Here is a 124,444-nt window from a genome sequence, read left to right on the forward strand (position 1 = left end):
TAAAAGTCTTATCGCCTTACAGGGCATTTTAATATGGTATACATATCAAGAGAAGCTGAGATATCTTTCATTAATCTATAAACACAAGCGATAACCGTTTTGCACTTTTAGACCCCTTTCACACTGGAGGTGTTTTTCAGGTGCTTTAGCGCCAAAAATTGCGCCTGAAAAATGCCTCATCTGCAATCCCAGTGTGAAAGCCCAAGTGCTTTCACACTGGGGCGCTGCGCTGTCAGGATGTAAAAAAAAAAGTCCTGCAAGCAGCTTCTTTGAGGCGCTTTAGGAGCGGTGTATACACCCCCCTGCCCTTTGAAATCAATAGGCAGCAGCGCTTCGGCAGTGGTGCTTTGTGGGCGCTTTTAACCCTTTATTCAGCCACTAGCGGGGGGTAAAAAGCGCCTTGCTAGCGGCCGAAAAGTGCCTCTAAAACTACGGAAAAGCACAGCTAAAAGTAGAAGCGCTTTACCGCCGACGCCCCCACGCTGTCAGTGTGAAAGGGCTCTTAAGGCTGCATTCACATCTGAGGGTTTCAAAGTCTCTCGTTTTTACCGCAATTTTGTACAGGTCAAAGACAGAAACACGCCTGTAATCTGCCCCAAAGAAGCTCATGTTCTTTTTTGAGTTTAAGGCGTTTTTCAGGCATTTTGCTTCAGGTTGACAGAACACTCAGATATGAACAGGTGCCCTTGAAATGAATGGAATTTTGCTTGTTAGGCATTTTTCAGGCATTTTTTCTGGCATTTTACAAGCATTTTATGAGGTGAAAACGCTCAGGTGTGAATGCAGCCTAGGTCCTTACAATATATCCCATCTTAGCTGATATATAGAATACAGTGCACCCCATGCAGTTTATACATATATTAAAAGTTGAAAAGATAAAGGAATTTGTACATTTATGCAGGTCACAGACATATACTGCTTTCTTAAATCCTGGCTGGCTGCTTTTTGACTAGTCGGGAGCTGAGAATGCAATATAATAAAAACTGTCAGCATTTACACGGTAGGATGAGAACACTTCTGTTAGAATGGCACCTTTTTAGCACTTCAAACTCCTTGTTATAACAGATGCTGCTATCGCAAGGAAAGCTGTGCAGTCTATGTACATACAAATCACTCTGACCTGTCGCATAACCCGGGTAAACCGCTGCAAAGATGCACTGTGAAAGGGTCAAGTAAGATGCTTGCTAAAGCGTCCAACCAATCCCACCCTGACAACACGCAATATCTAAGCTTTTGTTTTTCGAGGAAATACTGTTGTGTATTCCCTTAACGCCTGTCAAGGCCATTATGAGGACTTTTTGCTTTGTTCGAATTTACTTTATGGAGGAACCAGCAGAGGGAAGACCCCCTGAATGGCTTTATAATGACTGTGATGGTTTGAAATCTGCCAAAACTAAAATATGTTTTGTGAAGTCTGAACCCAAGTATGGTGCACACGTGTTCTGTTTCTAGAGTATCGGATGTTCACCAAATGAAATGAAAAATATCAACAGTGTATTACAAATTTCTCTTCCTGGTTTTATTATAAAAATGTAGATACAATGTATAATTTAGGTCTTAAATTTCATGAACTTGTTTTTTTGATTTTTTTGTTGTTGTTTAAAGTGGAGCTATATGAAAAATGTTACCTTTAAAGCGAGTGTAAACCCATACTATCAAAATTCATTATCATGTAGAATAGGCATTTCCCATGGCTGCGTTAAAAAAAAAAAAAAAAAAAAACCTTGGTTGTTTTCATGGTCATGTGACCACTTTCTTAGCTGCTTTGTGCATGCCGTGTGGAGCAGAGGAAAGAAGTGAACTTGCTTGTTCCTAGTGTAACTCCCACCTCCTCCTATTACTTGAATAGGCATCCAGGCACATCATGCATGGCAGCCTGAAGCCATACAGTGGGAGTGCACAAAGCAAGGTGACAACACCACCTCTGCATTGTACCACAGTGGGTGGGTGTTGTCATCCTTGAAAAGGAAGTGCCAGAAATCAATAGCTTAAAAAAAAAAAATCACACAGCAATAAAGCTTAAGTGCTTATGCAGCACTATACTAAGTTAGTTTTTGGCTTTACATACACTTTAAAGCTATGTTAACTGTCTTCCTTGAGATGGATAAAAATTATACAAAAGGCAAAAATACTTCAAGAAAATTGAGCTCTTGGTTCTGTTTACATGGACAAATTCTTAAAGGGACACTGTCACCAGCTGGAAAAAGGGTATCAAGTCCTTAAAAATAGAGGAATACTTACTTTTCTGTCAGACTGCAAGGAAAATCTTAACGTCAGTAACAAGCTACCAGGGCCACTGTTACCCAACACTTGGCATGTATCTGATAGCATGTCCCCTGCAGTGCGCTGTGGTTCCTCCCGCCGACTCCAACATCATTATTGTGTCCAGTAGTGACACAGGGGTTGACAGGAGGAACCACTTGTCTCTAATTCAAATGCCTGGGTCATGTGACAAGAGGGAGACTTTTTACATTGCTTTAAGTTACCATTTGAGTATATGTCCACTTTCAGACAGACTCTGTATCCAATTGTATTTATTTATTGTTTTTCTCTTACTATTTTTAGGGTACCTTTTAACCCCTTTTCCACAAACAGAGTCAGCAGCAATTGAAAATATGCTGTTCAGTCATCCAGCAATGGAAACATTTTAATGCACTTTGTGTTTTATTTTTTTTATATACTTTTTTATTATTTAAAGTAAAAAAAAAAAGTAGTTGGCAAACTGTGATAGATTAGTGTTTTTGTACTAGCTGCTTTATTGTATTGATTTTGTTCTTTTGCTCATTAGCTGTCTTGTGGCAAATGTAAACTTGTAATGCATCTCCTTGCTCACAAACAATGCTTTGGAAGCCTTGTGGTGCATTATAAGTGGAGAAAGTAAAGCGGTGGAAATCCCACTATCGACCATATTTATATTATATAATAAAAGTGTCCAATGTGTCTTCTCTTAATCCCAGAATAAGATTTCTTTGGAGTTTGTAAACAATTGTTTACATTCAGGCACTTGGAAGAAACCGTGCCATCAATTCAGGTACATGCTTTGTTTTTCAGAACATGTAAAGATGAAATAAAAAACAAAACAAAAAAATATATAAATGGTGTTCGTGTATATGTGTGAATTCATGGAAATCTTGCTTGAAAGCCTGGCCTTTTACAATATTTGCATTCTGCTTCAGCCTCTTCAACTAAATGAAGTGTTTCAGTATATATCCTCTTATGATCTGGAATCAAGAGACCTCCCCACTGCATGCTGGTAAATACAGGTGGGCTTTCATTTACACCTCACTTCATAAACCACTTCAGCTTCATGACCTGGCCATTTTTTCCTATGCGGCACTGCGTTACTTTAACTGATACTTACAAGAGCATGCAATGCTGTACCCAAACAAAATTTATATAATTTTTTTTCACACGAATAGAGCTTTCTTTTTGTGGTACTTGATCACCTCTGGGTTTTTTTATTTTTATCATATAAACGAAAAAACTAACCATTTTGAAAATAGTCAAAAAGAAAAAAAAACCCAGAGGGGATATATATATATATATATATATATATATATATGTGTGTGTGTGTGTGTGTGTGTGTGTGTGTGTGTGTGTGTGTGTGTATATATATATATATATATATATATATATATGTATATGTATATATATATGTGTGTGGATATGATACCTTGGTTCACAAATGTAATATTCCCATAGGGTTCAATGTATCCGGTTAATCCGTTTTGAACTTTTTTGTTTATATATACAATTATGAAATATATTTACAGTACAAAAAAAGATTTTAAACATACAGTATATTACATACGGTCTTTTACATTAAACAGTGACCTCTTTTCATGTGAAACAATCCCAAACCCCAATTTAAATGACTAATCTAGGGGCCAGAAAACAGCACTGTGCATCAAGGAAAAGATCATCTGAGGGCATGATAAAGTTGTAGAATTCATATGAACTGTTTTTTCCATGATTCCCAATCAAGTGAGCCCACCTTCATGGTAGTCAGGGGGCAGAAACCCCTATCTGAGTTGACTGGTTCTCCTAAGACTCATCATGCACTGCTCTTCCCAAAATGAATGTGTGAGAGTAGGCAAGACGGCCGCAGCGCGTGTTCGTGAACCGAAGCAGAGTTTGCGTACTGAAGCAAATTTTTGTGAACTCTTCTGTTCGCGAACCGAGTTGTTAGTGAAATGAAGCATTTGTGAACCGAGGTATCACTGTATATATGCGTGTGTGTGTATATGTGTGTGTATATATATATATTTATATTTGTTTTTACTTTCTGCTATAAAACATAAAAAAAAGTCTCAATAAATTTTGGCCAAAATGTATTCTGGAGTAAAAAACAAAAAAACACCAATAAGTGTATATTGATTGGTTTGCGCGACAGTTATAGCACCTACAATCTATGGGATATATACTAGAGTTTTTATTCTTTTTTTTTTTTTTTTTTTATACTAGTGATCAGTGACTTATAGCAGGACGGCGGGCAATCTGACACAAATTTTGTTGGAACTAACTGCCACTGACATCACCAGTGACATTATTACAGTGATCACTGCTAATGTGCACTGACACTGTACTAATGACACTGGGCAGGAATGGGTTAACATCCAAGTCGATCAAGTGGTTAAATATGTGCCTAGCAAGTGTAATGTGTGCTGCTGGGTACTGTTCTTCCTGGTGTGATGTCACTTCCACTCCTACAGGCTCCGCCCTATGCTTCGCGTCACGATTGTAGCAGTACTCCTTTCATAGATGTAAATTGGAGTACTAATGAAATTGCATAATCTCATAACATCTATATTTGTAAAGCAAAGGGGAGGAAGTGCACTTTACTCACAAAATTTAAGATGTATTAAAGTGGATGTAAACCCTCACATAATACCCAGTGAAGTGAACAGCCACAGATGATACACAGGGATGAAACAAACCCTCCTACATAAGTTATACATGTATATCTGCTGTCTTCAGCATTATATACTGTTTAGAAATTTCAGATTGTGTTAGATTTTCTCTTCCCGGATAGCACTGCAGCGAAGCCTGCGCATACAGCCAAGACAGCTGATTGGAGGAAAGGCACACACCCCCTCTCCTCATAGGTAGAGACTTTCAGCTCTGTTCGTTGAATAGTTCAGGGCTCTGCTAATCTATTTATAGCATCCTCCCCAACACAAAACTCTGGCTGCTTTTATCATATGTGACGGAGAACGCAGCAGGAGACCGCTACAGGACATAATGCTCATAGTGCTTTGAATAGAGATAACAAAACACTGCAGATATATGTGCCCAGCTCAAATTTCATGAATCAGGTTTTCATCCACTTTAACAACTTGCCAACCAGCTGCCATCATTATACTGCGGCAGGTTGGCACGATCCCGCGAACCATCGTAACTATACGTTGGTCACTTTAAGCGGGATAGCAGGCGCGGGGGTGCCCATGCTCATGACCGGCGGTCGCAATGATCGTGGGCACGAGAGGCAGAACAGGGACGTACATGTGTGTAAACGCACATATCCCAGTTCTGAGAGGAGAGAGAGATTGTGAGTTCCTACAAGCTGGGAACCATGATCTCTCATCTCCTATAGTCAGTCCCATCAGTTAGAACACACACATAGGGAACACAGTTAACCCCCCTGATCGCCCCCCTAGTGTTAACCCCTTCCCTGCCAGTGACATTTATACAGTAATCATTGCATTTTTATAGCACTGATCGCTGTATAATTGCCAATTGACCCAAAAATGTGTCCGCCTTAATGTCGCAGTCTCGATAAAAATCGCAGATCGTCACTATTACTAGTAAAAAATAATTAAAACAATAAAAATGCCATAAATCTAGCCCCTATTTTGAAGACGCAATAACTTTTGCTATAACTTTTGCGCAAACCAATCAACATAAGCTTTTTGCGATTTTATTTTTTATTTTATTTTTTATTTTTTTTATTACCAAAAATATGTAGAAGAATACATATCGGCCTAAACTGAGGAAAAAAATTAGCTTTAAAAAAAAAAAAATTGGGGCTATTTATTACAGGAAAAAGTACAAAATATTGTGTTGTTTTAAAAATGTTGCTCTTTTTTTGTTTATAGTGCAAAAAATAAAAACTGCAGAGATGATCAAATGCCACCAAAAGAAAGCTCTATTTGTGGGAAAAAAGGACGTCAATTTTGTTTGGGCGCAACGTCGCAATTGTCAGTTAAAGGGACGCAGTGCCGTTTTGCAAAAAATGGCCTGGTCATTGAGCAGCCAATTCTTCTGGGGCTGAAGTGGTTAAACCCAAAACCAAACATTTATTATATCGCAGTTTACCAATTCTTAGATGTGGTGGCTGAATTGGTTTTCTTTTTAGGCTTTCCATCTCCTATTTGCACCTGGTGATCTGACCAATAAGTCTGTTTTTTCAAAAGAACACACTGTCCTGAAGATGTAGCAGTAAAGGGGTTGAGACAAACCATTTACCACTGACAGAGGGTGCTTACAATGATCAGCTTTTTTTTATTTATGTAAACCATTTATCCTAAAAGCTGTGCTAGATGCAAATAAATCAATCCTATCTACTGCTTCAAATAATATGCTCTATATCCATACACCTATTATACAGTATATCATCAATTGCAATAGCACATAACATGTACCGCATGAATAAAATAAAACAACTTGTGTAACATTAATATGAAAATCAGAACACAATAACAAAACTCCAAACGTGAACACAGAAAACGAACAACTTGAAGGCAATGCAGTGCAAACAATTTATAGTGTCCATAAATTATATCTAACATCTTTGCTCAATGTGTGAAATCCTAAATATACAGTGCATCTGGAAAATACATTGCTTCACTTTTTCCATATTTTGTTATGTTACAGGCTTATCCCAAAATGGATTAAATTAATTATTTTCCTCAAAATTTTCCAAACAATACCCCATAATGACAACGTGATAGAAGTTTGTGTGAAATATTTGCAAATTTATTAAAAATAAAAAACAAAAAAAACCCCATGTACATTAGTATTCACAGCCTTTGCCATGACACTCAAAATTGAGCTCAGGTGCATCCTGTTTCCACTCTACAACTTGATTGGATATGACTTGGAAAGGCACACACCTGTCTATATAAGGCCCCGCAGTTAACAGTACATGTCAGAGCACAAACCAAGCAATGAAGTCCAAGGAATTGTCTGTAAACCTCAGAGACGGGATTGTATCGAGGCACAGATCTGGGGACGGGAACAGAAAAATGTCTGCAGCATTGAAGGTCCCTATGAGCACAGTGGCCTCTATCATCTGTAAATGGAAGAAGTTTGAAACCACCAGGATTCTTCCTAGAGCGGGCTGCCCAGCCAAACTGCGCGATCGGGGAGAAGGGTCTTAGTCAGGGAGGTGACCAAGAACCTGATGGTCACTCTGACAGAGCTCCAACATTTCACTGTGGAGAGAGGAGAACCTTCCAAAAGAACATTAATCTCCGCAGCACTCTATCAGGCCTGTATGGTAGAGTGGGCAGACAGAAAGACACATGACAGCCCACCCGGAGTTTGCCAAAAGGCACCTGAAGGACTCTCAGATCATGAGAAACAAAATTCTCTGGTCTGATGAAACAATGATTGAACTCTTGCCTGAATGGCAAGCATGAAACCAGGCACCACTCATCACCTGGCCAATACCATCCCTACAATGAAGCATGGTGGTAGCAGCATCATGCTGTGGGGAGGTTTTTCAGCGGCAGGAACTGGAGACTAGTCAGGGTCGAGGGAAAGGTGAATATAGCAAGGTACAGAGACATCCTTGATGAAACCCTGCTCCAGAGTGCTCTGGACCTCAGACATTGGCAAAGGTTTATCTTCCAACAGGACAACGACCCTAAGCACACAGCCAAGATAACAAAGGAGTGGTTATGGGACAACTCTGTGAATGTCCTTGAGTGGCCCAGCCAGAGCCCAGACTTGAACACGATTAAACAACTCTGGAGAGGTCTAAAAATGGCTGTGCACTGACGCTCCCCATCCAACCTGATGGAGCTTGAGAGGTCCTGAAAAGAAGAATGGGAGAAACTGCCCAAAAATAGGTGTCAAGCTTGTAGCATTATACTCAAAAAGACTTGAGGCTGTAATTGGTGCCAAAGGTGCTTCAGCAAAGTATTGAGCAAAGGCTGTGAATACTTATGTGCATATGATTTTTTATTTATTTTAGTTTTTTTTATTTTTTATAAATTTGCAAAGATTTCAAACAAACTTCTTTCACGTTGTCATTATGGGGTATTGTTTGTAGAATTTTTAGGAAAGTAATGAATTTAATCCATTTTGGAATAAGGCTGTAACATAACAAAATGTGGAAAAAGTGAAGCACTGTGAATACTTTCCAGATGCACTGTAGACCTGTTCCAAAATGATTGAAACCTCCACCTTGCATCCATAAATTACATCTTATAATATCCTTGTCCAATACGTGAAGTCATCAATATACAGTGGTGCCAAATTAATTGTGATCTCCACCTTCCCCAGTGGCCACACGCTCACCTTCTTACAATAAGTATAGAAAAGAATCACCTCCTGAGCCTGAAATGAAGAAAGACACAGTTTTTGTTTTATCCAGTTGTATTTACTAGTGCAACTTATAACATCCAAGTGAAAGATATAACTAAGATGTCAGAAAAAATTCAAAAACAGAATCACTGCGTTGGAAAAATGATCACCTCCTTGTGTCAGTATTTTTTTGAACCACATTTTGCTTTAGTCCAGAAATTAAACGAGATGATGTGGGATCCTCCGCTCAAAGAGGGGCTTAAACCAGAGTGCTTGTGTCTCATTACCTCCAGTAAGAGAAGAGCCCCAGGTTGGCTCTTAGGCTCGATTCACATCTATGCATGTTGCTTTTGAGCGTTTTTGCAGTTTTTTTTGTGATGCCACGTTTTTGAGCAGTGTTTTTGCCACGTTTTGCATTTTTTTTTTTAGACTGTGTACAGTCTAAAAAAAAAAACGCATCAAAAACGCTGTAAAAACGCTGCAAAAACGGTGCACTTGCGTTTTTGATGCTGGTCCATTGAATTCTATTACATGCAAAACGCTGCATTTTGCATGAAAAAAAGTCCCTGACCCTTTCCAAAAATGCAGAGGTACAAAAAGGCATTGATGTGAACATGTTCCATAGGAACCCATGTTAAAAAATTCCCATGCATTTCTGCAAAATGCATCAAAAAAACGCGCTAGTGTGAATGGAGCCTTAGAGCTGGCTAAATGCTGATGCAAGTAGAAGAGAACAAGAAGACCTGGACAGCCGCACACCGGAATGGATAAATCTGTCTTTTTATTCAAAATACAAGATCATGGGGTACACAAAACACGACTGTGGGGTGGTACAAGAATAGCTGACGCGTTTCACACTTACACCAAGTGCTTACTCCTAGCTAGCTAAAATGGGAATGAAAAGCCATATATATACTAAAAATATTAGAACATGTGACCATGCAATGGTGAGAAAATACAGAACAGCTGAGAAGCAGCCGTATGAGATCTCCGCACCTGCTGCTGGTTAGTAAATCTAAAATGGAAATCCCCATAGCAAGTAGGCAAAGAAACAACAATTTGGAGATGTAATAAAGTGAAAAAGTGAGATAAAAATAAGTGTTAAAAATAATGTGATATCCATAACTGTATGAAATACACATATAATGAATGAGCACATGTGAAAAAATGTGTGTAGTGATATGTGTTTTTTTAAGCACCTGATTAGAGCCATAGGCTCTAATAGGCTTAAAAAAAGGTGGACTTGGAGCGCAGAGCATTGCGCTCGGAGTCCACCCAGACGTGTTAGAAAAGGGGGGTGGGTGGTTGCTTGCCCCCTCCAAACAAAAAAACACCAGCTGCCACTGTCTGCTGGTGTTGGTCCATTGTGCTTTATCAAGTCCAAAGTCAGCGCAGCCCTCTACCAGGAAATTTTAGAGCACTTCATCCTTCCCTCTGCTGACCAGCTTTATGGAGATGCTGATTTTATTTTCCAACAGGACTTGACATCTGCCCACACTGCCAAAAGTACCAATACCTGGTTTATTGATCATGGTATCACTGTGCTTGATTGGCCAGGAAACTTGCCTGACCTTAACCCTATAGAGAGTCTGTGGGGTATTGTCAAGAGGAAGATTAGACACCAGACCCAACAATGCAGACGAGCTGAAGGCCGCTATCAAAGCAACCTGGGCTTCTGTAACACCTCAGCAATGCCACAGGCTGGTCGCCTTCATGCCACGTCGTATTGATGCAGTAATTCATGCAAAAGGAGCCCCAACCAAGTATTGAGTGCATACTATACTGTACATGGACATACTTTTCAGTAAACCAACATTTCTGTATTAAAAATCCTTTTTTATTGGTCTTATGTAATGTTCTAATTTTCTGAGATAATAAATTTTGGGTGTTCACTAGCTGTCAGCCAAAATCATCAAAATTAAAAGAAAGAAATGCTTGAAATATATCACTCTGAGTGTAACGCATCTATATAAAATATGAGTTTCACTTTTTGAATTGAATTACTGAAATAAATTAACTTTTTGATGATATTTTAATTTTATCTATAGCCAGCCTTATGCCCCGTACACCCGATCGGACATTGATCGGACATTCTGACAACAAAATCCATGGATTTTTTCCGACGGATTTTGGCTCAAACTTGTCTTGCATACACACGGTCACACAAAGTTGTCGGAAAGTCCGATCGTTCTGAACGCGGTGACGTAAAACACGTACGTCGGGACTATAAACGGGGCAGTAGCTAATAGCTTTCGTCTCTTAATTTATTCTGAGCATGCGTGGCACTTTGTGCGTCGGATTTGTGTACACACGATCGGAATTTAAACGTTCGGATTTTGTTGTCGGAATATTTTATAGCCTGCTCTCAAACTTTGTGTGTTGGAAATTCCGACGGAAAAAGTCCGATGGATCCCACACACAATCGGAATTTCCGACAACACAATCCGATCGCACTTTTTCCATCGGAAAATCCGACCGTGTGTACAGGGCATTACAGTTGTAGTAAACAGCCAAAACAAAACAAAACAATGGGCTCCTGCATGTTTATTACATAATGGGCCCTGTAGAGCAGAGTTATGTTTGTGAAAAATACAGGGAGCTTTGCTCTTGTCCCCATCCGGTCCATAATTTTCAATGGACGAGAACAAAACAAGCTCCTGTGTCGATCCAGCCGCTGTCATTGTGCTGCTGCTCCCCGCTCCCCCCTCCTCTCTCCAGGCTGCTTGGTTCGTTCCACATCTTGGCTCGGGTGGGGGGGGCGAGACGGTCCACTGACAGCGCGGGTGGGGCGGTCCACTGAAGGGCTTGGCTCGGGGGGAGTAGGGACCCTAAGATAAGGGGAACACTGATATAAAAGTTCCCCCTTATATCAGTGCTCTCACTCCCCTCTTACATCAGTATCCCCCCCTTGCCATAGTGTATGCTGATGTAAGGAGGGGGGGGCTCTGGTGACCAGAGACCCCCCCTACATCAGAGACTCCCTTTACACCACAGTCCACAGAGTTCCCCTTTGAATTAAAGTCTGCAGAGTTCCCCCTTGCCCTGCCCTTACACTGTGAGCTCTGTTGCTGCAGAATGTGATGTAAAGGGGGACTCTGCAGACTGCGATGTAAAGGGGAACTCTGCAGAATGCAATGTAAAGGGGAACTCTGCAGAATGCAATGTAAAGGGGAACTCTGCAGACTGCAATGTAAAGGGGGACTCTGCAGACTGCGATGTAAAGGGGAACTCTGCAGACTGCGATGTAAAGGGGAACTCTGCAGACTGCGATGTAAAGGGGGACTCTGCAGACTGCCATGTAAAGGGGGACTCTGCAGACTGCGATGTAAAGGGGGACTCTGCAGACTGCAATGTAAAGGGGGACTCTGCAGACTGCGATGCAAAGGGGGACTCTGCAGACTGTGATGTAAAGGGGGACTCTGCAGACTGTGATGGAAGGAGGTAATCAGAGACTACCTTACATCAGAATTCCCCTTTACACCAACCTGTCTATATACTACCCTAGCCTGTCCATAACCTGCAGACCATGGCTGGCACGCAGTCACTATTTTTCTTCAGGCCGGGTCCAGACACAGGTGTGGGCCTGCCGACCACGGCTGAAGAAATAGGTGGAGAGGCGCCGTAAAAATCACCCCACCGTATACATGGGTGGGGCAAAGGGGGGTAGCAAAATGAGGTGTTGCTAAGGGTATCAAAAACCTTTACAACGGCCCAGGATGGGGTCGTGATGGTGTCAATCCCATGTACATTCACACCGGAGCCCTGGCTGGGGCGTTCTGCATTCCACTGTATACTGTATGTGCCAAATACAGAGTGTCACTGCGCATGCGCAGATTATGTCATCGGCTATTGGCATACTTGCCAGCTGTCATGAATTTCCCGGGACATTCCCGGGATTTAGACCCTTTTCCCGGATTTAGCCATTCCCGGGAAATGTCCTGGGAAATTTTTATTTTACCGATTTTTTTTTTTCCCCGCTGCCGCCGCTAGAGTTCCGTGGACGACGGAGACAATGTCTCCACTGGCTGCCATTTTCCCGACGACCAAAACAAACTTTTTCTGGTTAGTAATGGCCGGGTGGCTGCCAATAGAATTTGAGCTGTGGCACCGCCCACCTCCCGCCCAGCTGCCATCTGTCTGTGACCTGATTTGGGAAGGGGCAGAGGTGGGCGGCGCCGCAGCTCAATTGCAATTGGCAGCCACCCGGCTATTTTGTCCCATTCTATTTAGTAATGGCGGCGGAGAGAGTCTCCACTGGTGGGAATGCCTGATGTAAGGAAAGGGGGGGCTCCATTGGGGGATGCCTGGTGTAAGGACAGGACTCCGTTGGAAATGTCTGATGTAAGGGGGGATTCCGCTGACAATGCCTGATGTAAGGGGGGACTCCGCTGGCAATGCCTGATGTAAGGGGGACTCCGCTGGCAATGTCTGATGTAAGGGGGACTCCGCTGGCAATGTCTGTCAGAGGGGACTCCGCTGGCAATGTCTGATGTAAGGGGGGACTCTGCTGGCAATGCCTGATGTAAGGGGGACTCCGCTGGCAATGCCTGATGTAAGGGGGACTCCGCTGGCAATGCCTGATGTAAGGGGGGACTCCGCTGGCAATGCCTGATGTAAGGGGAACTCCACTGGCAATGCCTGATGTAAGGGGGACTCCGCTGGCAATGTCAGATGTAAGGGGGGACTCCGCTGGCAATGCTTGATGTAAGGGGGACTCCGCTGGCAATGTCAGATGTAAGGGGGGACTCCGCAGGCAATGCCTGATGTAAGGGGGACTCCGCTGGCAATGCCTGATGTAAGGGGGATTCTGCTGGCAATGCCTGATGTAAGGGGGACTCCGCTGGCAATGCCTGATGTAAGGGGGACTCCGCTGGCAATGCCTGATGTAAGGGGGACTCAGCTGGCAATGTCTGATGTAAGGGGGACTCCGCTGGCAATGCCTGATGTAAGGGGGACTCAGCTGGCAATGTCTGATGTAAGGGGGGACTCTGCTGGCAATGTCTGATGTAAGGGGGACTCCGCTGGCAATGTCTGATGTAAGGGGGGACTCTGCTGGCAATGTCTGATGTAAGGGGGGACTCTGCTGGCAATGTAGAGCAGCTGGTCATATATGGGAGAGATCAGAATTAGAAACATTTGTATTCCAGTCATGTGATCATTATCTGTAGATGCCTCTAATCATGTCCTCCCTATGTGTGTACAATCACACCTCCCCCCCGATGGCGGATCACCGTGTATGTGTATCTCATCTAATAGTTTAGTACAGCCGCAGCCCCCGGGTGTTCTGTATGGCCCGGGGGCCGTTCACCTATACTCCCGCCTCACACAGCGACACCAATATGCAGGACCAACTAGCGAACGCCCCCAAGTCCTAGGCCACGCCCATTCTCACAGAATGGCACTACGGAAACCGCGCCCACTATCTTTCCTCGCCGTGTAACCCCGCCTCTTCTCGTCGCTGTACCGCCCCGTTGGTGACGTCGGGGGTCCCCCGCGGTTGGCGCGCAGGTCACAGCATGGCGGCGGTGTTGGAGTTGTTACTGCAAGAGAGGGTGACGGTGGACGCGGCGCTGCGCTGGCTGACCAGCACTAAGCAGGTACAGCGCCCAAAGCAGGCCGAACCCCGCCAGCTCTGTGCTAGAGAAGAGCGGCGTCATGCTTTGTAGTGTCATGAGGCCGTGCATGCCGACTGACTGTACACCCACCGACTGACCACACTGTACATCGACTGTGTGTATACAGAGCTGTGAGGGGCATACCACTCCGCATACCAACAGCGGGAGCAGGCCGCCTCTGATTGGTGGAGGGGGACGTGTGATACATAGTACCCCCCTACTGTATCCTGACCAGAGACACCCCCCTACTGTATCCTGACCAGAGACTCCCCTCTACTGTATCCTGACCAGAGACTCCCCCTACTGTATCCTGACCAGAGACTCCCCCTACTGTATCCTGATCTGTCCACAGAATCCCCCCTACTGTATCCTATCCAGAGACTCCCCTCTACTGTATCCTGACCTGTCTCGAGACCCTCCCGTATCCTGACCTTTTCTGAGACATCCCCCTACTGTATCCTGACCTGTCCAGAGACTCCCCCCCCCCTTATGGTATCCTGTCCAGAGACTCCCCCCCCCCCCCCCTACGGTATCCTGTCCAGAGACACACCCCCCCTACGGTATCCTGTCCAGAGACACACCCCCCCCCCCCCTACGGTATCCTGTCCAGAGACTCCCCCCCCCCCCCCCTACGGTATCCTGTCCAGAGACTCCCCCCCCCTACGGTATCCTGTCCAGAGACTCCCCCCCCCCTATGGTATCCTGTCCAGAGACCCCCCCCTACGGTATCCTGTCCAGAGACTCCCTCCCCCCCCTACGGTATCCTGTCCAGAGACCCCCCCCCTACGGCATCCTGTCCAGAGACTCCCCCCCCCCCCACTGCCCAGAGACTCCCCCCCCTTACGGTATCCTGTCCAGAGACTCCCCCCCTTACGATATCCTGTCCAGAGACACCCCCCCCCCACTGTATCCTCACCTGTCCAGAGATCCCCCCCCGCTGTATCCTGACCTGTCCAGAGACTCCACCCCCCCCACTGTATCCTGACCTGTCCCGAGACTCCACCCCCTACTGTATCCTGACCTGTCCCGAGACACCCCCTCCCTGCTGTATCCTGACCTGTCCCGAGACACCCCCTCCCTGCTGTATCCTGACCTGTCCCGAGACACCCCCTCCCTGCTGTATCCTGACCTGTCCCGAGACACCCCCTCCCTGCTGTATCCTGACCTGTCCCGAGACACCCCCTCCCTGCTGTATCCTGACCTGTCCCGAGACACCCCCTCCCTGCTGTATCCTGACCTGTCCCGAGACACCCCCTCCCTGCTGTATCCTGACCTGTCCCGAGACACCCCCTCCCTGCTGTATCCTGACCTGTCCCGAGACACCCCCTCCCTGCTGTATCCTGACCTGTCCCGAGACACCCCCTCCCTGCTGTATCCTGACCTGTCCCGAGACACCCCCTCCCTGCTGTATCCTGACCTGTCCCGAGACACCCCCTCCCTGCTGTATCCTGACCTGTCCCGAGACACCCCCTCCCTGCTGTATCCTGACCTGTCCCGAGACACCCCCTCCCTGCTGTATCCTGACCTGCCCCGAGACACCCCCTCCCTGCTGTATCCTGACCTGTCCCGAGACACCCCCTCCCTGCTGTATCCTGACCTGTCCCGAGACACCCCCTCCCTGCTGTATCCTGACCTGTCCCGAGACACCCCCTCCCTGCTGTATCCTGACCTGTCCCGAGACACCCCCTCCCTGCTGTATCCTGACCTGTCCCGAGACACCCCCTCCCTGCTGTATCCTGACCTGTCCCGAGACACCCCCTCCCTGCTGTATCCTGACCTGTCCCGAGACACCCCCTCCCTGCTGTATCCTGACCTGTCCCGAGACACTCCCTCCCTGCTGTATCATGACCTGTCCAGAGACACCCCCTTTGTACTGTATCCTGACCTTTCCAGAGACACCCCCTCTACTGTATCCTGACCTGTCTATGGGAGAATGACAGCAAGGTTGGCCTCTTATTGATCCTGGTGGTTGTCATATGACGTCCTCCCGGGTCGCACCTCCCACGAGGGCAGCACAGTGGCGCGATCTGTCACCAGCTGTGTCCACCGAACACAGCCAATGACTAATCACTGGACCACTCCGCTGCCGGTACCATATGACTACTACTCATTGCTATATGCAAACATAATGTGTAAAAAAAAAAAAATACTGATCACTTCCCCAGAGTAATACAATGCTACTATGGTAACATTATATTGCTCTGGTCAAAGTGAGTTAAAAATATATATATATATATCAGAAAATTGATAAAAAAAAAAAAAAAAATTTGTGTACGTACCCTTGATTACTGCCACACCAGTTATATGATGATGCTGTACTGCACTGGTGAGCACTATGTAAAAAAGAAAAATTCACCATACCGCTTGGACTGTCCGCGTTTCAAAATGGGTCATTTGGGGGATATTTGTACTGTCCTGACATTTTAGGGGCCTCAAGAAATGAGATAGGCCATCAGGACTGATCAATTTTTAGATACAGTTAGGTTCGTATTAGAGCTGCATGATTCTGGCTAAAATGAGAAACACAATTTTTTTTGCTTAGAATAAAGATCACGATTCTCGTGGCGTAACGTTATCTTCCACATTATACAAAAAAATTGGGTTAACTTTAATATTGCAATAAACACCATTTTATTCTCCAGGGTCTCTGCTAAAAAAAATATACACAAAGTTTGGGGGTTCTAAGTAATTTTCTAGCAAAAAATACAGATTTTAACTTGTAAGCAACAAGTGTTAGAAAAGGGTTTAGTCTAGTCCTTAAGTGGGTAAACTGCCCTCATCTACAGACAGAAGTCCATTCCTTTCATCTAAAAATAACGCAAAATGTTACAATGTTTCTATTTATCTCCACCTAAGCATGTTATGATAAACTTGGCAGGCTGCCTGTTTGTTTTTTTGACAGCTGTCCGTTTGAGCAGAGAACTCTCTGCAGTGAATCAAGAAAATGCTGTATTAAGATTGCGAGGGGGTAGAATCGCGATCTCGATTCTTTAACGATTAATTGTGCAGCTCAGGTCCATATATATTTGGGCACAGGCACGATTTTCATACTTTTGGCTCTGTATGCCACCAGAATAAAATGAAAACGAAACAATTCAAATGAATTTGAAGTGCAGACTTTCAGTTTTAATTCACAGGGTTAAACATAAATATCAAGTTCAAATTTTAGGAACTACAACCATTTTTATACACAGTCCCCCCATTTTCAGGGGCTCAAATGTAATTGGACAAATGAATATAATCACAAATAAAACTTTCATTTTTAATATTTTGAGAATCCTTTACTGGCAATGACTGCCTGAAGTCTGGAACCCATGGACATTACCAAAGACTGGGTTTCCTCCTTTCTGTTGCTTTGTCAGGCTCTAACTGCTGCTGTCTTAAGTTGTTCTTTCTTTGTGGATCTTTCGGTCTTTTAGTTTTGTCTTCAGCAAGTGAAATGCATGTCCAATTGGGATAAGATCAGGTGATTGACTCGGCCATTGCAGAATATTCATCTTCTTTACCTTCAAAAGCTCCTGGGTTGCTTTTGCAGTGTGTTTTGGATCATTGTCCATCTGTACTGTGAAGCGCTGTCCAATCAACTTTGCTGAATCTGGGCTGACAGTATATCTCTAAACACTGCAGAATTTATCCGGGTGCTTCTGTCACGTGATCAATGAACACCAATGGCCCAGTGCCACTGGAGCCATGCATGCCCATGCAATCATACTGCCTCCACCATGTTTTACAGCTGACATTGTGTGCTTTGGATTATGAGCTGTTCCAAGCCTTCTCCACACTATTTTCTTCCCATCATTCTGGTACAGATTAATCTTAGTTTCATCTGTCCAAAGAATGATTTTCCAGAATTGGTCTGAGTTTTTTAAATGTTTTTTGGCAAAGTCTAATCTGGCTTTTCTATTCTTCAGGCTTATGAATGGTTTGCACCTTGTGGTTAACCCTCTGTATTTGCTCTCGTGAAGTCTTCTCTTGATTGTAGACTTTGATAATGATACATCCACCTTCTGGAGAGTGTCCTTCACTTGACTGGGTGTTGTGAATGGGTTTTTCTTTAACATAGAGAGGATCCTACGATCATCAACCACTGTTGTCTTCCGTGGACGTCCAGGCCTTTTATGTTGCTGAGCTCACCATTGCATTCTTCTTTCCTCAGAATATACCAAACTGTTGATTTGGCCACTCCTAATGTTGCTGCTATCCCTCTGATGGATTTGTTTTTGAAGCCTTACATTGGCCTGTTTCACTTGCATGGACAGCTCCTTTGAACACATGATGTAGGTTGACAGCAATAGATTCCAAATGCAAATACCACACTTAGTATCCGGCCTGAAGACAGCTGAAATTCAGTATTTACAGCTCCCGTTTTTAAATACAACTTACACAGTGTGCTATGCCAGCCTCTAATAGAGGGGCTGGCATAGACTTATTTTATTGCCTTAACAAACACTTTTTAATGATGAAATAACGGAGTAGCCCACACCTGGCAATGAAATGGCTTTTGCTTCATTTGTCCATTTACTTTTAGTCTCTTGAAAAATGGCTATTCTTGAGGTGTAATTCCTAAACTCTTCCTCTGATTTGGATGTGTATACCCTCAAATTAAACCTGAACGTGCACTTTCAGCCCATATCCATTATATAACTATAGCTTGAATATGCTTTGGTAAATACCTGAAAACAATTGTGCCTGTGTCCAAATATATATGGACCTAACTGTATATACCATAGTCTGCGGACTCTATAACTTTCCTACAGACTAAATAATATACACTGATTTGGATTATTTTCACCAAAGAAATGTAGCAGAATACATTTTGGCCTAAATTTATGAAAGATTATTTATTTGCAAAATGTTAAAACAGAAACAAAGAAAACTTGTTTTGTTTTATTTTTTTTTTGCAACATGATTTGGTCTTTTTTTGTTTAGCAAAAAAAAAACCAAAACGCTGTAGTGATTAAATACTAGCAAAAAGAAAGTTCTATTTGTGTGAAAAAAATGATAAAAATTTAGTTTGAGTACAGTGTTGCATGACCGCACAGTACAGCGCTGAAAGCTGAAAATTGGCCTCAGCAGGAAGGGGGTAACATTGCTCTGTATTAAAGTGGTTAAATTATAGAATTTTTTTACACCTGCCTAAGACTTTGGCACAGTACTGTATATCCTGCCCTCTCCCTGGTCAGCAGAGTCCTCATTATATCCTGTCTTGTCATTGGTCAGAGTCCCCTCGCTATATATCCTGTCCAGTACATAGTCAAGAGTCCCCTCACTGTATCCCGTCCCAGGTCAGCAGAGTCCCCTCATTGCAACCTGTTCTATAAACATGCAACCAGTGGATAACATCCTCTCACTATTCGTGTGGTGTTATCAATGTTTTTATTTTGGTTTGAGAGAAACTACAAATGTCACATTTGTGGTAAGGCGAGACCATTCCTCTTGAAACAAAGCAATTGTAACACCTTCAAACTCCATTGCAGAATGTTAGGATTAGGGCTCCTAAAGAGCAACCATGATGGTATATGCGTAGGTGTGCCCAAGGGCTCTGCCCAGCCTTTGGATTCTGTTAGAACCCTTCAGCACATTTGTGCACATGGAGATTTCTCGCACATCCGCAGATGTTTGGAGAAGCATGCACAGATTGTGCTGCAGGGCTCACTCCAGACCCGGATGCCCTGAGGCACAGCTACACGTACATCTAGCAGGGAACAGAAATATCATCCTTACCTAGAGGTACCATGGAGAAAAATATGTAATTTGGTGAAAGGGGGTAAGTCTAGGTAGAAATGAGTGGGAGGGAGTCCACTGTAATGGCCAGTGTGCGCAGACACTTGTCCGTGCACCTTTCACATGTTAGCAATTTATGGATGCTTGATGCTGGTAGGTCATAGCTAGCTGGGCCTTAGTAGGGTTAATTCAGCACCTGGAGATGCATTGCTGTTGATTCCTAATGCCCTGTACACACGATCGCACATTCCAACAACAAAATCCATCAGATTTTTTCCGACGGGTGTTGGCTCAAACTTGTCTTGCATACACACGGTCACTCAAAGTTGGTTGGAAATTCCGAACGTCAAGAACGCGGTGACATACAACATATACGACGAGCCGAGAAAAATGAAGTTCTATAGCCAGTGTGGCTCTTCTGCTTGATTCTGAGCATGCATGGCACTTTGTGCGTCGGAATTGTCTACAAACAATCGGAATTTTATTGTCGGAAAATTTTAGATCCAGCTCTCAAACTTTGTGTGTCGGAAATTCCGATGGAGCCTACACACGGTCTGAATTTCCGACAACAAGCTCCGATCGCACATTTTCCGTCGGAAAGTCCGATCGTGTGTACAGGGCATAAGTGTAATTCAGTGGCAATGCTGTCTCATCCACTTGCTTTTCCCTGTATAGCAGCCATATTTATAGGGGGCATACTCCAGTAGAATTAATTTAATTCTGCTAAGCACCTCCAACTAGGTTTGTTTTGTCTAGGTCTAACAAGTCCATTTATGGGGTCATATGATATGTACAGTAAGAAAAAGTATGTAAATTAACTAGTTTTCTGCAGTAATTTTCCATAAAATGTGATCTGATCCTCACAACAATAGACACACAATGTGCTTAAGCTGAAAGCATGCCAACAATTCTAATTTCTTTATTTAACATACCCACTAAACATTCACAGTGCTAGAGTTTAAAGTAAGCAAACCCATAGACTTACTACTTTAATGAAAGCTAATTGGAGCCAGTAGTTTGCACACCTGGAGTCCAATTAATTAAATTATTTTTTTTTGGGGGGGGGGGTTAGAGCTAGTTTGATAAGACATTTTAAGATTGCTGTTCAGAGTAGTTGATCTGCATACGGCTGGAAAGGGATCCAGAGCATTTTCAAAGTGTTTAGGCATTCATCAGTCGACAAACGGTACATCAGTAGGGACAGATGTACTGTGGCTACTCTTCCTAGAAGTGGGAATCCAACCAAGATGACTCTCAAGACACAACGCAGATTCCTCATTGAGGTAAAGAAGAGCCCACGAGTAACTGCTAAAGACTTAGACATCACTGGAACTGGGAAACAAACATCCCTGTTTATGAGTCTACCATACATAAGTCTTTGAAAAGGCAAGGTGTCCTTGGCAGAACACCACAGAGGAAGCCTCTGCTCTCCAAAAAAAAAAAAAAAAAAAATGCTACGCCAGTACGCTTGAAGTTTGACAAAAAGCACCTTGACAAACTGCAGCTCTATTGGGAAAATGTTTTGTGGATTGATCAAACAAAAGTTGAATTGTTTAGGAAGAATACTCAGCACTATGTATGGTGCAAAAAAAAACACTGCTTACCAACATCATCCCAGCGTTGAAGCATGTTAGAGGGAACATCATGATTTGGGCTTGCTTTGCTGCCTCAGGGCCTGGACCACTTCACTGCTGCAACAGCAGGTTCAGTCACCTTTTAGCACCTAGGGTTTGCTTGCTTTTTCCTCCAACACTGTGAACACGTGGGTGTGTTCAATATAGACACGAGAAATTGGAATTGTTTGTGTGTTGACCGATTTAAAGCCCAACTCTGGCCAAAAGAAAGTTTTCCCATATAGTTTGGCTGTGCCTGCAATGCACAGGTCAACTGCTCATTTTGCCTAGGGGTGAAGAGAGAGCTTATACTCACCTGATCCTTCGTTCCACCAGAAAATGGCATTCCCCCATGACCCAGCAGTGGACAGTTTCTAGTGATTGGAGCCTACTCTGGGCTTGAGACAACAGGAACAGTCCACAGCGCAAGATCGCTGGGGTGATGGGCCGGTCTTGTGCTGGGAGGATCAGATTATTTAAGTAAATCTGCTTTCTTCTCTCCCATAGACAAAAACAAGTAGTTAATCTGTGCAGTGTGGGCACAGCCACACTGCATGGGAAAACTTATTTTTTTTTTGCATCTAGAGATGGGCTTTAAGGCCGCTTTCAGATAGGGTAGACTTGGTTAAGCGAATGAGCCTGCTCACCGGGGGATCTCTCCGCTGATCCCCACTGAGCTGGTGGACGAAAGGTCTGTGTCAGCTCCGCCATGCCGAGCAGACATGGACACAACCTGTTGTTTTCTATGGGGAGGACGGATGGAAACGGATCCCCATCCATCTATTTTTAGCAGATTGGGTGTCAGCGGACAACAGAGAGCAATGGATGACAGGCAGACTTTATCAGTCTGTCAGTCTGAAAGGAGCCTTAAGCACATTGGGGTTTATTTACTAAAGGCAAATCCACTTTGCACTACAAGTGCACTTGGAAGTGCAGTCGCTGTAGATCTGAGGGGGACATGCAAGAAAAATAAAAAACAGCATTCTTACTTGCACATGATTGGATGATAAAATCAGCAGCGCTTCCCTCATTTTAGATCTTTCTCTCAGATCTACAATGACTGCACTTCCAAGTAAATCAATCCCATTGTGTCTGTTGTGACTTAGATGAGGATAAGATCACATTTTATGGCAAGTATACTGCAGACAACTAGGTAATTCCAAGGGGTTCACATACTTTTTTGCCACTATATAGCCTTCCCAAAATAAATGCAAAGATTTTCAGTATTTTTTTTCCCCCTTAAATTTAGGTGCAGGTCGCCAAAACTTTAAGGCTCCACACACACTAGCTTAAAAAAAAAACTCTCCTAGCAGCAGCTTTTGAGCATTTTTTTTTTCTGCTTCTAGAAGCAAATAGTGTTATCCTATGTATCCATGCACACAATTTTATTGGGAGCGATTGCCAGCAGAAAAAAATGCTGACAGCTCCTAAATCCTGCTAAGCACCGGTTTCCATGTTTTTTTTCCCTTTGCGGATGGCCTGTCGGTGTCCTTAACAGCCAGTGTATATCGGGTTTCCCCGCTGACAGCTGAATGTAAACAAAACAATTGCCGGTAATAAAAATTGAGAGAAAAAAAAAGGGGTGGGGATCTTGGAGCTAAAGGCCTGGCGTCAAAGTGATTATAAGGAAAAAAAAAACCCTAAAAGTTGAATGTTTCTTTTTTTTTTTTTTTTTTTTTTTTTTTTGATTGTTAATGTTTGTTTGCTAGGAGAGTCCTGTTGATTTCAAACTTGCTCCACTTCACTTCTTGCGGAAAGACTTTGTTCCTTATCTGCTCAATTTTCTTCGAGAACAGACCAGCGAGGTTTTAAGTAATGGACCATCAACTCCAGCAAAAACCCCAAATTCTAAGACTGTCCCCAAACCAGTTAGCTCCAGTAGCCAAAGGACTATCCTAGAGAAGAGATCAAGCCAGCTTTCAGGTCATCGAGGGAGTAGAGTCCAGCTGTTTGCACAAACTCCCAATAGCTCCAGTGCTTCAGAATATTGTTTCGCTTCTCCAAATTCAACCAACAGTGACTCCTCTTTTATGAACAGATCCAACCTAACAAACTCTTCAAGTAGGGCTTTTAATCAAACTAGTCCAAATTCAAGCTGCAGTCCTGTTGCTCCTCACAATGAAAAACGTTCAGCGCAGAAACCGGTTCTTGGTAATTTCTTGGTTTTGACACCAGAAGGACAGACTGCTCGCCGTGGTCGGAAAAAGAACAATTCATCTGGCCGCCATGTGCCTAAAGACCAAAGTAGAAGATCGATTGAAAATGAATTACAGGGAGAAAAAAATACATGGAGTGCAAACAGAAAGCAAGTGTGTATAAATACTAGTAGTCCTCCAGCATCTCATCTAAATATAAACAACTTGGAAGAGTTTCCACCTATGGGTGCATCTTGTGAATCTGCGAGGTAAATTGTTTTCCCATCTTAATTTTAACTGCAGATTTAGTAGAGAGAGAAAGATATTGTGCTCCCATGTCTTTTCTTCCACAGCCAATAGAAAAAAAGTTATTTCACCATTGACAAACAGGTCATACATGTAGGGTTTTGAATTAGCCCTATTAAACTTTGTTTAAATTAGTAATAGTACAAGTTTTTGTGTTCTTAGTTTTTACTCACCCAATACCTAGCTGCCAGCACATGAATTCAAGTATAGAGCCTTATGAAAATATTCACCCCCTTGGTGTTTTTACTGTTTTGTTGCATTAACAACTTTGAATTAAAATGGATTTTTGGGACTTTGTAACAGTCGAATTACACAATATGCCTAGTTATAGTGCGTTTTTTATTGTTACACAAAGAAAGCTTAAATCTTGTTTGCATAAGTAATCATTCCCCTTAGCTATAAACCCCCTAGATAAGATGTGGTCAAACCAGTTTGGTTCTGAAAGGGGTTTTATGGGTTCGTTTTTTTTTTTTTTTAAATAACAAACATGTTATACTTACCTCCACTGTGCAGTTCATTTTGCACAGAGTGGCCCCTGATCCTCCTGTTCTGGGGTCCTCCCCGCAATAGCTAACCCCCCTCTGGGAAGCTCTATCCCGTGGGGGTGAGCTTGCGGGCACCTCCCTGTCCTACACGCTGCGTCCATAGACTTAGAGCAAATGACTCGGTCCCGCCACGTCATTGGATGTGATTGACAGCAGCGCGAGCCAATGGCTGCGCTGCTATCAATCTATCCTATCTATCCAATCAAAGGCCAGACTCCGTGGAGAAGAGGACGTGCACAGCAGGTGCACGGGCTCAGGTAAGTAAACCGTTTTTTTTTTCACCTTAATGCATAGGATGCATTAGGGTTAAAAAACACGAAACCTTTACAACCCCTTGAAGTCCTATGAGGGGTGTTCAAGTGAAACCGGGACTAATTTTAACAGGTATAAAAAGGGATGCTAGTAGTAAGTACTACACGCAGTAGTAAGTGGCAAGTGTGTCCTATTACTGATAGGTGGCTCACACATCGCGGGCCAGTCCAGAGACTATTAATCAAGATGGCAGACAACAGTGTTAGTGCATGCATGGAAAAGTGGGTGGTGATGAAGTGTCTTGTGAGTGAAGGCGCAAAACCCACGGATATCTATGGAAGACTTCAAGCCCATTACGGTGATGAGATGGTCAGCCACAGTAAGACATTTGCATGGTGTAAACGTTTCAGAGTTGTCTGTACATCCTTTCTGTGGGAACAGTGAACACAATCATCCTAGGCTGTCCTAGGTTGGTTCCAGGCGTACTGACTAATCTTTCTATGCCAAAGCTTTTTAGGCATTAGTTAAATGCTGGGATCAGTGTATAAATGTAGCAGGGGAGTATGTTGAATAATAAATGCAGTTTCCACTCCTTGAAATGTGTTCTTTTATTATTTAAACTCCAAAGTCCTGGTTTGACTTGAAAGCCCCTCATATGATTAGATGATTACATAAGTTCCACCTGTGTGCAAACAGTTTCACATGTCATCATTATGAATACAATACACCTGTTCTGATAGGCCCCCAAGTCTGCAACACCATTAGCCAAGGTGCTCCCTAAACAGGTCAGACACAAAGTTGTAAAGATGTATAGATCAGGGTTGAAGAAAAAAAAAAACACAAGCTTTGTGCTCCATCAAATCCACGATGCCAAAATGAAAATATGGTCCTACTGCAGACCTGGAAAAAAAAGGCCCCCCACCAAACCTTAAAGCAGTTGTATTGCCCGCTTGGTGATTTTTACCTACAGGTAAGCCTATAATAAGGCTTACTTGTAGGTAAAATTAATATATCCTAAACCTGTACGGTTTAGGAGATATTTACCCTGCATGCAGCTGCTGACGTCAGCTGCGCATGCGCTCTGGAGGTCCGGCGTAGAGATCCTTGTTGTAATGGAGTGCTTCCGCGCACATGCGCGGTAATGACGTCATCGCGACTTACAGCTCCGGAGCACGCGAACAGGAAAGAAACACAGAGGGAACATGTCGGCTCCCTCAGCGGTGACCGGGCGCCGCTGCAGGGGCTTTGTTCTGAGGTAAGTATTTTATAATGTGTTATTGTATTGCAGGTTTTTTTTTTTTTTTAATCAGCAGCTTACTACCGCCTGGTACACATGGGTCGAATATCAGGCCGGATCAACTGGAACTGGCCGACATTTGGCCCTTGTGTACGTAAGCCTGTCTGACAGAAGCCACGCGAATGTCCGGTCTTTGTCGAACGGGCATGCTGGAAAACAAGCATCTTATCAGCATCCGATCAGTGCTGGCAGCCATGTGTTCTGGCAGCTGTGAGTGCTGACCTGTGTGTTCTGGCAGGGGTGGTGGTAACATTTTTTTTAAAAACTGTCTATTGCTGCACTTCTTAGATGGCGCTTCCCTGTCTTTCTATACTGGGATATTACGGGAGCAATGGTGAATGGAATGGAAAGCAATGGAAATTGCTCTGCATTCCTGTTAAAACTGCATGCTATTCTTTGCAGTGTGATTTGAGCCCATTCATTTTATATGGGCTCAAATTGCACCACAGAGATATCGGTTTCGGGTATTGGGAGCATTTGCACAAATTCAAGTACTTGGTATCGGCACCAATATCCATATCGTTACAACAGTAATTTTAGCCTAAATTTATGAAGCGCGTCAATTTTTAATTTTTTTTTTCTTTTGGATATTTTTTATAACAAATTAGAAAATATTGTGTTTTTCCCCCAAAATGTGATTTTTTAAAATTTTATATAATATAATAAAAATTATGAAATACCACCAAAAAGAAAGCTTTATTTGTGGAAAGAAAAAAAAAAAGATTTTTTTTATTTGGGTACAGTGTTACATGACCGAGCAATTGCCAGTTAAAGTAGCATAGTGCTGAACAGCAAAAGAATGCCCTGGTCATCAAGGGGGTTGAACCTTCTGGAGGTCAAGTGGTTAAATGGTTTCTACTACAGTCACTTGGCTTTTGTATCTTGCAACAGCCAAAAGGAATAAACCCACCTGCATGCTACGCACATAAACCTGTGAATGAATAATATGCACTCATTGAAGTACATTCTAAAAAGGACATTTAATACCAGACATAACAATGTAGTATGAGTCAATATACAGTGCATCTGGAAAGTATTCACAGCGCTTCACTTTTTCCACATTTTGTTATGTTACAGCCTTATTCCAAAATTGATTAAATTCATTATTTTTCTCGAAGTTCTACAAACAATACCCCATAATGACAATGTGAAAGAAGTTTGTTTGTTTGAAATATTTGCAAAGTTATTAAAAAATGAAAAAAAAATCACATGTACATAAGTATTCACAGCCTTTGCCATGACACATAAAATTGAGCTCAGGCGCATCCTGTTTCCAGTCATCATTTATGAGATGTTTCTTCAACTTGATTGGAGTCCACCTGTGGTAAATTCATTTGACTGGACATGATTTGGCAAGGCATACACCTGTTTATATAAGGTCCCATAGTTAACAGTGCATGTCAGAGCACAAACCAAACCATGAAGTCCAAGGATTTGTCTGTAGACCTTCGAGACACACATCTGGGGAAGGGTACAGAATAATGTCTGCAGCATTGAAGGTCCCAATGAGCACAGTGGCCTCTATAATCTGTTAATGGAAGAAGTTTGGAACCACCAGGAGTCCTAGAGCATGCTGCCCTGCTAAACTGAGTGATTGGGGGAGCAGGGCCTTAGTCAGGGAGGTGACCGAGAACCCGATGGTCACTCTGAGAGAGCTCCAGCGTTTCCCTGTGGAGAGAAAAGAACCTTCCAGAAAAACAACCATCTCTACAGCACTCCACCAATCAGGACTGTTTAGTAGAGTGGGTAGACGGGAGCCACTTCTCAGTAAAAGGCATATGACAGCCCACCTGGAGTTTGCCTGAAGGTCTCTCAGACCATGAGAAACAAAATTCTCTGATCTGACGAAACAAAGCTTGAACTCTTTGCCCTGAATGGCAAGTGTCGTGTCTGGAGGAAACCAGGCACCGCTCATCACCTGGCCGATACCATCCACAGTGAAGCATGGTGGCAGCATCATGCTGTGGGGTTGTTTTTCAGCGGCAGGAACTGGGAGACTACTCGGGGATCGGGGGAAAGATGAATGCTGCAATGTACAGAGACTTTCTTGATGAAAATCTGCTCCAGAGCGCTCTGGACTGGGACAAAGATTCATCAGGAAAAAAAAACACACAGGAAAACTACCCTAAGCACACAGCCAAGATAACAAAGGCATGGCTACGAGACAACTCTGTGTCTTTGAGTAGCCCAGCCAGAGCCCAGACTTGAACTCGATTGAACATCTCTGGAGAGATCTGAAAATAGCTGTGCACCGACGTTTCCCATCCAACCTGATAGAGCTTGAGAGGTCCTTTAAAGAAGAATGGGAGAAACTGCCCATATATAGGTAGGCCAAGCTTGTAGCATCATACACAAAAAGACTTGAGGCTGTAATTGGTGCCAAAAACTGCTTCAACAAAGTATTGAGCAAAGGCTGTGAATAGTTTATGTACAAGATTTCAAACAAACTTCTTTCACTTTGTCATTATGGGGTATTGTTTGTAGAATTTTGAGGACATTGATGAATTTAATTCATTTTGGAATAAGGCTGTAACATAACAAAATGTGGAAAAGTGAAGTGCTGTGAATACTTTCCTGATGCACTGTATGTTCATATGGCCTAGTCAAAGCACAAATCTAAATTCAACTGAGAAACTGTGGCATGACTTGACGATTGCTGTCCACCAAAGCAACCCGTATAATTTGAAGGAGCTTGAGCAGTTTTACCTTGAGGAATGGACTTAAATCCCAGTGGCTAGATGTGCTAAACCAATAGAGATGTACCCTAAGAGACTCGTAGCTGTAGTAATTGCACCAATTGATAGCTCTACAAAATATTGAATTTGGAGAGAAGAGAGGTGAATAGGAATGCAAACTCAAGATTCACGCTTTTCTTTTCTTTGTGCCACAATAAAAAAGTATTTTGCACCTTCAACGTTGTAGGCATGATGTGTGCATAAAATGATTAAAAAAAAAAAAACCCTTGAAAAAATGTTAAATTACGGTTGTAATGCAAGAAAACAAAAATCACCAAGGCAGTGGATATTTTTGCAAGGCTCGGTAATCTCTTTGATCTTCATATGAATAAAACAGGGTAAATACAAAGTATTACTGTTACTTTGTATTTTATTCTGAATTGTAGGTGAGCAGTATTTCCTATTTACAAATCCTGCTCAAATGATTCCTGTTTGATGTTTGACAGGAGCTGCTCCTGCTATCTACAAATCCCAGCTATCTTTTGCTATGATGTCAATAATGTTAGGTAGCCATTAGGTACCTCTCTAGGCGGCTCATCGCTTGCTGAAGCGATGGTTGCATGATAGCTAATGAAGTGGCTGCTGCCTGTAACGCTGGGAACTAGTGCAGACAACCATTACATCCATATAGCTGGGTACAGGAGCAGTCGTATTTTACAGATTTTGTAGATGTGATTATCTGCTGGTTAACTGCCAATCGCATCCATGCTTATTAGAGCAAAGTGTCAGGCACTGCTTTGGTATATGTTCGTGGAAGTTCAAGCGACAGTAAAGAAGAACTTGAGCGAAAACATTGTTTTTCTCCCATGCAGTGGGTCTGTGCCTGCACTGCATGGGTTAAAGTGGTTATAAACCCTTACAGACCACTTTAACCTACAGGTAAGCCTAGATTAAGGCTTACCTGTAGGTGCAAGAAATATCTCCTACGCAGTTAAGGAGATATTTTCCTGAAAACAGGCACCATAGACAACGGCGCAGGCACACTGAGCGTGCCGTTAGTGAAGGCGATCATGCCGTCACTGACTGCTTCCGCACGCATGCGCTGGAGTGACGTCATCGCTGCTCCGGCCAGTCACAGCGCCGGAGCAGCGATACCCGGAAGGAAGATGGACGCTTCGTGGAAGAGGGGACATCAGTGACATTGCAGGTTCCTGTGTCAGGTATGTGACACACAATGGGCTACTATGCGATGCATAGTAGCCCATTATGCTTTACCTTTGCAGGGAAACAAAGAGGAAGTAAACCCATCAGGGTTTACTTCCTCTTTAACTGCTCTGGAAAACTGCCCTCCCCCCCCCCACACACACACACATCCAGCAGTGGATTGTTCCTGCCATTTTCAGGTCCAGAGCTTGTCTATGGGCATGATGACGTCAGGAACAGTCCATGCACAAGATCATCGGGTGGATGAACGGTAGGGACTGAAAGATCAGTGGATTAGGTAAGTATATCTCTGCTTTCTTCGTGCCTAGGCAAAATCAAGCAGTTTACCCATACAGCGTGGGCACAGCCCCACTGAAAGGGAATTTAAGCTTACAGCCCTAGAAAATGCAGTGGACATAAGGGTTACTGAGCCAGCCTGTTGTAAGCAGTTCTATTCTATCATAACCCTTATGTCTGTTACAGTAAATAGTTAAACTGAAAGTTTACTTGGGTTTTAAATTAGTATTTCTGAATCCTTTTTAACTTTTGTTTCCCTCAGCAAATCAAAACCATCGCGAAGGATCAATCCGACTCCTCTTAATGATAATTCCAAATCTAGGATATGTTTTACCTCCACTCCAGTTAGCACTTCTAACATAGACCGCAGCCACCCAAGTATGGAGGTGTTTACCAGTGTTCAGGAAGGAGTATGCACTCCTGATGCCAGCAGTTTACGGGAAGAGAGGGAGATACTGCGCAAAGAAAGGTAAAATTAATGTTTTACATTTTCTGGTTCAAGTATGTTTGTTGGTCATTTTGCTTTGCTGTTGTGAAGTGAGAATGTCAGTTTGAGAAATATTTTGGTTTGGAAGGTGCTTTTTTTTCTGTGTCCTTAAAGCGGAGTTTCGCAAAAAATTTTTTTTTAGATGTCGTCAGCTGCAAATACTGCAGCTGCTGACTTTTAAAATAAGGACACTCACCTGTCCCAGGGTCCAGCGATGTCGGCACCGAGACCGAACCGTCCCTCGATCCTCGGGTGCTGCCGCCGCCATTCTCACTGAGGGAATCAGGAAGTGAAGCGTTGCGGCTTCACTGCCCGGTTCCCTACTGCGCATTCGCGAGTCACGTTTCGCGTCTACCCTGGTCCCCGTTGTGTTGTGGGAACTGTATATTTCCCACAACACAACGGGGGTGGGCGGGGGTTTTGCGGCTAGCTATTCCCGGAAGTGGGTGCAGATACCTGTATTATACAGATATCTGCAACCCCCTCCCCCCTGAAAGGTGCCAATTGTGACACCGGAGGGGGGGAGGAATCCGATGAGCGGACGTTCCACTTTAGGGTGGAACTCCGCTTTAATCACTTTTCTTACACTTGTAATACCTCCTGTAGATCAGAGCAATTTTAAAATTTTTGCTATGGGCTTGTTTATTTGGCAATTATGTTGATATTAGGGCAAAACTCCAGGAATCGCTGCACTTTTAAAGTGGTTGTAAAGTCTTCCCGACAGCTTTGTCCCATGTAAATCAGCATAAAAACCCTAATGAACACTGCTTGTAGATATCTCCTTACTTGCTTAGTATTGTTATCCTTTTTGTTCTTTAGAATGACTTCACTGAGCATGCCCAGATCTCCCCTGATTTACGGCACACTCTGTGTACTTGTCTGTCTATTATCAGATCTTCCTATGGCACAACACTGAAATCCCACGAGACTGCATAATCACTCAGAGCTTCCTACTACACCCCATGTGACATCACATGTAGTGTAAACTTGGGCATCGGACCGCATTACTGCAGCCTTATCAGCTGAAGCTGATAAGGCTGACACAGTCAAACATTAGATAATCGGCACACGTAAATACTATGAAATAAAACAATCAGCTATGAGCAGTGAAGCCGGGTTGCCATAGAAACGTTGGATTGAGAAGGAGGCTTGGTTAGCAGTACAGGAAGTGCTCAATGGTGCTGCCTTACCCCTGGAAACAAGGTTTTTAAAGTTTCTTTAAACAGTAAGTAATATGCGATTTGGGCTGGATTACAGTGGCTATAGTTTGATAATTACTTATTATAATGGACTAAATGAAAAGCAGCATCAGAGTGGGAGAGTTTACTTCCTCTTTAAAAATCTGCTGGTTTATGAGGGGTTAAATCTAACAAGGTGTATGTTGGAGCTGCACAATTCTGGCTAAAATTCCACTTTTTGGTGGAGCTCCGCTTTAAGTGGTTAAACTGACCTCATTTACAAACTGAAGTTCATCACTTTGATCTAAAAGAACTAAATGTTACAATGTTTCTCTTTATCAACGCCCAAGCAATACAATATTATGTACAATAAACAATACATATATTGTTTTCCAGGCAAACAAGTTTATTTTCGGGAAATTGTCTTGCAAAAATGTGTTTTTTTTTTTTTTTGTTTTTTTTTTTTTGTTAATGCAAAATTTAAAAAATGAAGTGAAAAAAGTGTGGCGCTAAGAAGTAATTATGATTAGGTCAATAACCGTGATATCTAAAAAGTGTAGATGCAGGACCCTGAGGTATGTACCACATAGGACTAGTGATAATTAAAGTGTGTGGAGAGATTGTGACAACTCTTCAACTAACACCATAAAGCAAAAATTAATAAAGTTAAAATTAAACGTAGGTGGACAAATGTGTAAACACATACAAACTATATAGGGCGTGTCTGTGTCCGATGGGTCAATTTTGGGTGGAGTAACGCAACCTAAAAATTGATTCAAAGATCTATCACAATAAATAAATAAATAATAAACATGCATAATAACATAAAGTAAATTACAACAATATGTTGTGCATTAACCCACAAATGGCCTGCTCCTCAAGGCAAAACCTGAGTATAAAAACAAGGGTCCATTGGAGTAGTGTGTATGTGTGAATATTTAAAGTCCATCACTATGCAATAGGGTGATCTCAGATAGCTCCCCGACAACTTGGATGTAAGCAGTCCTCATGTAAAGTAATTGGGAACTGATGAAAATAACTTTGCATACGGATGGATTCTTGTCTTGATATAGAGATTATCACTCAAAAAATAGACGTAAATTGCCCTTACCAGACAAGATGGACTCACAGGCCCTTGGCGGTGAGTCAAACGAGCTTTTACCGTCAAGCGGTGTAGTACAGCGAACTGTATGTTGATCCTGGACAAGGTCTCATCAAATGTCGCCAGATGGTGTGCCCCTGGAACGGCTGGACAGGAATCAGATGTGTTCAAACCTCCGCCTCGGTCATCAGTTGAAAAGATAATTTCCTCAGTGACCATCCATATGTATTGGCAAAGTAAAAAAGGAAAAACTTCCACATAGTGTAAATCCTTATTAAAATGTTATAACGTTTATTGAAATCAGATGAGATAGTAACCAAAAAGATGTACAAATATGGGCAGTAAAAACTTGGCTCACAAAAGTACAAAAATATAAAAAGCATAGGTCAGAGCCCTAGACCCCCCACAACTGGTCTTATGGGCCAGGTACATCGACGACATCCTCCTCCTATGGAGAGGTACCATGGAATTGTTAAACAGTTTCATGTTGTGCCTCAATGAGAATGAGGTTGGCATCCACTTATCGTATGAAGCTAGTACCTCTATGATACATTTCCTGGATCTAGAGATTACAGCTGTCAATGGCCAATTGGAAACAAAAACCTTTTTAAAGTCACCGACAATAACGGATACATTCCGATTGACAGCTGCCACCATGCAGCATGGCTAAAATCAGTCCCCCGGAGCCAGCTGATGAGAATTAGATGCAACTGTTCTCTTCTGTCGGACTATTACGTGCAAGCTGAGACGATTAAATCAAGGTTCCAAGAAAAGGGATATGATGGAGGACTAATTGATCAGGAAATTCAAAAAGTGGCCCTTATTGATCGACCATCACTGTTGGATGAACATCCTAGGAGACTTTCAGATAACAGACACAAATGGGCTTTCCTTACCAACTATTCCATTCAACATAAACAGATAAAGGACATCATCGCTAGACACTGGAAAGCACTAAAAAACGACCGTATTTTGAGTCCACTACTTCCTTAACAAGCTAGGGTGATCTACAAAGGTGCACCAGCAATAGGAGGACAAATTGCACCAGGCGTAATAGACCCTCCGAAAATTCCATCTTTTTTCCATGATCTGAAGGGCTTCTATCCCTGCCGAAAGTGCACAGTATGTAGACTCAATATATGCAAAGCACGGAAAATTGAAACTTTCTTGTCATCCACAACTGGGAAGGAATATAGGATGAAACATTTTGCTACATGCACTACGAAGTTCATCGTATATCTTATCACCTGCCCTTGTGGAAAACAATATATAGGACACACAAAACGCAATTTTGCTATAAGGGTGAACGAACATATTACAGCTATAAAAAAAGCACGCACAAATCATAGTGTACCTAAACACTATTTACATCACCACAACCAAAATCCATCAGGTACAAAGTTTCAAATTATAGATAAATTTGTACCACATTGGAGGGGGGAACCGAATGTGAGAGGTGTATCGAAGTTAGAGACTTTTTGGATACACCTCATCAAGTGCTATGCACCATATGGACTCAACATTTATTGGAACATCAATGCCTTTATCAATCAATCATAGACGTTGGTGCCCCTCTCGGTGCTGGCCCTAAACTTTGATCACATTAAGGCCCCTTTTATTTTGAACTACATAGATCCATAATTCTTTTGTCCTTACCTACAGTGCTGCGATTTTTTTCTCACTTTGGTGCCCTTGTGGGACATTGAGATGTGCCTTTGGTGAGGTCAGATTGGTATTTCAGACAAACTATAGGGGAATCATATACTCCCCCTTTTTTGAAACGACATATATTTTTTATGTCCACACTTTTATGTTTTCAGATATTCTTATAGATATTAGTCACTATAACCACCATATATTGCCCACCGCTATCTCTGTGGTTATTTTCTGTTCTATTCTGGATTTCTCAATTCTTCCTTTTCCTTCACTACCATTATTTTTAGCTATTTTTTGTTTTTTACTTTAATATTAATATTATTTTAATGTTGCATGAGTGGTCGACTCTAGCTGAGATACAGACATACACATATCTCTAACTTCCCTCTTTTTTCATTTTTTCATTTTTTATTTTTTTCATTTTTTGGGTTAGATTCAATATCATCCATGTATGAATCCCTTTTGTTCAGTTTTCATCCCATATATGTTCACTGAACACTACTTAGGTTGTCAATCATGATTTGGTGCACAAACCTGCCGTTTTTTCATTATTTTTTATGCCCAGTATTTTTTATGTTCAGTATTTTTAATTTTTTCATAGGTTTCCCACTATCTCTATGGTGTTATGTATGAGGGTTATATGTTAAATCTATGTATATACACTGTTTATGTGGGTACCCTAATTGTGAACAGTCTATTCCATATGCCTGTTTATATTTGGGTGTTACTATTTGGCGATTTGACTTCTCTTATCTGGACCGGGCTACACAGATTCTGATCTGAAATTTAGACTCCTCCTTCCCCGACCGCCGCAATGTTTTGCGTTTTCAGGTCTCGGACTGGCAGGCCACCACTTCCTCCCTCCTGTGATACGCAAGCCTCGAGCGGCTTTGCGTCATTCCGCATGGAACAAATCACGTGACCGCTACGTGACCATTGCGCGACCAGGAATGACACTCTTTCTGTTGATTGTAGTTGATTGGAGGACAGAAGTGAGTCTTGGCTCTGACCAGCCATGAGGGGACAGGATTGGCCTTAGAAAAACCACATGACCACCACATGATTGCTGGTCAGCTGTGACGCCGTCAGACCCGGAAGTCGCGCCAAACATTACAGCCAATTAGCCATTTTTTGATTGCAGTTTGTAATATATAAAGCACAGTGGCTTGGGGGCAGATTTCTTACCCCAGCAGAAGTCTTTGAGGACGAAAGGCATCGGGTAACTGTGTTTTTACCCTTACCAGCACCTACTGCGCCAATTTTTATGCTTTTTATATTTTTGTACTTTTGTGAGCCAAGTTTTTACTGCCCATATTTGTACATCTTTTTGGTTACTATCTCCTCTGATTTCAATAAACGTTATAACGTTTTAATAAGGATTTACACTATGTGGAAGTTTTTCCTTTTTTACTTTGCCAATACATATGGATGGTCGCTGAGGAAATTATCTTTTCAACTGATGACCGAGGCGGAGGTTTGAAGACATCTGATTCCTGTCCAGCCGTTCCAGGGGCACGCCATCTGGCGACATTTGATGAGACCTTGTGCAGGATCAACATACAGTTCGCTGTACTACACCGCTTGACGGTAAAAGCTCGTTTGACTCACCGCCAAGGGCCTGTGAGTCCATCTTGTCTGGTAAGGGCAATTTACGTCTATTTTTTGAGTGATAATCTCTATATCAATATATATATATATATATATATATATATATATATATATATATGTTTGTATGTGATCCTGCGCTTCCACCTGGGGCACGCAGCTTCTAATGTGATTATTCACAACAGAACCCTATCTGTGGGTGCTGGGCACTGGATATCTGCCGGCACCCATTAGTAAAAGCAGCACATACAGAACACACAAACACTGTCTAGGCACACAGTTAACCATTTGATTGCCCTAGATGTTAAACCCCTTCCCAACCAGTGTCATTAGTGCAGTGCATATTTTTAGCACTGATCACTGTATTAGTGTCACTGGTTCCTGCAAAGTGTCAGGTGTCTGTCCGCCGAAATAGCGCAGTCCCGCTATAGGTCGCTGATCGCCACTATTACTAGTATTAAAAAAAGTTTGTAGACGCTATAATGTTTGCATAAACCAATCAATATACATTTATTGGGATTTTTTTTTTTTTTTAAACCAAAAAAACACTGCAGAATACATATTGGCCTAATATGGCACAATAAGCAGTTACAGTAAACTTTTTTTTTTTTTTTGCCTTTTTATGATAAAGGTTTTACATAAATTAAAAGCTGCCCATTTTAAGCACCCCTACCAGTGGTAAATGGTTTGTCTCATCCCTGTTATTGATGCATTCTGCTGGAGAGCTTGTTCTTTTGAAAAACAGACTTACTGGCCACATCACCAGGTGAAAAAAGAAACCTATAGTAAGTGAAAAATTGTTATTGCGCAGGTGAAAAAAAAAATATAAATGACCAAAACGCTGCTGGCAATAACACAACACAACAGAACAAATTGTGTGAAAACATTAAATTGCCACGCTAAGTGAATATTCATGTGGTACAAACACATTCAATAACAAACATCAGTCCAAAATATGTTTTCAAATATGGGTAAGTGGTAAATCCAAAAGATAATAAACGACCAATCACCTGAGTGCACCTTCACCGTAATTGAAGTAAGATGTACGCTTACCAGATCCCTAGACTCCTTCATTATATGAGTCTAAATAAGCATGGAATTACAAATCATGAGAAATACATCCATTTGAAAGAGGTGAGAATAGGGTCATGACAGACCGTGTTGGTTCCTAATCACTCTCATGGATGTCCCATAAAGTAAAGAAGAGTATCCACAGTGTAAAACCGTATAATGGTTTATTAGAAATAAGCGTTGCTAAAAACTTACACAGATTCAGCATATAGATAAAAAGATTCCCAGGCTGGGATCCGCTAGTCGAGCAGATCCAAAAATGTGCCATACTGAATCTCATGTGCTGCAGCACCGTGCTGTTTGGCGCGTGCAAAAAAGCATGTGCTTAACAATTATTTGCACTACTGTGCATCTGCTAAAGAGCCCTTTCACAGTGGAGGCGTTTTTCAGGTGCTACAGCACTAAAAATAGCGCCTGAAAAAAGCCTCAGCTGCAAAGACAGTGTGAAAGCTCGAGTGCTTTCACACTGGGGCGCTGCGCTGGCAGGGTGTCACAAAAAGTCCTGCCAGCAGCTTCTTTGCAGCGGTGTATGAGCAGTGAATACGACGCTCCTCCACCGCTCCTGCCCATTGAAAACAATGGGGCAGCGCTGGCAAAGCGCTGCTGCAGTGGCGTTTTGCGGGCGGATTTAACCCCTTTTTGGCCGAATAGTGCCGCTAAAACAACGGTAAAGCGCCGCTAAAAATAGTGGCGCTTTACCGCTGACGCCCGGGGCGTCCTAAATCTATCCCATAAATCTATCCCCTATTTTGTAGACGCTATCATTTTTTTCAATATACGCTTATTGCGATTTTTATTACCAAAAATACGTAGAAGAATACATATCTGCCTAAACTGAGGAAAAAAATAGCTTTTTTTAAAAAAAAATCCGGGGATATTTATTGTAGCAAAAAGTACAAAATATTGTGTTTTTCAAAATTGTCGCTCTTTTTTTTTTTGTCTATAGCGCAAAAAATAACTGCAGAGATGATCAAATACCACAAAAAGAAATCTCTATTTGTGGGGAAAAAAAGGACGTAAATTTTGTTTGAGTACAGCATTGCACAACCGCGCAATTGTCAGTTAAAGTGACGCAGTGCCGTATCGCAAAAAATGCTCTGGTCATTGAGAAGCCAGATCTTCCGGGTCTGAAGTGGATAGGGATTGAACATTTGCAAATGGCTTAATAAATTCCCTATACCCCTCCATTACATTTATTAGAGGGAAAAAAAAAACATTTTTGAGAAGTAGTTAGTAGTGTGCTTGGCATGCTCCCAGCACTGAGACTGGGATATCTGTGACAGTCCCCTGATGTCTATAGCCCTGGCCAACAGTTTTGAGAACACAAATATTAATTTTCACAAAGTCTGCCACCTCCATTTTTATGATGGCAATTTGCATATACTCCAGAGTGTTATGAAGAGTGATCAGATGAATTGTTATTAATTGCAAAGTCCCTCTTTGCCATAAAAATTAACTTAATCCCCCCAAAAAACAAACAAAAACATTTCCACTGCATTTCAGCCCTTCCACAAAAAGACCAGCTGACATGTCAATGATTCTCTTATGGTAACACATGTGTCAGTGTTGCAAGGACAAGGCTGGAAATCACTCCGTAATGCTGATTGAGTTATAAAAACAGATTGGAAGCTTTAAAAGGAAGGTGGTGCTTGAAATCATTGTTCTTCCCCTGTTAACCATGGTTACCTGCAAGGAAACACGCAGTCATCATTGGTTTGCACAAAAAGGGATTCACAGACAAGGATATTGCTGCTACTAAGATTGCACCTAATTCAACCATTTATCGGATCACCAAGAACTTCAAGGACAGAGGTTCAGTTGTTTCTAAAGAAGGCTTCAAGGTGCCCAGGAAAGTCCAGCAAGTGCCAGGACTGTCTCCTAAAGTTGATTCAGCCGTGGGATCGGGGCAACACTAGTGCAAAGCTTGCTCAGGAATGACAGCAGGCAGATGTGAGTGCATCTGCACGCACAGTGAGGTGAAGACCTTTGGAGGATGGCTTGGTGTCAAGAAGGGCAGCAAAGAAGCCACTTCTCTCCTGGAAAATCCGGTGGGAGACCCAAGAAAGACCTGAAAAAACAAAGCTTTACAATCACTTTAATAGCTGGTCAGCAATAACTTCAAGCAAGCGCTTTCAGTAGCTCTGGATCAGACTGCACAGCGTTCACAAGAAAATTGTTGACCATTCCTTGCTATGAAGGCACTCGTGAGTGTTCGTTGCAGAGCCAGCCCCATCCCCCGCTCCCTCGTCATTGGCTTTGATTGACAGCAGCAGCCAATGAGGAGGGAGAGAGCCTCGACTCTTGTGCATATTACTGGATTAAGATCAGGCTTAGATCTGCATTTAGGGGGAGCTGCACACAGAAGGATTTTTAAAACCTTCTGCCTTTACAACCATTTTAATGTCAGGGGTTCACTTACTTTTCCTCCAGCACTGTGAATGTTTAATGAGTAAAGACACGAGAAAGTAGAATTGTTTGTTTTATGGCAAATTACTTCACAAAAAGTTAATTCCACAGGTGTTCACATATTTTTTCTTGCTGCTGTATATAAAATCCCTGGGATGAGAATCCTTGTGCAATCATAATTCAGAGTCTGATTTTCTTTGTAGGTCCAAATTACTGCAGCAGACTTCATCTCCAGTGGCATTAGACCCCATCACTCCCACCAAACAGAGCTACAACCGAAACTCCAGTGTTTCATCGGATCTGCTGATGTACGCTGACCCTGGCAAGGTGTCTTGTCAGAAACGGCTAGAAATTCTTGCTAAACTGTATTCATCTTGTATTACAGGTAGTTATTTTCTTGCATGTTAATTCTGTCTGTTATGATTTAAAGCTGTTGTGGAGCCACCCCAATAGTTATATTTTTTTTATGGTGGTTAATGTTGTAAAATGTTATTACATAGGAATTCCAAGGATTTGGATTTAACCACTTGCTGACTGCTCCATAGCAGATTTACTGCTACAGGGCGGCCACGCTGTGCAGAATTGCATGTTTATATACGTGAATCTGCACTTCTGGGTTTTGGACGCAAGTGCGCGCTGCCGTTGGCTCGCTCACGCTGTGATTGCAAACAGCGGGTCCAGTGGACCTGTTGTCCGCCGGCATCCACTGATCGTTCGGTACACTGACTGAATGCTAGTCTGCCTATGTAAACAAGGCAGATTGTCATTCTTTTAGTACAGAAGACATGCAGAAACACCGGTCCATGTCTTTCACTAGTAAAAGCACCTCCCCCACTACACTGAAACATTAGCTAGGCACACAGTTAACCCTTTGATCACCTCTGATGTTAACCCCTTCCCTGCTAGTGTCATTACTACAGTGACAGTGCATGTTTTTAGCACTAATCACTGTAATAATGTCACTTATCCCCCAAAAAAGTCAGGTGTTCACCTTAATATCGCAGTTCCGCTATAAGTCACTGATCGCCACCATTACTAGTTAAAAAAATAAACAAAAATATCCTGTTTATTGAAGATTAATATAAGCAAATACAAACTCTGCAGCATGTTGTTCACATAGTAATCCACAGGGAGGACATGAGTATAGACCATCATAGACCTGTAGAAACAAAGGACAACACACGAAAGGACTCAAAAAGTGTTCTAAGCATAAGGATAGCCTAATAAAATCCTATTGATTTACTCCTGATTAACAAATGTGTAGAAGATTTGACCTGCAGAAAAGACTATAAGCTAGCATTCACCAAACTGCGGAGGGTTGGAAAGGTAAGGGTGGGGGGGTGGAAAAGGTTGGTAAAGGTGGACCAGATTTTATCAAGATTTTTGGGACAATTTTTTCCCGCGTAGGTCCACTTGTACATCTGTAGAGCGTTATCAATAGCAGCGCACCATGAAGACAGAGTGGGAGGGTGAGCTGACTTCCACTTTAGGAGAATTTCTCTGCAGGCCTAAAATGCAGCAAAGAGGATAAACAACTTAACATAAACTAATTCAACCCCACCTTAGGGTCCAAACTGATTGTTGAGTCACACAGCTCAGGTTTTACTACCACTGCCATACAGGAGGGTTGAATGGAGGGGCATGTCCACACCATGTGTAGAAAGGAGTCTATGGAAGAATGACAAAGTGTACAGAAAGTGTCATTCGAATGGGAAATAGCTATTTTGGAGTAAAATAGGTTTCTGCAATTACACTTCTTCCATAGAGATCTCTAGTGGAGACCATATATGACATAACGGCTTGTACAGGTCCCCCATTCTTCCCCATCCAAATCCAACAAGTCAGCACTGATAGGTGCGATTCGAATTAGTAATGCAAGCGAAAGAGAGTCTAAGGTATAAAGAGGATAACTGTTTCCCCAACACACTCAAGGTAAGCAATTTCTCAATAGGATCAGATACTAGAGTGACAGGAGCAGCGAATTGAGCCTGGTCCACATGTCTTGGCTGTAAAACATACTATTAGGAAGGTTATGTTTAGCCTTGAGGTGAGAGAACTTCCATCTGACAGAATATGCTTCAGGTCTACCACTCCATGAGCTGCTCATAGCTGAGGATCTGGGGTATTTCTTTCTCGAACATCACGGGACACAGAGCCACAGTAATTACTGATGGGTTATATAGGTATCACTGGTGATTGGACACTGGCACACCCTATCAGGAAGTTCAACCCCCTATATAATCCCTCCCCCTTGCAGGGATACCTCAGTTTTTACGCCAGTGTCTTAGGTGATGGACGTGTAAAGATGTCCTGTGCTGAGCTCCAAAGGGAATATCCTAAGATCCTATACTGGGGCAAGCCAGGCGAACCGGATCCATTCAAAGTGTCTTTTCCTGGCCGAATTGAATGGTACCCGGGCCTCGTGTCCGAAGAAACGAGGTTTTACCCGTAATGCTTCTCTTTTTAGAGAGCTGGACCCCGCAGATCAGAAAATGGCTTTAAACTTCCTAATTTCTGGCGAGGTGCTTTACGGTCCCAGAACTGTTGGATCCCCCTACTGATGGGGGCCCCAGTCTCTGACGGTTTTTTCAAACGGAGCCCACCGTGAGAGGTGAAGATTGGGTCTGTGTAAACAGCACCCTGCGGCTGGATAAGGTAAGAGGAGATTCCACAGAATTTTTGAGTTCCAGTGGCTTTTCTCCTTTAAGGTAAATGCATGCTATGCCTATTGTGACCACTGGGGGCTGCCAAGAGCACAAACCTGCACATGCTGACTCTGTCTCCGGTGTTGTAATCGCTGATTATGTCCCAGCGTCTCAAGCAGGCTGCAAACAGGTAAGGTGGAAGGGGGGATTTCTCATGTTTGAATGTTCCCCCCCAGGCTAGAGAGGGGCCACAGGGGTCTAGAAAGTGGTTATACCACCCGGGCTCTGCGGCCTAATGGCCACCATCTCTGAAGATAGCCATTCAGGCAGATCTTGTTACCAGCCTCCCTCCTTCCCCCCCCATCCCCAGCCTTTCTCCAGAAGCATGACAGGAGAGTCGCCAGTGCGGGAAGCGCTCGTTTTTTTCAAAACTCGAGGGAGGGGGGGGCGGTAGAGGAGGGGGCGGGACGTCAGCACATAGTGCTTAGACTCCCACTCAGGCCAGCTGCAGGCTATTAAAGGCACTCTGTACAGGTGCACTCAGCCTTCTGAGAGACACAGAGCTGACGGTCGCATGTAAGGTGGGACACAGGCATTCTCCTAGGCAGCATTTACTGAAGTAACACCAGACTGAGCATTGGGTAGCAGGGCTTTTAGCCAGACTACATCGCTCAGCGGGCAGTGTTCATTTGTATACCTCACACCTTGTTGCTTTGCACTATGGGTAGAAGAGGTTCAAGCACCCCAGGAACCAGAGACACTAGGGGATCTCGTTCAGGTTCTGAGGGCCCCCTGTCGGCAGCATCCTCCCCCCCTAAAGATGGGCCAGGGACGGCTAGCCGGGGAGAGCCATCGGGGTCAGGGGCTACACCTGCCTCTGGCACTTCAGCCCCTGTATATATTACACAAGAGGTTTTTTCCTCAACCATTAATGGTCTAGAGGAAAGATTAATGGCCGTGATTACGTCTTCACTCAGTGGAAGAAAACGCACTAGGCTTTCCTCTGTTCCCCAAGACCCTCAGACAGAGGAGCTCTGGGATAAAGGAGATGAATCCCTTTCAGAGGATCAGGATGGGACGGATGATTCCTCTTCGGAGGAATCAGGTGGAGAGGGACCCTCTGCGACTTCCCAAGAGGAGAAAGTCTTAGTGCAGATCCTCACTGGATTGGTCCGCTCCACATTTAAGTTGCCCATACCTGAAACTGCTAAGGAATCCTCTTCTGCTTTGGGGTCACTGAAACCTTTCCAAGCAGCACATGCTTTTCCTGTTCATACTTTACTTGAAAAGCTCATTTATTCTGAGTGGGATCACCCAGACAAACGTTTTTTTCCGCCGAGAAAGTTTTCAACACTTTATCCGATGGAAGAAAAGTTTATTAAAATGTGGGGAATACCGGCTATTGATGCCGCCATTTCCTCCGTAAATAATAGCCTGACTTGTCCTGTAGACAATGCTCAGATGCTCAGGGATCCTGTAAATAAAAGGATGGAATCCCTATTGAAGGATGTTTTCTCCTTAGCAGGATCAGTGGCCCAACCTGCAGTAGCAGCGATTGGAGTCTGTCAATACTTAAGAGACCATGTTAAGCAGGTCATCAAAGTATTACCTGAACAGCAGGCCCAGGGGTTTGCTAACCTTCCAGTGGCCTTATGCTTTGTGGTTGACGCCATTAGAGATTCTATCGTGCAAACCTCCCGTCTTTCACTGGGGTTGGTGCATATACGTAGAATCCTATGGTTGAAAAATTGGTCAGCCGAAGCACCATGTAAGAAGCTACTGGCTGGGTTTCCATTTCGTGGTGCAAGGTTGTTTTGAGAGGACTTGGATAACTATATCAAGAGAATCTCTTGTGGGAAAAGCACTCTCTTACCTGTCAAGAAGAAGAGTAAGCGTCCCTCTTTCAAACGGACTCTTTCCCCAGCGCCGGGGGCTTCAGCCTCCAGGCAGTCTCGACGGCCGCCTCCATCGGGGTCCAGAGACAAGAGTCAATCCCAGGGACAAAAGAAGTCCTGGGGAAAGAAGCCTACTAGGCAAAACACTAAGACCTCTGCATGAGGGGGCGCCCCCGCTCACTCGAGTGGGGGGAAGACTGCGACAGTTCTCAGAGCTCTGGCACGAGGACTTCCAGGACAGATGGGTAGTCTCCACGGCAACCTTAGGGTACAAGCTGGAGTTTCAGGAATTCCCTTCTCCTCGGTTCCTCAGATCAAATGTTCCCGGAGACCCAGAGAAGAAGCAGTCGCTCCTTCTAGCGTTAGAGCGACTTTTGTCGCAGGAGGTCATTATGATAGTTCCCGCAAAGGACCAGGGATTGGGCTTCTATTCCAACCTTTTTACGGTCCAAAAGTCAAATGGGGATGTCAGGCCCATTTTGGACTTAAGGGATCTGAACCGATTCCTAAGGATTCAATCCTTCCGCATGGAATCAATTCGAACAGTAGTTCCCACCCTGCAGGGAGGAGAATTTCTGGCATCAATAGACATCTGAGATGCATATCTGCATGTGCCCATTTTTCCTGCTCATCAGAAGTTTCTGCGCTTCGAGGTAGGAGGGCGCCATTTCCAGTTTGTGGCTCTGCCTTTCGGGATAGCCACTGCACCTCGAGTGTTCACAAAGATCTTGGCTCCTCCTCTGGTCAGATTAAGGGCTCAGGGTATAGCTGTCATAGCATACCTAGACGACCTGCTCTTGATAGACCGGTCGGTAGCCTCTTTGAATGGAAACTTGAGGACCACGGTCAGGTATCTAGAACACCTGGGTTGGATCCTCAACTTAGAAAAGTCTTTCCTAAAACCAGTAAGAAGACTGGAGTATTTAGGTATGATTATAGATACAAGCCAGGAGAAAATATTTCTACCCCAGGCAAAGATCACTGCTTTGAGAGAGCTGATTCTGACAGTAAGGACCAAGAAGGGTCCCTCAGTCCGCCTTTGTATGAGGCTACTAGGGAAGATGGTGTCTTCATTCGAAGCAGTTCCCTATGCTCAGTTTCACTCAAGAATGCTACAACACAGTATTCTGTCAACCTGGAACAAGAAGGTTCAGGCATTAGACTTTCCGATGCACCTGTCGCATGCGGTGCGTCAGAGCCTCAATTGGTGGCTCATACCCGAAAACCTGCAGAAGGGGAAATCCTTTCTACCGGTTACCTGGACGGTGGTAACAACAGATGCCAGTCTGTCAGGTTGGGGAGCAGTTCTGGAACAGGCTGCGGTCCAAGGGGTATGGTCCAAGACAGAGAGGACCTTACCCATCAACATTCTGGAGATCCGGGCGATACATCTAGCTCTAAAGGCCTGGACTATCAGGCTACAGGGTTGTCCGGTCAGGATCCAGTCCGACAATGCCACAGCAGTGGCTTATGTCAATCATCAGGGAGGCACCTGGAGCCGAGCTGCTCAAAAAGAGGTGAACCAGATCTTAGTCTGGGCAGAGATGCATGTGCCATGCATATCGGCAGTTTTCATCCCGGGAATAGAGAATTGGCAGGCGGACTATCTAAGTCGCCAGCAGTTACTTCCAGGGGAATGGTCTCTGCATCCCGACGTCTTTTGGGCCATATGCCAAAGATGGAGGGTTCCAGATGTAGATCTCTTTGCATCCCGATTCAACAAAAAGATAGACAGATTTGTGGCAAGGACAAAAGATCCTCTTGCATGCGGGACGGATGCGTTGGTGATTCCGTGGCATCGGTTCTCACTGATTTACGCATTCCCGCCTATTCTGCTACTACCACGACTCCTTCGCAGGATCAGGCAGGAAAGGAAGTCGGTACTTCTGGTGGCCCCCGCTTGGCCCAGAAGGACTTGGTATGCAGAAATAGTAAGGATGACGGTAGGTTCCCCGTGGACACTACTGGAACGCCCAGACCTGTTATCTCAAGGTCCAGTGTTCCATCCTGCCTTACAAACGCTAAATTTGACGGTTTGGCTATTGAGACCCACGTTCTGAAGAGTCGTGGGCTCTCAGGTCCTGTCATATCTACCTTGATTAATGCAAGGAAGCCAGCTTCCAGGATGATTTATCATAGAGTCTGGAAGGCTTATATAACCTGGTGTGAATCCAGAGGTTGGCATCCCAGGAAATATGTCATAGGTAGAATCCTTGATTTTCTACAGATGGGATTAGAGATGAAGCTGGCCTTGAGTACCATCAAGGGCCAGGTCTCTGCTTTATCAGTATTATTTCAGCGGCCACTTGCTTCGCATTCTTTGGTCCGAAACTTTTAGGAGGGGGTGATGCGTCTTAATCCTCCGGTTAAAGCGCCCCTAAACCCCTGGGACTTGAATTTGGTCCTGGCTGTGTTACAGAAACGGCCTTTTGAACCAATAAGTCAGATTCCTTTGGTCTTGTTGACAAGGAAATTAATTTTTCTGGTGGCCATCTCTTCTGCTAGAAGAGTATCAGAATTAGCAGCTCTTTCCTGTAAGGAGCCTTATTTGATTATACACAAGGATAGAGTGGTACTACGCCCTCATCCTAGTTTTTTACCGAAGGTGGTTTCTGATTTTCATTTAAACCAAGACATTGTTCTACCTTCCTTTTTTCCAGATCCCTGTTCTCCGGAAGAGAGATCTCTACATTCGTTGGATGTAGTAAGAGCAGTTAAGGCCTATCTAGGGGCAACTACTCAGATCCGCAAGACGGATGTTTTGTTTGTGCTGCCAGAGGATCCCAAAAGAGGACAGGCAGCGTCAAAAGCTACCATTTCTAAATGGATTCGACAGTTGATCATTCAAGCTTACGGTTTGAAACAGATGATTCCTCCGTTTCAGATCAGGGCACATTCCACAAGGGCTATTGGTGCTTCTTGGGCAGTGCATCACCGGGCCTCTATGGCTCAAATCTGCAAGGCCGCAACCTGGTCTTCAGTTCATACATTCACCAGATTCTATCAGGTGGATGTGAGAAGGCATGAGGATATCGCCTTTGGGCGTAGTGTGCTGCAGGCAGCGGTACAGGGTCCTCAGGTCTGATTGCACCCTACTTGGTCGTGGTTCCCCCCCCCTCAGGTAGCATTGCTCTGGGACATCCCATCAGTAATTACTGTGGCTCTGTGTCCCGTGATGTTCGAGAAAGAAAATAGGATTTTTTAAAACAGCTTACCTGTAAAATCCTTTTCTTTCGAAGGACATCACGGGACACAGAGGTCCCGCCCCTCTTCTAATACACTATATTGCTTGGCTACAAAACTGAGGTATCCCTGCAAGGGGGAGGGATTATATAGGGGGTTGAACTTCCTGATAGGGTGTGCCAGTGTCCAATCACCAGTGATACCTATATAACCCATCAGTAATTACTGTGGCTCTGTGTCCCGTGATGTCCTTCGAAAGAAAAGGATTTTACAGGTAAGCTGTTTTAAAAAATCCTATTTTTGCAAATGGGGAAAGTTAGGGTTACCCCACAAGTGTGTATGCAGAGAGTAGGTCAGGGAAGAGAGATATCTTGCTCTGGTGTTATGCCATACTAATGTTTTCATTGAACTGGTGACAGCTGGATTGGATCTGGAGTCCCTGAAAACGAAGTTGCTTAAGGAGGCATATGAGCCTAATAGAGCTGCCTCCAAGGTAACTGCAGGATTGTTTTTAGGTTGCAAAAACCACCAGCGGACCGTTACAAGTACTGCTGCTCAATAATACAATTGAAAATTTGGTAGGGAAAGGTCGCCCTCTGACAATGGGAGCTGTAGTGTTGACTTTGCAAGACTAGGAACTTTCCCAACCTATATAAAGGAAAGGGCCACACTGTCTAACTTATTGAAGAATGTTTTCGGTACGGAAACTGGTATGTTCCTAAAATAAAGAAATTTCAGTAAATACCGTATTTATCGGTGTATAACACGCACTTTTTTCCTCTTAAAATCAGGGGGAAATCGTGGGTGCGTGTTATACGCCGAACCGCTGCCTCGGAGGGTAAGGAGGGAACGAGTGCTGCCGAAATAAACAGAGCCGAGTGTACTGCGTACTCGGCTAGGCTCGGCTCCGTTTGCAGTCACGCCCAGTCCCGCCTCCTAGCCTTTATGTCCCGCCATTGGACCGGTGTTGTGTCCATCATAGGAGCCGGGCCAAGGGGCGTGACTGCGAGAGGAGCCGAATACACAAGACATCCAGCTCTATCTCGGCAGCGCAATAATTTAAAAGATCATGCTGCAATTTTGGGCAAGGCTGCAGATGGACACTTGGGCAAAGCTGCAGATTGACACTGATAAGGCTGCATTGATGGGCATTTAAAATGTAAGTTTTTTTCTTTAAACTTCCCTCCTAAACTTGGGGTGCGCGTTATACGCCTATAAATACGGTAAACCATTTTACTAAGGTTAACTGCCTACTGGAGTAAGTGAAGTGGGAGTGATTTTCAAGATGCACATCTTTGGGAGAAGACTCTGATAGAGAATATGTTAAGATCCATGAAAGCGCGAGGTGGTTCCCTGGGTGGGCCCTTGGCCATAGGAATACGATGGGCATGTTCCATGGTGAAGAATGGCATTTGGCATTTTGGGGAATTTGTGTCAACAGGCGCTCAGTAAAGGTAGTGGAATCCAAACCCTCTGCGCCCTTCGGGAGGCCCAGTATACGCAAATTGTTTCCGTGGTTACAGTTCTCTGCATCTTTGGCTCATGACTCCAAATTGGGGACTTTAGTTTTAAGGGCATGTAAATCAAAAGTATTGGCCTCTGCATATCTTCTACAGAAGAGACATGCCGTTCGATCTCATTAATGGGTTCATGAAAAGAATCCAAGTCCCTTCTAATTAAACCTATGTCCGGCTGAAGATGATCTATTTTTTATTGGTCAGAGCCGTTTGGCACGTGGGTGTAGCAGCCATAATTGCTATAAAATTAGCAGAATCCACCAGCTGCTAACTTGGTGTGTCCGTGTAACCATGTGTGCATGAGTGGAGGCTTAAGTCCCCCACTGAATATGATGTCACACTAGTTACTCCTGTGCAGTGGGTAGGTGGCACACTCTTCCCTCTGGGCATAGCCCCATGGGGGAAAAGGGGAGAAAGCAGGCTGCAGCTCAAATGTTCTACCAAAGTAGCTGGAATGGGTGGTCCAGCAAGCAGTTCCGGGTAGGTCCCTGGGCTTAATGGCAGTGGTGTCCCTTCCCTCCTGGTTTAGAGACTCGTGAGTGCAATAGTGAGGAGAATTTATTAGAACTTGGTGAAGCTTACCTTTCTTCATGGGAGAGAGAGAGTAATAGGAGCTGGTGCACAGACTTACCAATGTGTCTCACTGGGTCTTCAGGAAAAAGAGTGGCTCCTGCTCTGGAAAGCTGCTGCGGTCCTCATCCTTCCCAGTTGAGCTCTCGGTTTAGGGCAAGTGTACAGGCGGAAGCAGGTTGTGGGAGAGTTTTCTTAAACGGAAATTGAAGCTAGTAAGAATTAATGTGGAAGTAACATTTTAAGAAGGAAAAAAAAAAAAACACCCAGGAGGGACAGATACAGCATCTGGCCCTGGTGCAGGCAGCCTGTCAAACTCTATGGCAGGCTGTGGCTTGATGGGGCCCTGTTCGTTCAGGGCAAAGGTCCAGAATGCAGGTCCTTTGTGTTCCTGACCTTCATCCCTCAATGCACAGGGCTCCAAACACTGGTACCACTCGGACAGCCTTCAGCCCCGTCTAGCCGCAGCCTGCCATATACTTTGAAAGACTGGTTGCAGTGGGGTTGGATGCACCTTTCCCTCCTGAGAATACTAAAATGTCAGGATGCTAGGATAATGCCAAAAATGTATTGATAAAATTTTGACAAGTTCCATTTTATTTACAGAAAACCTTGTGCCAAATATATTTCTGGAGTTCTTTTTTGTCCTTCAACTGCTAATCTCCCGGGGACCAGTCATCGCTGAGGATAGGAACTCTGATCTTGAGATTACCAGAGGATTTAAAGGTGACTGGAAACTATATTTCAGTAATGCATGCAGAACTTAAAGTATAACTGAAGACAAAACTTTTTTGGTGTTAGAAACGTGGAGAGGGATTAAAACACCCATTGGGTTTTTATTGCGATGTACCTGTTGGGGAAATTTAGCCTCTTTCTGTCCCGGTGATCAAAATAAAATCCCCAAACTTTGGATGGTCATCTGAACAGGAATAGAGCGGAAATCTTCCAAAGGGGACACTACTTCTGATGACCCTAGGGTCCTGGTTTGGCTATGGGACAGAAAATGAGGGGATATCTCCCCAGTACGTTTCCAAAAGTAGTGCGTGCATGTGCTACTTTTAGTGCAATGTGATTTCAGAATGAATGGGCTAAAATCACATTGCACAGAACTGCATGTGAATCACACAGGGCATGCAGCACCATCCTGTGCGATTTCCCATACAGTTCCTAGTGTGACTGGGCCCTTACTCTATACAGAGGGGGAAAAAACTTTTGCTTTCAGTTCTACTTTAAAGTCATGTAGCATCTTCTTTACGATATTATTGCAGTGGTTTATGAAACACAACATTGCATTAAAGTTAATTTTGGCGCACACAAATACATCATCCAATTTTTGCTAAATTATACAAGATAAGGTTGTGTGGAATAAATAGATAACTTTCGTTTCTGGGTTTAAAATTGCTTGTGCTGGTGAAACAGTGACAAACTTTTGATACCCTATATTTTCCATAGGTGATGCTTTAACCACTTGCCAGCCGCGCTATAGCTGAATGACGGCTACAATGCAGCTGGCCAATTCTGGGAGGGCGTCCATGAAGTCCTGTGATTGTGCCCGCTGCGGCGCGCAGGTGGTGCGCTATGTGATTGCAGTGTCCTCCTGACACTGCTGATCACGGATTGAGGTAAAGAGCCAATCAGTGGTCTTTCCCACATGATCTGCTGTGTCCAATCACAGCTGATCATGATGTAAACAGAAGCTGGTTATCGGCATTCCTTTCCTCATGCTGATTCTGTGAGGAGAAGAGAGCCAATAACCGGCTTGCGTAAAAGGGACATTTACACTGATAAACAGGGCACTGATTATCAGTGCAATCCCAACAGTGCCTACCAGTACTGCCAATCTGTGCCACCTCATCAGTGCCAGCTACCAGAGCCCATTAGTGCTGCCACACCAGCGAAAAAGAAAAATTGCACCATGTGTGGAAGGAAAGAAAATCGCTTGAATTACTCCCGCAGCACTATTGTATTCTGCCAGTGGGGAGCCTTCCCTGCCTGCAGAACACAGTGATTAGTGTTGCCGCTATAGCTGGTGGCACTAATCATTTGGGAAAAACTTGACAGACTGGTTGTACACAAGTCGATCAATTGACTTGTGTACAACCAGGGTGCCCATATGTGGATCGAAATGTCTCCGGTGTTTGCTGAACCAACTGAATTTCAATCCATTTATGGCCGGCTTTACTTTGTTTACTTACGTCAAACCCTTTGATTATCAAGTTTTTTTTTTTTTTTTTTTTTTTTTTTTTTTATATAAGCCATCATCTTCTTATGTTCGTTTTCTCAACTTTTTTTTTTTTTTTTTGTAGAAGATATATTTCAGAGATTTTCTTGCAAGCACGAAATGTTTGAGGCTTTCAACAGTATTCAATTGTACATGCTTGAAGGGCCATCCCAAAACCTCAAAGTAGAACGCAATACATCTGAATACATAGTTTATGTATTTCGTTATTACTACCACTTATTGGATCACTTTATTGCTGATTGTACAGAAGTGATGATGCTGAGCCATTGCCCAGTGAGAAGTCTGGAGTTAGATGTGTGACATAGGAATTTGCATCGCTGAACCAAAAATTAAAGCATAACTTAGGGCAAAACTTTATTGTTTTAAGTTTTGGATAGAGTGGATGGGGATTAGAACACCTGTCATGTTATGCAGCACAGTACATTATTTCACTACCACTCCTGTGACATCTAAACCTTTCCACAGATCATCTGCAGCAATAAAGGGGCTTCTCACTGCTGTCTGCAAGCAACATTAACTTGCAGAGCTTAGATTAATTTCTCTGTAAAATTTATAAAACTCTCAAGTGACACAGGTTTTCAATTTTTTGCTTTTGACTATTAGATTATTTTTGTGGTTATTGTAGATGTTCCCATTCTGTAGCACAGAGTTGGTCTTTTAGCTGAATTGTTTTAACAATGCAATTACATGTACAGTGGCTATAAAAAGTCTACACACCCCTGGTAAAATGTCAGGTTTCTGTGATGTAAAAAAGGAGACAAAGATAAATCATTTCAGAACTTTTTCCACCTTTAATGTGACCTATAAGCTGTACAACTCAATTGAACAACAAATTTAAATCTTTAAAGGTGGAATGAAGTAAAAATAAAAAACTAAAATAATACGGTTGCATAAGTGTGTACACCCTTAACCACTTGCCGATCAGCCATTGCAGTTATACTGCAGCAAGGTGGCTCAGCTGCACGAATCGCTGTAGCGGTACGGCGGTTCGTGCACCGGCTTCTGTGGGTGTGCACCGATTGGCCAGCGGACTCTCTGTCCGCCGGTCGCCTGCGATCATTCCACGCAGAGACAGAGGGGATCTGCCGAAGTAAACAAGGCAAATCTCCGTTCTGACGGGATTACACTGAGATCTTATCTTTCTGGTGTGCAGGAAGACTGATCTCTGTGTTATGCCAGTAAGCCCATCCCCCATACAGTTAGTAAACACACCCAGGGAACACAGTTTAACACCTTGATCGCCCCTGATGTTAACCACTTCCCTGCCAGTGTCATTGGTACAATGTTAGTGGATGTTTTTAGCACTGATCACTGTAATGTCACTGGTTCCCAAAAAAGTGTCAAATGTCAGTTAGGTGTCCCATCTGTCCGCCGCAATGTCACAGTCCCGCTAAAAATCACTAATCGCCGCCATTACTAGTAAAAAAATAATAATGATGCTGTAGGCCTCTTGGCAGCTTCCTTGACCAGTTTTCTTCTCGTCTTTTCATCAATTTTGGGGGGGCGTTCAGTTCTTGGTAATGTCACTGTTGTGCCATATTTTCTCCACTTGATGACGACTGTCTTCACTGTGTTCCATGGTATATCTAATGCCTTGGAAATTCTTTTGTACCCTTCTCCCGACTGATACCTTTTAACAATGAGATCCCTCAGGCTCTGATGCTTTGGAAGCTCTCTGCAGACCATGGCTTTTGCTGTAGGATGCGACTAAGAAAATGTCAGGAAAGACATACTAGAACAGCTGAACTTTATTTGGGGTTAATCAGAGGCACTTTAAATGATGGCAGGTGTGTACTGACTATTTAACATGAGTTTGAATGTAATTGTTTAATTCTGAACACAACCCCAGTTATGAGAGGGTGTGCACACTTATGCAACCACATTATTTTATTTTTTTATTTTTACTTCCCTCCACCTAAAAGATTTCAGTTTCTTTTTCAATTGAAAAATAGGGGGGAAATACAGCGCTGTGTAAAATAAAACCGTATATAGCAGCTGACACAGCTTTGGACTAAAAGTAATACGTATGGGTGTGAAAAAGTGTAGCGCTAATATACCAAAACAAATATAACAAAATAGAAGAATACCCTCCTATGTAAAAAGGGGGGGTATGCATAAAGGAATACCTTAGTTAGAATTAGTGACTTATACCAAAATAAACCATGCTACGTGAACAACATGATAAGTTAAAAAATAAAAAGTAGAAAAACTAATGGGATCAGTGAATATTAACCAGGTGCACGAATATACTCATACCACAGCAAATGTTACATATAAAGACCAAAGTTGGTACATATATTAAATAAAAAAGTCCAAAAGTGCTAAGCATGTGTTCACCGTGTAGATATTCCAAAGGACTGTAATCTCAAATGAACCACCACCAGTAAACAAGAGGAGGCTTACCAGATGTCGATGACCTGGAGAGGCTTCCCCCCCCCCCCCCAGGTCATATAGTCTTGTAAGTCAAATGATCAAAACGCCGACTTAACACAGACATAAGGGGTCATCAGATTTGAGGATAACATTCCAGTAAGGTAAAGGCTCAGTGTTCAAAGGCCATGCAGGGATAAATGAAAAATTCCCATAGCGTGATACCGTTTGGGTAAGTTTTATTTAAAAGAAAGGTAATAAACTCACATGTTAAAGGATCATCAATTAGACTTGATAAATACAGGAACAAAAAGCGGTATATGTAGGTGGGTCACACCCATTGTTTTTGAATTGAGTTCAGTTTTTAGTGATCTATAAGTTACAGTTTATAGGTCACATTAAAGGTGGAAAAAAATGTGAAATGATTTATCTTTGTCATTATTTATTTTTTTTTTTTTTACATCACAGAAACCTGACATTTGAACAGGGGTGTGTAGACTTTTTATATCCACTGTAAATGTAGGGGGCTGCTGAAAAATGACCCACATCTGTTTGGTTAAGCCAGGTACAATACAGATATTGAGCTAAATTTAATTTAAATGTTTACTTTTTCTGCCTATCACAAAAGAAAAAAAGCAGAGGGACATTTTTAACCTTATTGCAGGAAGGCATTAGGGTAAAAAATGTTTGACTTTATAAAGTTTTCAAACATGTATTTAGTGTTCATTTAAATACATTTGTCAGTATTCACTGAAATAAAGTGATGTGTGGTGCCTTCTCCTAATAAATATGCTTTACTTTTCAGATGCCGTGGAGTCCCAGCACTTTCAGAGTGTACACAATTGTGTGTTTTTTGCTGTTTTGGTCCTTGATTTTCAGTATACGTGAGTTAATCATTTATAGTTATATATTTATAATAGGCCATGTTAATGCTTGCCATGGACATTATTACTTCAGCACGTTCAGGGTATGGGGGAGCATGTGACCTGCTCCTCCGTGACAGTGTCCATGCATGAGCACTGTCGCATGACCGGAGTGGAGGTGGGGGGGGGGGGGGGGGGGAGACGTCTGTGGTCCCATGGGTCACCCAGTGCCGGCTCAGAAAGAGGAAAGCTATGAGGGAGTGGCTGTCTCTTCAAATTTGAATTTACATAAAACAAATAACTGAACCCATAACCTCCTGTATTAAAAGTAGAATGGGTTACTGTTTTAGAGGGGCTTTGACAGCAGACAGAGCTGAGTAAGGACAGTAAAGTCTGGGGGAAAGCTAAAGAATAATGGAGCATGAGAGAGCTGCTTGGTTTTCAGTATGCCCTCCACCTTTCCATACCACTAGTACAGCTTCTATTAATAATAGTAGGAGTGTTGCATTTTTAAAAAAAATTTTTTTTATATGTAATCTTTATTCTGTTTTCAAGCCTAGGCATAACAGACATAAACATATTTGGAGTGATCAGTGTTGTCCATTACTCAGAACATTCCAAATATAAAGAATATGTCACCTATTACTCGTATATGTAATCAACAAAAAAAAGAAAATATAACGCCAAGTAAACAAAGAGTAAGGGAAAATGCAGATTCCAAAATGTTGTGTAGACTAGGCTAGGATGTAGACCCGGAATCAGTGACATTGTAAACGCCAATGTTGGTCATAGGCCAACCCTACAGGTAAGGGAGGCCATATTAAACAGGAAGATAAACGGTGGGCCGCAAGAGGGGAGCACCACTTGGGGCATTTGCCCTGGTGTCCAGGATGTGGCCATCTTGTGCTAGGGGAATGCTACAGTAATCACCGTGAAATACCTACTGAATAATTATTGTTCCCCCCGCATCAAACATCTCACACGTGCAGTATAAGAAAAAAAAAAACAATACTAATAATAAGAAAGGGGTGGGGGGGAGAGATGGAGAGGGGGCGTTCCAAATTTGGGGTTGGCCAAATTCAAGAGGAAAACATCTAGGCTGGCTGGAACATAGTCTGAAGTTTGAGCTGCACGATTAATCATTAAGAATCAAGATCGCGACCCCCCCCCCCATCTTAACAAAGCATTCTCCTATGCAGAGAGTTCTCTGCTCAAGCCGACAGCTGTCAAAAAAAAATAAAAAATGGGCAGTCTGCCAAGTTTCACAACATTCCTTAGCTGCTGAGCGAACTATAAACATTGTAATGTTTTGTTCTTTGGATCAAATGGATGAACTTCGGTCTGTAAATGAGGGCAGTTTAACTACCTAAAGACTAAACCCTTTTCTGACACTTGTTGTTTTCAAATTAAAATTGTTATTTTTTGCTAAAAAAAATTACTTATAACCACCCAAACATTATGTATATTTTTTTTAGCAGAGACTCTAGAGAAGGTGTAGCCAACCCCCGGCACTGGTGCCGCAAGTGATGCACAAAGCCTCTTTTTCCGACACTCGACTCCCTCCCCATCGGCAGAGCAGCGCATGGAAGTGTCAGTGGGACACTAATGCATTCCAATTTCAGATCTCCCCACACTGTACCTGCACTGAGGGGGAGGCACTGTGCCCCCACACATTGTGAAAGATGGGAAACATTGTTTGGTTCTTTAACTTTGCTGTAGCTGCGATTGTCAGCTTTTGTGATGAGGAAGAGATTGGGTGCAGTTCTGCTAGGAGGGGGCGGTCCCTGTTTCCAGGAGGATGAGGAATGTTTTGGCTACTGCTAAAGCCAGTCTCAGTCCTGCTAGCCTTGCCCACCATCTGGAGGAAGATGACTCTCTTGGTTGCCACTACCTCCAAAAGAAGGGATTGAGAGAACCACAATCGGGTGACAGTTTGTGGAATTACTGTTGAGCTTCTGGGGACTTTGTTGAAGTTATTCCTGAACCTTTGCGTCACTCACTACTGAACCCCTGCACTCTGTGTCCCTTTAAGCCACAGCCAGTATTCAGCGCAATGAAAATCACACCCAACCACTTTTTCTCAGTCGGGGGCCCAACTTATGATCCTGCACACAGACCCACTGCTTTCAGAAAATGTCCCTGACCCGCGCTCATCATTGCGCATCCATTCCATATGCTTGTATGTGACATCACATACATCATATACAAGCACATGGGCTGGATGCGAGAGGTGGATCAGCAGGATAAGTGTGCCAGGACAGGTAGATGTGTCTCGTCTCTGCTTCTTTTCACCTCTCTGCATATCCTAGATGAGAAGAGGTTACATCGGTGGAGAAAATGAGCAGGAGGGGTTCAGAGGTGGAACCGAAGAGCAGGAGGGTACAGCGGTGGGGAAGATGTGCAGGGAGGTACAGTGGTGGAAGAGAGGAGTGGGGGGGTTAGTGTTGGGCCAGATGAGCAGGGGGTTCAGTGTTGGGGCAGATGAGCAGGGGGGAACAGAGTTGGGACTGGAGAGCAGGGGGGTACAGAGGTGAGACAGATGTGCAGGCGGTACATTGGTGGGGCAGATGAGAAAGCTGGTTACAGTGGTGCGGCAGATGAGGAGATGGGTTCAGTGTTGGGACAGATGAGAAGGTGAGACAGAAGAGCATGGGGATACGGCAGTGGAGCAGATGTGCAGGGAGGTACAGTGGTGGGGCAAAAGGGTACATTAATAAGGCAGATGAGCAGGGGGATTACAGTGGTGGGACAAAAGAGCAAGGGGGTGCAGTGGTGGGGAAGATGTGCAGGAGGTACAGTGGTGGGAGGGACGAGAAGGGGGTTCAGCGGTGGGACAGAAAAGCAGGGGGTTAAAATGGTGGAACACATGAGCAGGGGGTTACAGTGGTGGGGCAGAAGAGCAGATAAGTTCAGTGTTAGGACAGATGAGAAGATGGTTCAGTGGTGGAGCAGATGTTCATGGAAGTACAGTGGTGGGGCAGATGAGAAAGGGGGAACGTTGGTGGAGCAGATGAGCAGGGGTGGTGCAGGGGTGGGGCAGATGAGCAGGGGGGGTACAGAGGTGGAGCAGATGAGCAGGGGGGGTACAAAGGTGGAGCAGATGAGCAGGGGGGTACAGATGAGCAGGGGGGGTACAGCGGTGGGGTGCCCCTGCAGGTTGCCACCCATTCCTCCGCATCTATGATCTCGGTCACCTTCCTAAACCAATCCTTGCAGCTAGGAACCCATGCCTGTTTCCAATATATTGCTATGACACGTTTGGCAGCATTCAGCAAATGTGGCAAGGCGCTTTGTTTGTATTGACTAAGCTGTATCGATGGCACATGAAGGAGGAAGTATCCAGAATTTTCTCTGAGTCTTGACGTCCATCCAAAAAACCTTGGATCACAGGACACTCCCTCCATATGTGCAAAAGCGTACTGTGTTGAACACAGCCCCGCCAGCGGAGATCAGGGACTGAAGAGTAAATTCGAGCTAATGTAGCTGGAACACTGTACCACAGAGTCAAAATCTTATAATTATTTTCTTGGGTTTTAGAGTCTATGGAGCTAGAGTGGGTCAACTGATACAGGTGAGCCAATTGGCTCTCAGAACATTCACAACCTAAATCACATTTCCATTCTTGGTCTTTGCCCAAGAAAATGAAAACGCCTTTTGTAAGTTAGTTGCTAAGTTAGAGGGTAGGGTAATAGGCAACACCTCAGACAATTAATCTTAACATTTTAAACCAGGCCAAAAAGCTGAAGTTCCTTCATCAGATTAATTCAGCGAGATTAGAGGGTCTATAAGGTGGAAGAGGATGTCATCCGCATAGGCAGAAAGTTTGTGCTCCTTGGAACCTACTGTCGCTCCTCTAACGTTCGGGTTCGCTAGGACGGTCCTAAGAAATGGTTCCAGGGCCAGAGCGAAGAACAAGGGTGAGAGCGGACAACCCTATTTCTTGCCATTTCCAATAGGGAACCTCTGGGAGAGCTTACCTTTAATCTTGACCTGAGCACTCGGAGAGGTGTAGAAAACCGCAATCCAGTTCAACATATGCAGGCCTAGGCCTAAGGTCTCCAAGACAGCAGTGAGGTATGACCAGTCAACCCGGTCAAACGCCTTTTTGGCATCAGTAGATTAAATTAAGTAAGGCAAAGGTGGCTGACAGACACAAGCCCAATGGATTAACTGAATAGCTCAAAGGGAATTGTCCCAAGCGTCCAGATCCGTGATAAAGCCTGTCTGATCCGGATGTATCACCGATGGTAAAAGATACTTCAAGCGATTCGCCAGAATTTTTGCAAAGATTTTGACATCTGCATTCAGCAGAGATATAGGACGGTAATTCTGGGGTAAAGTATGATCCTTACCCTCTTTCAGGAGGACCATAATATGAGCCAGTAGGGCTGTGGGTGGAATCGGGCTACCCTTTGCAATCGCATTAAAGTATCTGCACATCGGTGACAACAATAGTGGGAGAAATTTTGTATAGTGGGCCTGCGTGTAGCCATCTGGCTCAGGACTCTTACCATTGGGTTGAAATTGTATGGTGGCTTCTACCTCAGTAGGTGCAATCGGGGGACTTGAGGCTTGCCTGATGTTCCGTCATCAGGGAAGGCAACCCTACTGAACGCCAGGTAGTCACGGATTTGTGTCAATTTGGATGCTTTTGCCTCGGGAGAAAAGGGAGGCGTCGAAATTGTACAATTTGGGCGTAATAGTCACGGAACAGTGAGGCAATCCTAGAGGAGTGTACGGCAGCCTCCCTAGCGGGTTTCTGTGGCTTATGTACATATGTCAGCGCCCGTCACTTCCTAAGGGCCTTAGCTAACAGCCGGCCACATTTGTTGCCACGTTCATGATATTTATGGGATAAGTAACGCAATTGTTTGCAAATGTTTCTGTCTAGGAGACGAGAAAAAAGCTAAGGTCGGTAAGTGTTCGAAGAGCCTCAGGGTCCCCGTGTCGTTTGTGCCTAAGTTCAGCCTGTTGGAGTGCAGTCAGTACCCTGTGAAAGTCTGCCTGTTGGTCCTTTTTTAGTTTGGAGCCCATTGAAATGAGCTCATCCCGTACCACTGCCTTATGGCCCTCCCATATAATTCCTTTGTCAAGGTCATCATGGGCATTTCCTGAAAATAATGGGTGATTGTGTCAGTGACCTTAGCTGCTACAGTAATATCATTCAGGAGGTTTTCATTCAATCTCCAGGACCATTCACTCGAAACCACCTGGGGCAGTGATGGAGTAGCTGGTACTGGAGCTTGGTCAGAAATGGTAATTTGCTCAATCGTGGAGTCTATCAATAGCTCCAAAGCTTGATCCACGTATACAAGGTCGATATATACATCATGGATCTTTGAGTAGTAGCTAAAGTCCTTGTCATTAGCTTGTTGCGCCCTCCAGCTGTCGACTAATAGATGGGTCTGCAGAGCTTTTTGAAAAGGTTTCAAGAAGGCATAAGAATGCGTGGGCCTGTTTTGAGACTTGTCAAGAAGAGGATCTGGGCTAACATTGAAATTGCCTCCTAATATCAGAATGCCTTCCCGAAACATTGTCAGGCGGTCGAGCACTGAGTCTGTATTGCATGTTTTAAAATTGAACTATGTTTATCTAATTGTTATAAATTACGTTTTGTGTTTTTTTTTTTTTTTTTTACTTCATATTTAAAGAATTGACAAAATGCAGTATTTTTCCTCCTATCTTGCAGTGTAATTTCTCTGTTGGAAAAGAATACATTAAAGCTTCTAGCAGAGAATGAGCGTATTGGGACATTCTCTCCCCCCTTACAGGAACGTCTCTTAGAAGCATACAGAAGCAGTACAGGAAAGGTATGCTGTTTAATTCCCTTAGTATTTGAATGCTTATTACATCTGACACATTTTAACTTCTTAACATCTATCGAATGACTGATTATATATTATAATAGATGCATATCTGAGTATTTCTTTGGACCTCTGCTTATAATAATTCCTCCCTTGTTAATTCAGGGACACAGCTTGGTAATGAGAAATTTAGGGTTAATTTCTTTTTTTTGTCAATAAAATTTTTATTGTAGGATCAAAAATGTAAGAATTGTACAGTCATCACAATCTTTGTATATATAGATTAAAAACAGTACATTCAACAATGGGTAAACATGTTACGCCGTTAGAGCTCAAGTGATGGTAATCATACAAATCAGGGTTATACGCTAGTCTTTACAAAACTTAGTGTGAAAACCATATGTAATGTTCATATTGATTAACAAGTTGATATGGTATGGTCAGCCGACCATATGGCATTGTCAGAAGCTGAATTGTGCTCTAAATACGTGTAGAGTGCATATAAATCATAATAGGAAGAAGAAAGGCAAAAGACCCTAAGAAGGTAATATTGGGAGGAAAAAGACGCGGTGAAGGAGGGGGAGGTGATAGGAAAGATCCATAGTATGCCAGAGTCCCGGGAGATTACCAGGATTTCTATCTCCGTCAGGGAATCGTATGTTTTAGAGTACTTAAAAATGATCCAGGGTTGCCACGTCTTGTTAAAGTTTTCAGTCGTCTCGTGTGCTATCGCCCTTATCTCTTCCATTTTATAGAGGAGGTGAACCTCTTCTAGCCATTCTTTGGTCGTGGGCGTTGTGATATTTCTCCAGTGTCTGGGTATCACTGCCTTTGCAGCTGTGAGTAGGAATCTGGTAAGTGATCGTTTATATTTTCTCAGTGAACAAGTGGTTATGTGTAACAGGCAACATGCTATGTTTAACAGGATCTTTGTTTCTGTTATGAGTTTTATTATATCGCATACCTGTTTCCAAAATGGCTGTATCTGAGTGCATTCCCACCATATATGTTGTAAGGTGCCTTTCTCCTGTTTGCAGCGCCAACAGAGGTCAGGGACACTAGGGAACCATTTATGAATTTTGATTGGTGTATTGTACCAGTTCGTTAGGAGTTTAAAGTTTCCTGTAGTCGTGTGCTAATAGAATTTTTTTGAGCAAACACACATGTCTGTAGCCATTGATCTTTAGTGAAGGTCATTTTTAAGGCTGTTTCCCAAAACTTTGTTTATTGGGTTCCTGAAGGGGTAGAGGCTTGCAACCAGGTGTAAACTAAGGAGATGTTTTTCTCGGATGTGTGAGCCATGAAGCAGATACTTTCTAATGGCGTTGGGTCTTGTGAAGTGTTGGTATCTCTGAGGGCCCATGACATAGCTATGAATCTGACGATAATAACAATGACTTAAGGCTGACTAACCTTCCTCTATCTGCATTTCTGACAGTGATTTGAATTTGCTACCGTTGAAACAGTGTGCAGCTAGGAGTGGTATGTGTCTGTTGGTACACAGTTGGGTCAGTTTGTTCGATCCCGGTGTGTAGTCCGGGTTAGCTAGCAGCGGTGTTAGTGGGCTCGGGGATGTGGTTAGGGCAGATAGTTGAGTCACTTTTTGCATGTTTTTAAGCGTAGCCCCTATCAGAGGAGGGTGTTTTAATTGTTTGGGGCATGCATCCCATGGTATCCAAGGTGAGTGCTTCACATGTATTGGGCCTACGAGTAGGGCATATAGTGATCGGAAAAACTTGTCTGTTAGAAGTATGGGAATGGTCTGGAAGAAATCTAGAATTTTGGGCAGGATTGACATTTTGATAATGGCTGCTCTGCCGAACCATGAAAAGCGTTTCAGTGTCCATCTCTCTAGATCTCTGTTTATGCTTTGTAAGAGGGGTTGAAAGTTTCTTGTGTATAGCGAGTCTGTGTCAACCATATCCTCAAATATTTTAGGTCTGTGTTTTCCCATTTGAAGTTGCAATTGGTCTGTGTGGTCTTTTTTGTGTGTTCTTGTAGTGTCAAATTTAGAGCCTCAGATTTTTTGTAATTGATTTTGAAATTCGAAATATAGCTATAATGAGTAAATGTATTGCACAGGTTGGACATAGTGATGTGTGGTTAGGTTATGAAGAATAGGAGGTCATCGGCGTATGCCGCGCACTTGTAATCTCTTTCTCCTATGTAGAAACCGTGTATGGATGAAGAAGCATTTACCGCGTGGATTAAGGGCTCCAGAGTGAGGTTGAACAGCAGGGATGAAAGAGGAAACCTCTGCCGCATTCCGTTTTGTATTGTAACTGTGTCAGATAGTGTCCTGTTGATTTTGGTTTGTGCTGTTGGGTTGTGGTAAAGGGTCTTGATTCATGTCAGCATGTGTGGTTTCAGACCAATTGGTGCAAGTGGCAAAGAGAAAGTCCCACGATACGAGGTCGAAGGCTTTCACTGCGTCTGTGGAGCATAGCATACCTTCAAAGTCTTCTGTTTGTGATCTGTGGATAAGGTTTAAGGCTTTTATCACATTGTCTTTTGCTTTGCTCCCTGCTCTGGGCCTATCAAATGGTGCAGTAATGGTTGTCTGTTCGCCAGGATTTTTGCATACAGCGTTCAAATACACATTAAGTAGGGATATCGGTCTGTAGCTGGCGCAGTCCAGAGGTTCCTTGCCGGGTTTAGCTAACACTGTAATGTGGGCTCTCAGAAAATCTGCTGGGATCTCTTTTAAGTAATTAAAGGTCTTCAACATGTGTGGTATAAGAGCCGTAGAGAAGGCTTTGTAATAGTGTGCTGTAAGGCCGTCTGGGCCTGGGCTCTTCCCTGTTTTGAGGGCTGTAATGGCCGTCATGAGTTCCAATTCCGTAATAGGGTCTTCCAGAGATTGGGAGTCCGTGTCATCTAGTGTGGGGAGGCCACTGTCTGTGAGAAATTTTGTGGATTATATCCGTCTGAGACCCGAAAAGGTCTTTAGGTTTGTGTGTGTTCGGTAGGTTGTATAACTCAGTGTAGTAGTCGTGGAATCTTTGTACGATCATTTTGGTGTCTTGTACCATTTGGTTAGTTTTGTTCTTAATGGCAGCTATGTGTGTTGATAGCAATGATTCTTAAGTGCTCTCATGAGGAATTTCCCGGTTTTGTCCCCATGTTCATAGAAGAACCCCTTTTTCGCAGAGGATCTTCTGTGCCTTGAGATTCAAGATGGATTGCAAGTTTTTTCAAAGCTCGAGTAGAGCTGCAGCCTTTTCCGTTGCTAAAGATTGTTTGTGTTTCGCCTCCATGTTGCCTGTGGCCCGTGTTAAATCGATAATTTATTTTTCTGCCTCTCTCTTTCTCTCCGCCCCCATACTTATGAATTCCCCCGTATCACACATTTGTGTGCTGCCCATATAGTTAATGGAGACAGTTCATCTGAGTCATTTTCTGATATTTTGCCTACATCTGATGCGTTTGTGAGTAGGGAGATATTCAATCTTCAATTGAGAGTTCCCGTTCGTTTGTTAGGCTTCCGTAATGACGGTGAGACGGGGGCATGATCAGAAAAGGTTTTAATGCCTATTTTGGCGGCTTGCAAGAGAGGCAGATCTCTTTGAGAAAGAAACATATAGTCGATGCGCGTAAACTTGTTGTATAAGGGCGAGAAATAGGTAAAGTCTCTGAGGGGTTGGTCAGTCGCCATGTATCCACTAATGTGAGTGAGGTCAGTAGTGTTTCACTTTTGCGTAATTTGTTGTATGGTAAGCTGGATTTGCCATCTGATGTATCTTGTAAAAGGTTCAGGGCTATATTGAAGTCTCTCCCCCCAATATAATGCAGCCTGAAGCAAAACTCTTCAGCTCATCTATTATCTGTTGACAAAAGGTGACTTTTGCAGAGTTGGGGAAATATACGTTCGCCAATGTGATGGGGGTCCCCGCCCAATGCCCCTTTAGAAATAGATATCTGCCTGTTGTTGAGATATGGTGAAATCTACGTTTTTATGGAGTAGGATAGAGACTCCTTTTGACTTGGACATTGGGTTTGTGGGCCTACAGAAGAAATCGACACTTGGCACTTAAACTGCAAGCTCTTGAGGCTATAGCCCCTCCCATCTCACTCCTGCCCATTTTCGCCTGGTGCCATTAGGAGAATGGATGTTCTTTCCCTTCTGCTGTATTTTTTATTGAGTTGGAAGATTTTTTTTCTTTACAGTCAGAAGCTGCTGGGTTATGAAAATCCTGGAAGTTTCTCCAGTTAGCCTAGGAGTGCAGGTTTTACCAGTTAAGAATGTGTTTTCTCTACAACATTCCTGCAGTTGACAGTGACAACTCACCTGTGTTCCAGTTACCAGAGGACTCTTGTTGCTCCTTCTGTTTGCAAGGGCTTAAAAATCCCACCACCACCACCTTCCCCAATGGAATCTGACAGAAGTGACTAATATTTCTGTTGTTTCTGTTATGGATGCTCAAGTGGAACAAGTAAAAGGATTAAGCCTGCAACTCTTTGGTCCATATAGCCATTTTTATGGTTGGTTACAAAAAGAGGATGCTACGACTAAGGCTGTTGCCTGAAACGCGTCAGCTGTTTTGCTGGTCACTTTTTGTAACCAACCATTAAAATTACTATATGGACTACAGAGTTGCCGGCTCAATGCTTTACTTGTTTCTGCTGTAGTGTGTAAGAACACACTGAGCCTGGGCACCTGAAAGAGGATCTTGCAAATTGGACTGGGAGTTCCCCGCTGTGTGCGCTGTCTCTCTTCAAACTTACGTGATGGATCCTCAAAAAGACTCATTGTCAGACTGAGTCTTTCCCTTCCTGGGAGGAGGAGAACCCCACAAGGTGAATTTCAGTCCTAAGTTGTTTTACCAAAACCGAAGGAGACTGTTTGTTTCTTTTCTAATAGAGAAGTAGTTGGAAATTGAAGTGCCACATATTAAAGTAGAAGGCCAGTCTAGAATTGAAGTGGTTAAGGTCTAAAAAAACATTTACTTCAATGATAAAATGTTTCCAAAGCCAACGTGTCTCTGGGGCTGTACCCCACCATTTTCATCACGACTTAAAACCGTATATGTGGACTTAAAAATCAGTTTGATATTGTTGATATGAGGTTGCACAGCAGTCCTTCAGCAGTTGGTTTGGGCAGCAAGGTTGCTACTTGAGGCCGGGTTCACACTGGTACAACAAACGCTCCGACATAGGGAGCTCATGTCGCATGACGTGTGAAAATCAATGTTTCCCTAGGGGAGCCGTCTTAACTGGTCCGACACAAGTCAGTCCGACTTTGAAAATGCTCCCTGCACTACTTTGGTCCGACTTTGATCCTACTTCAGCCCATTGAATATCACTGAAGTGGGATCAAAGTTGGATCGCCGTCTTAACTGATCTGACTTTGGCACACGATTTGTGCTCTGATCTTAAAGGGGAACGCCACGCCAAATCTAAAAAGGACTTTGGTTCCTCCTCCAAGACCATACCAGGCCCTTCAGTCTAGTATGGATTTTAAGGGGAACCCCCCCACGCCGAAAAAAACGGCATGGGAGTCCCTCCCAAAATCCATACCAGACCCTTATCCGATCACACAGCCCGGCAGGTCAGGAAAGGGGGTGGGGACGAGCGTGCGCCTCCCCTCCTGAACCATACCAGGCCGCATGTCCTCAACATGGGGGTTGGGTGCTTTGGGGCAGGGGGGCTACCCCAAAGTACCTTGTCACCATGTTGATGAGGACAAGGGCCCCTTCCCTACAACCCTGGGCGTTGGTTGTCGGGGTCTGCAGGCAGGGGAGCTTATCGGAATCTGGAAACCCCCTTTAACAAGGGGGCCCCCAGATCCCGTCCCCCCCACCCTATGTGAATGAGTATGAGGTACATTGTACCCCTACCCATTCACCTGAAAAAAAGTGTCAAAAACAAAACACAGCACACAGGGTGTTAAAGTAATTTATTAAGGCAGCTCTGGCGTCTCTTCCGACTTCTTCTCCCCTCTCCGGGTCTTCTCTGCTGATGTCTTCTAGCCCGCTCCAGTTCTTCTTCCCTCTCCGGCTCTTCTCCCTCTGTCCACTGTCTTCTGCCTCTGCTGGGTCTTCGCTATTTTCTCGCTCTTTTGCTGGGTCTTCTTCGCTTTCTTCTCCCTCTGTTCTTCCGATGTTGACTCGACACTCTCTCCCGCTCTAATGTCGGGTTTGCGGTGTGTCACTACTTAGATTTACATGGGGAGGGGTCACCGCAGACCCGCCCCTTATGATGTCACCACCCATCATGCCTCGGGCGGTGTTGTCATAAGGGGGGGGCCTCCAGATGACGTCACACTGTGACCCTGTTCCATGCCAATATAAGTAGTGGCACACTGCGCACCCGGCATTAGAGCGGGAGAGAGCTTTGAGTCAGCATCGCCCCAAAGCACCCACCCCCCATGTTGAGGGCATGCGGTCTGGTACGTTTCAGGAGGGGGGGGGCGCTCGCTCGTCCCCACTCCCTTTCCTTACCTGCCGGGCTGTGTGCTCGGATAAGGGTCTGGTATGGATTTTGGGGGGGGACTCCCACGCAGTTTTTTTGGGCGTGGGGCTTCCCCTTAAATTCCATACCGGACCGAAGGGCCTGGAATGTTCTTGGAGGGGGAACCCATGCCGGTATTCTTTTTTATTTGGCGTGGAGTTAACTCTAAAGAGTCATACCAGACAGTGCCTGGTATTGTCAGGGTCAAAGTCGGATCCCTGTTCATTAAAGTCAGACGCATGTCAGACTTCAAGTCGCAGGGCAGAGTCGGATCCAAAGTGGTATGACTGTCGCGTCGTACCAGTGTGAACCCAGCCTAAACCAGGTGCTGTTAGATTGCTGTGCAACCTCATATCAACAATATCAAACTGATTATTAACCACTTGCCCATTGGGCACTTAAACCCCCTTCCTAACCGGACCAATTTTCAGCTTTCAGTGCTCTCACAGTTTGAATGACAATTACTTATGCAACACTGTACCCATATGAAATTTTTGTCCTTTTTTTTCACACAAATAATTTTCTTTTGGTGGTATTTAATCACCGCTGGGTTTTTTACTTTTTGTGCTGTAAATAAATAAAAAAGTAATTTTTCTTCATATATTTTAGCCAAAATTTATACTGCTACATATCTTTGGTAAAAATAAGTGCATATTATTTGGTCTTTGTAAAAGTTATAGAGTAAAGCTATGGTGCCAATCATTGACAATTGATCACACCTGATGTACTGACAGCCTCATCTCATTTCTTGAGACCCTAACAAGCCAGGAAAGTACAAATACATCCCACATTACACCTTTTTAGAAAGTAGACAGTCCAATGTATTTAGTAAGAGGCATGATAAGTTTTTTGAAGTTGTAATTTTTTCCCACAATTCTTTAAAAATGAAGATATTTTTTTTTCTACAAAATTGTCATAATAACAAGTTATCTCACACACAGCATATGTGTACCACAATTTACACCCTAAAATACATTTTACTACACCTCCTGAGTATGTGGATACCACATGTGTTAGACTTGGAGCACCATCAGGCATTCTAGGAGCATAAATTACACTTATCATTTTTAGACTACATCTTACACTTTTGAAGACCCTGGAGCACCAGGACAATGATAATGCCCAAAAAATGACCCCATTTTGCAAAGTAAATGCCCCAAGGTTGGCTTTCTGCTGGCTTCCGTAGTGCAGTGATTTGATGTTATCCTGCTGACAAGATGCCTGGAAGCACTCCAAGACTTGTGATAGGATGTTGCCACAGCAAAGTTTGGGCTACTTTACATTTCCAGAAGGGTGATGTTGCCCCTGCCCTAGGTGACACGGGTAAAGGTCAGGGACGTATATTATTTTTATTTTACAGGTGATTTATTACATTTTACCCCATGTTATGCAGGGGGGGAGTAGGGAATTTGTTTAAAAAGCAGACTTTATGGACATTTTAAATGCAAAAAATAATAACCCATCATGGCAAGGTTAGTTCTTGAACCAGTCACTGCTGTTTTTGCTGAATATTTTTTTCTGCTTGTATATACAGTAGATGTTGAGAAACCTATAAATAAGGGTATATGATAGTTTTATCCTTGTAAAGCACTTTATGGAAATTGCTTTAGTCATCAGTGTGGTGAACAGTAGAGATATTGAAATGGTTAGCATTGGGGGGCTTACCTAATCAGAATAGTGATGTGTTATGAAAGTTTCTCCATAGTCTGGTTACCTTTTGAAGCTGGCTTCTCCAGAAGTCTTGCAATTTTTCCACTTGTACATATCAGAAGTATGTCTGTTTAAATTTGAACCTGTTTTTTTCTTTTTCAAAGGTTTCTCTTTTGCTTCCAGCAACCCTACATTCTGTGTCCTTTCAGCCAGAAACCGATAATCGTTCTAACTTTCCTAGTGATCGATCTTTCCACATTTTTAAAAAGCAAAGGTGTGTTATATTTATTTGCGTGATATTAAAAGGATTGTTGTAGGTGATGAAGTGTTTGAGTTAATGTTGGGACTATTTGTTTCTGTGCTATCGTACACATTTCAGAGTGAAAGATTACATCACATTACATTCTTGACAACCAGCGATGTACTCATACATCGCAGGACTTCAAGTGGTTATACCGGAATGATATACATAAAACCAAATACCAGGGAGCGACTCCAATATATGCTGTAAGCTGACTAACCCAAATAAACTGGGAGGTGTCTCCAAAATATAACCTTATGTCAACTAAAAAAGAAAGCAAATATGACACCTACTTATGGCTAATACAAAACTGTTTATTGATTAATATAATTATAAAACATATCCAGTGTCAAAGACCTGGGTTTATGTGTCCCCCCCCCCCCCCCTCTCTTTCCTCTATAGCTTCCACCCTCTCACACAATGGTGCGCTGTGTACCTGTTCCCTCCCTTCCTACCCACCGTCAAACCCTCTAAACGACCCGTTCCCTCTCAATACCCCCCAACCCTATAGATGGAATGCTGGACCAGAATACCCACTAGTGTTCACTCTAGTGTGCAAGGCTGAGTTCTGGGTCTGCTGGAAGATGTATGCCCCTACGTCTACATGTTTCGTCCCGCCTCCTGACCAAGACTTCCCCAGGGAGTGCTAGGGGATTGGCTGTTGCCCCAGTCTATTTGAATCCTTGGGCTCACACACCCCAGAAGACACCTTTACAAGCAGCCGGAGGTAATGTCCCCCCACTGCTTTCCACAGCTCTCTTGGGCTCTCCCTTCCTACCGGAAGACCCAAGAGACCAGTTTCTACCGGTTGACCATAGAGGTAATCGGAGACTGGAACGGCTGTGATCATCTCTATGGTATAGGAAACCGGAAGCAAAGACCATCCATCCTTTCCAGTTTTTCCGTAACTAAACAGCACCATTTTTAAATAGAGAAAGCATCTGATCACACCAATCTTGGTGTAAACAAATGCTTTTTAGGGCAGAGGAGCCCCCAGATCTCTTTATAAAGAGTACCTGTCACTGACTCTTGCTATCACAGGGGATATTTATATTCCCTGTGATGAAAATGAAAGTGATAAAAAGGGGGCGTGGTCTGGACATGGCCGTGTAAAGACGTGTTGCTGAGGAGCTCCCAGGTCGTCCTGGCCTATCCTGCCCTTATACCAGTACATTCACCAGTGAATAGCGGCATGTACTCTGCTGGGAGACGCAGAGGGAAAAGCGGCACAAGAAATCATCTCCCAAATCACAACAGAATGGAGCAATCTACCAGTACTTCCCTGGTTCTCAGGACTCATCCCCCGCTCCTAAGATGGCGGACACCGCGAGGCCCGGCGGACAAGTGAGTACAGCACAGTGCTGCTCTCCGACACCATCCATGGCCCCCTGCACTCTGGATAGGGACATCGCTACTCCTGCGGTGTTCCGCTGCGACTCACAAGATATACATGACTTACACACTACACCCCTTACCCTGCACGCGGTTTCAGAGCTGAGCACTGCTGCAGGCCCTGCCGACCAGAGCTGACTTTGAATCACTGGCCAGCAGACTGGAAGCCTCTCACCGCAGGGACATAGCAGCGGTGCGTACAGATATTACTGCCCTGACTGAGCGCATGGAAACAGGGGAAGCAACTGTGACTGATCTAGCGAAGCGCTTAAAACGAGTAGAGGACACTCAGGCTGTGTCAGTATTAGCCCAGCAACTGCATCTGGAGGAGATTGAGGACCGCAGCAGGAGGAACAACCTGTGAATCAGGGGCCTACCTGAAGCCACTGGCACAGAGGACCTAGCAGCTACTGCTATAGCCATATTCAGGGATATAGCGAAAAACTGACTTCTCAGCCACTATGTCGTTCGATTGGATCCACAGGGCCCTGGGACCGCGATCGACTGATCCGAATTGCCCGAGAGATGTGATTTGCAGGATTCACCAGTATGTGCACAAAGAAGTCATTTTGCGGAAAGCTTGGGAGGTGAGAGAGGTGGAATTTGACGGAGCTACTATCCAGATTATGCCGGATCTTTCAAGAGCCACCTTACAGCGCAGAGCAATGCTGAAACCAGTGTTTGACCTTGTTCAACATGATGGCATCACTTATCGTTGGGGTTTCCCTATAGCGGTAACTTTCAAGAAGCAATCACAATTTTTCACCCTGTGATCACCTGCGGAGCTCCCTGCACTGTTTGATTTCCTGGAAGCAGACCCAGTAGATGTTCCAGATTGGCTCCAATTGATTCCAAGATTTGGCCATCGTTTAGGTGGGACAAATCAACGGAGACCACGCTTGCCGAGTCCACAAAGAAGCCGACGCAGATCCCTCATCACCTCGCCAGAAGAAGCCAGGGAAACCTTGTGGTGGCTGTCATGGTGGTGAGATTTTCTACACTAACTCACATGTTTTGATACCTGTTGGGCCCTCCTGGCACCCTGTTATGGGTAATAGCCACCACCCCCCCTCCTGTGAACCACAAGAGACAATGACCCACCTTCCTCATTGCTCCTTTAGGTTTAGCTACAGTTGTAATATGGGCTGGGGTATGGACGATGAGAGGGATCCAGCTGTTGGATCTCCGACATGCAGAGATCAGGGGCACCCACTTAAGTGCATATACCCACGATGTCTCTCTACCTAGTGTAATGGACATCTGACGTAGGCCCCTGCTATGGTCCTATGTGGAAGCCCACCCCTATGTACTTATACACCATCCCTCCCTACGGCAGAGGCAAATTTCAGGGGATCCCTCTACAAGCCATCTGTATTTGTGACAGGACAGACAGGATCCAAGAATACCGCTTACCCTGGAGTTCTAGATCTACTGGTCAGCAATAATAAAGAGAACACCTGCCTGATCAGATGGAGACATTTGGGCCATTAGGTCCTGTGAGTGTATAGGCATATATGAAAATGTCACTCAGGCATAATATCCTTTTTTGTCATGCCAAGGTTGGACTATCTGTTGAACTGCGGTATTTGGGGGAAGAGATTAGGCCGCTGTTGGGGGTTGGGACCTCAGGATATATCAGTCCATCATAGCCAGAGTCTTTGAACCCTATTTGCCCTCTCTATGGAACAGATATCCCCCTATCTATCTGACAACGGAACGGGAGAAACAACTATTGTTGCTCTTACAGAAAACTCATGACTTGGAAAAAAGCACATAAGAGAAACCTGACATCAACACTAGAAACAGAACTTCTAACTTTACGTAGGCAGACAGTTGATCTGTTACAATATCAGGCAAAAGCAGCACTACAATCATGTAGGAAACTTACATATGAGTCGGGGAATAAATGTGGGAAACTTCTTGCTAGAGCAGTTAGACAACAAAGACTTTGTGCATATATCCCCCAAATCATCTCCTCATCAGGACAGAGGAAGGTCTTACCCACTCAAATTGCCAATGAATTCAGAACTTTCTACCCCTCCTTATACAACCTCCCGAAACCACATACCAATGACACCGCAGTAGAGGACTCTTTCTCAATCTAATCTTCCCAAACTTTCAGAGGAAAATGCAGCTACCCTAGAAGAACCCATCACATTGACAGAACTGCAATGCGCTATTAAAAGTATGAAACCGGGTAAAGCGCCTAGGCCAGATGGACTTACCCTCCAATACTATTAGACACTCCTTCCGGTCTTAGGCCCATACATGTTAAAACTTTTTAACAACCTCACAGAAGGGTGTTATTTACAGAGGGACACCTTAAGTGCTCACATTTCCCTCATACCCAAGGAGGGAAAGGATCTGTCTGCCTGTGGTAGCTACAGGCCTATATCTCTTTTAAATATCGATCTTAAACTCCTCACTAAAATATTAGCCAACAGATTATCCAACCACATGACGGACTTGATACACTTTGACCAGGTGGGTTTTGTCCCCACACGCGAGGCTAGGGACAACGCCACCAAAGTATTCAACCTGATACATAGAGCCACTGTGACTAAGACACCATGCATTTTTCTCAGCACGGACGCTGAGAAAGCCTTTTGACCGGGTGAGTTGGGAATTTATGACCTCAGTTCTTAAACACATCGGACTAGGCAGACACATGCTGCACTGGATCCCGAATATTTATTCCATACTGACAGCCCGGGTCAAAGCTAATGGAGTCTTGTCTGACCATTTCACCATCTCTAATGGTACCAGACAGGGATGCCCATTGTCACCCCTTCTCTTTGCCCTGGTACTTGAACCCTTCCTAAATACAATACGCCGAAATCCGGATATTTCGGGAATTATAAGATTTCTGCATATGCAGATGATCTCTTGTTTTCTCTGACCAACCCGACCATATCCCTTCCAAACTTAATTAAAGAATTCCAGAGATATGGGAACATATCTAATCTAAAAATTAACTTTGACAAGTCTACAGCGATGGGCATTAACATGACGACAGAAAAATTGTCCCCCCTGAAAACTAAATTCAACTTTAAATGGTCCGACAGTCACTTTACCTACTTAGGAACCAATATACCTAGAGATCTGAAACGCACATTTGAACTGAATTTCCCACCAATGCTATCCAAAGCAAAAGAGCTGCTCGAAGAGTGGGGCAAGGGTCTCCACTCTTGGTTCGGGAGATGCAATCTCATCAAAATGTGCATTCTCCCGAAATTTTTATATTTGTTCCAAGCTCTGCCAATCAGGATTCCCTCCATGTATTTCAGACAAATACATTCACTATATAAAATTTGTATGATCACATTCGAAACCTAAACTACGAAGACGTTACCTGACTACTGAAACATTATGGCGGTCTTGTTCTCCCTGACGCAAACCACTATTATCAAGCAGTACACTTAGGGAGGATAATTGACTGGAACAGACATGAATGAACCAAATTATGGGTTCAGGTGGAATTCACCCAGGGAAGTGTCCCGCTAAAAGGGGCAGTCTGGTGTTATGATCAGCTTCCCCGGGACATAACCTCCCACCCGATTATAGGTGCCACGTTGTCGGTAGGCTCAATAATACTAAAGACCACTTCCCAGACAAGGCAATCTCCTCTGTTTCCTATTCTGGGCAATCCGGCGTTCAAACCAGGACTGGACCGCTCAGAATATGAAATGCTATGGACGGCGGGTAAAGATTGCGCATTACACTATGTAGATGAAGATCACTGGACCTCAATTCAATCACTGACGAACGATAGTGGAGGTTTTCAGTTACCATTCTGGAAAGCAATCCGTTTGCATCATTTTATTCACTCACTACCAGACCCTACACACTTTAAACGGTACCTGACGACCCTAGAAGAATATTGTAGGACTGAAGGTACATTATCTCAGATACTTTCCAAAACATATTCTCTGCTCAACACACCTACAACAACCGGATCTGCTGTTTCTGCAGAAATGGGAAAATGACCTACAGCGTAACTTTACAGCTACACAAAAACAAAACATACTTCAATTCTCCCTGAAGTCGTCCATCTGCACAAAAACCCAGGAGACAAATTATAAAATTCTGACTAGGTGTTATTATACACCTCAGTTGCTACATAAATTCTCCCCTAACACATCTGATAGGTGCTGGAGGTGTCATGCAGACAAAGGGACACTTCTGCATATTTTTTGGACCTGCCCACTATTACAAAATTTTTGGACAACAATTGAGAAAATTATTAAGAAATTCACGAACCACATATCTCAGAGAGATCCTGCGAGCTTTCTGCTGCACGCCACCTCAATCCCGGCTCGGTCGTACAAGAAATCAGTGGTTAGACATTTGCTCAATGCGGCAAAGTCTTGTATTCCAGCCTTGTGGAAACAAAATGTACCCCCCTCTGTGGGAATGTGGCTACGCAGAGTTGAGGACATTAAAAAACTGGAAGATTTAGTATTTACTGCCCAACACAAACAAGACAAACACTCCAAAATCTGGTTATCCTGGAATATATTCATTTTGTCCGATGAGGGACAAACCTTACTAAATTCTTAAGAGTCACATTAATGCAGATTTACTGCGGGACAGAATCCCTGCACAGTCCATCACGCTTGTGTTGAATATATACCCCCCCTATTCTTTCTATACTTTCTATCCGTTTCACGTACCCATTTCTTCAATTAGTGGTCTAGTAGTCAGTCAATAGATGGCCGTCCATCCCCACCAGATATGTTGGGGTTATGAAGTAGCGGACAGCCTGTTGGAGTACACCAATCAAAAAGTATAACAATGCTACATAGATCTATATAAGTGGCCAGGACTGGCCTGCTGGCCAAATGGTATAATTTTATGTGGTATGTTATCTTCTCTGAAAACAGAATGAGAGCCTTTTATTGAAAACACATACATCTGTTATATTTGTTAGAATGTTGAATATTATACCCTCACGGTATTCCTTTCTCTTAAAAATCTTCAATAAAAATGTATATTTGAAAGTGATAAAAATTTTTTTTTTTTTAAATAAAAATAAAAAAAAGACAGCCCCCCCCCCTTATGCTAGCACGCAAAGACGATGGCATACGTCGGTCCGGCATGTGCGGAAATAGCAGTTGTGCCACCCATGTGAGGTATCATCGCAAATGTCATATCAAGTCCAGTAATTCTAGCCTCCTGTGTTTAAAGCGTCGCCTATAGATAACAAAATATATGTTTGTCTCCGTTGCACGGGCTTGCGCAGTTTTAAAGCATGACATGTTTGGTAGCTGTTTACTCCGTGTAACATCCTCCTCCCCCTTTTTTTTTTTTTTTTACCAAAAAATATTGTATTATGTTTTTGTGCAATCCAATTAAAAATTGTGCATTTTGTCCCCAAAAAATGTGTGTTTGAAAAACCACAGCGCACATACCGTGTGACATAAAAATTTTTGACAACCAACATTTTATTTTCTAGGGCCCCTGCTTTAAAAAATAATATATAATGTTTTGGGGTTCTAAGTAATTTTCTAGCAAAAGATACTGATTTTTACATGTTAACAACAAGTATCAGAAAAGGCCTGGTCTTAAAGTGGTTAATGTCTTTTTTTTGCAATTTTTTGATCAATGTAACCCAAACTATGTGACTGCCTTCTACATAGTCTGATATGCTTTCTAGAGATGTATTTTATGAGCTGCTACGTGAGTGGGAAGATTGCCATGAAAAGACTGACTGGGATTTTGAGCGTTTCCTGGGCAATAAGATCAGGTAAAAACATTTTTGTATATTTAGTCTTCTCAGATATTTTTTTTAAATGTCTATTACCATAATAGCGCAGCTAAATTATCCTCAGCAGATTTTTATAACATAATGTTATGGGCATTTAACTAAATTTCATACAGTGGTGTTGGGTAAGGAAGATGAAGAAAGACTTCTTACTCCCCCTAGTCCACTAGGCATTTCTAGGAACAGTCCTGATCCCACTATTGTTTAGGAGTCAAAACTTTCCAGTGATCTTTTTTGGATTCAGTAGATAAATGAATTGATAACTAAACTCCTTTTGAAGCTTTACTCTTGTGTGTATGGCCAAATCTGGATGCTTCCAGAGTTCTGTGACACTAAATGAGATGTGCAGGAAACAAAAAAAATGCTCAGGTAGCTAGCCATTGTGAACAAGAAAGTAATGATTTGACAGGAATGTCTGGTGTTTTCTATAAACTTTCTAAGTTCAGGTCTTTTTTTCGAAATTGCTGGAATTTAAATTGTATATTTTAATGGGCACCTTAATAAATTGGCTTCTTGCACTTTGAATTTGTGAACCTCTGCTGTAGGGTTTTCCAGATTTCAAATGACACGCTAGTTTTGCTTTTTTAATTATCCTAATAGCTATAATATATTGCTAGATGTTATGTTGCTCAAGTAACACTGATCTTCTCTTTTCTCTTAGGGCTATGATGTTAAACTTGTCTCTAGCTTCTAATCATAGTCATTTTGCAAGACTATTTCAGAAGCAACTTGTGCAGGTGAAATATAATTTTTGTTTTTTGTTTTTCTTCTCCATACTCCAGTCAACTGTGATATTTGTTTGAAATGAGCATTTGCATTTTTTGGTAATTATTAGGTAGTGCTCAACATTTATCAACAAATGTAATGGTTCTGCTGAGTTCAATGTCAGACACTTAGACTTTTCTGTAGAGTGATCATGTGTGATCATAAAGGTAATTATATCGCAGCCATGTAATAGGCACCACAAGATGGCAGATCGTACCTGTGGCTTTACAAAAAATCTCTTCAAAAAGTCTTTGGACAAAATTCTATGCATGTGTATACCATACATAGGCTGTGGAGCCCAGGACAATACAAAGATGTAATACATCAAATTCTGAAGAATTTTCTTTGGTTACCGACTGATGTATGTTTTATCTAAGGCTACTTTCACACTGAGGCACTTTTAAAGCTCTCCTGTCACTCTCCTGTCTCCTGTCACTCCAGTGTGAAAGCCCGAAGGCTTTCTAAGTTCAGGTCTTTTTTTCCAAATTGCTGGAATTTAAATTGTATATTTTAATGGGCACCTTAAAATAATTGGAAAGCCCGAGGGCTTTTACACTGGAGCGGTGTGCTGGCAGGACGCTAAACAAAGTCCTGCAAGCAGCATCTTTAAGGCGCTTTAGGAGCGGTGTATACACCACTCCTAAAGTGCCCTGCCCATTGAAATGGCCCAATATTAATGGGCAGTGCTGGCAAAGCGCGGCTGCAGGGCGCATTTAACCTTTTTTCGGCTGCTAGTTGGGGTTAAAAACATGCCGCTAAAACGACGGTAAATCGCCTCAGTGTAAAAGTGTCCTTAAAGATTAGAGATGGTATTGAGGCTGTGTTGTGCAGGCTTTGGATCTTTATTGCATCCTTGTTGACTAATCCCAAAGCTTTTTTATTTTATCTGTTCTGTTCTTTTTTTTTTTGCTACTGCTTATGCCACATAGAATGTCCTGTAATTGATTTGGAAATAATTCATTCATTGTTTTGGTGGGCACTAGGTTGGCTTTTAGTCGAGATTTAAGTCAGATCTACCCCATGTTGGACTTAACAGCTTCCTTGGCTGTAAAGGATAGGAGGGTTTAATTCCACTTTAGGGCTGGCAGCAGATTGGCCTCTTCAAACTCAGCAGTGCCTACAAATGGAGAGCAACTGAGCATGTGCAGAGCAGGGTGAGACTGTGTGGTCCTGGGTTTTAAACAGTACAGGCACTTTACATTTTTTAATGTTTTGGCAGAATTTAGAACCTATGGCGAACTTTCCAACTTCCCGTTTAATCTGCAACAATCTGAGGCATTGAATGTAAATATCCTCCAAGCCTGACTACAGGCCATCACAGTTAACTTTCCATTAAGGTGGGCCCAACACAGTGTTAAATACCTGGGTATCTTTCTTACCCCCTTTTGTGGCTAACTTTCTGCCACTCTTAGTTAAAATTAAAGTACACCATTCAGACTCCACACTTTTTTTTTTTTTTCCTATGGTTTGAACAGAAAAGCAACCTAGAAATTAAAGTTATTCCTAGGTTGCTCTACTTGTTCCAAACCTTGCCTATTGCACTACCATCATCATTCCTCTGGTCAGTCTGAGCCTAGTTTACAAATATTCTGTGTGCCAATTAATCCCATAGATGGCACCATACTTTGCTTTTGAAACCTAAAGTGTCAGGAGGCATAGAGTTTCCAGACCCTATCTTATATCACAAGGCCATTTATATGTCTAGACTATAAAACCAGATGATGGATTCACTTAGAACAGAACTTAAACTACAGTACCTCTTTGTAGCATCCCCTGGATGGCAGATGAGATCCTGAGTAAACTTTAATCGCACCTGCTATAGGTACAACCCTTAACTCTCCCGAAGCTGGAACAGCCCCAGTTGATCACCCCAGACCCATCTGCCTTATCTCCAGTCATGGACACCCTGGATTTGTACTGGGAATATCAAATAGAACATTCCACCCACTCATACTGACCAACCAAACTCTCCTTTTGAAATTTCATAGACTGTACAGGGTGGAAATCCATTTGAGATTCTCAATAAGTAATAACATATCTCTTAACCCTATGGAGCTCCCTTTTAAATTCTAAATTAACTATTCATTTTAAGTGGCCATCATAAAATGAAAGGTGCAACTCCTCATGCAAACATTTATATACAAACAAAATATAATAAAGTTAGATACATTTTATAAACAGTGATTGTAACTTAACACAAAAAAATTAAACCAATAAAGCATTCAAAATTACAGTCTGCAATCCTTTATATCAGCGAGTTTGGACCGATTCTCTGTCTGTCAATACTGGATTAATTTTTGAGATTCATCTGACTTTTCTCATCTTTTTTATTTAATAAATACTACACTATATACAATATTTTTGTGGCTCCGTGTGGTGAGCTTTTTTTTATACAGTATCCTGGACAGTTGGTCGCTCCATGGTGCTGAGGAGTAATAATTGCTGGCGGCTGCCATGGAGAGCTTGGAGTTGATTTATATCACATAGTTACATCGTCAGGTTGAAAAAAGACACAAGTCCATAAAAAAAAATGAAATAAAATACAATCCCATATACACAAACCTACACCCATAGTTGATCCAGAGGAAGGCAAAAATCCCCAACAAATCATGCTCCAGTTTGCTACAGCAGGGGAGAAAATTCCTTTGTGATCCCCGCGAGGCAATCAGATTTTCCCTGGATCAACTTTACCATAAATGTTAAAGTTGATCCGGGGAATCACATGTTGTCTCTGCTGTGTTTATCTGCTGCAGGGCAGCACAGTGGCTAGCACTTCTGCTTACCAGCACTAGGGTCGCCGGTTTGAATTGAGTTTGCATGTTCTCCCTGTGCCTGCGTGGGTTTCCTACAGGTACTCCAGTTTCTTTCCACACTCCAAACACATGCTGGTAAGTTGATTGGATCCTGTCTAAATTGGCCCTAGTCTGTTTATGAATGAATGTGAGTTAGGGACCTTCGATTGTAAGCTCCTTGAGGGCAGGGACTGATGTACAATATACATGTAAATCGCTGCGTAAATTGACGGCGCTGTAAAAGTACCTGTAATAATAAATAATATTGTCTGGCGAGTTCATATTGGTGGAGGAGTAGTGGTACCAACGGTTATATCTGCACGTGGTAAGTCACTTTATTAAGGTGGAAGACACCAAAGTATTATTAAGGCACAGATCACAGACTAGAATTTTGATTGCTTTATTGGTTTATATTTTTTATGTGCACAGAGATGAGTTAAAATCACTGTTTAGAAATGTATTTCATTTATAATCTTTTGTTTGCATGTGTTTCTTTGCATGAGGCGCTGCACCATTTATTTTATGATTTACACTAAGAGCCGGTTCACACAGGGGCGACTTGTCAGGCGATCTAGCCGCCTGACAAGTCGCCTCCCGTTCTGTACAATGGAACCGTTCTAATAGGAGCGACGAAAGTCGCTCCGACTTAGAAAAAGGTTCCTGTACTACTTCGGGGGCGACTTGCATAGACTTCTATACAGAAGTCGTTTTGCAAGTCGCCGCGGAAGTCGTTTGCAGGTCGCCTCGCTGAGGCGACCTGCAAGTTGTGCCGCCCCTGTGTGAACCGGGGCTTAGGGTCTGTATATTTACCATGTGGCTAGCTGCCTGCACCACTAAGCGCTGACCGCACTCATATAGAACATTTTTAGTGGCCGCATGATGAAACATAAACTCTAAGCCAGTGATGGCGAACCTTGGCACCCCAGATGTTTTGGAACTACATTTCCCATGATGCTCAGGCACTCTGTAGTGTGGTGGAGCATCATGGGAAATGTAGTTCCAAAACATCTGGGGTGCCAAGGTTCGCCATCACTGCTCTAAGCATTCAAGCAACTCTGCATGGTGACATAACTGATACAACATGATTTATTAAACTTCTCTGTCCTCCTAGTGGGTTCACTCCCACCTATCTGTTGATGTGGGAAAAAGACCTGAGTGTCTTTTTTTTTTGTTTTTTTTTTCCCCTTGACAAAGAAATCATATTTAGCTCAATCATAAAACTTTGGTAGTGAGTAGGATACAAATAACCGGTTTCAAACTACTCTCTTAATGGTATAGATTACCAGACTTTCTTCACAAATATATCCTCAAAACTCAAACACTTGCACGCTTCTCCACCTCTTTTGGGTTTGTCCCATCCTTGACCCATTTTGGGATGAAATGATCTTTGTTATGTTTACACTAACCAATATTGATCTTCGCAACAATCCAGGTGCCCTTCTCCATTTGACCCCGATACCAACGACCAGATACAAACACTCCCTACTCCCTTCTCATACATTTGATAAAGGATCTTTATAATATGGAAGTCGCCATCTCCCTCATCCCGTGGGTATGTGGATTTCCAGGTTCTAGGAAATCAAAACCATGGAAGCTCTTATGGTTTGCTTATACCATAGGGATGAACATTTTTACAAGACCGGTTTCTGCTGGATTGACTTGTCTTCACCAGATTATATTTAAGCTCTTTCTATTTAATGTCCCTCAGTGTGGACTCAGTCCTACCCTCTACCCCCCCCCCCCCCCCCCCGTACCCTTTGTCTTATCTTGCCCTGGCTTGGCTGTTCTTCGTTCCCCCACTTTCCCTACTTCACAGATTTTCTGTCAAGGGTTTTCTTGCCTCCATAATTTCTTCCCCTTAGACTATGGAAGGAAGTTTAGTCTGACTCAGATCTATACCCCTTTACCCTCTAGGTAACTGCCAACTATCAGAAGATGACCAGTCTTGTAATAGTACTCTAATTACTTGTTGTATTGCATCATGACAGTTTGTGACTCTCATGTGTTTTGTAGTATGTCAGATAGGGTTGCTACCTCATCCCTTTAAATTCGAAAAACATGTTAATTACACAGGTTATGAGGCTAATTTAATGCATATAAGGCACCAAGTCCGTTTATTATCACCTTAATCAGCTACAGAACCTGTGTAATTAATATGTGTTTGGGTTTAAAGGGATGAGGTGGCAACCCTAATGTCAGACAGCATTCCATGACCTAATCCCTAATCCCAATGTCTGTCTTATACCTTTCCTCTACCCATCTTGTATGTTTGTGCCTTACTCCCCCCCTTTCTTTTTTTTAATATATATTAGAATATCTTAATAAAGAATTTAAAAAAATATTTGAGTGCTTAGTTTACATTTTTAACCCATTAACGAACATAGATGAAAATGCAGAGATTTGCTGAAATTTCATCAGTATTATGTTGTAATACTTTGTAAAACTGTTTTTTAGTAATCTGTCTTATTTTATGATTTTTGATTAGTTATGTAAGGGACCAAGTGGAGGAAAGGGTGCTGCTGGAGTTGGTGATAACCCTGACCAGGACCTACTCAACATACTCGGCTCCGACAACTTGAACAAACTGAAACGATTGCAAGAAAGATTTGTGGCCCCTCAAAGTGTTGGAGGCCCCTGCCCTCCTCCTTCTTTTCCTGGCTACCAGGAATTCTTCAGAGACTTCATACTTAGTGCAGGAAAGTAAGTCTTTATTCAATTTATGTGGAACATTGTCACCCAGCCTACATTGGCTGTTGGCTTTAAAAGATGGTGGTATTTATTAATATATCTCCAGCCCATGGCATCCTGTTGGGAAATGTTAATAAATTGTAGGCATAAAGGGGTTGAAAGGAACTTCTCTTCAAAGATAAACTACCATGACAACCTTCTCAAAGTGCTAGTTTTATGTGGCTGTCTCTTCCTTCGATGCTTTTTGTTTTAATTTTCAGAAAGGTAGCCTGCATATTAATTTCACAAACAACTTCCCCTAAAATGTATGCACTATACCATGGAAGACATAGAGGACCTATTAATATTGTCAGCTGAATGACACTTTTTTTACTTTTATTTTTTTAATATGCAGCTACCAGTTTAATCAGCACCTAATGGACAGTTTGTGTCAGGAAATACAAGAGCTGGATGCCCTTTCGATTGTGGGGCATGAGACTACAGATGGTGACTCCGATATGGATGAGAAAGTAAGTGTTTCATTGTTATTTTAAGGTTATCAGGTTTTCAAAATTAAATTAGCAGTAGCCGTATTGATCACACCCATTTTAATTTAGTTGTATTCAAGACCCCTGTAACCTTACGCACTGTATAACTTTTCATTAGATATAAAGAATGGAAAAATGGCCTATTCTAGTCATGGACCAAGCAGTGCTCCACCTTAATAAAGTGCCAATGATCCTTGTGGAATGCTGTGTCTGTTTTTAAGGATCCAGTGAATAACATTTGGAGACTCTGTGCAATACCTTATTTATTAATCGTACATTATAGGACTCTTGAGAAGTAGTCGGGAGCATAGGTTTATGTAGCGGTCTTCAGGAGATTGAGGGGGATTTGCAGTGGTACCCTGTTGGAACCAAGACTGATAGCCTGGGCCTCTGTCCCCTGCCTGAGTTGCTACCTGTCTCAGAGGTTTCTCTGCTACTAATTCTGAGTTACGGGGATGATTTCAGCCATGTGGGGGGACTCAATTAAGGGGCAACAAGTGAGCACTCCTTCTCCAGATTTCATCTCTGATATTCCTGAACATTCAGTTGAGGAGGATAAGGATTGCACCTTGTCTGTTTTTGATGACCTGGTCCCTGAGGAGTTTTAGCCTAACATTCGCCTAAATTTAAGGATGCTATACACATGTTTACTAAGCCCCTCCAAGCCCCTGTTCCAATATCTGTTCCAATGCCTGTTTGATGAATCCCTGAACAATTTTATCAAGGAGTTCACTGGAGGAAAAGTACCCTTCTGCCCCAGAAAAAGAAAGCCAAACCTCCTGATTGGAAACCCTCTCCATATGAATCTAAGAGGAGTTCCTTGTATTCCTCCCTGTCCTGATGTATGGCCTGAACCCCCAAGTCCTCCAGTTCCACAAACACGTCCTCCTCCCAATTATTTAAAATAGGGGGATGTTTGCTGGCCTATGCAGCCATCTGGTCTGGAGATGTTTGGTATCAAAGCATTTTGTTCAACTACAAGCTGGCATTTCAGTCTCTTCCTCCAACACACTTTGAGATTCGGTGGATCCTGAATCTCCAAAAACCATCTCATTGCTTGTTCATGCACACTGCCCTTTTCATGAATTTCCTTACCCTTGACAAATTCCAGACCATCCTCCCACATATAGATTTCAGCTGCCAAGGAAGCCTCCGCTTTTGCGTGAGGGTTTGTGAACTTGATGGTGGCCTCCATTGAGCTAGTCCTGTATGCCCAATTCCACTCCAGAACATTACTTCTCATCATTCTGGCCACTTGACCACAAAAGAGCTGAGCCTCTGGACAGTGGCATCCACCTGACCTACAACACGACAATTGCCCTGACGTTGTGGTTTACAAGTCTAGTGCTGGAGTATTGGTAGTCTTTCCTCCCAGTGGTCTGAAAGGTTCTCATAATGAATGCCATCCTAACAGGTTGGGAAGGAGTCCTGGAATACCCTCTTGGTACAGGAGACTTAGTTGCCAGAGGAAGCTCATTTCCCAATCAGTATCCTGGAGCTCAGAATGGTTTGGTTGTCCCTGCAAATCTGGATCTCTTAAATGCAAGAACATCCATCCCAGATTCAGTCAGGACCCTGCCATATTAGTGGCATACATCAACCACAGAGGAACCCAAAGTCTCATAGCCTAAAGTGGATGTAAACTTGATCCATGAAATTTGATCTGGGCACATACAGTATCTCACAAACATGAGTAGACCCTTCACATTTTTGTAAATATTTTATTATATCTTTTCATGTGACAACACTGAAGAAATTACACTTTTCTACAATGTAAAGTAGTGAGTGTACAGCTTGTATAACAGTGTAAATTTGCTACCCCCTCAAAATAACTCAACACGCAGCCATTAATGTCTAAACCGCTGGCAACAAAAGTGAGTACACCCCTAAGTGAAAATGTCCAAATTGGGCCCAAAGTGTCAATATTTTATGTGGTCACCATTATTTTCCAGCACTGCCTTAACCCTCTTGGTCATGGAGTTCACCAGAGCTTCACAGGTTGCCACTGGAGTCCTCTTCCACTCCTCCTTGATGACATCACAGAGCTGGTGGATGTTAGAGACCTTGCGCTCCTCCACCTTCCATTTATTGATGCCCGACAGATGCTCTATAGGGTTTAGGTCTGGAGACATGCCTGCCAGTCCATCACCTTTACCCTCAACTTCTTTAGCAATGCAGTGGTCATCTCAGAGGTGTGTTTGGGGTCATTCTCATGTTGGAATACTGCCCTGAGGCCCAGTCTCTGAAGGGAGGGGATCATGCTCTGCTTCAGTATGTCACAGTACATGTCGGTATTCATGGTTCCTTCAATGAACTGTAGCTCCCCAGAGCCGGCAGCACTCATGCAACCCCAGATCATGACACTCCCACCACCATGCTTGACTGTAGGCAAGACACACTTGTCTTTCTACGCCTCACCTGGTTGCCGCCACACACGCTTGACACCATCTGAACCAAATAAGTTCATCTTGGTCTCAACAGACCACAGGACATGGTTCCAGTAATCCATGTCCTTAGTCTGCTTGTCTTCAGCAAACTGTCTGCGGGCTTTGTCGTGCATCATCTTCAGAAGAGACTTCCATCTGGGACGACAGCCATGCAGACCAATTTGATGCAGTGTGTGGTGTATGGTCTGAGCACTAACAGGCTGACCCCCCACCCCTTCAGCCTCTGCAGCAATACTGGCAGCACTCATACATCTATTTCTCAAAGACAACCTCTGCATATGACGCTGAGCACGTGCACTTAATTTGTTTGGTCAACCATGGCGAGGCCTGTTCTGAGTGGAACCTGTCCTGTTAAACTGCTGTATGGTCTTGGCCACTGTGCTGCAGCTCAGTTTCAGGGTCTTGGCAATCATCTTATAGCCTAGGCCATCTTTATATAGAGCAGCAATTCTTTTTTTCAGATCCTCAGAGTTCTTTGCCATGAGGTGCCACATTGAATTTCCAGAGACCAGTATGAGAGAGCAAGAGCGATAACACCACCAAATTTAACACACCTGCTCCCCATTCACACCTGAGACCTTGTAACACTAACGAGTCACATGACATTGGGGAAGGTTAATTGCTAATTGGGCCCAATTTGGACATTTTCACTTAGGGGTGTACTCACTTTTGTTGCCAGAGTTTTAGACATTAATGGCTGTGTGTTGAGTTATTTTGAGGTGACAGCAAATTTACACTGTTATACAAGCTGTACACTCTCACTACTTTACATTGTAGCAAAGTGTAATTTCTTCAGTGTTGTCACATGAAAAAATATAACAAAATATTTACAAAAATATGAGGGCTGTACTCGCTTTTGTAAGATTCTGTATATCTGTAGTGTTTTTTTTTTATCTCTCTTTTCAAAGCCCTATGTCCCGTAGCTTTGCCCTGCTCCGTTCTTCTGTTATCAGGCTGATAACTTTTGACAAGCACTCCAAGACGGCGGCCTGAAGTGTGTGTCGGGGGAGGTTGCTATAAATACATTAGAAGACACGCTCTGCATGTGTGGGAGGGGGGGTGTGCCTTTCCACCAATTAGCTGTCTCACCGTGTCTGACAATAATCCACTCCTACAGATGAATGAGAAAGTGAAAAATCTAACAGGATGTGCACTTTGTAAACAGTATATATAGGTGAAGATGGCAGATATACATGTACAACAGGGGTGTCCAAACTTTTTTCAAAGAGGGCCAGATTTGATGAAGTGAACATGCGTGAGGGCCGACCATTTTGCCTGACATTCTTTGAACCATTAAAATGCGGTCTAAGTGTGTTCGTCAGAGCACTAATACACTGCCCAACAAGCATTCTCTTGCCTTTGTGGCTGTGTGTGGTGAAGAGATGAGCTCGGGTGTGTTATTTTGATATATATATGTATCTTTTGTGGCCCCCAGCGAATCTCTGAGTGCCGCTGAGGACTAAGGATGATCTTGGGCGTGTTATTTGTATATACCGTATTTATTGGCGTATAACACACACCCTCACTTTAAGAGAGAAGTTTCAGGAAAAAACTTAAAGAACTGTGAAGCAAATAAGAGTCAGTGCCCATCTGCAGCCTTACCATTGCCACCAATGCAGCCTTACCATTGCCACCAATGCAGCCTTACCATTGCCACCAATGCAGCCTTACCATTGCCACCAATGCAGCCTTACCATTGCCACCAATGCAGCCTTACCATTGCCACCAATGCAGCCTTACCATTGCCACCAATGCAGCCTTACCATTGCCACCAATGCAGCCTTACCATTGCCACCAATGCAGCCTTACATTTGCCACCAATGCAGCCTCACATTCATGGCACATGCTAGGGCTGCATTCATGGCACAGTAATGATTAAGCACAACTGTACTGTGTGAAACGCATCTACAAACCCTGTGTGTTGGTGTCCTTTGATGTCATCTTGGTGATCAATAAACAACAGTTTTGGATATCAATCGATGTGCAGCCATTCCTTCCTTTACCCATTCCTATTTACCCACAGAGGCTGCCGGGGCTAGCACTTGGTGACACATTCCTATCAGGCCACAAATGCAGCCTCACATGTGCCATGAAAAGAATGAAGGGCTCACCGCTCAAGGTGGATAAATTAGTGCCTGATAGGAATGTTTAACCAAGTGCTAGCCCAGGCGCCCTCCGTGGGTAAGTAGATAAAGGAAGGAACGGCTGCACATCGATTGAAATCCAAAACTGACGTTTATTGATCACCAAGATGACATCAAAGGACACCAACACACAGGTCTTGTAGACACGTTTCACACAGTACAGTTGTGTTTAATCATTACTGTGCCATGAATGCAGCCTTAAATGTGCCATGAATGCAGCCTTACCATTGCCATCAGTGCAGCCTGATCGATGCCCATCTGCAGCCTCGGAGGGGGCGGGGCGAGCGCTGACAGATTACATACTGGAGAATCTCATGTTTACTCGGCGGCCTCTTTAATACATAGTCCTGCCTCCTATGATAGACAGACAGAACAGTCGTCCAATGGCAGCCCAGGAGACGGGACTTCCTATTACAGACGCTGCCGCGTAAACTGGAGATTCTCCTGTATTTAATCTGATGGCACTCATCATGCTCCCTCCCTGTCCACTCCGAGGCAGCACCGATAAATACGGTATATATATTTTGTGGCCCTGGGGGGTGATATATATATATATATCCAAATTACCAGGGGGGGGGGGGCGTATTAAACTGGAACATGGGCCGCAATTGGCTCGCCGGACGGACTTTGGACATGCCTGATTTAAAACTTACGTAGGGAGATTTGTTTCATCCCTGTGTATCATCTGAGGCTGTTCACTTCACTGGGTATATGTGAGGGTTTAAAGCCACTTTAAAGAGAAGCCAACCAGATTCTAGCATGGACAATTGACAGGCCTTATCCTGTAAGTATCTCTTTCTTGTGCTGTACAAACAAGGTTGTTCTGAGGCCCAAGGCCTCTTTTTACTCCCAAGTTGGTTTCTTTCTTACACCTTAATCAGGACATTGGGGGTTATTTACTAAAGGAAAATCCACTTTGCACTGCAAGTGCACTTGAAATTGCACTGAAAGTGCACTTGTACGTAAAGTCGCTGTAGATCCGAGGAGGACATGCAAGGAAAATAAAAAACAGCATTTTAGGCTGCACACGATTGGATGATAAAATCAGCAGAGCTTCCCCACATTTCAGATCTTCCCCTTAGATTTAGAGCGACTGCACTTCCAAGTGCACTTGCAGTGCAAAGTGGATTTGCCTTTCGTAAATAACCCCCATTGTCTTGCTCTAAAACATCCTAAAGAGATTCCCTTCATTGTCTGTATGCACTTTATGCAGTTTGTCTCTCAGTTATAGTTTCCTTACTAGTTTCGTTACAACAGTGTATGTCAGTCCTGAAGGTCCATCATTGCTAGGGGGACTCAACAACTTTTCATTCAAGGCTATTTTCTCATCACAAGGTACCTCCTTTTCCTGTTGGGGTACTGTCCATGAGGCCAGTTAGTGCTTCCTGGGTTTTTAAGCCTGAGGCGTTTGTTTCACAGGTTTGCAAGGTTGCCACCCTTTCTTCTGTTTGTGTTTCATTCTAACCAGCTTCAGGCATTAGGTCCCTCAAGGTGCTCTAAGCTGCAGGTAGTCCCCACTTCTGTTGTTTTTCTTGTAGGCCTGTTAGTGGTTTTTTTTGCCCGCCTCTCAGTTGGACTGATTTTGGACATCCTAACAGTCTTTGAATTCCTGTGTCCCTGAATGAACAAGAAAGAAAATGTGCTTTTTGTACTTGCCACAGAATCAATTTTTTGAAGTGCATTGAGGGACACAGGTCCCACCCCCTCTGTATCTATGATCATGCTCTTGGTACTGCTTTTTCTTTCTCGAACATCACGGGACACAGAGCCACAGTAATTACTGATAGGTTATATAGATATCACTGGTGATTGGACACTGGCACACCCTATCAGGAAGTTCAACCCCCTATATAATCCCTCCCCCTTGCAGGGATACCTCAGTTTTTTACGCCAGTGTCTTTCCAAGGGGTATGGTCCAAGACAGAGAGGACCTTACCCATCAACATTCTGGCGATCCGGGCGATACATCTAGCTCTAAAGGCCTGGACTATCAGGCTACAGGGTTGTCCGGTCAGGATCCAGTCCGACAATGCCACAGCAGTGGCTTATGTCAATCATCAGGGAGGCACCCGGAGCCGAGCTGCTCAAAAAGAGGTGAACCAGATCTTAGTCTGGGCAGAGATGCATGTGCCATGCATATCGGCAGTTTTCATCCCGGGAATAGAGAATTGGCAGGCGGACTATCTAAGTCGCCAGCAGTTACTTCCAGGGGAATGGTCTCTGCATCCCGACGTCTGTTGGGCCATATGCCAAAGATGGGGGGTTCCAGATGTAGATCTCTTTGCATCCCGATTCAACAAAAAGATAGACAGATTTGTGGCAAGGACAAAAGATCCTCTTGCATGCGGGACGGATGCGTTGGTGATTCCGTGGCATCGGTTCTCACTGATTTACGCATTCCCGCCTATTCTGCTACTACCACGACTCCTTCGCAGGATCAGGCAGGAAAGGAAGTCGGCACTTCTGGTGGCCCCCGCTTGGCCCAGAAGGACTTGGTATGCAGAAATAGTAAGGATGACGGTAGGTTCCCCGTGGACACTACCGGAACGCCCAGACCTGTTATCTCAAGGTCCAGTGTTCCATCCTGCCTTACAAACGCTAAATTTGACGGTTTGGCTATTAAAACCCACGTTCTGAAGAGTCGTGGGCTCTCAGGTCCTGTCATATCTACCTTGATTAATGCAAGGAAGCCAGCTTCCAGGATGATTTATCATAGAGTCTGGAAGGCTTATATAACCTGGTGTGAATCCAGAGGTTGGCATCCCAGGAAATATGTCATAGGTAGAATCCTTGATTTTCTACAGATGGGATTAGAGATGAAGCTGGCCTTGAGTACCATCAAGGGCCAGGTCTCTGCTTTATCAGTATTATTTCAGCGGCCACTTGCTTCGCATTCTTTGGTCCGAAACTTTATGCAGGGGGTGATGCGTCTTAATCCTCCGGTTAAAGCGCCCCTAAACCCCTGGGACTTGAATTTGGTCCTGGCTGTGTTACAGAAACGGCCTTTTGAACCAATAAGTCAGATTCCTTTGGTCTTGTTGACAAGGAAATTAATTTTTCTGGTGGCCATCTCTTCTGCTAGAAGAGTATCAGAATTAGCAGCTCTTTCCTGTAAGGAGCCTTATTTGATTATACACAAGGATAGAGTGGTACTACGCCCTCATCCTAGTTTTTTGCCGAAGGTGGTTTCTGATTTTCATTTAAACCAAGACATTGTTCTACCTTCCTTTTTTCCAGATCCCTGTTCCCCGGAAGAGAGATCTCTACATTCGTTGGATGTAGTAAGAGCAGTCAAGGCCTATCTAGGGGCAACTGCTCAGATCCGCAAGACGGATGTTTTGTTTGTGCTGCCAGAGGGTCCCAATAGAGGACAGGCAGCGTCAAAAGCTACCATTTCTAAATGGATTCGACAGTTGATCATTCAAGCTTACGGTTTGAAACAGAGGATTCCTCCGTTTCAGATCAGGGCACATTCCACAAGGGCTATTGGTGCTTCTTGGGCAGTGCATCACCAGGCCTCTATGGCTCAAATCTGCAAGGCCGCAACCTGGTCATCAGTTCATACATTCACCAGATTCTATCAGGTGGATGTGAGAAGGCATGAGGATATCGCCTTTGGGCGTAGTGTGCTGCAGGCAGCGGTACAGGGTCCTCAGGTCTGATTGCACCCTACTTGGTCGTGGTCCCCCCCCTCAGGTAGCATTGCTCTGGGACATCCCATCAGTAATTACTGTGGCTCTGTGTCCCGTGATGTTCGAGAAAGAAAATAGGATTTTTAAAAACAGCTTACCTGTAAAATCCTTTTCTTTCGAAGGACATCACGGGACACAGAGGTCCCGCCCCTCTTCTAATGCACTATATTGCTTGGCTACAAAACTGAGGTATCCCTGCAAGGGGGAGGGATTATATAGGGGGTTGAACTTCCTGATAGGGTGTGCCAGTGTCCAATCACCAGTAATACCTATATAACCCATCAGTAATTACTGTGGCTCTGTGTCCCGTGATGTCCTTCGAAAGAAAAGGATTTTACAGGTAAGCTGTTTTAAAAAATCCTATTTTTACCACCAAACTGAGGCGTGCTGTTTTATTTTTGCCAAGTGTCCAATCCTGTAGGCGGCAGGATAATCGTAACTGATTTTAAGCTCAAAGAAAATAGTTTTACAATAACTACAAAAAAGCCCAATTTTCTTGAATTAATGTAATCATTTGCTATATTGAATAAATATGTGCTTTTTCAGAAATTAGAACAATCTGCAATATTTAATAAAATATCCTTATTCTGAGATATAGTACCAATCCTTACCCATCTTATACTGATCTGTCTTCAGAAGAATGAATTTTGGTTGGTTGACGTGATTCTACTCTTCAGAATTGGTACTTCTTTGGTACTTCTTTATAAAACCTTTTTATTGCATAAGGCCAAGGGAATATCTAAATCACAATCCTGTAGATTATACAGTGGAGTGCAGAATACTCTAATGCCTTATATTGTGTTTCAGGATGAAAAAAAACGATTTGCCTCAGTTCTTCTGACTCTTCGGCTTTTGGCAAAATTCCTGGGATTTTTGACATTTTTACCATATAGAACTACGGAATCTCTTACTGGGGAATTAAAAGAGTCTGCAGTTGCTGTACGAAACCAGGTAAAATTAATAAAATGCACTAAGCGGAAGAGCATCCTTCCACATACCTGTACTAATCAACTTCATTTGATACAATTACCAACCCTCTCCTTGAACTGTACACCTTTTCCAGTCTTTAGTCTCAACTTTCCCATTTCTCTTTAGCCACGGCTGTCTTCTATGTGATCAGAATCAGGCTTGATTTTCTCATCCTTTCATTTCTCCCCAGACTCTTCCTATGTTAGATGTACTGCAGTTACTCAGACGCTCCATACAGGATCATCGTACAGTGCTGACTGTTCCATGGGCGGTGGAGTATCTTTCATTGATGGATGGTGTTGGTCCCTATCTGGAATATTACAGAAATGTATTCTGCCATTTACTACACCTGTACAGGTAACTTTCTTAAAAAAAAAAGGGGGGGGGGGGGGGTTATGCCAGTTTTTGTATATTTACAGGAGTAAGTGTTTTAATTAGATTGCATGCATCCTTTAAATATTTAGTAATCGCCACATTTTAGATGGTCTGCCTGATTCTTGTAAGCATAGAAGAAATGTGAACCATGTATTAATAACCAGCAGTGATACTCTGGAAAGAGCCTGCTGATTCACTGTTTTGACAAGTTAGGCAAATTTTATTATTGTGTCTTGCTAAAAAAAACTTACCTTCATTGCAACTGTGTTATACTTTTTGTCAGTACTCTGAAAGGCTTTCTTTTGTTTCAGTTAGAAGTCATTGTAATTGGTTTGTATACATGATTTGTTGTCCTAGATACAAGCTGATCCTGACTGATGAGAAGGAGACAGGGTTATTAAACAAGCTTCTTATTCTTGCTGTTCTTGGCTGGCTCTTCCAGGTACCGTGTTTTGTAATATGTTCCTTTCCTTTACATGATTGATGAAACAGACAACATGGGGACACCCTAAAAGGTGGCCAGTTGGCACTGGACCCTGCAGCATGAGACACGGCATAATTTATATATTGCGTGGTAGACCGGCAGGGTGCTATGCAGGTCCAGGGTGAGGATCCCCAGCTTGGATAATCGGGTCCTTAAAGGCCCTTGTGGCAAAAGTCTGCCGTGATGGGTGAAGATTGGGGGTTGTGCGGCTGGACTGGTGCGTGCCCTGTGGTAGACCTGCTGGTGACACCCTAACCTGCTTGTGACCCCTAAACCCATAAAGGCAGGATAAGGAATGTGGTGGCTATGGAAATTTTTATCTTTTAAATATTTTTTTGTTTTTTAATATTTTTTTTAAGACTGTACAGAGGCCCCTGGGCTGCCTTGCGCGCATAGCAGTAGCGGGGCTAAGGGGTGGTCCAGGAGGCTCAGGATGCCAAATGCAGGGGACTGAGATAATATCTCTGCCCCTTTTATTTACTCTGGACAACTGAGCCCGTGTGTGTGCATGAGCAGTGGGGCTGAGGACGTGATGATTGGGGCAGTGTGTGCTGTCAGTGGCCATCTTGAAATCCATCTGAGCGCTACAGAGTGTTTGCTCTCGGGGGACTAAAGGTTGCTGCTACTCAGGCACTGTAGTATGGGCAGCAGTGGTAAGAGAGGTTGATGGCTGAGAAAGGCAGGCCATATCACAAAGGGATTTTGTGAAACAACAGCCTTGTTGCTGGTGGGACAGCAGGTCACGTCGGAACCTTCTTGTGGATCTGCAGGATTCAGCAGTCCATTGTTGGTAGGACTACTGGTCACCGCAGAGCTTCCTTGTGGGGACTACTGGTTGCAGCTAGTATTATAGATGCCACACCCACCTTTCCTTGTGATGGGGCAGTTTTGGAGTGGGCAATCTCCTGGGGTAACCAGCACACAAGTGCTTCTTTGCACAGTGCCCTCTTGACTGACTGGGACCGCTGTGTTCAGCAAGGGTCCGATATACAATACGTGTCAGAAGGCCAATGTTTCTCTGACAGCAGAAAAGGAAGGAGATGTAGGGGGTGAGGGTCCCATATACTTTATTTCTTGTAGGTATGCACCTGGATGCAGCCCCCCATTTATTGTATTCCCTATGGGTCAGTTTGTTCCATATGGCTCTGACTCCCTCCACCTATCGGGTATCACCACTTTCTCCAGGGCACCTTCTATCTATGTGTTCAGCAGCAGTTTCTGGAATACTTGCCAGTTTAGACCACCTTGATCACAAACAGAAGCGTTCCCCCTCTCTTCCCCCTTTCCTATTAATGCAGAGCAGGGCAAGGTAGAGGAAGATGGGTAGCTTCTGGTAGAAGCGGACACCGTAGAATCCTAATTTAAAGCGGAACTACCCAAAACAACTTGATAAAAAATAATTTTCATAAAGCGGGAGTCCGGCGACCAATCTTTTTTTTTTTTTTTTTTTTTTTCTTTAGGTCATTGAGACACTTTGCTAATCCCAAAATAATACTCGCAGTTTAGGTGTAATATTTCCGCCTCTGTTTTTGTACTGAAGAATAACTTAACCACTTAAGGACCAGCCTCGTTTTGGATTTCAGGTGTTTACATGTTTAAAACAGGTTTTTTTGCTAGAAAATTACTTAGAACCCCCAAACATTATATATGTTTTTTTTTTCTAACACCCTAGAGAATAAAATGGCGGTCGTTGCAATACTTTTTTTTTGCACTGTATTTGCGCAGCGGTCTTATAAGCACACTTTTTTTTGGAAAAAACGCACTTTTTTGAATAAAAAAATAAGACAACAGTAAAGTTAGCCCAATTTTTTTTATATTGTGAAATATAATGTTACGCCAAGTAAATTGATACCCAACATGTCACTCTTCAAAATTGCGCCCGCTCGTGAAATGGCGTCAAACTTTTACCCTCAAAAATCTCCATAGGCAACGTTTAAAAAATTCTACAGGTTGCTTGTTTTGCGTTACAAAGGAGGTCTTGGGCTAGAATTATTGCTCTTGCTCTACCGGTCGTGGTGATACCTCACATGTTTGGTTTGACCCACATTTTCATATTGCGGGCGCTACTCGCGTATGCGTTCGCTTCTTGCGCGCAAGCTCGTCGGGACAGGGGGGGGTTTAAAAACATTTTTCTTATTTATTTTACATTATTTTTATTTTTTTTACACTGTTTAAAAAAAAAAAAAATTGTGTCACTTTTATTCCTATTACAAGGAATGCAAACATCCCTTGTAATAGAAAAAAGCATGACAGGACCTCTTAAATATGAGATCTGGGGTCAAAAAGACCTCAGATCTCATATTTACACTAAAATGCAATAAAAAAAAAAGTCATTTAAAAAAATGACATTTAAAAAAATATGCCTTTAAGAGGCGAGGGCGGAAGTGACGTTTTGATGTCGCTTACGCCCAGCAGTGTCATGCAGACGAGTGGGCGCCATCTTAGCCTCACTCGTCTCCAGGCACAGGACGGAGATGGATGCGATCGCCTCCGCTGCTACCGATGGCTCTGGTAAGCAGTGGAGGGCACCAGATCGCCACCGATAAGTGATCCGCCGCAGGGACCACTTTTATCAGAAAGCCGGCCGCCGCGCGAAAACTGGGATACCGAGGTTATGGCAGCTAGTTACTGCCATAACAATGGTATCCCCCTTCAAAGTTTGGACGTACTTCGTCGTGCGGCGGTCCGGAAGTGGTTAAAAAATGTGATGCTGGCTGTTTCCATCTTGCTTGTGGGCATGTGAAGCCCACAAGCATTGATTTCCGGGATGTGGTGAATGCTGTTCATTCACAGCTTGTTCACACGCATGATCATTGATTCCGCACTGAATCTTGGGAAGCCTGACACTAAGCTCCCAGGAGACAGTGTGGCGCCAGGGAAAGGCAATAAACACGCCTACTCCCATGGGAGGAGAGACAGGAAGTGCCACAATAAAGTACAATATAAAGGTAATTACAGCGATAAAAAAATTTTTCGTGCGGCATTTGAACATCTATGCAATTAACTGAAGGGGGTAAGATTAAGTTAAAAATTTGAGTGGAACCCCGCTTTAAGCAAGGAACATACATTCCACATTAATAATTATGCTACCAAAATTAGTGTTTGCTGTAAATTGCCTCTAGCATTGCTCTTGTTTCTTCTTGCTGGCAGCTGCCATTTTGCTGAAGCCCAGAGCCCCTGAACAGCAGTAAATCATAAAGCAGAACTAAACCCATCAATTTAACGGTTTCAAAAAACAGTTACTTTCCTGGAATGCTGGGATTGCTCACTGTCACATTTGCTTGTGTCCTCAACCAAACTGTCAAACCATCAAATGGCTGGTGTAATAACTGATCACGTGTGCAACACCATGGCAGTTGCAGATCAAACGGAAGCAACTTCCTTGGCTGTAAAGGACAGAAGGTTTTAATTCCGCTTTAAGGCTGTCAGCAGATCGGCCTCTACAAATTTGGCAGTGCCTAAAATAGAGGGCAACTGAGCATGTGCAGAGCAGAGTGAGACAGTGTATTACTAGATTTTAAACAGTATAGACACTTCTTTTTAATGTTTTACCTAGATACACCTGCAAAAGGGGCCAGCCTGAGGTGATCTAGCAGGACTTCATTTGCTGACGACAGTTTCACTTTAAGAAAACTACGCCTACACAACCCTAAGGTCAGGGTTTACCTCAGATCCAAGTGGACCGTTTGTGAGTTTTCTCGTGGAAGTTGTCTAGACTATGGCTCGGTTCACACTGGTGCAATGCGGGAACCCTGCAAATCTACTGCGGGTTCCCACATTGCACCTGACTGGCAGGCGATTCACACTGTCGTATGTGAACTGCTGGGAGTGTCAGAAGAAACAGAAGCAACGCTGGAGGCAATTTACAGCAGTTCTCATTTCGCAGTGCGAACTGTCAATTCGGACAGCAATCGGAACACCCATGCGATCCGTTTTTGGTGCGGACCTATAAAAGGGCTTGGTCCCGAGTGCAATGCAAATTCAGCCATACTATCTGTATGACTGAATTTGCATTGCAGACATCGCATTTGATTTGCACAGCAGTGCAGTGCGAATCTTTGCAATGTCTAATATCGCAGCAGTGGGAACCAGCCCTAACTCAACGTTACCATTTCCTGAATCCTTCACTTCAAAGGTTGTGGGATTTGGATCATGGCATCTGCTACAGCATCCACAATCCTTCCTAGTCAATCTTCTTTTAAAGGATGTATTGTGCGCAGACTAGGCTCACCCTGACATACTGCCATTAAATTTCGCTCAGCAATACCCCATGGAGAGCGATTTCACTAAGAAATGGAGTATGCCTTTGGTGGTTCCAGCAGTCTCTTTAAGACTCTCACTTGCCCAGTGGACAAGGTCCTGGTATTTAAGGATAATTTGGACAAACGTCTGGAGGCTTTATTCTAGGCACCTTTTTACTGGTTGGAACAGCATTAAATCTGGCTGTTGCTGCTGTTGGCATGTGCCAAAGTACTAAATTCCATTTTTGTTTAGAAAAAAAACAAATCCCCTCTGGGTGATCAAATCATATTGCAAGAATTTTAACAAACTTTATTCCAGAGTCCTACCTGTTACTGAAAGAATAGCTCTTTGTTAGATCAGGTCCTATGCAGGGCTGATTCTGAATGGAAGTGTCTTTTTCATTTTTGATCAGCTGCTGCACTTGCAGGGCTCTAATGTGGAGTTGTATTTTAAATTACAATATTTGTTGTGTCACAATTGTATGTTATATCTTCTTTTTTTGTGAAAGTGAAGTTACTCTTTAAGGTCTGTTCCTGTTGCATGACCAAAGGAGGAATTCTGGTAAAGGACATGAATTTAAACTTGGAGGATCTTCCACCTGCGCTTAGATTCTCAGCGGATGCCTTAAAGTGGTGGTAAACCGCTGGGTGTGTGTTATTTATTTATTTATTTTTTTAAAAACCTGAAAGTGAAAGTTATAATGTGCTAGTATGCATCGCACATTTTCTGACACTTACCTGAAAACGAAACCTTCCAGGGGCACGCTGTCACCGCTGAAGGTGCTTCCATCTTCGCCTGGTCTTCCTTCCGGGTTCGCGGACTCCGGCTGTGTGAGTAGCCAGAGCCGTGATGATGTCACTCTGGCGCATGTGCGCTGGAGCCGCCGTTTACAGCACAGCACTCTGAAGCAACAGCCTGGGTGACATCACCGGCTGCATATACAGTAAATATCTCCTAAACGGTGCACGTTTAGGAGATATTTAGAGTACCTATAGGTAAGCCTTATTATAGGCTCATCTATAGGTAAAAATGATGCATGGGAGTTTACCCCCACTTTAAAGGTCTCCATCCAGCAGCTTTTGCATCTTGGGGTCTTATTTGTACACATGCACAAGGATCTTATGATTGAAGGGTTGTCAGCGGGGATATGCCTTGCTATAAACGTGTGGAACATTCCCCTTTACAAGGGGAATGTTTGTTTAGTCCTGATTTGGATGCTTACATCCAGTAAATGACTGTGGGTAAAGGTATTCTGTTACCGCTTGGAATAAAAGGGTTCAAAAATCTGCCGCTGTTTCAAATTCAAAGCATTGCTTCGATCTTCTGTACCCATTCCCCTCACCTCATATTCTGTGCTTTAGGTCATTCCTATTTGTAATTAATATAAGAACATTCTGTGTACCATGATGTAAGATAAGCAAAATGGTATTTTTTGTTTACCTGTAACATCCTTTATTTATTTTTTTATTTTTTTTGAGTACATCACAGGACACAGAGATCCCTCTCATTTCTTTTGTGGTTCCTGGCTTGTTACAAAAACTGAAGCCGTGCCTAACGGGGAGAGGGTTATACCTGGGAAAGGACTTCCTGTTGTGCATTTGTGTCCAGTCACTTGAAGGTGGCAGCATAGCCCTATTTGTAATGAATATAAAGACACACTGTGTCCCATGATGTATTCCCAGAAAAGGATTTTTAGTTAAACAAAAATCTCCATTGTTTTTTTTTGTGGATGCTGCCATCCCTCTATGTAATACAATTGCTTTTTAGGTGCCAACAGTACCAGAAGAAATGTTCTTCAACAATGAAGCTGTTCAAAATGAGATTTCAGTAGGAACTATTGTAACATCGCAAGCCCTGGTAAGTGTGAGAGTCTGGCCTTTTTGCAATGTCTGTATGTAGGTACTACTTCATATGGGTGGATTATCCAGTGATCTCCAAGTGGTTGTAACTGTACTTTACAGATTTGTTTTAGTGTATTTTTCCTCTGTGCAGCCTAAAGTTCTCTTTGATAAAATCCTTAGGTGGGAAGGGTTGCGAACTCTGTTAAGTCTTTGTTGCTGTCTGTGCCCCATTTTTTTCTAGGTGGCACCAGTCACTAAGACAGAAAGTGAGCAGAAAACCCTCAGACACAAAGAAAGCAGACTCAACAACATAATGTGTTTTAAACATTTCTGTATCCCTGTTTCCCTTTACTCTCCGGAATAACCATAAAAAAGGAAGGATACAACTCCTCGGTGGACTTCTTGGGTTTCCATCAGCCTCATTTCTATTTAACCACACTGCAGTGGCCATGGATGCAAGGCAGACTGGCCTGCCCTGATTTACATTCTTACCTTTTCTCTGCCCCTCCTACCCATGCCAATAATTGACTGATATCTGATGAGGATAATGCTTTGGTGGTACTGGAGGTGCTTTACTTAGTTCCCCTATAAAGAAGGTTCCTCAGGGTTTTATAGGTCCCCAACACCCTGTTCCCTTTAATGCCCTCTATGAAAGCGGGCATTAGGGCTTGCGATGAGGTAAATCCTAAGGTCGCTAATAGGCGTTTACCACTCGCTCCTCTATGCCTAAATCCCAAGCTATCCAAAATTCTTCTCCATACCTGACCCCATTATTTGGGCATTGAAGGGAAGAAAATGTCTCAATCACATTTGCGAAGGTGGAAGACTGAATACCTTTTGACGCGTTCAAATGACAGTTCACCCTTAACTCTTATCTATTCCGGTATCTGCAGCTTCGCCATGCATATCAAACACAATTTGTCACGGTCATGCTGTCCCTTGCCTTCTCAGGATTGGAAACTCTCCGAAGCGGTACTGTTCTTGATTTAATCTTTTGGGGCTGAACTTTCAAGTTTCATTTTTAAATTAACTACTATCCCAATACCATTGACATATGTATCTTGGGCTTGGTCCACCCATTGGCCCCTACTAGTGCCCTTAGAGTTCTGTTAAGATTTAAATTACATCAAAATTTACATTCAAAATTTACATATGTTTCTTGGGGTTGCCCCAAGATATCTGTCCAAGGTCTGGGATATATGGCTTAATTCTACTTCTATGAAGGCCTCCTTGGAGGCAACCTCCCCCAATCGGACATAGATTGACAGGGAAATTTGAAGTGGCCCCCTGCAGGGGAGACCTTGTTATGGTACAATGATCTTAGTACATTTGTAACATGGATTGTGATTTGTGAGGACTTGGTATCCTAGTGGATGTCATTGGTTTTATCTCTAGGTCACTTGTACTTTATCGTCTCCTGCCTTGGAGTGCATACGGAAGCAAGGTTTTGCGCTATTTGACCTTACAATTTTTTTTCTCTTGTAACTAAGTAAGCTAAGGTATTCCCAATTGGCTCTGTTTTGTATTTCTTAATCATAAATGTCAATAAAAAAGAATTTAGAATTTTTTTTCTAAATTCTTTTTTATTGACATTTTAGCTTGTTTTGGATATAACTTTAATCAGTAAACTATTTCAGTCCCAGAGCCCTTTCGTTCCATTCTAGTCATAAGGGGAACCTTCTTAACATATGAAAAAATTAAGCCCTCATTGACTTTTATAGCTGCAGGCACTCTAAAGTCATAACGTCTTTTGGGTTGGCAGCTCAGCTCACTCTGCTCCTCCTTCCCAGGCAGCTTTGCTTTAACAAATATGTGCAAAATAATTCTGCGCTGCTCGCAAAAGAGACATAAAGCGGCTAACACAACCAACAAAGTATATATGGAAAACAACAAAAAAGTGTAGCGCTAAACAATATCATAAATGAGTGGGTATGTGGTGAAGGGAATCACCTCTATAAAAAACTGTACATAAGTGGGTAGTCCTGGTATGATTATTATAACAAAAAGATAATAATGGTTAGTCCTTATGTAGATATAATGCAAATAGGTAATTCCAATGAAAATAAGCTCACTACCACCGAGAGAAGGGAAGGCTTACCAGATGACGTGGACCCGACAGGGCATACGCCGAATTGGGTCAGATAAGGCTTGGGTGGTAAGTGGCTGCAGGTGCCTGTGATCTCATGGATGGCTGGATTCCTCTAAGTGGCGCTCGGGTCCTGGGAGATGTAAAGAGTCCCAAAAGGTGTAGATGATCCCGTGGGTCCTAGGAGGAGTGGGGTATTCAGTAGATGGATCCTGAGTATTCTTTCCAGTGCCTTTGGGTGCTGCTGGGTGCCTGGGATATCCTCTCCAATGTCTGGGTGCCTGGGACCCTTAACCTTCTCTCCTGCGCTGTCCCTCACAGACTCAGCACACTAGCTTTGCTTTTACATTATAGATCAGAACACTGCCAAGTTACTATTGGGAAGGGGGAGTAGAGTTAGCTAAGCTAGCTAACTCTCATAAGATCAACACTAAGGGTCATTTAACACCACATGCAGTCCAGTGCATTTTTCTGCATCAAAAACCACATGGATAGCAGGTTTCATTGTATTCAATGGTATAGTTCACACCAGTGTGGTCAGTTCTAGAAAAAAAAAGTAGAACATGCTGCATTTTTTTCTGCACTGAACTGTACTGGAACACAACTAAGGCTTCATGCACACGAAACGCCGGTGCAAACTCTGCTGAACACGTTTTTAAAAACTGAAACCGCCGTTTAGAAACGCTGTTTTGCCGTGTTTGCCTACCGCGTTTGCGTCTAGAAGCATTTAGTTAAGAACAAAGACCCCCCCCAAGCTCAGAAAGCATGATAAATTTTAACTATTTCTGACATTTTGATCAGAGTGAGCAGCAGAGAGAGCAGTTGTATACTTGCATTTGCCTCTCTTTCTGTGTTTTTTTTTTTTGGAAATGGATCCCATATTGAACATATTGCAGAGCAGAGATAGACATTTTGCGACCCGACTTCGGGGGCCCGTATCTCAGAGCCATTTGGGGTTCCTAGCACCAAGTGGCCCCGAGATAGGGGTCCCCAAAGTCGGGTCGCAAAATGTCATTCTCTGCTGCAGAAAAGTGCTTGACATTTTGCAACCCGACTTTGGGGCCCCGTATCTCGGGGCCACTTGGTGCTAGGAACCCCAACTCGGGTCACAAAATGTCATTCTCTGCTGCAGTTTACCATCATATTTCTGTGTTTTCTGGTCCAAAAAAATAGGGTTCCTTTAAAAACACTTATAAACACAAACGCGGCTAAACGCGGGTACCGGCGTTTAGCGTCTGAAACGTGGAAAATATTTGCTTCTGAACCCATTTTTTTGCTTCTGGAAAAACGAGGTTAAATGCAACTGCCTAAAAACGCCAAAAAACGAGACTGTGTACATGGACACATAGGATAAGTTTGAATGAGTTCAGGGGCAGTTGAAAAAAGTGTCCAACTGCCTCTGAACGCACGTTTAACAGCGTCTCGTGTGCATGAGGCCTAAATGCACCAAAAACTTACTGGAACACACATGTCCTTATTTAAGGTGAAGAAAAAAGAAAAATGCATTGGAATGCGTCAAAAACACAAATGCAGAAAAGCATCCGGGCTATTTTTCTGTGGTGTGAACTGGCCCTAAAAGCTGCTGCTTAGTAATCAATGACAGCAGGTTTTATATGCAGTGGCTTAAAGTGGGTATTCTGCTGAAACACTTGGATGATGTAAGGGTCGGGGTAGTTTGTGCTACGGACAACCTGAAAGACTCTCTATTTCTTTCTCGAACATCACGGGACACAGAGCCTCAGTAATAACTGATGGGCTATATAGGTATCACTAGGTGATTGGACACTGGCACACCCTAACCAGGAAGTTCAACCCCCTATATAATCCCTCCCCTTGCAGGGATTCCTCAGTTTTTACGCCAGTGTCTTAGGTGATGGACGTGTAAAAATGTCCTGTGCTGAGCTCCAAAGGGATTATCCTATGTCCTATACTGGGGCAAGTCAGGCGAAGTGTCTTTTCTAGGACGAATTGGATGGTACCCAGGCCTTGTGTCCGAAGAAACAAAGTTTTATCTGTAACGCTTCTCTTTTTAGAGAGCTGGACCCCGCAGATCAGAAAATGGTTTTCTATCCTTATTTCTGGCCGGGTGCTTTACAGGCCCAGAACTGTGGATCACCCTATTCGTAGGGGGCCCCAGTCTCTGAAGGTTTTTTCAAACGGAGCCCACTGTGAGAGGTGAAGATTGGGTCTGTACAACAGAACCCTGCGGCTGTATAAGGTAAGGGAGATTCCACAGAATTTTTTAATTCTAGTAGGTTTTCTCCTTTAAGGTAAATGCATGCTATGCCTATTGTCTCCACCGGGGGCTGCCAAGAGCACATACCTTCTCATGCTGATGTCTGTCTCAGTGTTTCCACGCTGCACAAGCTCCCCCGGCCGGCTCAGGTAGGATGGGATGGGGGGCTCTCCTTAGGGATATCTCCCCCCAGACTAGGGGAAGGCCGCAGATGGTCTGTGAGGCGCTTATACACCGCACTTTCACCGCCGCCGCCGTTTGGCACGTACAGGCCCCATCACTACCGGCCTCTCTCCTTCCTTCCCCTCCCCCAGCCTTTCCTCCATGCTGATCCCGGAGGGTCGGCTCGCGCGGTTTTCGAAAAACGAGGGGGGGGCGGGGCGTCAGCACGGCGTCAGCGTGCTCAGACGCCCACAGGTGCCGGCTGCATGCTATTAAAGGCACAGATTGCTGGTGCACTAAGCCTTTGGAGGGACACAGAGCTGACGGTCGCATGTAAGGTGGGACACAGGCATTCTCCTAGGCAGCATTTACTAAAGAAACACTAGACTGGGCATTGGTAGCAAGGCTTTAGCCAGACTACATCGCTAAGCAGTCAGTGTTCATTTTGTGATACCTCCACCTTGTTGCTTTGCACTATGGGTAGAAGAGGTTCAAATACCCCAAGAACCAGAGACTCTAGGGGATCTCGTTCGGGTTCTGAGCGCCCCCTGTCTGCAGCATCCACCCCCCCTCAAGGGCCAGGGATGGCTAGCCAGGGAGAGCCGTTGGGGTCAGGGGCTACACCTGCTTTTGGCACTTCAGCCCCTGTATACATTACACAGGAGGTTTTTTCCTCAACCATTGATGGGTTAGAGGAAAGATTAATGGCCGTGATCACATCTTCACTCAGTGGAAGAAAACGCACTAGGCCTTCCCCTGCTACCCAGGACCCTCAGGCTGAGGAGCTCTGGGATAGAGGAGAAGAATCCCTTTCAGAGGATCGGGATGGGACGGATGATTCCTCTTCAGAGGAATCAGGTGGAGAAGAGCCCTCTGCAGCTTCTCAGGATGAGAAAGTCTTAGTGCAGATCCTTACTGGATTGGTCCGCTCCACATTTAAGTTGCCCGTATCTGAATCAGTTAAAGAACCCTCTTCTTCGTTGGGGTCACTGAAGCCTCCTCAAACAGCACATGCTTTTCCAGTTCATAATTTACTTGAAAAGCTCCTTTATTCTGAGTAGGATCACCCAGATAAACGTTTTTTTCCACCGAAAAAGTTTTCAACACTTTATCCTATGGAAGAAAAGTTTATTAAGATGTGGGGAATACCGGCCGTTGATGCCACCATTTCCTCCGTAAATAAAAGCCTGACTTGTCCTGTAGACAATGCTCAGGGATCCTGTGGATAAAAAGATGGAATCTCTGTTGAAGGATGTTTTCGCCTTAGCAGGCTCAGTGGCTCAACCTGCAATAGCAGCGATTGGAGTCTGTCAATACTTAAGAGACCATGTTAAGCAGGTCATCAAAGTTTTGCCTGAACAGCAGGCCCAGGGGTTGGCTAACCTTCCAGCGGCCTTATGTTTTGCTGTTGACGCAATCAGGGATTCTATCATGCAAACCTCTCGTCTTTCACTGGGGTTGGTGCATATGCGTAGAATCCTATGGTTGAAAAATTGGTCAGCCGAAGCACCATGTAAGAAGCTGCTGGCTGCGTTTCCATTTCGTGGTGCTAGGTTGTTTAGAGAGGACTTGGATAATTATATCAAGAGAATCTCTTGTGGGAAAAGCATTTTCTTACCTGTAAAGAAAAAGAGTAAGCGTCCCTCTTTCAAACGGACTCTTTCCCCAGCGCCAGGGGCTTCAGCCTCCAGGCAGTCTCGACGGCCTCCTCCGTCTGGGTCAAGAGACAAGAGTCAACCTCATGGACAAAAGAAGTCCTGGGGGGAAGAAGCCTACGAGGCAAAATGCTAAGACCTCTTTATGAAGGGGCGCCCCCGCTCGTTCGAGTGGGGGGAAGACTGCGACAGTTCTCAAGGCTCTGGCAGGAAGACTTCCAGGACAGATGGGTAATCTCCACGGTAACCTTAGGGTACAAGCTGGAGTTTCAAAAATTCCCCTCTCCTCGTTTCCTCAGATCAAGTGTCCCCAGAGATCCAGAGAAAAAGCAGTCGCTCCTTCTAGCGTTAGAGCGACTTTTGTCGCAGGAGGTCATTATGGTGGTTCCCGCGAAGGATCAAGGATTGGGTTTCTATTCCAACCTTTTTACGGTCCAAAAACCAAATGGGGATGTCAGACCCATTCTGGATTTAAGGGATCTGAACCAATTCTTAAGGATTCAGTCCTTCCGCATGGAATCAATTCGGACAGTAGTCTCCACCCTGCAGGGAGGAGAATTTCTGGCATCGATAGACATCAGAGATGCATATCTGCATGTGCCCATTTTTCCTGCTCATCAGAAGTTTCTGCGCTTCGAGATAGGAGGGCGCCATTTCTAGTTTGTGGCTCTGCCTTTTGGGATAGCCACTGCACCTCGAGTGTTCACAAAGGTCTTGGCTCCTACTCTGGCCAGATTAAGGGCTCAGGGTATAGCTGTCATAGCATACCTAGACGACCTGCTCTTGATAGACCGGTCTGTAGCCTCCTTGAACAGGAACTTGAGGACCACAGTCGGGTATCTGGAACACCTAGGTTGGATCCTCAACCTAGAAAAATCTTTCCTAAAACCAGTAAGAAGACTGGAGTATTTGGGTCTGATCATAGATACAAGCCAGGAGAAAATATTTCTACCTCAGGCAAAGATCTCTGCTTTAAGGGAGCTGATTCTGGCAGTCAAGACCAAGAAGGGTCCTTCTGTCCGCCTTTGTATGAAGCTGCTAGGAAAGATGGTGTCTTCATTCGAAGCAGTTCCCTATGCTCAGTTTCATTCAAGACTGTTGCAACACAGTATTCTGTCAGCCTGGAACAAGAAGGTTCAGGCATTGGACTTTCCGATGCACCTGTCTCATGCGGTGCGTCAGAGCCTCATTTGGTGGCTAATACCCGAAAACCTGCAGAAGGGGAAATCCTTTCTACCGGTTACCTGGACGGTGGTAACAACAGATGCCAGTCTGTCGGGTTGGGGAGCAGTTCTGGAGCAGTCTGCGGTTCAGGGGGTATGGTCCAAAACTGAGAGGACCTTACCCATCAACATTCTGGAGATCCGTGCGGTATATCTAGCCCTAAAGGCCTGGACCATCAGGCTACAGGGTTGCCCGGTCAGGATCCAGTCCGACAATGCCACAGCAGTGGCTTATGTCAATCATCAGGGAGGCACCAGGAGCCGAGCTGCTCAAAAAGAGGTGAACCAGATCTTAGTCTGGGCAGAGATGCATGTGCCATGCATATTGGCAGTTTTCATTCCGGGGATAGAGAACTGTCAGGTGGACTGTTTAAGTCGCCATCGGTTACTTCCAGGGGAATGGTCTCTTCATCCCAACGTCTTTTGGGCCATATGCCAAAGATGGGGGGTTCCAGATGTAGATCTCTTTGCATCCCGATTCAACAAAAAGATAGACAGATTTGTGGCAAGGACAAAAGATCCTCTTGCATGCGGGACGGATGCGTTGGTGATTCCGTGGCATCGGTTCTCACTGATTTATGCATTCCCGCCTATTCTGCTACTGCCACGACTCCTTTGCAGGATCAGGTAGGAAAGGAAGTCAGTACTTCTGGTGGCCCCTGCTTGGCCCAGAAGGACGTGGTATGCGGAAATCGTAAGGATGATGGTGGGTTCCTCGTGGACACTACCGGTACGCCAAGACCTGTTATCTCAAGGTCCAGTGTTCCATCCTGCCTTACAAACGCTAAATTTGATGGTTTGGCTATTGAGACCCACGTTCTGAAGAGTCGTGGGCTTTCAGGTCCTGTGATATCTACCTTGATCAATGCAAGGAAGCCAGCTTCCAGAATGATTTATCATAGAGTCTGGAAAGCTTATGTATCCTGGTGTGAATCCAGGGGTTGGCATCCCAGAAAATATAGGATTGGTAGAATTCTTGATTTTCTACAATTGGGATTAGAGATGAAGCTGGCCTTGAGTACCATCAAGGGCCAGGTCTCAGCCTTATCAGTATTATTTCAACTGCCACTTGCTTCGCATTCTTTGGTCCGAAACTTTATGCAGGAGGTGATGCATCTTAATCCTCCAGTTAAGGCGCCCCTAAACCCCTGGGACTTGAACTTGGTTCTGTCTGTGTTACAGAAACAGCCTTTTGAACCAATATGTCAGATTCCTTTGGTCTTGTTGACAAGGAAGTTAATTTTTCTGGTAGCTATTTCTTCTGCTAGAAGAGTATCAGAATTAGCAGCTCTTTCCTGTAAAGAGCCTTATTTGATTGTACACAAGGATAGAGTGGTACTGCGCCCTCATCCTAGTTTTTTACCGAAGGTGGTTTCAGATTTTCATCTAAACCAAGACATTGTTCTGCCTTCCTTTTTTCCAGATCCCTGTTCTCCGGAAGAAAGATCACTACATTCTTTGGATGTAGTAAAAGCAGTCAAGGCCTATCTGGAAGCAACTGCTCAGATTCGCAAAACGGATGTTTTGTTTGTGCTGCCAGAGGGTCCCAGTAGAGGACAAGCAGCATCAAAAGCTACCATTTCTAAATGGATTCGACAATTGATTATTCAGGCTTACGGTTTGAAACAGAAGATTCCTCCGTTTCAGATCAGGGCACATTCCACAAGGTCTATTGGTGCTTCTTGGGAAGTGCATCAACGGGCCTCTATGGCTCAGATCTGCAAGGCCGCAACCTGGTCTTCAGTCCATACCTTCACCAGATTCTATCAGGTGGATGTGAGAAGGCATGGGGATGTCGCCTTTGGGCGTAGTGTGCTGCAGGCAGCGGTACAGGGTCCTCAGGTCTGATTGCGCCCTACTTGGTTGTGGTCCCCCCCCCAGATAGCATTGCTCTGGGACATGCCATCAGTTATTACTGAGGCTCTGTGTCCCGTGATGTTCGAGAAAGGATATAGGATTTTTTATAACAGCTTACCTGTAAAATCCTTTTCTTTCGATGGACATCACGGGACACAGAGGTCCCGCCCCTCTTCTAATAAACTATATTGCTTGGCTACAAAACTGAGGTATCCCTGCAAGGGGAGGGATTATATAGGGGGTTGAACTTCCTGGTTAGGGTGTGCCAGTGTCCAATCATCTAGTGATACCTATATAACCCATCAGTTATTACTGAGGCTCTGTGTCCCGTGATGTCCATCGAAAGAAAAGGATTTAACAGGTAAACTGTTATAAAAAATCATATTTTGATACCATAGCCGTGTCCATTTGGCATCAGGATTGCCTCAGGCATATCTCTGCTAATCGCAGTCTGCATTTTGGGCCAGATTTAGGCAAGTACTCCCAATAAAGTTTCCCTGCTTGTCTTTAGTTTACAGAGTACCACATTGTGACAATGTCTTTAAAAAAAAAAGTTCAAGTCAGGCTTGTGGTATGCATCAATTTGCAGGACACTGCCATTTTCATACAATTGCAATCACCAATATTCTAAAAGCTACTGCTGGGCTTTATTTGTGTTATAAGTGTATAATGTCAGCTCCATAACAAGTAAATGTCCTGTAACCCTAGGATTGTGTGCCTCTGGTGGATCAGCAACTATTGTACAGCTGTTGTCCGTACCTTGGTGAGTTACCGTCTATTGAAGTTGGACATGTACCTGTAAGTCTTGAGAAAGAGCTAGTTAGCCAAGAATTTCACCTTGTACAAAAAATATATTTTTCTCCTTTGCAGGAGAATTGCGGAAATTGCTTATCTCATTCATGGCTGGCTATGGAGCAAAGAATGGAGGTTTTATAAGGAAAATCACTCCTACTGCAGCAGAGCCACTGATGCCAAAACCAACTTTGTCACAAAAAAAGCTGCAGGTAAAACACCCCTTTTTTTTTGGAAAATACTTCAGATTTTTGTTTTTCTTGCTATTACCTTAAATGGTATTAAATATAATAAAGAGAGCAATGTTCATGGCACCAAGGTGCTGGTTTTCAGCCGTGAAATTCTAGCCTCCTTTTTTTATAATTTTGTATAGTTCTTTATCATCCCTTGAGGGGCACAACTTGATTATTTAAAGTATTAATGTGGTTCTAATGGCAGATGGTTTTTATCTTAATGCATGTGTGCCGGAACCCCCCTCAATACTTACCTGAGCCCCATCTTGATGCAGCGATGTTGCACAAAAGACCCTGCTGTCTGAGACTCTCCCTCCTGATTGGCTGAGACACACAGCGCACGAATGGCTCTCACTGCTGTCAATAAGTCAGTGAGCCAATGGGGAGAGAGGGGGTGGGGCAGAGCCGTGGCTATGTCTGAATGGAGACACAGAGCAGCGGCTCGGCTTGGGTACCCCCCATAGCAAGCTGCTTGTTGTGGGGGCAGGAGGAAGGGGCCAGTCACACTGGTGAGGGACCCGAGAAGAAGAGGATCGGAGCTGCTCTGTGCAAAACCACTGCACAGAACAGGTAAGTATGACATGTTATTAAAAAAAAAAATAATAAAATAAGACTTTAGTATCACTTTAAGCAACCTAGGGTTATACTGCCACCTACTGGATTGCAGATGTGAAATGCTAGTCTCCCTCTTTATAGTTTTGCATATTTCTCTATTGTCCCTTGAGGGAACCTAGGGTTATACTGCTGCCTACAGGAAACCATGACCCTAGGAAGATAGAAAACCGAAGGCCAGCTTCCTGAGCCTGTTACCCCTCCCACCTCACACCTGCTTAGTGTCCTTAAGAGAATGAATGTCTTTCCTTTCTGTTACTTTTTTTCCTTGAATTGGATGGTTTTTCTACTATAAACAGCTACTGGTGAAATTCAGGCTCTGGATATTACAAATCCTGGAAGTCTTTACAGTTGGCCATTGTGCTCAGGTTTTCCCAGCTCATAAATTATATCAACTATATCAGTGACTTCCCATCTGAGTTCCAGTTAGCACAGGAATGCTCTTTTAGGTCAGGCCAGTATGAATGGAGATTTCTTGTGGAGTTATCAGATCAGAGCTGCAGCAGTGTTCTGTCCCTGTTCCTAAAGACTTACTGTTGCAAGTGCCTTGCAGAGTTTATATGTTGAGGTTTTTCCTCTGTTTGGTATTGAGACCACTTGTGTGGTATTGCTATCTATGTGGATAAAGAACAGATTTGGCTCAAGACCTGATAGCGGAAGCAGCAGATGCTCTGGGGCGCAGTCATTCTCATAGATCTGGACTGGCCTTGGAGGGTGTTGTACGTCAACCTTGCTCATCCAGTGCTCCTCCGCCCGGCCTCTCGTTAGCTGGCTTTGACAGCCTGGCTGTTAAAATTCCATCTGAAAGATGGGCGTTTATGATTCAGTTATTCGGACCATACTTAATCGCCTCCCGCCAGTCCTATAGACAAATGACAGCTGAGTGGGAGCTTGCCCGTCCTGGGTGGACATCATATGAAGTCCTTCAAGTCACACACCTCGCACACGCCCTAGGAGCCACGTTGCAGTGCGATCTGTCACCCACTGTGCAGCTATGACAGATTATTGTACTGGGTCGGCCCCTGGGACCATGTGATCAAATGACAGTTGTACACAATGAGTGGCTTTCATTCATTGTGTACTATTGTGGTGATCTCTGTGATTGGCCAGTGCATCTGTACAATGTGATAGCTGTGGCCAATCACAACAATACACAATGAATAAGTGCCATTATTAAAAATGATTGCTTGGTAAAGTGATCATTACTGTTATAGGCTAAAAATATATATATATATCCTGATTATTTCCCTGTAGTAATAAAGTGTCACTATGATCACAGTATGTGGAAAAAAACACATTTGGAAACATTTTTTTTTTATGTGTTTCAGGATCACTGCCTCACCAGTCATATGATGACACTGTATTGCTCTAGTAACAGTATGTAAAAAAAAAAAATGAAAAAGCTAATTTTAATTATTTTGTTTTCCAAAAAATGGTGACAAAAGATTACAACTTCAAAAAAACGCACCATGCCTCTTACTAAATACTGCAGTCTGTTACTTTCCAAAAAAAGGGGTCGTTTGGGGGATATTTTTACTGTACTGGCTTTTTTAGGGCCTCAAAGATGAGACAACCATCAGTACCTCAGGATTGATCAGTGTATATGTGTGTGTATGTATATATATATATATATATATATATATATATATATATATATATATATATATATATATATATATATATATATATATATATATATATATATATATACCTGTAGACGTTATAACTTTCCTACAGACTAAATATTATACTCTGATTTGGGTTATTTTTTTACCAAAGAAATGTAGCAGAATACTTTTTGGCCTAAATTTTTGAAGAAAGTGCAGCACATTATAGACTTTGTTTTAATATTATTTCTTGCTGATCACCTGAAGATATAAGTCTATCTTTTTTTTACAGTCTGAGCTGGAACAAGCATTCTTCCATAATCAGCCTCCCTCCCTTCGTAGATCTGTGGAGTTTGTGGCTGAACGGATTGGATCTAACTGTGTTAAGCATATCAAGTGAGTGACTATCTTTTTGCTCGGTTTTTTGCAGAAAATCAGATTACTTGCTCAACATATGTTAAATATCACAGCTAATCCATTAAATGATTGAAGAATGTTCATCTCTACATTAAAGGGCTACGCTGGTGGCAGACCTAGTGAAGAGAGCTGAAGTTATTCTGCAGGACAAAGTGACAGAGGACAGTGCAGGTCACAGCAAGCTGCTGGACAGTGTTTGTGCCAGGCTCTATGAGGATGGACGGCAGGCTCTGCAGCAAGGACAAGAGTAAGAGGAATTTAAAATAAAAGTGGAAGACATTTGGAAGCCTTACCATACACAGAGATATTGCTCTCAGTATGAAATATGGTTTCTTGGAACAGCTCTGTGTTAGTTTTTGTATTACCACTAGATGGCATTAAACTTTGAGTAGACTTTTACTCCAAAGTTTGGCTAAGGCTCCTTTCACATTTGTGCGACCTGAAAGTCGTGCGATTTTGACATGACTTGAAGCAAGTTGCATCAAAGTCGGACCAAAGTAGTGCAGGGACTACTTTGAAGTTGCACAGATATAAATGGTACTCATTGGAAATCATGGGGTATGACTTGTCATGCGACTTTGCAGTCACAGGACAAGTGCACAAGTGTGAAAGGGGCCTAATAGTTTTAAGCTCAGCTTTTAGTGCAGCCTCTGAATTGCGTGGAAAGGAGGTAAGCATGCAACCGCAGCTGGCAGCACCTTAGTGAGGGGACTGCAGATGGTCAGTTGCACAGACTAAGGGAGCTTGCCGGGACATGGAACAAGATACATTTTACAGCTTATTCCTCTACACCTAGGTAAAAATTTTCATTTGACAATTGCAGTGTGGGGTGACAACACTTCAAGAGGTTTTTTCTTTTTCCTGCTCAGTTGGGCATTTAAAAAAATACCCCTATCCCATTCCCAATAAGAATAAGCAGAGCCTTAGTCGGCACTGGACCTCTTTGCTCTTCTAGTCTCACAGACCTAGCAGTAGTTTGATAGGCATACCCTATCCAATTAGGTTTCCCATTACTGGATTACATTGAAACCGTCTTCAAAAGGTGTGGTCTAGGAAAAGGAAGAGCTGTTCCACAGATGCACTGTAATGGTTTAAAAAAGCATTAAGGTAAAAGATCTGCTGCAAAATGCTTACTGCAAGTGCTATATTCACACGTTACTTGTACTGGGCTTTAAACTGGCTTCTCCTTCTCAGCCTATTCATAGATCCATTCACAATTACGAATCAGTATGGTGAGCTGCTGTATTGAATACTGACCATCTCCATTTATGCACCATGTTTGAGGTCACACAAAACTGTTAACTGACAAATATTATTTTTTTTTCTTTAGTTTGCTAAAAATCAGTTTGTTGTTTTTTGTGTAGTGACGGTACTCTGGTCTGTTCATAGCCATTAGAGTTCATAATAATCTGTAGGATGTTTATATATTCATTAAACTGTCTCTCTTTTCTAGATACTGCAAGAAAAAGGCTCCCGAGGCTGTCAGAGTGCTTCTACCTGAGGAGACGTCTGCTTGTGTGAGTAGAATGCTCTAGTCAACACTTTACTTTTTACATTATTGGATTTAACATATTTAAAGTCCAACTCTAGCCATGCTGTGGGGGACGGAGCCATGTTTTTACTGTTGTGAGTAGGTCCCAGGTGAGCTCCCCTTTGGTGGGGGAAGCAAGTCTTTGCCTTGCTGTATACCTTCAGTGGGCATGCTGGGAACTTTTAGTGGAAGTAACAGAGGTTGAGGTTTCCTGTCAGAGCAGGTGCATGGAGTGAGAAGGCATCACTTCTGTTGGTACTGTTTAACCTCAGGGTTGTACAGCATAGGTGAGCTAGTGTAGTACAGTTTACTACTCCACACGTGAGCACTGCTCACCCCCTCTCGTTTAATTTGGGAAGTAGGCTGTAGTAGCCGGGGAGTAAACTATGTTTTGTTGAACTACAAGTATTATAATTGCCATGATTTGGAACTGTTTAAGTAATTTGGAAGTCAAGTAAAGACACCTTTTGCATTATACCTCCTTGTTCTCTGTGTCAGAGTTATGGCAGTGGTCTTCTTCAGGCCAAAGAACAGCCTATAATACTAAAAATGAGATGAATTTATAGCAAGCAGCCACCTCTGCGCAGGAGAGGTGGTGGTCAGGGGATGGATGCCTCTACACGAGAGATGGTCCATAAGGCCAAGACACTTTTCCTGGGCTGCTAGGCTACCGTAGTCAGTCCTCGACTACATCACAAAGCCCAGCTTTGGGACCCGCCTGCAACCACAATACAGCGAGGCCTCGCAAGTGTTCATAGTGCGTATAGTGTGTGCTCTTTGGGCTTGGATTATAACTCCTCTCCTCCTGAAATACATAAATGAGAGGGAGCCAGTTCCATGCGTCACAGCCTGACTTGAAGATTCTAATGCAGTATAGTGGTGGTTCCGTCCTTGTGTAAAGCCCCCTACACAAGTCCTGGTCTTGACTACCTTTGATCGCTGGTGTGCACTTAAACAAGGCATTGCTAAGATGCTCACAGCTAGATCATTCCCACTTGTATGCACTCTCTCTGTCTTCTGTCACAGTAGTTCTGAGCTCACTAATGCAGGAGATAGTTAACCTCCCATGTTCAGGGGTTTGAGAGCTCGCTCCTGTAATGATTGGGGTGAACAGTAACTGCTGCAAATGTTTTAGCAACATCCTAGCTGCATACCCTGACAGGACGTTGCCATCTCTGGGTTTTTATGGTCAGGCTTTGGGAGGTGTGTAAACGCTTATATCAAACTTAGGTCAAAGCTGCACAGTGTGCTTTTATTTACAGACACCCTTTAACCTGCACAGGCAGTTTCTTGGTAAAGGCATACTGACTCTTTACCTGAATTCTTGCTTTGGCATATCTTGTATCTCATTGGTTTGTAAGTCAGTAACTATAACTACTTTGTCATGTGTTTGAGTGCCTTTGCCACAGCAAATGACTATTGAGAAAATTGAAATGATTTAATCTTCTCACAGGTTCTGAGGAGTGCAGAAGACATTGCAGTATCTCTGGCAACAGAGAAGGCTTGCACTTGGTTAAGTACCAACATTTCAGGTAGGTTGATAAATCCATAAATATATTCATCTGTCTATATAAGAAGTTGTCTTCTGATAAGAAGTTGTAAATGTGTATTTCCAAGCTTTTTATTTCATTCACTCCACCTGTACACTTTTTACTTATTCTCTAAACTTTACTTGCTGTGTTGGTCTTAGAAATCACATTGGTGGGGGGGCGACGACAGTACTTGTCGCAGGTTACTTATTGTTTGTGCTTGTAGGATGGGTGACAGCGGCCAGTTTGACATTAAGATGAAGCTGCTTGGCAAAGGCATCAGACTAATGTTTTGAACAGTCATGGGGACGGAGGAGTCTGGTGACATTGCTGAGTCTTAATACATTGAATTATAGCTAATAAAATGTTATTTACTTGAATCCCTTACAGCACTTATCAAAAGAGAGGTGAAGACCACTTTTAATCGTATGGTGAAGTCACATAATATAACATCATCCTTTGTGGATAGTGCGGATGTAAAGAAGGAATGTTGTGATGATTGTGAGCACAAATTCACTCTCCCCTCCAGGCTCATTAGTGAAATCAAGGTATTACAGTGATGTGTGCAGTGTTACCAGTATTCTCTTACCTCTGTTGCTTTGTAGAAGCTTTACACAACTGAGTCAAGCACTGAACGTTGTTTATTATTCCTTGCCAGGAGTTTCTCTGTATTTCAGTTGGACCACGTGATGGTGATGAAGGTTTGGAATTAGCAAAGCTGAAGAGTTTTTTTGAGCGTCTCTCTCAGACTCTGAATTGCAGGAAGGTAATCACTGAATTGTGAGGCTCTCGTTTACAGTAAGGTCAATAAGGTACAACAACTTACAATATATTTGTGTTCTCTTTGATAGTATATAACCCTTCCTGCGGAACACCACATTGCAAGGTGTACTGTGGAGCTGGTTTCCCTTCTAGGTAAGGCCAAATCTCCACATGGTTTTTCCAGCTACATATTTTGTAAACTTTGTTCCTTTTGGCAATCTTTTTTTTTTTTTTTTCCCAATCTTGCAGTGTCTGATCAAGTTCCATTGGTGGATTTTGCTTCCTCTGAGCTATGTAACTTTCATGAAAATCAGCGTAAGAAGAGGGAGGCAGTCGGTCAGCTTCTACTGTCAGTACTCACAATCTGGAAGAAGGATTTTGTGGTCCCTATACCCATACAGTTAATATTTAGTGACAAAAATATGAAGTATTTTATGGATGTCCATGCACAGGAGGTAAGATCAGCCAATGTCTTATACTTATGGTGCATTACCCTTATTTACTGATACAATTGAGGACTGCTTATGATGGTTCAAAAAAGCCTAGAAAGACAGTTCTGTTGTCATTCTATTTCAGCACATGAAAAAACATACCTCTTTTGCCTTTGAAATAAGCATGATTATACACGCTCTTATTTGTAATTATTATTACATTATACTGTATATCCAGCAAATATCTAGTGCCCTATACTGGACTTATTAAATTTGGTTGATGTGTGCTAGTATTTTAAATGGCTGGCTGCCTAGCTAAATCACCCACTTGCCTTTCATGTTTTGAAGACTGCAGTTTTAATGTTTTCTTTTGGAGATCCCATCTCTTCTCATCCAAACAGTGGAGTCTAAAGCTGGACATGCACTGCTTTAGTTTTGTCAGTTTTCTGCTGGCCCTGCCAACACTAACAAAAGTCTACCATTCAGTTGACTCATCAGAGGATCTTGTCATAAAATGTCAGCGGAAGGATGCCTGCATCCAGTCTGCAACTGCTGTCGCAGTACAATAACTTGGCAGGGGGGTTTGTTCATCCAGCGGAATCTGTTTTTTTTCTTTCATTTTTGTTTTTTCAGATGCAGTTTTTTTTTTTCATTAAAGTTGTTCTAAAGGCAGAAAGTTTTTTTTTTTTTTAATATTCGTGCATTCTATGCATTAAGATAAAAACCTTTTGTGTGCAGCAGCTCCCCTAATATCTAAGCCCCATCTCGATCCAACAATGTGCACAAGAGCCTCGGCTGTCCGGGACTCTTCCCCCTCATTGGCTATGACAGCTGCTGTCCATAAAAGTCAGTGAGCCAATGAAGAGAGGGGGTGGGGTCGAGTCGTGGCTTGTGTGTGAATGGACACGCAGCAGCTCGGCTCGTGTGCCCCCATAGAAAGCTGCTTGCTGCGGGGGGCAGTAGGGAGGGTCCAGGAACGCCAGCGGGGGGGCCCAAGAAGAGGATCTGGGCTGCTCTCTGCAAAACCACTGAACACAGCATGTAACTATAACATGTTTGTTATTTTTAAACAAAACAAGACTTTAACTGGTTCCTGACCAGCTCACGCAGATATACTGCAGCAGAATGGCTTCCCTGGGCGAAATCCTGTGCGGGTACGTCCTTCCCTTTAGCAGCCACCAAATGGCACGCGCGTCCCGCTGCACGGTGGGGGACCCAATGGGCATGGCGAGCGGGCACGATCGCCGCTGGCCACGTGCGATCGCGTGCATGAGCGCCAGCACGGTGATTTGTGTGTGTAAACACACAAATCCCTGTGCTGTCAGGGAAGAGGAACCATATCGTTTGTTCCTACCAAGTAGCAAAAACGATATGTCTCCTCTCCTAGTCACTCCCATCCCCATATAGTTAGAACACACTGAGGGAACACACAGTTAACCCCTTCTTTGAAAGTGACATTTACACAGTAATCAGTGCATTTTTATAGCATTGATCGCTGTGTAAATGCCAATGGTCCCAAAAAAGTGTCAAAAGTCTCCGATCTGTCTGTTGCAATGTTGCAGTACCACTACAAATCGCAGGTCACCGCCATTACTAGTAAAAAAATAAATAATAAAAATGCCATAAATCTTTCCCATAGTTTGTACACACTATAACTTTTGCGCAAACCAATCAAAATACGCTTATTGCAAATTTTTTTTTACCAAAAATATGTAGAATATATAGTGGCCTGAACTGATGAAGAAATTTTGTTTTTTAAAACATTTTTTGGGGATATTATAGCAATATAAAAAATATTATTATTATTTTTTTTTTTAATTGTTGCTCTTTTTTTGTTTATAGCGCAAAAAATAAGTACCGCAGAGTTGATCAAATACCAGCAAAAGAAAAGGGAAGAAAAATCTATTAAAAATTCATTAACTTGAACCGCGCTCTCTCAAGAAAAAACTTGCAAGTGCTAAAAGTGCATCAAACTGTGTCAGCAAACACAATAATGTGCATATTGTGTAAAAATGATGTATAAAGTCCAAAAAATATATCTGTAAAGTGTTCAGTATAAGTGAATAATCAATAAATTGCATGTGAATCTTCCTGTTCTTGATGTACAATAAAGAGATATTGTAGATGACTGTAGATATTCCACCACCATCACACCCATTACAGGTAGTCATAAACACCTGTGAAAAATACCTTTTGGAAATTCTCACAGCCACAGAACCAGTCCGAAAGAATATCCAATTTCCCACTGGTATTATTCACAGGCGTTTATGACTACCTGTAATGGGTGTCATGGGATTCTGGTGATAAGGATGTGGGGCAGGTGATGGTGGTGGAAGATCTACAGTCACTCTTTATTGTACATCAAGAACAGGAAGATTCACATGCAATTTATTGATTATTCGCTTATACTAAACACTGTATAGATATATTCTTTGGACTTTATACATATTGTATAAAAATTATGATTCTGTTTGCTGACACTGTTTGATGCACTTTTAGCACTTGCACTTTTAGCACTTGCACTTTAGAGTTTTTTCTTGAGAGAGTACTGTTCAAATGAATTCATTTTTAATTGATTTTTTCTTCACTTTCTTAATTCTTATTTACAATGAGCTCATTGTCACGATTATTATATATTTTTTTTGCCATTTGTGCAGGTTTGGGGTGGTTTATATACATAACTCCCACACATTTACCTTTATTCACCACCAAAAGAAAACTCTATTTGTTGGGAAAAAAGGACGCAAATTTAGTTTGGGTACAACGTCGCATGACCACGCAATTGTTAGTTAAAGCGACGCAGTGCCAAATTGTAAAAAGTGCTCTGGTCAGGAAGGGGTTAAAATGTCCCGGGGCTGAAGTGGTTAATATCACTTTAAGCCTGAATTCTTTACATGTATCAGCAACTTACCTCTTCTTTTGGTAACAAAAATCTCAGTTCTTCTACTTCACTTTTCTTTAAATGCAATTCCAGCTTTAAAAAACAAACAAAAAAACAGAAATTCATTGCCCTACTGGGCGTTAGAAATGCAGAGTCTGCTGCAGTACTCTCCCAACCACCAAGCCTGTGTCCAGCAGGCACCACTCTTTAATACAGTGGCAATCCTTTTCCAGTTTCAGTGACACCCAGAACTAAGCACCCAGCACCCCCGGAAGGGTTCAAATTTTTTTTTTTTTTTATATACCCCCCCCCATTAACGGTTGGATTTTAATACAGATCGCAAGAATTGATTAATCAATATGGGAGTATGTAAATATGTGCCTATTTAGCTGATGGCAGTTAAATGGAGCTGTTTTAATCTGGTGGCACAGTTTATGTAATGTCATTAATTCTGTTTTATATACAGCAGTGGGGATTGTTTGCCGCCTTAGTGCAACAACTGCTTGAGTTGGGCCTTATACAGCACGACGAACTCGAAAAACACATATGCAGGCTCCAAAAGTACAAGTGGCCATTGGTAAGCTTTCTTTATTTTTGGGGGTTAATACTCAACAAAGTATCTGGCCTCCAATGCGCAGAGATCTTATATTTGAAGGGTATAAAAATATTTTTGTAATAAAACTGCATTTCTTTCACACCAGGACCTGTTGTCTGATCTGGACCAGTTAGCACTTGGCTCAGAAAACTACAGAGAGCCAAAAGACCCAAAAGGTATACTTGTGCCACAGACGGGGGCTGAAATAATTGCTCCTAGTTAGTGCCTGGGACATCATTTGTGTCTTCCTACGACTGATGCTGCTAACTGTGCCATATGTTCCACTTGTTTGCAAACAGCTGCTGCCCCAATAGAAGGTACATCTCTATGAACTTACACTGCGCACACAGCTGGTTCACTGGGCAGCCGGAGCCAAGAGCACAACACTTATTTTTTTTCACAGAACTTTCTATTTGTGTGGTTTGAAATATTTTTTTATTTCAACTGGTATTTTGGAACCCTATGGGTGTTTTATATTGCTATTTTTACAGCTGTTAAGAAACCTTATAAAATATTTGGGTTTATTAAGGGTCAGTCCACCCAAGCATATTTCTATATAAAAAAAAAAAAGTATAATCTGGTGGGCAGATTGTTCTGCTGGTATCTTATGTCTCCTGGGGACTCCAGCAGTGAGAAAATCACCGCTACAGCTCTGTTCTCATCCAATTTTGGATATTGTTACACTTCCGCTGCCTATAATACCCAATAAAAAAAGATTGCCAGCAGGAAGAATGGGAACCCCTTGTGATGGCTGCAGCAGATATTCAGACCCAAGAACACGAGCACAGAGAGTTGGCCACCTGAGAGTTTCAACAAACTGTTAGGTGGGTGCTGGAAATTTGAATCACTTAATGAAATGGCAGTTTTAAGTGTTACTGACCTTTTTAAGACGATCACAGAAAAAAGCACTTGCATTTTTAATTTTTTTTTATATGAAACCACAGCTTAAAAAGTAATCACTTGAGGTTGTCTTCCTTGAGGTGTGTGCTTTTTGTAATGGTACATTTACACCCTGTACATATGGACTTCAGTATGTGAAATAGAAGAGTGCACAGGAAGCATTTACAAGGTAAGTTATAAAGCGATCAGTAAGTTTCTGGCAACTTTGTTCAAACATTTTCCACAATGTTCAGCTGCAGTTTAATGGTGATAAGCAGATCCTAATGGGAATGCTGGCCGACGTGTTAAACAAGCAGCTAGCAGGCTTTTAACAAGCTGCCAGTAGTGCTGAAGCCTGATTGCAGCTTTTTTCAAGTGTTGGCACTCCCATTAAGACATGTTCAATCTACAACAGAAATCCCTAGTGCTTGCACCTGTCATGTGAATGCCAACATCCCTAAATAAGTCTATTCAAAGAAACTGGTCTGGGTGGGACTTGATGCAATAAAAAACTTATGTTGAGCTATGTTGCATTCTGTTGTTAAAATATATTGGGTACAGTTCTTTAATGCCTGGAATCCCCAGGAATTAAAGAGAACTGTACAAAAAAAAATTCTTAACCATAAAATGTATATGCAGCTCAATAGATGGGTTTTATTTTTTTAAGATATGTTTTGAATAAAATATGTGTTATAATGGATTTATTTATGCCTAAAACATCTCCCACCCAGACTAATTTCTTTGTTTAGACATATCTTTATTTTCCCGGGCTGAACCGTTTGTTTTAAAAGCTTCAACAAAGCTGATGGAAAGCTTTGCAAAAGCCTGCTGTGTACACTGCTTCTTATACAAGCTGAAGCCCAGTGTGCACAAGGCCTAACTGTAGGCTAGTTTTATAGAGGTAAGACATTAGGCTCAGTTCACAAAGCTAGAATACATGGTTTTTGCCATATCTATTATTATGTCCAATTATATGACACTCATTTGCTGTCATACGTTTTACAACAAATAATGATCATTTATAAATCAGTGAACTGAGCTTCTTGCTTATAAATGTCACACAAGCATAACAATCATGGCATGTTAGCACAGAAATGAAATCCGGATTTAAGTTTTTTTTTTTTTTTTTTTTTGTTTTTTTTTTTTTTTTTTCTTGCAATACTTTTTTTTTTTTAAGCTGGTTGCTTAGAATATGGCACTGGAAGTCATTTCAGAGCTCATTGTTCAAGAAAAGTCATATTGAGAATATAGTTTGTGAAATATTTCAACTTAATGGTTACCAGGGCTGGCAATATCACAGAATCCTAAGTAGCCATCCATGTCTGAAGCCTACAGCAAACCTGTATGGAGAAAAATACAGAGACTGCCACTGGTGACCACCTAAAAAAGCAAATTGTTTGGCATTCTCTTACCCCAATATGATTCAGAAGAATACAATGCAGCTGGAGAAGTCAGAATGCCTGATCTGCATATTTGGTTTGAGTCAGTAATTTAAAAAATATTGAAACCTTGAAATCCTCACAACTCTCGTGCAACTAGTATTTCCAAAAGTGACAGTCTAGGTGTTTTTCACTACAGGTTTTTAATTATTTTAACTATTTGAGCCTTTTACAGTGTTAATGAATGAATGCTCCTTTCTCACTGACAAGTAAATGTGTTTGTAAATAACTGCTAATTCATATATGAGAGTTAAGAAATACAAATAAAATAATTTTGTGGACACTTATAAATTTCCTCATCCACTTCCTGCCTACATGCATATCATTATTCTGGACCTACCTACTGAGGAGAGACAACAGGAACCATACCTATAATATGTGTGGCATGGTCACTTAGTCTTCTATAGGGGTAGGAGAATGTGACAGGGTGACATCGAAGGAGAATTTTTTGGGAGATAATTGTCACCCCATAGCAAACGTTTTAACATGGATCCCTTTGTGGCACCACCTATTATTTAAAAGTGTTTGCATAGCCAAAACGTTTACTTTTAATTCTGAATAGGGAAGGGTTTAGACCGTTGTCTATTTTATATCCTCTATGTCCTGTTGAGCAGATTTCCTTACACTTCTCTCCTGAAAATACAACAGCAAATGAGAGAAATGATTCCACTTCACTAAAACAAGTGTCCTCATTGAAAGGTTTCCTGTTCAGATGAAGAATACTTCATTAATCCCAAAAGTGATTTTGGCTATAAAGCTTAAACTTCTAGCGATTGGGCTTAGATCTCCTTTAAGGCTTAAAAATGTAGGATTAGATTTACAAGCTTTTCTAGTGGGAAGAACTGTGTTGGGAATCCTTCACACAGTCATTTACCCGCATACACTGGATTCCAGTGGCAAGAATCGGCACATTTTTGCAGCTGGAATGACAGGTGCATGTAAATATCAGTGGCCACTCAGCCTGTACAAAGTAATGATAGGCTGGCAGCAGCTGTCACTGTTCGCATGTACAATGAGGGGAAAAAAAAGTATTTGATCTCCTTCTGATTTTGTACGTTTGCTCACTGACAAACGATCGGTCCATAATTTTAATGGTAGGTTTATTTTAACAGTGAGAGACACAATAACAACCAAAAAATCCAGAAAAAAGCATTTAAAAAAGTTATAAATTGATTTGAATTTTAATGCGTGAAATAAGTGTTCACTCATTTGCAAAACATGACTTAGTACTTGGTGGCAAAACCCTTGTTGGCAATCATAGCACTCAGAAGTTTCTTGTAGTTGGCCACCAGGTTTGCACACATCTCAGGAGGGGGATTTTGTCCCACTCACCTTTAACCGCTTGCCGCCCGCCATATGATGGCCAGGTGGCACGGCTCTTGTTCTGGGAGGCCCTCGCCTTCCTGGCCCACCAGGGGGCGCCCGCGCGCCACTGGGCACCTGATGCGTGTGCCCGGCGCCCACGATGTCCGCTGGGCACCCGCGATTGTCCGGTAACACGGCAGGATCCTAGATCTGTGAATGTAGATTCACGTCCTGTCAGAGGAAAGGAGACCGATGTGTGTTCTCAGTATAGAGCAACACCGATCAGTCTCCGCCACTTGTGAGTCCCCTCCCCCTTCAGTTAGAAACACTCCCTAGGAACATAATTAACCCCTCGATCACCCCCTAGTGTTAACCCCTTCCCTGCCAGTCACATTTATACAGTAATCAGTGCATTTTTATAGCACGGATCACTGTATAAATGTGAATGGTCCCAAAAAAGTGTCCGATATGTCCGCCACAATATCACAGTCAATGATAAAATCGCAGATCGCCGCCATTACTAGTAAAATAAAAATGCTATAAATCTATCCCCTATTTTGTAGACGCTATAACTTTTGCGCAAACCAATCAATATACGCTTATTGCAATTTTTTTAATCAAAAATATGTAGAATACGGATCGGCCTAAACTGAAGAAACTGTTTTTTTAAAAAATTTGATATTTATTATAGCAAAAAGTAAAAAATATTGTGTTTTTTTTTTTCAAACTTGTCACTCTTCTTTTGTTTATAGCGCAAAAAATAAAAACCGCAGAGGCGATCAAATACCACTAAAAGAAAGCTCTATTTGTGGGGAAAAAATAATAAAAATGTCATTCGGGTACAGTGTTACATGACCGCGCAATTGTCATTCAAAGTGTGAAAGCTGAAAAATGGCTTGGGCAG

At 43.2% G+C, this 124,444-nt stretch overlaps 1 protein-coding gene across 1 annotated transcript; it reads left to right on the top strand.

Annotated features, from left to right (window-relative positions):
* The first annotated feature begins 13,982 nt into the window (after positions 1-13,982).
* On the top strand, positions 13,983-121,343 carry CDAN1 (codanin 1). The gene is made up of 28 exons (XM_073610373.1): positions 13,983-14,126; positions 23,191-23,885; positions 30,454-30,660; positions 39,900-40,081; positions 50,113-50,232; positions 54,924-55,002; positions 60,671-60,791; positions 69,050-69,159; positions 76,235-76,324; positions 77,004-77,079; positions 82,385-82,599; positions 82,982-83,096; positions 92,205-92,348; positions 92,557-92,723; positions 93,099-93,183; positions 99,235-99,324; positions 109,236-109,290; positions 109,398-109,531; positions 112,064-112,167; positions 112,286-112,435; positions 113,642-113,705; positions 115,173-115,251; positions 115,639-115,796; positions 115,907-116,014; positions 116,100-116,163; positions 116,260-116,465; positions 119,789-119,899; positions 120,024-121,343. The coding sequence occupies exons 1-28, from the start codon at positions 14,046-14,048 to the stop codon at positions 120,138-120,140; spliced, it is 3,927 nt and encodes a 1,308-aa protein (XP_073466474.1). The 5' UTR covers positions 13,983-14,045; the 3' UTR covers positions 120,141-121,343.
* Positions 121,344-124,444: the final 3,101 nt, after the last annotated feature.

Source organism: Aquarana catesbeiana, linkage group LG13 (assembly GCF_042186555.1).
Source record: "Aquarana catesbeiana isolate 2022-GZ linkage group LG13, ASM4218655v1, whole genome shotgun sequence".
Lineage (NCBI taxonomy): Eukaryota > Metazoa > Chordata > Amphibia > Anura > Ranidae > Aquarana > Aquarana catesbeiana.

Bases quoted from the DNA above. Each gene is read 5' to 3' on its own strand.
- CDAN1 (XM_073610373.1), top strand. From the start codon at position 14,046: ATGGCGGCGGTGTTGGAGTTGTTACTGCAAGAGAGGGTGACGGTGGAC. The intron at 77,080-82,384 runs GTGAAATATAAT...ATTTTTGATTAG, and splicing joins TTCAGAAGCAACTTGTGCAG to TTATGTAAGGGACCAAGTGG. The intron at 112,436-113,641 runs GTAAGAGGAATT...TCTCTTTTCTAG, and splicing joins GCTCTGCAGCAAGGACAAGA to ATACTGCAAGAAAAAGGCTC.